Source organism: Cygnus olor, chromosome 3 (genome assembly GCF_009769625.2).
Source record: "Cygnus olor isolate bCygOlo1 chromosome 3, bCygOlo1.pri.v2, whole genome shotgun sequence".
Lineage (NCBI taxonomy): Eukaryota > Metazoa > Chordata > Aves > Anseriformes > Anatidae > Cygnus > Cygnus olor.
Genome location: NC_049171.1, coordinates 731,098 through 871,442, shown reverse-complemented (window position 1 = coordinate 871,442; position 140,345 = coordinate 731,098). Strand labels below are relative to the sequence as shown.

The following is a 140,345-nucleotide window of genomic DNA, read 5'->3' as shown; positions in this document are numbered from 1 at the left end:
TGCAGGCTGAGAACATCATGTTCTTGGAGCTGGACCTCTCCCCTCCGGCCGTGTTTGAGTTTGAGCGGAGCAGGGACCCAGCCGAGCAGGACCCGCGGGCTCTGCACCTGGAGAGGCTGATGCACCTCGACAGCCTCCTGGAGCGGCCGGCGGCCTCCCGGGTGAGGAAGTCCCGCTCCTGGTGAGTGCACGGGCACCGTGGCTGGGATGTGCTGTGTGGGGCTGCACAGGGCCCAAGGGGGAGCTGCAAAGCCGAGGGCACGGAGCAGCCTGGAAATGTTTCCTGCCTCTAGTTGGAGGCAGCTTTGGGGTCCAAGGGGAGCCCAACACCCAATTCACCTTCACCCCGCTGAGCTGCTGCCCCGCAGGGCCTCCTACGCCCCCCGTTGCTTTGGGGTTTAAATCTAGCTGTGAATTGCTAGTGTGCAATAATATTTAAAAACGTGGATGACGTTGCTTTTGTAATGGCTGTTAAATGAGTGTTAAATTGTGAAATGAGAAGGCTCTGGGAGACCTCACAGCAGCCTGCCCGTGCCTGAAGGGGGCTGCAGGAGAGATGGGGAGGGACTCTGTCAGGGCGTGTAGGGGTAGGACAAGGGGTAAGGGCTTTAAACTCAGAAAGGGGAGGTTTAGATCAGACGTTAGGGAGAAATTGTTCAATATGGGGGCGGCGAGGCCCTGGCGCAGGCTGCCCCGAGGAGCTGTGGGTGCCCCGTCCCTGGCAGTGCCCAAGGCCAGGCTGGATGGGGCTGGGGGCAGCCTGGGCTGGGGGCAGGGGTCGTGCCCATGGCAGGGGTGGCACCGGGGGGGCTCTGAGGGCCCTGCCAGCCCAAACCTTTCCAGGATTCTGTGAATCTGTGAAAAATAGGATGATGACAGCAATACATCATCGTATACACACACCCAGGATGACCATGCACAAGGCGCAGCGCTGTCCAGCGCTGGGTGTCCTTGGGCGCTGCCTGCATAGGAAACCACAGAGAAAACAGCAGGATCTGGGGGAGGAGACGGGGGAAGAGGAAGCAGAAGGGAGACAGTTTTCTGCTCGTGCCACCCCCTCCAGGTGCCAGACGCCGCGGTCGCTGCCGTCCTCCACCACGCACGTCGCCCTCGCCGCCGGTTCCCCGCGCGCCTCCACGACGCCGGCGCAGGAGTGACCGCCCCAACCGCCCCCCCCCCCCGCGAGGACTGTGCCCGTCGGCGGCTGCCTCCAGCGCCGGGGCCCAGGAACGGCCCCGCCGGCAGCACCTCCACCGCTCCCAGTTCGTCTTTGTCTTCAGCTACTTTGGTGTGCGCCTGTGTTTGTGTGAGACGCTCGTGAGCAGCCCCCTCCCACCCCGGGGCGATGGGAGCTGCCCCTTTCCTTCCTCCCCCCCACCCCCGGCCCCCCCAGTCTGGATCTGTCACTTTATTTATTTAACGTATTTATTTATGGAGTGGTTGGTGAGCAGAGTCAGGAGGCGCGTTGGCGCTGCGGGACGCCCGAGGCTGGCACCGCGCGGGTCCCTTCGCTGGGACGCGGGGCCCCGAGCCCCCTGAGCCCCCCGCCCCGCGGCCCCCACGGCTTTGGCACGGGGCGAGGCAGCTCCGGACCCTCCCCGCTGCGCTCGCTGGATCCCACGGAGCTTGCCCTACGGTCTGTGCTGCGGGTCGTGGCAACGTCTGCAAGGTTTCGGAGACTTCCCGGTGGCAGACCCTTACGCTGGGCTTTCCGGAGACCACGGGGGACTCTCCAGGCTGCATCGACACCGGTGGCAGCGGCGATGTCTCGCTGACTTCTGCACGTGGCTGTCCCTCCACGATGCCAGCTCCATCCACCACGAAGGCCTACGAGCTGACCAAAGCAAGTCAGTCCCGGCTTTGTCCGCCTGTGCCACCCTCCGGAGCTGGCTGGCCCGGTCCTGCGTGGTTGTCTGACACCCGGCTTGCTCCAGTCCCTGACCCTGTGCTTGAGTAACTCCTCAGAGCAAGGACAGGAGGTGGGAAGCTCCGTCCCCTTCCACCCAGCTCTCCCCAGGAGCCACGTAGTCTGAGGAGCGGTATTGCCTGAGTGAAACCCACGCGACGGTGCCCACTGTCCTGGCAACTAAAGGCAACGCAGCCCAAAATGGTGATGCCTGCAGGAGTGACTTCAGCACAGCTCTCCTCTGGGCTGGAAATGCTGCATGGGCGCCTGGGGAACGCTTCTGGTCGTTCTGTGGGTGGTGGAGGGAGAGCTAATGGATGTGAGACGGGTAATGGATGGGTAAGTGAGCAGCAAGCAGCAGGGCTCCTCCGCCCGGCACAGCAATCTGAAACCCATCCCAGGCAGCAGCACGGAGTTGCCAGGACGTCATTCGGTGTCCCTGAATGGTTCAGCTTTGGGCAGTAGGATTGGAGACGGGTCCGGGACCATTTCTGTGCCAGGGCAGCAGCTCGGGCACAGAAAACCGTGGTTTATCTGGGACGGTTTTCAGATGTGCAGAGGTGGGGGAGGTGGAGCTGAGTTACAGGGTCCCGATGGACGGGGGAGCGACCCCCTGGCGCACCAGGAGGATGTGGGTCGGCTGAAGCCAGTCCTGAAGCCAGAAGGGATGGGGCACTGGCATGGAGGGGAAACCTCAGCTGCAGCTGCTTGGGACCAAGTGCCACCCCTCGGGAGAGGCCCCGCAGCCGCGCGGCCAGGCTGGGGTGCGCGAACCTTCGTGCTCTTCCCCCGACCCGTCCTCTGCTCTGCTGCGGGGCCTTCTCCCGTTGCCCCGTGGCACTGTCCTGCTTTGTGTTAACTGATCCGTGCTTCTGCTGCCGTCATCCCTTCTCTGCCTGTGTCCCATGACGCCCCTAGGGAGTCTTGGCCCCTCTCTGCCAGCCCGCAGGGCAGTCACCGTGCTCTTCGGGGAAGCCGAGAAGGCTGGCGAGTCCTGGCTCCTGCAGACGCCCACGGTATTTAGAAGAACCACACGATGCTGCTTGGGGCAGGATGGTGAAATGCCTTCTTTCAGTTTGAATACAAACTTGCCTTGAAGTCCTGCGTGTGGATGGGAATTGGACAGCGAAGGCTGCACGGTTGGGTAGGGAAAAAAATCCCAGGGAGGGGAGCGAGTGCGCGGAGCTGCTGAGCGCAGGACAGGGCTGCCCCCGTGCCCGGCCCCCTGCCCTCGGGAGCAGGGTGTGCAAGGAAGGATCTTTGGTGGTGGAAGATGGGTCTCTGGGTCTTCCATGGCTGGTGGCGAGTTCTTCAGCCTGCTGCTAGCACCGTGGCAGGGTGGCGTCCCCGGGCCTCACGTGGAGCAAAGTGGAACTGTGGAACCAGTGGGTGGGGGACCCAGCTCCATCCTCCATTTCCAGGGTGGCCTCGGGGAGTAAAGGTCAGAAAGCAGAGACCTAGGAAAGGAAGAAGCTGTCTGCACGGCGTCCTGCGGGAATATTTTCTCTTCCCTTCTTCCTTGCCTTCCAGTTGCCCCAAGTTCATTTTCAGCCAGGTCAGCAGCTCGTTGAGGCCCGAGATGGGGAACCAGGGCACAGGAGGCGAGGCTGGGGGCTGGCAGCTCTCGTTGCTGACCCCAACCGTGGCACACCGTGAGGCTGGTGGGAAGCCTGAGGAGCGTCTTCCCGGGGGGAGGCTGATCTGTGGGCTCACCCTGCACCCCAGGGCCTCCCACGGCACCTGCTGGGCCTCCAGGGGGCCTCTGCTGTGCCACGGCAGCGGACAGGTCCGTCGGGACGGGGCTCACCGTGGGCTCTGCCAGGAGACGCCCAGCACCCCAGCGGACACCACAGCGAGCCGGTGGCAGGGGCCAGCAACGTGCCGCCACCCACGGGCTCCATCACCCGCCCTGCTCCTGGCTTGGCTTTTGGAGCGCGTCTGTCGTGGGACGGCCCCGCAGCGAGGTGTCCCCCCCGCGTGACGAAGCCACCGTCCCTGCGTCCCCATCCAGGGCTGCCGGCCCCGCGGCCTGCTAGCCGAAACGCCGCCAGGCCGTGGGCCGGGGACGCTGCTGCCCCTGCCTTGCAACGCTGGGCTGGGCCGCTCGCAGCCTCCCTGCATTGCTGCAACAACCTCGGATGTATATTTGTAATGTTCTTTGTTCTTCGTATGTTGGTGCGTGTGTATTTACATAGGAATGTGTGTAGGCGTGTGTGGGTGCGCGCGCGCGTGTGTAGCCAAGGGATCTCTTTACCTTCGATGTGAGTGACTGTACAGGGGCAAGTTCCAGAGGGGGTCAGTGGGCTGGGGTGGGGCCCTTTTTTAATTTTAATTGGTTATTTAGTTATTTTTGGTTTCAGGTTCGGATTTTATTTTATTTTATTTTTGCAAGGGGTGGGCTGGGGTCTGTTTCAGATTGATTGACAAGGTGAGGGCCTTGATTAGGACCAAATTTTTGTGCCTGTTGCTATGGTGATCTATTTAGAAATCAAAAGTTTACTGTACGGTCGCCCATCCTTGTCACTCTATACATAATGAATATACAGGACATATTATAAATATATATATATTATACATACTGTATGGAGAGAGGTCACGAATCTCACACCCCCTCTGGCTTTGGATGGACACCTCTTCAATATTCTGTAATGTAGCTTTGACTCAGTGCTGGACGTGCTCAGAAGGCGTCGGCACTCCTCAAAAACTGGCAATGACACCAATAAAGGAATGAGCATCATCGCGCAGAGCGTCCGTCGTCTCCTTCCTCGCGGTGCCGGGGCTCCCCGCAGAGGGTTTGGGATCAGGGCGGCTGCTGCTGCACGAGCCGGGGCAAGGTCACTTGCTGGCCTTCATTTCTCCGCATATTTTTTCCTGTTTCATTTAAGACAGAGCATTTGCACCAAAACAGCTGTCATCTGCAGGAAGCCTCACCAGGACAAGAGCTAGGGTTTTGCTACCTACGAGCACTCTATAAAAAGCTAAGCACAAGCTCTAAGAGTACAGAGAGGCGCATGTAAGTCAGAACCTTGATTTTGAGGGATTGTGTTTTACATGCCCAGTTCCTTCCAGCTCTGTGATGATGACATCGGGAACGGGAACTTGTGCAGGTCTGAGAAATGGCCCTTCCTTACACGCTGCTGCTGGGAGCTGTTCCCAGGGCTGTCCAGGGCAGGGACGGGGCAAAATCAGGGACGAGACACACACTGAGATGGGAAAGAAAGAAAGGGGAGCAAGGAGGCAGTCCGTGGGTGCATGAGCAGTAAGAGAAAGATGGCTCACTGTACACCAGGGAACAAATTATAACATCAGAGGAAAAAAAGCATGTGATGATTTTTATTTATTTATTTATTTATTGCTTCGCTGTTCTTTAAAAGGTCAGCTGCGATCAGATGGCTCAAAATAAATGTCAGTGAAGAAGGGCTGAGGACTCAGGTTAAACCAAGGAAACGGTGGGTTAAAGACTAAGGCTGGGTGCTTCCAAATCAGCTGGGTCTGGTTAAACTCAGGCTGAGGTATGGGGGGAAGCTGGTAAAGCAACCTCTGAGCTGCCAGTGAGGACTTCAGAGACCTCATAAAGACCAGGCAAGGTGTCCAACAGGGGCAGGACAAACATCAAGAACATCTTTTAAATAGGGGATGGGAGGACTCGGGGAGTTACATTCCCAACCAATTTCAACTCCTGAAAAGATACTGAACGGGTGAACAAAATCCACTTGGAGGCATCCACAAGGTGAAAAGCAACAGCCAACATGGTTTGGTGCAAACCACACCAAACCAGCTTAGTTTTATTCTAGTTTTCTTCTAATGAGACTTCAGTAAAACTTCCGAGACTGGCCAGTGTGGCATGTTGAAAAGGGAGAAGAGAAGCACGTCCTCTGCCAGCAGTTGTCAGACGATTGCATTTTCTGCAGATTTGGTACAGCTCCGTGTTTTCACTGGCAATTTGAGTGCGAGAGCAGAAAATCTGCTTACTACGTTTGCAGAAAACACCCCATGAAAAGATCAAAATAAGGTTCAGAAAGGTTGCAGCAAGGTAAGGAACTTGTGGGTGAGCTCCAGTGGTCCCAGAGCACCAGCCCCGGGTGGCACGAAGCACCACGCTGTCGGGAGGTGAGCACGTCTGAGCCCCCGTTCAGGGAGAGCAGGGGCAGGTTTTTCCAAAAGAAAAGGTTTTTCCATCACCGGGACGCAGAGACAGAAACGCGATCTGCAGCCCTCCCTCCCAGCACTCGCAGAGCCTTTGCTTCCTGCGTGGGCGATGCTGGGCATCGCCTTCCAACCAAGAACAGGACTCCTTGGAAAGACTTTGCAGAAAATCAATGGGGATGATGTGAAAACAAGAAAGGTTGAAAGAAAAAGTGTGGGTTCCATCCAGGGCTAGCAGGCTGTGGGGAGAGGTAGTAGTGATCTTCAGATACTGAAAAGGACTGCTGCGAAAGGAGGGGACTGGCCTATTTTATACAGCAAGAGGAGGCAGGACAAGAATTTCTGGTCCTAAAACGGTAAACCATAAAGATTTAGATTTGAACTTAGGAAAGCCATTGTAAGACCTCAAGGACAATAAAGCACTAAAATGATTTATGTGTGTATGATACGGAATTGCTTCCGCTGGAGATTTCTGAGAACAGATGAGAGCAACATCTGCCGAGAGCAGTTTACGAGCGGTTAATCACGCCGCCGCACCGAGGATGCCTGGGTAGCCCCTGACCACCTTTTCCCGAGCTGTTTGCTATGATCCCGTGGTCTGAAATTCCTGCAGGGCTGCAGCCTGAGCCCTGGGAGGGCAGCTGAGCCCCGGGCAGCACTGGAGGAGCTGCAGAAGGGCCGAGATGAGGAAGAGGCAAGGTCCAGGCTCACCGTGCTCCGTTTCTCTCTGCACTGCTGCCCGTGAGCAGACCAGGAGGGCAGAGTGCCTGGAGAAAATACAAGGGGAAAATGATCAACTGTAAGCATTGCCATGCTTCATTTACTCCAAACGGTTTTGGAAATCATGTGTGAAAGGTGCAGACAAGGTCAAAGGAGTTTTCCATACCAAGCATAACTGCCAAAAATATCCTGAAATGTCAGGTTTGGCAATGCACATGATGTATCCCACGGGGCAAAAAAAAACAAATGTGACTTGAGGCAGGAAAAAAGTGCTCCAGTCACCGAGAGTATTCTTCCCTTGCAAATTCCCCATTGCCTGGTTAAAACAAAGTCCCAGGGAAGTTTGATTTTCCCTACAGCAGAGCCCAGGCCAGAGGAGCAGCTGCTGGTTTGGCTTAACGAAGATGAACGTTTCCTCAGCCTTTGTTTCCCTTCCCTGTCCCACCCCTTCCACACACACGCGATGGCAGCGGGACTCGAGCGCCCGGAGAGCCCCGCAAGGTTTTGTACAGCACGGGGATGCCCTCAGCTACTGCGCTTCATGAATATTGATGCTTCGAGTCCGCACCATTTGCAATGCAGAAAACACCCAGGAGTGTCCTCGTTCTCTGGCTTAGCTCGATTCTGTTTGGTGATTTGTTTGCTGGTTGTTTTGGGTTGTTTTGTTTTTTTACAAATGACTACTGCAATTTATTGAACAACAACATGTAATGGATTTAGCAGCAAAGAAAATCTTCTCTCTGATTCAAGGTCTGATTCACTTCCCTGGAACCATCCTTTATAGCCCTATAGGATCACACAGACCCATGCAGCATTTACACGAATATTGACCGGGTTATAGAGACATCGTTTTAAAGAGCTAGATCCCTTCTACTGACAGGTCAAAAGAAAATTTATTTTTTCACTGAAGTCTATACAGTTTAGGGTAAATTCCATATAACAATTTTGGTTTCTTTCTTATTACATTTTGTAGGCCTTTTCCTGTCATAAATCTAAAATTTATTCCTAAGGTTTGCAGGGCTCTATACGCAGGCATTTACATTTCCAATGACAAGTATAATTTCCTATAAATGAAAATTTGGCAAAGGGGCCAAACATCTGCAGCCCACCTGTGAAGACAAACGCCTGCAGGTCTCTGTGACTGTTGTGGCCATACACTGCAGAGAAGTTCAAGTACCACAGAAGTGCAGTGGCTACGTGTAACTCAAAATAAACCCCAGAACCCCAGAATGGTGGAGGTTGGCTGGGGCCTCTGGGGGGCCACCCGGTGCAGCCCCACCAGCACCTCTCTGGGCAGAGTCTCCTCCTTGGAGAGCTCCCCGAGCCCAGGGACGTGGGGCTGGGCACCCTGCTGGGGCAGGGGGGGGACAGGGGCACCCTGGGGTGCCCCCAGCCAGCCGGGGGGGCTGGGATTTCCTGATGTTAGAGGTAATTCTGCGCTGCTGTGGGTCCCTGACCTTCACCACAACAAGCGGCCACCCAAGTGTCTGCCATGTGTGTGCCTCTGCTCAGTCAGCTCTCATTAAATGCTGGCGTAGTGTTCAGAGTCTCTCACGGATGGAAACCCCTCCAAAGGCACGGGCTGAAGCAGCTGCAGGAGAGCCAGCAGGAAGCGCGAGTGCCTCCAGCACAGAGCAGGAGGCGAGCGCGACGCACTGAGGGCAGATGGCTGCGAAGGCCGGGCCTGCGTCCTGCAGCCGCTGCAACAACCGCCTCTCCCTGGGGAGCCTCCGGCGCTGCTATCAGGCTGTTACAAGCTGCTTTTAGTGTCCTGGGCCCAGACCCTTGACCAGGCACAAGAGCATCAGCCCCCCCAGGCAGGGATAATTGCTCACAGAGCCGTAGCTAATGCCTGCGGTGGAGGACGCGGTGTGATGTCTGGGGGTGGCACTGTAAGAAATACACGGGGTCACCCCACGGCTGGCGGCCAGCTGCAGAGCAAGCAGTGCTGGTCCCCGGACCAGAGCCACTCTTGGAGGAGCAACATTCATGTGGCCAGTGGTGGGAAGTGAGACCACTGCGTGTGGGGTAGGACTGGGTGTGAGAACCATGGTCACTGGTGTGACCTCTGTGCTGTGACAGACAGGGCACTGACAGTGACAGGGGGTATTTCAGCCTTGAGAAGAGAAGACTGAGAGGGGATCTTACCAATGTTTACAAATATCTTAAGTGTGGGAGACAAAGGGATTTGGCTGACCTCTTTTCAGTGGTCTGTGGGGACAGGACAAGGGGCAATGGCCACAAAATGGAGCCCAGGCAGTTCCGCACCAACATGCGAAAGAACTTCTTCCCGGTGAGGGTGACGGAGCACTGGGACAGGCTGCCCAGGGAGGTTGTGGGGTCTCCTTCTCCGCAGATATTCAAGGCCCGTCTGGACGCCTGCCTGGGCAGCCTGCTCTAGGGAACTGCTTTGGCAGGGGGGTTGGACCCGATGGTCTCACGAGGTCCCTTCCAACCCCTACAGTGCTGTGATTCTGTGTGATTCTGTGACGTGGACAACCCTTCCGTGTCCCCAAGGGTGGGGCTGAAGCGTGCTGGGGAAGCCCCTACAGCCGCTGGTTCCTCAGCTGCTTGCTCTCTCACATGTGTAAAGAAAAGAGCCCAGATGCACAGACAGGGACTGGTCTCTGGGCCCCAAACCTTTGGAGCTGTGGCAAAGACACACAAGGGCAGCTCAAAGCGAGCCTTACCAAATGTTTCCTATTGCAGCCTCATTGAAGAAAACCAGTAACCTTTGCTGCCCCAGAGCCCTGCTTCTCTTGCAGCCCTCCCCCGAGGTGGTGGAGCTGCTGCTGCTCTCTTGGGGGCTCCAGGAGCACTGAGAGAGCACAGAGGGCACAGAGCTCCCCTGGGCTCCCAGGACAGCGCTCCCCTGGTGCCGTCCCTGAGTCACCATGAGCTGGCTGCTTTGTGTCCTGAGTCACGATGAGCAAGCTACTCTGTCCCAGTTTGCCTGCCGCTAAAATAGCACTGAGGCTTATTATCATCAGTGTAAAGTACCTCGAGATCTACTTTTCATAAGGGATTGCAAGAGCTAGAAGGTTTTTACTGCTTAGTGGACGTTAAAGCATTTCAGCACAAAGGTGGCTGCAGCCGCTGTGACGATGGTGCGTGGCCTTCCCAGGACAAAAGCTGTGCACAAAACCTTGCTATCAGAGAGGTTTGGGATTGTTTGTTTTTGTTTCTTCCTTCCCGTTCCTTGATGCTCTGATGACACCCTGTGGACTGTTCCCTGCACTACGGTAGCTGTGCAAAGACCCCAAAACTTCCTTTTTCTCCCCGATGGCATTTCTAATCTTTCCCTACACCTTTCTCTAGTGACCACTTTTTCTTCAGGCTGTTAACTCACTCGTTAACAGCTTTTAGCAAGGAAGCCACGTCACTAATATTATTTGGCACGTACTGTTTTATGCATCGCTGTCTTGCTGGTATTTGTTGGTTTGGAAATAGATGGAGCAGTGACTTGGACCTCTCTGTGAGCGAGCATGCACATCCTGACACGGAGCTGTGGGCTTCAGATGTCCCACGTGAGCTGGCCACAGGGACCGTGGTTCTTTGTGACCTCCTCCACAATGACATTTCCCCAAATCTATGCTCTGCCTGGCAGAATATGCTTCTCCTTCATCCCTTCAGTCCCAACTTCTATGCCAGCAGAAGGATATATAAATTATTTATGACTGTTCTGCCTCTAAATACGTTGCCTGTTTGCTCATTTGCTTTGTGGGTATATCCGCAACCAAGCGCCGATTCTTGCAGAGCGGCGTAGGCGGGGGCCAGCCCCAGCCACTGGCTTCCTACGCCATTCCACACTCATCTGGAGCTGGGACGTGTTTCCCCTCGTAGCAGTCTCCAAAGAAGTGTTAGGAGCAGGAAGGAAGTAGGAAAAAAAAAATTCTTTTTCCTCTGAGTGCTCTGCGTGCTTTTCTCCATTTGAATTCACACTGTGAATGCAAGCAGAGCCACCCCAAAACCACCAACCAGCTCGGTGAGAGCACTGGAGGTTTCAGTGGCAAAGTATCAGGAGCTTTCTGCCAGCAGCAGCAATATTCCTGGAGACCTCCTGAACGGCATTAGGTTCGGTTAGCATGTGGATGGAGTTTGGGGTGGCCGTGCTACAGAACAGTGACAACACCTGCTAGGCTTATGGGGAAAACGCCAGACCTAGGTGTACTCAGTTTGGGGAAAAAAAAGCACAGTCAGTATTCTGACAAGGTGATATTGAGACAAAACCTTGGTTTAAAACGTAGGCTGAATTTCATTAGTAATAAAGGGTAGTGACAGACAAATAGCTTTGGATCGCCCCCTTCAACTTGTCAGTGGCAAGAGCCACCAAACGGTCTGTCCTTACTGGAAGATGAAGACAGTGGGTGGATAGCTGAAGGTTTGTGTGACAGCTCCACTGAGGTGAGGCTGGACTCAGCCACCACCAAGGAATTTTATGTCTGCAGAGGGGAAACCTTGGAAGGCACGCCGAAGTTGTAGGCACGGAAGAAAGAGCTACGCGTTCCTCCTGGGGGTGGAGGCAGCTACAACCACCAGAAGTACTGCAAGAGGCTAGTGAAGTTCTCAGAGTGCCGCAGCCCCAGCAGTAATATAAAACGTTATGTGGAATACATTGAATGGAGGCCGCTGGGGTGGCTGTTCATTGGCAAATAAATCCAGCCCCCTTGGTTGCATGTCCACCGGAATGTTTTCTGCTCAGAAGAGCACGTGGTCCCCCGCTGCGAGCTGTCGGAAGACATTGCTGAACGCGGCGTGATGAGCTGAGCTGGGCACAGGACTAGAGCTCTGCACAAAAGTCAGCGGCGTGTTGGGTTCAGTGAGGGTTTCAGACCAACAGAGACCAAAGGGATTACTCACGTTGCTCACGGCCTTATCCTTCAGCTAAGTTCGGGACAGAAGAGAAAAGCAGTACAGCGACTTCCCCTACAAAGGGAGAAACAATACCTGGGAGGCCTGGACCTGGCTCTGGGGGCTGCCCTTCCTCTTTCCGTGCACGGCGAAGGCGCGGGAGGAGAACTCCAGCTGCCGAGGAGCGGTCCCGTAGTGCAGCTGCACAGAATGGCCCGTCGCTAACGTGGTCCAGGATCCGGACTGGTCGGCTGCAGAAACTCGCACCTGGTGCTTCGTGCATCACTTCCCAAGGAAAGGGAAATGGAGTTTGCATCCTCTTTATGGAAATAGAACAAAGCGGTCTTATTGTTCGTTGTTATCGTGCACGGCGATCTTGTATGCATGAGTGAAAAGCCAGACCTGCTCTCATCACTCCTTGATTTCTAGGCTGCTGATGCAACTTTATTACAGGTGGGATCACCGCTCTGAGCTTTACGTTGGAAATGAACTCACACCCAAGGCTTACTTCTCTGTCGTTTTGGATAGCAGAAGTACGCTGAAAATTGTTTCAATGCTTATCTTGCTCTGGACTTGTGCTCAGCAAAGACTGCTGTGATTGTTGAGAGGAACATGTCGTTACCAAATGACATTTAGATTATTACACTAAACAGAGAGCAAAGCGGAGATTTCAGGTAAAACCTCTCATGAGGAATCATACGGTTACGGCCAGTTCAATGACTCTGGACTTCCAAGCAGCCTTTGTCACTTAGAGCCTGTCAGAGACCAGCACTCTCTGAACAGGGTCTCACAGATATTCCACACCTGGGGACTTCAATGTTTAATGCCAAATTTACTTATTTGAAGATAATCAATATTGCATGGGATTGAGCAGAGTGACACAGCAATGAACCAAAATCATAGTACACGTGATGGGAGACTACATACAGCAATGGCAACATGCCACTGACGGACAACACAGGCGGGATTCCCATTACCAGTCCCAACAATGTGCCCACCATCACGGCACCGAGCATCCCTCATTCTCGCAGAGGAACACACAGGTTGAAACCAGCTCAGGCCCACTGCTCTCTTCACAGCTCTTGCTGTTTGTTGTCCAGTTTTTATGCTCTCTGTTGGGCTGAGCCATGCACACACTTTTCCCTTGCTGGCCTGGCTAGCTCGGGAAGGCATTCAAACTCTTTTGATTAACTCGGTGGCAAAAATTTAGGCAACCAGCTGATCCACTCAGCTGATAGCGCCAGTTGATCTAAAGCAAAGGCCACGCTCTGAAACAGAGATACCACTTTACAACTTCTTGGGATAAAATGACTTTTGCCTGAAATAGGTGTTGTGGAAACAATCACTGGCAGAGGTCCTTAGGAGCTTCTGGTTCGTGCTGAGAGGCAGTCAGGGGAAGTTATATGGAGGTGTGTGAACAATCAAGATATGGTAAGATATCTTCAAGGTAAAGGAGGATCCCAAGGGATCATAAGACAGCTGGAGAGTTCAAAGCTGAGTTAACAAACTCTCCCTTGTCAGTACTACACATTAAGTCCTTCCTTCAAAGGGAATGTTCTCCTTTTCTCTGTACCTATCTCCAGGAAAACACGAGGACTGAAGCAAAAAAAAGCCACTGACAGCCTCATGAGGCAACGTATGGTGCTAAGATACCTCTGTAGGCACTCCTCAGGGGAGACAGAAAGTAGCTGGCTGAGCAGCTGCTGAGGCAGAAGAACTGGTGGAAAACCATTGCTGGTTTTGTGTGTCTTTGTCCTGAATACTCTGCAGTAGAGCAAGCTTCAGGAGTGCATCATGCACCGAGGACACCGGAGCTTCCGCAGTGTCTCACCCCACAGATAAGGAGGGGTATCTACTAGGAAAAAAATGGCAAAGGAGCCTTAAGGGATACAGGTGACCCACAAAAGTCTTACAGGACTGAGTGTGGGTGCTCACAGGGGTGCTCTGAAGACAGCAGGAGAGCTGGCCATAGATGCCAAGACAACAGGCTGGGATTCGCTGAGCAAAGCAAATGTGGGGTGAAGGTCCAGGCTTCAGGAGCTCGTCTTTTGCTCTACCCTTGCGCAGGTGGCATATGGGCTGTAATATACCCAAAGCATATCTCAGAGCTCTGAGGAGCCTCTCTTGAAGGGGCTTGTGGACATGCCTGGGGCCAGGGCCACTGGAAGGACCCAAGGACTTTGCCTCCCCACCACCTTCAGACTGTGGTTCTTGGTGGTTCAAGACTCCATCCTGCTCAAGCAAGAAGCAGAGTTTGGCTGATATGGTTGTGTCTGTGCTGGGAGCTCTGCAGGCATCCCTTACACCAGTGAGGAGTCACCCCTGGTCTCATCGCTGACCAGGGGAAGGCTGCCAGGAATCTTTGTTTGGGCCTGAGATGGGCAATCAGTTCTCCACTGTCAGGAGTGCTGGGAGGTAAGGGCATGAACTGTGAATGAATCGAACTAGTGCAGCTATTGCTGCTCCTGCAGCTGAACTGGCTCAAAAGTACTGAGCTTGATTGTCACTGTACCACATTCCCCACTGTTTTGTTTTCCAGAAAATCCAAATCACATACCAAGTGTCAACCCAAGTCCAGAAGCAGTACACGGTTTGAAGCAATGTGGTCCACCTAACACCACATCAGGTTTAATAAGCGTTGCTGAAAACTGTTGAGGAGCGTGTGGAGATTTTTGAGCTGATTCTGCAAAAAGCCTGCCTGGATTCCCCTGGGTAATGCTTTGCCTAACCAGGAAAGTCCTACTGGACCTGAGCTGGTTCTGTATCAGGCATTTGCATTCCTGGCAACACAGACATCCTGCCAATGGATAACAAGAGTCAAGAAGACAAAATACCACTCCTGTGAAGTGTCCATCTCATATTTCTCATGTTCATTCAAGGTTGCAGTCACTGCTTTGCACAAAGATTTGGGTTCCTGGTTTTTGTATCACTTTCAGAACTTAAAATAACTATTGCAAAGCCATAGCCACATAACCATCCCCCACGACAAAAAGCCATCTGCTCGGTGTTTTCACTGAGCAGCCTGACATTTGCATGTTCTTTTTCCTGGCTGGAAGTATCTACCTGAAATCAGCTCACTGCCTGCTTTGAATCCGAGTTTAGAAATAGTATTTAAACAGTCTTATCAATTCCACTTTAATATTAATTCCTGTTTAATACATACAAATTATTTAAGCTTAAAGCTAAATGATCATAATAACCTCATTCCTGATTTTTACAAAGTGGGATAGTGCTGGGTTCATCTATGGTAAGGCCAGGCCAGTCTTTCCTGTCACCATCGTCGATGAACCCATGCACTTAAAATGAACTGTGCCTCACTTCCTCATGTACAGCTTCAAGAGATAAAATTAGATCCGAGGAGAATGACCTCTGAGAGCAGCTGGCCAACCAAGCTACTTGCTCGGAAACATCTCTGATAAGCTGTAATTTGTACTTCAGCTGTGATACTTTCTGCCACACGGAGATAAATAATCAATTAAAAGAAGACAGAGGAATATTAAAAAAAAAATAAAATACCAACAGCTCAGTTCTGTGGCTTGTGCAGCTGCTTTTAAAAGACAGACGTGTTGAGAGCACGGGTCCTTGAAGGCGCCAGCAGTGTGTCCTCTCCAGAAAGAGCATTAGTTGAGTGCAGCTCCCGCTTGGCTTCCAGGGCTTTGCTGCTTTTCCTGACACACCAGGACTACAGAAGAGTCCTTGCATTGTCAGACGAGCTTCTTGGGTGGGGGATTCGGCATTCTGCCATGCAGGGACTTCTCTCTGTAGGGCTCTGCCTGTGCGGGAAGGAAAATACAGGCAGTAACATTGGGAACAGCACAAAGAAACCTGCTCGTCCCTGGTAAGGACCTCGGCGGGTCTCCCAGAGGCTCTCAGCTGTTCCTGCCATGTGCAGAGACGTGGTGCGGCGTTCCCTGCGCTCAGTTACTGTGCCCGGTTTGGTACAGGACAGCCGTGCTGACAAAGCGCTGCCCCGAGCTCCCGACACTGCCCATGAGGCTGCCTTGCGCTTGGGTCCAACTCCTGCTGGTCGCAGGGCCCGTTTGGGAAATGCAGAATGGGGCTGTCCTTCGCAGGGCATCTTTATTGCCAAACTGATTTTATTTTTATTTTTTTTTTTGCTGCAGAGGAAAATAAGCAAATATCTTCAAGAACATAATGTCTTCTGAACTTTGAGATCACCACCTTGTTATTGCTTCAGCAGGCATAATCATGGCAGGGAGAGCAGGGGAGTGTATGTGCCAATTGGGGTCTCTACAGGCTCTCTGCTAAGCAGGCTGAAGCAAGGAAAAATGGATTAAAAAAAAAAAAAAAAAAAGATTCTTTATTTCTACTGTCCAGTTTCGTTAACAGCTGAGAAGAAGAGACTTTAGAAAATTAATGTTAACTTGCTAATCTCACAATTTGATTTTGTCTTACAACATTCCGATGTACCTTTAAGGCCCATGATGATGAAGAATATGATTGGATTAGAAATTGAGCTTCAATATTTTAATTTTGTATATGTAAATAAGTTCCATATAAAATAACCCCTGAAATCAAGGTTGAAATATGCCCAAAGCATGTCCTAAAACTTCACAAAGAATAAACTAGCCTTGTTTCATTTTTGCTGATTATTTGGTTGGTTCTTTTTCTGTAGTTTTGTTTGTTTGTTTTTGCAAATAATCCTGCTGGTAAAACGTTTATCTCTAAATAGGCAAACCCCTGTGCTGGCAGCATTTTGCACTTAGCTTGGCAGGACAAGTCAAGCTTTCAGCTGAGAGCATCGTGCGCAAAGTTACTGATGAACGCTGTCAGAGAGGGCTTTTGTAGCAGGTAGAACTGGTCATTAAAGGCAGGGGGAGGCCAAGGGAGACTGAGAGGGAAAGCAAGTGTGAATTGCGTGCATGGTGTGGCTGTTCCTGGAAGAGTCTGTGTGTACAGCACAAGTCATACCTGCAAACTTGTAGGATGCAGATATTCAAGGTAAAAAAGACAGAATAACTTATACTGGTTCTCTGAAATGCAGTATCAGGTGAGGCCTCCTGCCAAGCTATATGTGTGCCTAATGCCATAATGAGCTGTCAGGGAAATGCGATTCTGATCTTTGGGTAAAAACAAAGAGAAAGAGCGTTATTTGGAATATAATTTGTCAGACTGGCAGATCTGGGGTGTCTGAGCATGTTTTGGGTCAGCACAAAGCACAGGCAGCGTTCAGCTGGCTGAGCTGATGCTGTTGCTCCAGACACAGCTGTGGGAGGCAGAGAGGGTTTTCTGGCAAGGGATAAAAGTGGTGGGCTTCACCGCATACTTACACGCACTGGGGTACAAACGAGGCAAGGAATGGCGAATGCTGGCCTGTGGTGTTCTGTCGACTACTCCAGCTGTAAGAAGATGGCAAAGACTGAGCCCCATCCAAGATACCTCGGGGGGACAGAATTTCTCTAATAGGTCCAAAGCTGGATCAATGCATCATTTCTTCTGGCTAGTTTTTTTTTTTTTTTTTCCTATAAATCCTCATCTTAATTTCTCCTGTGTGGAAAAGTGAGAGGGAAATCTTGCCTGTTAACAAAGCCCATGGAGTACATGATTTTCATAGAATCATAGAATTCTGGAATGGTTTGGGTTGGAAAGGACCTCAAAGATCATCTAATTCCAATCCCCCACCATAGGCAGGGACACCTCCCACTAGACCAGGTTGCCCAAAGCCCCATCCAGCCTGACCTTGAATATTTCCAGGGATGGGGCATCCACAGCTTCTCTGGGCAACCTGTTGCAGTGCCTCACCACCTTCTGAGTAAAGAATTTCTTCCTTCTAGCTAAATTAAATCTACACCCTTTTAGTTTAAAGCCATTACTCCTGGTCCTATCACTCGGACAAGGTTTTCCCCAGGTTTCACAGGCAAGGCTCAGGTAGTTTCCTTTGCCCCACAGTGGAAACATTTGCAGAGGGCGGAGATGAGTTTTGCTGCTGTCAGGGCTTGGTGCCAGCCACGAGGCAGGGGTGCATGAGGTCCTGTGTGCGGCACAAGGAGCAGTGGCTCTGCTGCGATGGTGGCACCGCCGCTCCCACTGTGGCTGCTGATGACCAGGAGATTTTTATTTTTATTTTTATTTTTATTTTTATTTTTATTTTTATTTTTATTTTTATTTTTATTTTTTATTTATTTTTATTTCTATTCGTTTATCTACTGGCTGCAGTTCTAAAATTAGCTTTATGCACCTTGGCTTTGTGTGCTTTCCATGGTCATCCGGACGAGGAAACCATGCTACGGTACATGTAGCAGTAATAATAAGAACAAAATACATGCCATGGTGACTCACGCCTGTTTATGTTTGTTTTTCCTCTGGAAGATGAGCTTTCAGGCTCCAGAGTGCAAACCAGACAGTGGCCACTGACTTGTACAGGGGCTTCTCTTCCTGGAGGTGCCAAAACTGAGTTTGCTAAAAGCAAGCCAGATGCAGGCTGAAGAAACACATCCCAGCCTGGCTTTGCTTCATTTCACATGCACCACTGGGTGCCAGTGCAGGGGGGATGGTATGGAGAGCAATACAAAAACTTGTCTTTGATTTCAGACTTAGAATAGGGAATGTGGTAGACAACAGCTGTAGGAATCGTGCTTTGGTGACATGAGCAGAAAGAGTCTTCTGAAGGAATTTTGATGCCTACTCCCATCAGTCCTGGTGTTTGAAAAATGTAGATTTGTTCCATCACAGGAACTGGCTGGGACGAAGGAAGGTCATGAGAACGGCACGGACCTGGGCTGGAGCTGGGAGTGCAGCTGGCTGACCGTGGGGAGATGAATGCCCTGGATATGGCCACTGAGAAACATGAACTAAGGGCTGCCTTCCCAACAGCCAGTCTCAAATACCAAGAACTTGCTACTTGCATGGCAGAGTTCAGACCTCTTAGTCAAAGAGCAAAACTGTCCTGTGACCTCGGAGCTGCAGCACACGTTTGGGAAGCAAAGATTATCTAAGCACAAAAGAAGAGACAACAGATAATTATAGGAGAGAAAGTTAAGATTTTAAGGCATAGAAATAAGTTCATGTGAAAAATCAATCAAATGGACAGTGGAGGCTGATGTTACTGGTTGAGTGGATTTGGGAATATATTTTCATCTCAGATGATAAGTGTGATAGGATGTGAAAGCTGCTGAAAATGAAGATCTCCTTTTAACATGATAAGTGTCTATGAGGAGCTACACGGGGAAGAGCAATTTTGGATTAGAAAGTGATGGAAATAGTACGGATGGATATAATCAGGGCATGACTGCATTGTTTGCGGCTTCAGAGAGAGATTTTGCAGTACCTGAGGTTGGGTATGTGACAGCCTGGGAGAGATTTATGTTCGACTGAGAGGAAAGCTGCTACACTGGATATTTCACACAATCAAAATCTACAGGCTTTAGATGTCGCCTGGCTGTGCAGGCCCAGGTAAATAGCCAGATTGAAGGCTTTCCTGAATTTATGGTCAAGACATTGGTGATATCCACGGTGATCAAAACAGACGGCAGGGCGGAGAGCCTGAGGGTGTGTTTTAGCTGCATTGGGCCTGGTTGTTGACTTCTTACCCATGAGGAGATGCATGACCTGGACCAAGGCCCGAATTATCAGATTTATGGCACAGTCTGCATGTCTGTGATGCCTAAGGAGCTGGATTCAGCAAAAGGCGGTCAGCACAGAAATCTAGCCGTGGAGAACAAACTGCCACTGCCACGCCTGCAGGCAGCACACCCGCACACACCACCAGCCTTCCCGAGGAAGGTGGTAAGTTCTGCGGTGTAATTCTGCTGTGCCTGAAATCTGCTGATGTAAGGTCTCTGCATCAGTGGGTCCTTACACCAAAGGCACAAATTAAACTCTGCACTGCCCTAGCAGAAGCCATTTTTGACCTTCTGCGTGGTCACCTTTATTTTCTTTTCCCTGAGGAAGTTCAAATGAGGAGAGAACTCAGGCCGAGGCTCCATGCTCCGGTGTGCATATAGATTCATCCCGCGCAGAGGCTGGCTGTACTGGCTGATGCACTATATGTGAACAATTCGATAGCGTGGGGAGTCAGCTCCAGGAAATAGGGAATTCAGTGACACAGTAAGTTGCAAAGGACAAATTGTTGCTAGACTTCCCGCCAACCAGCACCCCCAGGCCCTTCTCCTCAGGGCTGGAAGATCTTTATGACAGCAGGCTGACTTGTAGCGGACATTGGACCAGACTGCCCTACACTTAAAGATGTTGTCAAAGATGAGGCAATGTGGCAGTGAGACTGGAGTTAACTTGTTCATTAATCTGTTCATTGAATCTGACCTCTTTGTCAGGGCAGAGAAAGCCCTAAATGGGATTGTGATTTAGCTCTCAGTTTTTGAGAGACATTTGGTACCTGAACCTTGCTCGTATCTTCAATTGCCGGATGCTTTGCAGCTGCTGTGTGCACTGACAAGGGTAACCTCTGCTTCTTGCTGGCAGCTCCCAGCTACTGAACTGTGGAAAGAGTGTAATGGTCATAAGGTAAAATCTCTTAGATAAAGATTTTTAAATTCAGTTTACATATCTGGGGGTAAGTGCTCAACTGTCCTCTTAAAAACTCCAGGCTTTGTGTAAATTTTTGCAGAAAATATTTTTGCTCCTGCTCTGTCCTTTCCTGCACTCAGGTGCTGTTAGGGTTGCTTGCTGCCACTGCTGTCATTTGTCAATCAAAAAGACAGTGATTAATAACTTCCAGGTTGTCTGGCGTCCAGTTTGGAAATGAAAAGTCCTTCATCTGGTAAGTTAAGATTCAGAACTCCAGGCTTTATATAAACACTGAGCGAAATAACATGATGGATCACATCCTAAACTGAAACAATTGATGGATGGTTACGTTACTGCACAAATATATATGTCCTTAGCTCACTGGATGAACGACCTATTTTTATTTTACCCAAAATGTAAGTTTTTCCTTCTTTAAGACCCTGGAAGCTATTATTAAATAAGTGAGAGTGAAGAACAGACAGCAGCATGCAGAAAGGTGCTGCATTAACATGGTCCACCTCGTAACCACCTCCGGGCCATTGCACAGTTACAGATAACACTGAGCCACTAGAGATGACAAAGGCAGCTCACCCGGTTCATGGGGACACGAGGAGCCCAGATAAAAAGGACAGACGGTTGGGTATGAGCCGACAGTGCGATCTCGTCACAGATCAGACAAGTGGCATGCTGCCCATGGTAGGAGGAGGAGCATCAGCAGAGAGAGAAACGACTGATCTCCCTATGTGTGGCACTGTTGGGCCATCATGGGGAATAAAGTTTTAATTTGGTGTCCCCCCAATTAAAGAGGAATGTGGAGAAACTGGAGAGAGCCATCACAGAGCTACAGAGATGTTGCAGGCCCTGGGGCAGATGGCCCACGAGGAGAGGCTGGGGCAGCAGGGCTGGTTTGGCCAGGGAAAGGGGGCATGTGGCAGCAGCCTGAAAATTCACATATTTATAGAATATCCCGAGTTGGAAGGGACCCACAAGGATCATCAAGTCCAAGCCCTGGGTCCCCAGAGGACCACCCAAAAATCAGACCATGTGTCTGAGAGCGTTGTCCAAACGCTTCTTGAGGGGGTGTAAAGGGATGGGGCGAAACTGTTTGTGGTCTTGGGAGGTGTGGAACCGGGGCAGTGGCTGGACTGCAGTTTGGAGGTTCAGGATGGACATCAGGAAAACCTCTTCCAGAAAGTGCAGCTGAGCTGGGAATTTGTAGCTCACTACATAAATCCTGAGGGCCGCTATATCATCCCACGTTGGCACATAAACCATATTGCAATTCAGAAAAATAAGCGAGCTGTAATTCTTGCAGTCAGTTTTAGATTCGCTTAAGAGGTGGAAAGGTCTGGTTTGGCTTGGCCCTCTCACAGCCTCTGTAAGCGATTTTCTTCAAGGAGTTCAAAAGGTAAACTCGCTCATTTCACTCAGTGCTCCTTGTAGGACCACTTGTGCCTTCACATTTGTGCTCACTGCTGTGATTTGGCTTCGTTATACAACTGCTGCATACAAGCCTGTGGCTCACTAAGCGTGAAGGTGTGCAGGCACCGTCAGGGACGCGGGCCTTGACTTTTGTCTCTGGCACAGCGTTCCTCAGCAGTGTCTTTCCCACACACACACACACCGCAGCTTCCCACCTTCCCTTCCCACAGAGACAGGGACACACGATGCTGCACGCTGAGTGAAGCCGCTCGTTTCCCTGTGAAACCACGGGGCTGACAGGGCAGCCATTTTGAGATGCTGCGCAGACGCGTGTCCTTGGCAGGTATGTGACAAGGGCTGGCTTTCAAACAGCGTGATTATATAATTATATAAAGATTTATATAAAGATTTTCTATCCAGTCGCCATTAAGGTGGAAATAAATGTGGAAGACTGCGTGTGTTGGAAATGCCACATGGGGCTTCCAAGGGCAGAAACGCTTCGTGTTGGTTGAGAGAAGATGGTGGCGGGTTGCTGCGCTGGAGGAAGGGATGGGATGGGGGCACTACAAGCACATGGAGCAAGAAGGGAACGGGCAAGGGCCTTGAGAGCCTGCAGAAGGGCATCGGTGATGGCGGCGGTGAGGGCAGGGTGGCCGGGAGGCACCAGCAGAGGTCCGGGGAGCCTGGGATGATGGCGGCCACCGCGGGTGGAGGGAGATGGGCTGCAGACACGGGGGCAGCTCTGAGGACAGCTGTGACTCCTCATGCTGCGGGCCTTGGCCATGGGGACACAGGGCTGTGGTGGCCGCTGGAGGCTGGGAACGGGGAAGGTTGGCGCTCGGTGGGGTTGGGGGGCGGTGGGGGCTGCGTGGGGCAGTTGGCACGGCGAGGGGACGTGAGTGGTGGTGGCTGTGGGGACACGGTGGTGGTGGTGGGGACATGGTGGTGGTTGTGGTGGTGGGGACGTGGTGGTGGTGGTGACTGTGGGGACATGGTGGTGGCTGTGGGGACAAGGTGGCAGTGATGGCAGTGGGGACATGGTGGTGGCTACCAGGAGTGGGGACCTGGTGGCCAAAGGGGGGGGGGCTGATGGTGGTGGTGGGGGAGGGGAGCTGGGGGGTTAATGGTGGTGGGGGAGGGGGGTTGGTGGCACTTGGTGGCAGTGGGGGAGGGGAGCTGGGGGGGTCAATGGCGGCGGTGGGGGAGGGGAGCTGATGACAGTTGGTGGCTGGGGGGGGGGGGGAGGGGAGCCGGAAGCCGTTGGTGGCGGTGGGGGAGGGGACCGTGGGGGGGGGCCGTGGGTGGCAGTGGGTGGCAGTGTGGGGGAGGGGGAACGGTGGCGGTTGGTGGCGGTGGGGGAGGGGCGGCCGGGACGGGCGGGGGGGGGGCGGCTGGGGCCGCGGCCCTTGGCGGGAGGCGGGGCGTGGCGGGGCGGGCAGCGCGCAGGCGCAGGGCGAGGCTCCGCCCCTCCACAAGCCCCACCCCTACCCACAGAAGCCACGCCTGGAGAAAGCCACGCCCCCGAAAAGGCCACGCCCCTGTCATAAAAAAGCTCCGCCCCCTCTTTAAAACCTCTACAGAAGCCCCGCCCCCTCCCCAAGCGTCCCTCAGAAACCCCGCCCCTGCTGAAGCCCCGCCCCCGCTGAAGCCCCGCCCCCACAAGCCCCGCCCCTCACAGCCCCCTCCCTATCGAACCCACCCCTCGACACGCCCCGCCCCTCTACGAGCCCCGCCCCTCCTCTAAGCCCCGCCCCCCCCCGCCGCGCGGCGGCGCAGGAGGAGGCGGAGCCCCGCGGCGGGTCACATGACCGCGGCCCCTCCGAGCCGGGCCCAACATGGCAGCGGCGGCGGGCGCAGGGGCCGGCAGCGCTCAGCCCTAGGGCGGCCGCCGCGCCCCGCCGGGCGGCCCCGGCACCCCCCGCAGGAACCCCCCGCAGCCCGCCCGCAGCCCGCCGCCGCGTCCGACATGAGGGAGAAGGGCCGCCGCAAGAAGGGCAGGACCTGGGCCGAGGCCGCCCGCACGGTACGGGGGGGGCGGCGGGGCCGGGCCGCGGGGCGGGGGCCGGGGGGGGCCGGGGCCTCGCGGAGGGGAGAGGAGGGGTCGCGGTCGGGGTTAAACCGGGCGCGTCCCGGCGGGGGTGGGTGTTAAAACGGGGCCGGAGGAGTCTGGCGGGGAAGTAAATGGGAACGGGCACCTGCGGGTGGGGCCTGCGAGCACGAAATCCGCATAAACGGCGATTTACTGGGGCCTTGCGCGTGCCCTTCGGGGCCCGGTGCGCGCAGCTTGCCAGGCACCGCCGTAGGTGCTCCTCGATCGAGGGGTACGGCGCAGCTAACTACTGGAAGGGCGTGAGGTGTGGCCCACGGGTGGGCACCAGCTTCTCTGCGTGTTTTTGTGCATATCCGCGCGTATGTCTGTTCGTATAGCTTTGACATATCGTAACGCATCTGTTCTTGTTTTTTGCCGAGAAGCATGGCAGAATCTGCGATACGCAGTCCAATGCACAGAGCAAATGCGAGTGTGAAACTTTTTCTTTTCTTTTCTTTTCTTTTCTACAACTTCTTGGTTGTAACCAAATCCTTTTCAGCCTGTGTGTGTTGCTCTTCACGCTCTACCCACTGCTCTGTTCCAAAAGCCACTCAAAGGCTAAAGCACGCGCTTAGAAAATTATCGAACTGGAGGTGATGTGTTACGCTGGGTCATGGGCCTACTTTCATGGCAGAGGGAGCCAAAAGTAGGGAAGGTTGAGCGAATGCTTGCCCAAACCTCCCTTTCGGCAAATATTTCTCTCTGTGTCTTTAGCAGCAACGCTATAATATTCTGGTCAAGCTCCAATTTCAGCCTTTAAAAAAGTTTCCCCGTGTTTTCAGTTTGAAAGAACGTCTTCTGGTTCTTGCCCTGGCCTGTGTAGCCCCGTTGGCTTTTCAGCTGCCAGTGGCTGAAGTCGGCAGGGTGAGATCTGCAGCTTTGTTCAGAAACGCGGCAGCTCTCAGGCGTCCCGTTCCTCCGCTCCTGAAGGGTAGCGCAAGGCTTTCCTCAGACAGGAGGAACTTTCCGCTGTCTTCTCGTAGCGGTTTGCGCCTCTGTGCCTGTGCAAGGAGCGAAGTTCCTTGCAGCTCCAGCTCTCTACTCGTGGTGGGTGGAAGGAGCCCTGACGCTCACGGCATGGCAGCTGCCGGGGGGGGCTCGGGGCCGCGGGTTTTGGTGGCAGCTGTCCTGGCAAGCTGCGCCGCCGCGCTCGCTGGGTTCACTGAGCGCCGATGCTCCTCTGGGGCCGGTCCCTCCTCTCTCTTGCATCACCGCGGGTGCGTGCGTGTAGCTCGGGGAGCTAAACCGGCCGGAAAGCGCCGCTGGTGCGGTGCTGGCGTGGCCTCGTGCCAGCCCGGGCTTCCCGGGAGCTGCCTGCAGTCGGGAGTCTGCCGGTGCAGGGGAGGGGATGGCAGCGTGGCGAGGGGGGTGCCAAACCTCCTAAATCTGTTCCGATATTTCAGGGTTAGCTCGAAATACGGTGGCGGGCGACAAAAGCGTGGCCGTCGTTTGATTGGAAGGCAGAGGGCAGGCAGCAGGTATGCGCGCGGATAGGATTGATTCAGTGGGGCTTAAACCGTGCCCGTTTTTCTGTGTATACATCTCTTGATTGGAGCAGAACTGCAGCGTGAGGTAAGGGAAGCGTGCCCCACGAGGGCAGTGCGCTCAGGGAGGAAGTTACTGTTGATAAACAACCTCTTTCTTATTTCCTGGCTCATTCAGTAAATGTGCAGCTGCAGTTGGCTGTTAGCTTGCGACTTTTCTCGGGACAGTGGCTGCGTGTCCCTGCAGCTAAAACAGAAAGCTTCGTCAAGGTGAGCAGCGGGTGCTGTGCGGTGCCCGAGTTTAAGATAAATGCAGCGCATGTCTCCAACTCCGCAGGGACGGTCCCGTGGCAAAGGGCCCTGCAGGGACACAGCAGTGGGACAGCGTGTCTAGAGCAAAGAGCTGATTTATCAAAAATCAGTTGTTCCCTACAGTCGGCTGCGCGTTGAACCCCACGTCCTGCTGAAGACTGGGGGGTGCGACGTCTGCGTTAGCAAACCAAAGGGTTCTAGGGCTGCTCTTCTGGCCCCGGGGCTGCCCCTCAGAACCTGTGTGTGTCCGTAGGGTTACACCTCGGTCCTTCAGAGCTGGGCGACCATTCGGGAGCGTTCCTGAACTGCGCTGGAGGTCGGCGCCTGGGCTCGGTGTGTAGTCTCGCAGACAGATCTGAGCCGGGAACCCCACTCCTGACCTCGTGGTGCGGGGAGCTGAGGTGGTGCCCGGGTACGGCTGAGCTTAAACAGGCAGCTGCAGCTCTCCTGGGGCTCAAAAAGCTGTAGCTGGGGCTGCTTGAGCGGGTGCAGGCATGAGAGCAAATCTGCAGTAATTCTGCGTTGGTCTCGTTGGATGCGTGTTGTCGTACCGAAGCGATGTTCGCTGTGGCTGAAGGGGCTGACTTCGGGAGCGCAGGCGCGGCGTTACGTGGGCAGCTCAGAGCGCCGCGCTCCTCTGTGCCCCAAGCTGCTGTTCCTCTTGGCTTGGTGTTGCACGGTTCCTGTGCCACGGCTCGCTGGAAGAGCAGAGGACCCGAGAGCAGCGGGGAGCTCCGTGCATCCTCCTCCGTCCGCTGCTGCGGTGGCGTGCCGGGGGCCTGTCCAAACCCAGGCAAGCGATCCTGCCGCTGGCCGGGAGCCACGAGCGGGCCGTCTCCGCGCTTTGTTCGCGCAGAGGAAGGCGTCACGTGCCGAGCGTGAAGAAATTCGGTGTTTGTTTTTCGTGGGAAGTCCCCGTGTGTGACCTGAGAGAACAGCGCTCTGCTGCGCGGTGCGAGGGTGGAAGGAGCGCGGTGCCCGAGGCCGTCTCCTGTAAATGCTCCTACCCTGCTCATCGGCCGGCCATCTAGGCTTGCAAAATGCCCTATTTCATGCTACCTGTTGTGAGCTCGAGCTGCTACAACTGTGTTTTTCCTTCTGTGCTGGCTTCCTGTAGAGTCAAACCGCCTTCTGTTGGCTTTGGAGGGTGAGAATCTGGTGAGAGGGTGCGCTTGGCGAGGCGGGTGAAGCAGAGCCGTGGTGTGCAGGGTGCTTCAGGCGCAGATGTGAGCTCTGTCGTGGTGCTGGCAGTTGTGCTGCTTCTCGCAGCAGCTCCTACAGCAGGACCCCGGCTCCTCTCGCAGTGGGGTCTGCCTGGAGCAGCGCTGCCACGGGACTAACGCCGTGCTGCCCCTGGTAGCGCACAGCACGCGAGCTGCTCTGGCCTTCGCAGGCCCGTCTGCTGCGTCCCACAGGAGATCGGGTCAAAAAAGGTGGCAGGGCAAAGTCCAGCAGGAAGCTGGGGGAACAGAGGGCGTGCCTTCGCAGCGGGCTTCAGGGAGACTGGCCTCGTGAGGGTGCGATGCTCTGGAGAGAGGAATCGGAGGAGGGTCTGAGCGGCAGGAGCTGGGCCCTGGCTGCACGTCCCCTTGCTCACTCGTATGCACAAACTTGAAAATCTACAAAGGTTCAAGGACCGCTGCAGAAATATACAGCAGTTCAGAGGAGTCTAAAACATTAATTGGAGACGGACTGGAGGGAAGCGATGGCCTGGCAGGCAGCACTGATGGTTTCTGCTACGACTCACCTCAAGCGCCTCCCTGCAGCCTTGCCGTGTGTAGGCCAGCAGCGCTGGGCTGTGCTCGCAGCCTGCGCCCGGTTTAACTGGGAACAAAACGCACGTGGCGTCTGAGGCCGAGCGCTCAGGCCTCTGAAGGACTGGTGAAATGAAGAATTAATTAGGGAGGAAAAACGGGGAGGAGGAGGACTGGGAGCCCAGCAGGCCCTTCCCCTGGAATTGCAGAGCCGGCTTTTCACTTCTAGCGAGGTAGTTAAAGAGGTGGCTCTGCAGAAAGTTAAATGATTAATCAAAGCTTGTGAAGTGAGCTGATAGCCACGGCTGGTGAGGTTTGCCTTGTTTATTTTGGGTGGAGCTCCCTGTGGCGTGGCGTGTGGCTTTTTCAGTCCCCCAGGTACTGTCACCGCTTGCCTGCCGGTCCTTGACTGATGTCCAGGTGTGAGTCCTGCCTCACCAGGAATGCGAAGCTGTGGCTTCAGCTGCTCTGTTCCACAAAAACCCTGCCCGGACACCCGTGGGACAGGCACAGTGCGGCTGGTGGCTGCCAGCCCGGTGACGGTGATGTCCCCTGGCCAGGGCAGTGCCTCGGCAGCGCTGCTCTGGGGGCACGCTCCTGGCTGCACGGGACTGAAGCTGTCCCGACTGCCAGGCGTTAGTACAGAGCTGCAGTTTTCTTTGCTGCCTAATGAGATGCCTCTCTTGTGGACCACGGCACTTGGATGTATTCTTCCTTCATTTTGGCAGGTGGCTTTTTCTTTTTTAAGACCTTCCTGCGAAGTCAGCCATTGCTCTGTGAATAAGAGCTCGGTTTTGGTCCAGTTCACGTGTGAAAGAACTTCTTCCCGGTGAGGGTGACGGAGCCCTGGGACAGGCTGCCCAGGGAGGCCGTGGGGTCTCCTTCTCTGCAGATATTCAGGGCCCGTCTGGACGCCCGCCTGGGCAGCCTGCTCTAGGGAACTGCTTCGGCAGGGGGGTTGGACCCGATGGTCTCTCGGGGTCCCTTCCCACCCCTACAGTGCTGTGATTCTGTAGGGCGTCCTTCCACTCTCTGGATGCTGGGACTTGCAGTACACTGAAAGCTGCTCTCAGCTCCTCTTGGGAATCCATGGCAAGACAAGCTTTTGCAAATGGAGCCTTAAAGTTGGATCTGGTACGGCAGTAGTCGGGAAGGGCTGAGGTGGAAGAGGAATCCGCTTCACTGCGCTAGGAAAGCAGGAGGCTACGGACTCGTTCCAATCAGTCATCCAACTAGCTGCCTGCCATTTTAAAGCGAATTCCCCGTGACGGTCCTGCTGGGAGCAGCGACCTCTTTGGGGCTGCACAGTGGCGCTGGGTTACGGGGCTGGGCACGCCTGCTGCCTTGCACGTGCAGCTGGGCTCCGCAAGCTTCCTTGCCGGCTCTGCAGCCGATGGATGGAGGTGACGGCGCAACGCCGGGTGGTTAAACTCTTATTGTTAGCAGTACAGCTCCTCAACGACACCCGGCACGGCCGCCTCTGGCCCTGAGGGCGGTGCAGCCCGTGTTCCCAAAGCACCGTAACACGGTGAGACCCCGGCGTCCCCCCGTGCAGCAGGGTGGCGGTGGGGATGCGGGTGCCCGGCTCGCGGTGCGGGAGGAGGAAGCGGTGCCCGAACCCCGGGGAAATCCCCGCCGGTCGCAGCTGGGGCAGGTGCCTGCCTGCTCCGCCTCCCGGTAGGCAGCTGCAGCTCTGCCTTCTTGTGACTTCTGTACAAAATCAGGTTCAGGTAATGCTGTGGGAGGACCTCAGAGCTTGTCTGGAGACAAACTGACAAGAGAATTGAACCTGGGATGAACTTCTGCAAACTTGCTTTGTGTCGACACAAGTCTTTCGGCTGGCTTCGAGAAGAAAAGTGCTTTCTGAACTCGTTGCTAGCGAGACTTCCTGAGCCTTTTGGAATATAACTGGATCCAGTTAGTTGTCTTTGCTGTACTCAGAGAAAAAGGTCTCTCTTTAATGGTCCTAAGGTAAAGGAACGCAAGGGATGCTTCAGGATCTTGAACACGTTTTCTTTATTTGTGTTCTTACTTAAAGCCGTAAACGCAGTTGAGATACTAATTTTCATGTGGAGCCTGGATATACTTTTGCTTGGTCTCTCCTTTAACTTCATTCTGGCACAGGAGGCTTAAAGATCTGCAGGCTTCCTTCAGTGAGCTCGTGTCTGAAGCCGCGAGAGCACCGGAACGGCCTCTCCGCAACAAGCGGTGGTCTCTGACCAGCTGGGAGTGTAGGTGCGCGAGTCTTGTGCGCCTCGTGTGTGAGGCTCTCCCAAGCGGGGATGCTTGAGAAGAAAAGCCAGCTTTGTTTCCAGATGCCGTCTGCTGCACCTGCGGAAGAAGGACGGGCCTCGCCCTTGGGTAGCACCCAGAGTTTTGGCTGGTGTGCTGACAAAATCTGGGAGTCATCTTTTAGTAAAAGGTAGCTGGGATCTGGGCATCACCAGGATTTTCTACGAAAAGCAGGAAATCCGAGTTCTTTGCGTTTGGACACACTCGGGAGCGAGCGGTGCTCTTCTGGCTTCGCCCCCAGGGAACCTGCCCCCGGGGTGGAGGGAGGCGGGGGCGCGAGCTGTCCTCACCAGCGCCAGCACCGCGGCGTGCCTGCGGTGGGCGGCTGTCCCTGCCCAAACGTGCCAGTGTGGAAGATGGTTTGGGGGCTTTTGGCTTCGATTCGGCACGTGCATCCGTCGCCTGCAATGCGTGTTAAAGCATAACAGGTGCGTACAACGAAGCGGGTGCTTGATCCGTCTGTGTGACGGTCAGGTTCTTCGTGGATGTGCTTAGCTCGGGCTGCTCGGAGGGATAAATACACAGAGCCAGGGCGCGTGGTCTGATTTCCCGTCTCCCTTAAACACCGCTGTTGTGGGATCTTCTCAGAGTCTGATCCGAATTCATCTCCCAAATGAGGCAGCTTCAGTGGGGCGCACTGAGAACGCTGACCTGGTTACTGATAGTCCTTCAAATAAAATGTGAGGACTGAGATAACGAGCTACGCCTGCTGCTGACGTTCTGCTGATCCTCTGAAAGGCGCTGCGCAGTAGTGAAGTGCGACTGCTGCTCTGGGTGGAGCTGAGCGGAGGAGAACATTCGGAGGATAACCCCGTGAGCTTACGGCTCGATAGCTGTGGCAGTAAGTTTACGTGAATTCTTCTAGAGGAGGAGGAAAGGCAGAGGGGAAGCCTCCTGTGCCAGGGCAGAAGTCAAGGGGCGTCAAATGCCACCCACCAGCTCCGCGTTCAGAGCGCGGGAGGAGACGTGGGCTGTGGAACTCGCCTTTGCAGCGTGTTGTGGATGCTACAGGCTTGCACGGGCTTGTGGAAATCGCAGGTTGATAAATAGCTGGAAATTCCCTCCTGCTCTGGAGGTCCCTAGCTGCGTGCAGAGCGGGGCATTTACAGAAGAGGGGTAGGCGTGTAGTTCAACCTCGAGCTGCTAGGACTGCTTCTCGCTCTCCTGGTGCGCTGCAGGAACTAGCCACCACGGCCGCAAGTCGACCCTTTATCACCTTCCCCAGGCTGTGGGGCTGGGGGAAGCTGATGAGCGAAGAGGGCAAATGCCGCGTTCACCTCTAGAAAGCGTGAGGAGGGGGACCTAGGGAAATGGGCCTGGTCAGCTTCATCCCAGAACAAACAGAGCAGTCTCCTCACTGTGGGGCAAACGCTCCTGGAAGCTGTTTTTGTGCATGTGGAGGAGAAGAGGGGCTGGGAACAGCCAGCTCGGACGTACCGAAGGCAGGCTGTTGCTGATGGGATGGCTGTCTCTGGGGAAGGATGGGGCACTGGGTGTTCCTTACCTCGCCTGTAATGAGGATTTTGGTGTCATTTCTCCACGTCCCCCGCCATGGTATGGTTGTAACCAAGCTGGTGAGATGCAGGCAGGTGACAAGGTCGATACAAAACTGACTGGAGAGCCAGGCACAAGGGTCTGGTATGAAATTAGGGGCAGTGATCCTTACAGAGACCAACTGTCTTGTTCTGTGGTGATGCTTGGTGCACCAGAGGTACTGAGGGCTCCCGATTTCCTGGTCAGATCCCTGGTGTATTGATGCTCAGGAGCTGGTGGCTGTAGGCGACGCCGCTGGTGTGTGTCTAAGTTTATTGTCCTCCTGCTTTGAGACCAAACCACGTTTTTGTTTTGCTTTTGCTGGTCTGTGGTTCAGACTGCTGTTCTCGTGCAGAAGTACTCGGGTCCTATGTGGTAGCCGCAGTGCGATGTGTTCAAGTGCCTGTCCTGACCGGGTACTGACAGCCCTCGGGCCAGGTGTTTAGGAGCTCGGTGTTGTGTTGGTACTGAAATGGAATGTTTGGCTCTGCCAGAGGCACGTACGGTGTGATTATAAACGTGCGTGATAAAGCTCCTTATCCTTCTCAGATCAGTGTGAAGTTCTTATTTGCCTGATTAAAACTAGGTGTATAGCTATCAACACTGCAGCCTCAGAAAGCGCGGATGAAGCTATTCAGCCAGCTGGGTTACGTGCTTACCTGGCTTCTGTTGTGTTTAAAACCCAGAGACGTTTTTTTCTATGCTGAAGCGTATCAAAGTTTAGTTGCAAGAAGATTAAGATCTCTCTGCCAGCTCTCAGGTGGGTTCAGTGTGCTTTTATCTTCAGGTAAGCTTAACAGAAAGAGCCTGAGTGTGAGAGCTCCGTCGGACCGGGGGCAGCAGCTGTGCCTGCCTCCTGCTTGTAGTGCTCCGAAGCAAGCCCAAACCCTGCCTTGCACGTGGACAAATTTTGATTGTGCGTAGCTCTGTAGTAGGTCCATGTAAAAACATCCGCAGGAGTCCTTGCTCAATGCCCTCTAGTTTGCTGTAGGAGGAACTGCTGCGAGTACCGGTTGCTTCCAGGCAGGAATTCCTACGGACGTCACCTCACCGATGCAGCTCCTGTGGGGTAGGAGCTGAACTTCCAGATTAAAACTTCGTTGTCGAGAGCACAAAATAATTCTTTGTCATTGCTCCGCTACAGCTCCTTTCAGTGGCTTTGTACACTTTAAGCACTGTCTTCCTTCCACACAACTGTGCTGGCCCTATTAGAGCCTGAGTGCGCCTACTCGTGTTTTGTAGGATTCTGAATAGAAACTTGGTAAGATTCGCTGAATTGTGGGGGTTGGAAGGGACCCCTGGAGATCGAGTCCAACCCCCCTGCTAACAGCAGGCTCCCCACAGCAGGTTGAGCAGTAAAGCATCCCGGCGGGTCTCAACTATCTCCAGAGAAGGAGACTCCCCGACCTTTGGGCAGCGTGTCCCAGCGCTCTGTGACCCTCTCTGTAAAGAAGTTCTTGCCCATGTTTGTGTGGAACTTCCTGTGCTCCAGTTTCTGGCCGTTGCCCCTTGTCCTGTCGCTGCACACCACTGGAAAGAGCCTGACCCTGTCCATTTGCCTCCCGCACTTCAGATATTTACAAACATTTATCAGATCATCTGTCTTCTCTTCCCTGGGCCGAACAGACCCAGGTCTCTCAGCCTTTCCTCGTATGGGAGATGCTCCAGGCCCTTCATCATCTTTGAGGCCCTTCCCTAGACTCGACAAAGCCTTTTTTGACCATCTTTCTTCAACTGGGGAGCCTGGGACAGGACGCAGTGTTCCAGATGTGGCCTGACCAGGGCAGAGCAGCAGGGCAGGGTCACCTCCCTCGACCTGCTGGCCACGCTCCTTTTAATGCACGCCAGGATCCCCTTGGCCTTCTTGGCCACCAGGGCACACTGCTGGCTCATGGCCAGCCTGCTGTCCACAAGGACCCCCAGGTCCCTCTCTGCAGAGCTGCTCTCCGGCAGGTCAGCCCCTAACCTGTGCTGATGTGTGCAGTTATTCCGCCCCGGGTGCAGGACTCTGCACTTGCTCTTGTTGAACCCCGTCGGGTTCCTCTGCCCGCCTCTGCAGCCCGTCCAGGTCTCGCTGAATGGCAGCACGGCCTCCTGGTGTGTCAGCCGCTCCTCCCAGCTTTGTGTCAGCGAATTTGCTGGGGGCGGACACTATCCCTTCGTCCAGGTTGTTAAGTTGACCAAGGTCGGACCCAGTACGGACCCCGGGTGGATACCGCTAGCTCCAGGCCTCCAACTAGACTCGGCGCCGCTGGTCGCGACCCTGTGAGCTCTGCCAGCCAGGCAGTCAGTTCCGAGTCCACCTCGCTGTCCGCTCATCTGTCCCACACATTCTAAGCTCCTTCTCAAGGATGTTGTGGGAGACAGCGCTGAAGCCTTGCTGAAGTCAAGGTACCCAGCACCCGCTGCTCGCCCCTCATCTCCCCGGCCAGCGATGACGACCCGGAAGGCCACCAGGTTGGTCAGGCACGACTTCCCCTTGGTGAATCCATGCTGACTGCTCCTCGTCACCTTCTCCTCTTCCCCTTGCTTGCAGATGGCCTCCAGAACAAGCTGTTCCATCACCTTTGCAGGGACGGAGGTGAGGCTGGCTGGCCTGTGGATTGCCATCTTGCTGCTTAAAAATCGCCCTGCTCTTTTTCAGACGACTCATGCAACCCAAGTTCTGCTCGGACAAATTCTTCTCTCCCTTTCCATGTGGGGAAATAAGAACTGGCTCTTAAACCTCTTAGACGCAACAATAAACATTACCGCTTATGGTTTTGCTGTTCAGAACCTTTTTTTGAGCCCCGTCTATCCTCTGTCCCAATGTGTCATTCCCTGAGATCAACAAAGCCCACTTACTCCTCTTTTCCCCTTTTTCTTTCTGGCTCGTGATTTATAAACTGAGCGTTTTGAGGGATTTGTGGCTGCTGAAAAGCTGCAGCAGGCTAGCGTTCCTGGCAGTTGTGGCTTTTGCAATGTGAAAGGACCTCAGCAAGTAAATGGAAAGTAATGCTCGCATAGCATTGACTGCACTGTTCCTGTCTCCACGTGACGGGTAGTGGGCTCTTCAGCAGCAGCATCCTTCTCTCTTTAAGGCATTTGCAGTACCAAGTGTAGTTGTGCTTGCTCAGTACTGCCTTACTGAATACCCGTGTACTCCCAGAAATACTGAAAATGAAACTTTGTCCTTGTGGGCATAGCCCTCCTGGTGGCAGAGGGTCAGTGATAACGTCTGGTGTGGCTTGTGCCCTTTCAGTCTGTGACACTTCGCCCTCTCCCAGGCGTGCCTTCGGTACCTCAGCCACAACTGGTTCAGTTCTCTCCCGCTGAAGAGTAAATCCTGTTCCTGCTGTCACGAACAAGTCAGCGTTTGTTCCGTGGTGCTGTCAGAACATCACTTAAGCTGTCTTTCTGCAGGTAGTGCGCAGGAAAAGCGCAACTTCTGGTGCAGGTTGCGGCTGGCTGTCACTGAACAGTCAGGTTTATAGGTTTCAGCTGAGATTCGAGTCTCACAAGCTGCTTATCTTGGTTTTGAGGTGTTGGTGTGAAGCATCACTTCAAAAGCCTGTTTCTCTTCCACGTAAGATCTTGAGGATCCTAGAGTGGTTTGTGTTTGAAGGGACCTTAAAGTTGGCCTTGTCTGCAGCCCGCCGAGTCCCCCTGCTCACCTCCCTGCAGCTGTTTCCAGCTCAGCCTGCAAATCTCGGTTCTTCAAGCTGCTCACAGGGCTGCTAACGAAATTCTCATGTCAGAAGTGCAGTTGGAATGGCGATAACGAGTTTATCCTTAATCAGGAAGACTTCGTTCTTGCCTGAACTTGGGTAGGTTTTCTTTCCTAAGACATGTTTGTTTATTTAGTGAAACCTCATGATTAAACACCTGCGTCTCTACATTTGGGCCGTTTGCTTGCTTCAGGACGTGTAGGTAATGAACCTCAAAGCCAGGTGGCAAGGCACCCATGCAACCCCAGCTTATCAGTGTCTTCAGTCTCTGAATGCCCCCTGGAACACGCTCACAAAATGCTTTTTCCGTACTTGTCCTTAGCTGAGCGCCTGCGGGGTGGTACCTGACCGTGCGCCTGCTGGAGGGGGGCTCTTGGTGGAAGTAGGAGCTCTGCAGCAAACTGCTATCTTCCTGACAAAGGTTTGGAGTTGTAGGTGAGCTCTTAACTCCATTAATAAACTGGTTTTATTTACATGGTTCTCTGCAAATGTTACCCGTTCCTTAACCAAGCAGCTCATGTGCTTCAGATGCCTTTCGCTTTGATGTTTCAGGCTGCTGAGGCTTCCTGTCTCTTTGACCTAACGTCTGCTCTTGAGCTGTACGCTGCTAAATGTTTTCCAGTCTTAAAAGGAAAGAATGAGTGCTAAGGTTTCCTCTTTGCTGTAGGGGAAGGAATGTGGAAAAATAATATCCTGCAGGAGAGCTGCCTTGGTTCGAGTCACTTACCTGGATCTTCCGTGGTTACTTGAATGTGGAAATCCGCGTGCTCCGGTTAGCAGGGGCTGTCAGGGTCACGTCTCTGTCCTTGCATCTCGTGGGGATCTCAGCGGCTGCAGAGACCTTGCTGTCCTCTGCTACATCTGTGCAGAGGTGAGAGGAGAGGTGCCCTGTGCACCTTCTGCTTTCTGTCCGCCTGAGGGGTTTCTGTGGTCTTACAGAGAAATCTTGTGAGGTATTGGTGTCTTGCATGAAATCTGGTCATCCCTCTTTCCTTCCCCGGGACACTGCTTGCATACGCTGCCTTGAGCTTTCCCCGCATCTGTCTTTTTGGCCATTTCTTTCCCATGTAGCTGAAGGAGTATCACGGGGCCTTACAGCCCAGGTAATGCCTCTTCGCTCTCTGGTCTTGTGCTGGTGCTGCGCTACGGCAGAAGTAGAAGTGAAGAGGAAACGCGGGGTCCTGGGTGGTCTCCTGGGTCTGCAGCGGCGATGGGGGAAGGTCAAGGCTGGGAGATTTGTCTAGAGCCAGCACACAGCGTAGGGCTTCCCGTGCTACCTGTGGAGGAATGCAGCGGAATGGGAAGGAAGCGGGGAGAGAATTCCTGATGGAACAGCTCGCCTCCTTTAGCCTTGGCCAGGGACTTGCAAAGCCTCGGTCTGTAGCCTGTCGGAACAGGGAAGGAGCCCCCTCCTTGCTGCCAGGCTCCAGCAGTTTGCCGGTACCTGCTGCGCGCCCGCCTGGTCCCTGAGCTGCATTTACACCTCCGGCCTGTTGCAGCGTGTGCTCACCAATTGCCACGTGTAGCGTTTGGTGGAAAGCATTCCTGGTTTTAATACCAGAGGCAAAACGGGTAAAGGGAATTGCGAAGCCTTGGTTGCCGTGTCTAAAACAAAACACACACACACTCCAGCTCAGCAACCTCCGGCTGGAAGGCGCGCGGCCGTGGTTTCGGGGAGGACAGGCGGGCCTGAGCGCTGCGAGCAGCTCGGGGGGTTGCTGGCAGGCAGCGTGAGCATCGTGCCAACACCCAGCAGCGCTCCTACGGCCACAGGAGGCTTTTCCATTTCGAGGTCGGTCCAACTGTGTTTGAATGAGGCTGTGAGGAGCTGTAGGAGTTTGTTCTCAGATGTTTCTGTTCGGAGTAGCCAGGCACATAGCCTCATCGTCAACCCTTCTTGTTCACATGGAGGCTTTTGGTGCTTGTTTGCCTCTCGGGTCAGTGGCACTGAATTTCCCGAGGTTTCTTCTTCAGCTCTCTGACTGGTGTGAAAGCTAAGGTGGGGAAGAGAACACTCTTTTTCCAGCAAGGATAAAAGAGCATAAAGACAGTAAGTTTTACTGTAGGAGAATGGTTGATAACCCTACCATGGTTCTGGTTACTTGAGGACAAATTGTAGAAGTTAAGCAGTATTGAGGCTCTTCTGGTCATTTGATGGTGAACAGTCTTAGCTAGGGCAAGGTGGAGTTCTGAAACGGTGCTTGAAAAGAAGTCCTTTCTCACTGTTGGCAATACTCAGTGTTGCACGTTCTCGTGCCTTCAGGTAAGCTGGTGCGCTCAAACCACCTTAAGCATTGCTTGTGCAACGACCTTGGGGCCTGAAGATGATTTTTCAGCTGAAGGCTCTGCAAGTACCTGCCCAGCAGCAGCAGTCTGTCTCGTGTCAGTGATGTTGCTCAGAGGCTGCTGTCGCCTCTCAGAACAGAGGGTGCCAGCCACGGACACGGTCCCAGGTGATCGGTGAAGGGCCTGCGATGGCTCCGCACGGCACAACCCCCTGGTGCGGGGTGGGAGCGGGTGTGGGAAGGTGGTTGTCTGCTCCCTGCGGGTCCTTGTGGTGAGTTAAGGGCAGGGGCTGCCCAGGGGAGGTGTGGGACCATGTCTGCCTTAGAGGGGCCAGCACCCTGTTCTAGCAGGGCCGCGTGCGTGTTTGCAGCTGCTTGGCAAACCGAATCATAAAACGGATCTGGACCCCTAATAAAAAAAAGAGTATTCTTAGCTTGGATTAGGGCCCCAATCCTGTTTACCACTTTGACAGCGCACGTGTTCGTGCAGCCTGGAGGAAGGGAGACGCGGCCAAGGTGCGGGGCTCCAGCATCAGGACCTTCAGCTCGCAGGAATTTGTGCGAATGGCGCGTTCAGTCGCTTGAGACAAATGCAGTTTTTGGCAGTAAGTTCAGTAAAAGAACTGGTCTGAGTTTAGCAGCAGGTCACGTCGGGTTTAGCGAGCCCGTGCTCTCCTGTGCGTGCCCTGGCCGGCCCGCTGTGCCTCCCGGCTGCAGCAGGAGCTGCCTGCGAGCTGCTCTTTGCCCCCTGCGGGGCGGCCGTCTGAAGGCTGTTTATTTTTGAGACTTCCTCGTTGGGCTGCTATGCGCAGGTTGCCGGGACTCTGACCCGCTTGGTGTTTACTCTCCTGTTGCTTTGTGGTTTGTTTCTTGTTGGGAACCATTGACCTGCACTGGGAGAGCCTTGCTGGCTGCCCCACGCTCTCCTTTCACAGCCCGTAGGTACAGGGCCTAAGCTCGAATACTGTTCACAAATACTTATTGGGAGCGTAAGGCCGCATACATTTGAGGTGTGTATCTGTACAGATACACACAGCTTTGTAGAATTCTGCATCCAACCTTGAATTTTTGTGCTGTGTGGCAGAGCCAGAACACGCAGCCAGGTGCAGGTAGGTCAGCGAGGCTCTTGTTAATGGCTGCGACCTTCTCGTGTCACTGCTGTACAACTCCTCAGCCTTCCCAAGCCTTGAGAGGTAACGCAGGGAACATCTGAAAGCATTCCTCTGTTAGTCCCTGGTAGGCTTCTGTCCCTTCCCCTCCCACACGCACGTTGCTGCTGGAGGCAGGTTGCACTCGAGCCCACACCTCAGAGGTGCTATTTCAGTCCCTTGTTTCTAAATTAAGGCATATAAGTGCTAGGTCCAAACGTCTTAAGGTTTTTTTTGTAGAGAAAGTTGCTTCTGGCTTTGTCTGTCGCAGACTCAGACTTCTCCCAGCGTTTGAGGTCGATACAATCCCGTCGGTGCTCTTTCCTCACGTAGAGCGGAGGTGTGCAGGTCTGGCAGGATCGCACGCTCTGCAGCGCTCACTAGGAGGCTGTAGCCGTCCTGCTGATGGGCATTTGCTTCTGCAAATCCAGAAGTGGTTTACTTGAAGCACTGCTTCAGTGCCTGCTCTGCTGTATCCTTGAACTGCTCACACATGCAGACAACTTTGGAGCCAGGTTCCTGTCTCTGCGGAGCAGCAGCATGCTGTTTCTTGGGCCAGCGCTCACCTTCTGCCTCGCTGCCCCAGTGGCGACTCCGTGGAAGGAGGCCCTGCGCTTCTTGGAGCTGCTCGGCCCCATGTCCTCCAAGCTCAGCGCTCTGCACATGCCTCACCAGGTTCTTTGGGTGAAATGTGATGTGTGAATCTTGTCTCTTCACACTGCTGTTTCCTCAGACGCATTTGAAAGTGGCGTGACGTGCTGTGGTCCTAAATGCTGTGGAAAAGCGGTCACAAGCACTGGCATGTAATGGCGCTAGGTTGCTGATGGCATAGAATCGCCCGTTCCTTCTTGACCTCATTTCTGGTTAAAGCCTTGAACAGCGTTTGGCTAATTGGATGAGTGGCGAAGGCGCTGCAATGTGGGTCAGGCCCTTCGGTCCTTCCCTCCGCTCCCTCGTTGCTGCCGGGAGGGGGCCGCGGCGTGCTCTGGAGCGACCGCGGCACGGGGGCTTCGTGTCATGTGTGCCTGGTTTTCTGTAGCCGACCCATTTCTGTGTGAAATGCTTCGTTGCATGGAGGTCCCTCCTTACTGACGGGCTGTGTAAGGGCATTTGCCACCTACCACCTCTGTGGCGGGGAGGCGAGGGGTCCCGCCTCACCCCGGGCTTAGGCCTAGTCAGCGGGTATCACCGCGGGGCCCTCGGCGTGGGGTGGGACGGCTTCTCAAGTTGCTGTGGTTTCCACAGCTTTCATGAAGTTTAAATTCTTAAATTCTGTTTCCAGGAAGTACCAGAAAGGAGCCCGAGTTTAAGTGGTGATGGCATTTACAGCGTTGGCTGGGGCAATTCTCTTCCTTCTGTGTAGAAGACGATCGATAGCAGGAATTCAAAAGTGCACTTTTATCAAAACTTGCTGAAAACGTTACTGGATTAGGGTGCTTTTTTCACATTCTGAGCTTGGAGAGTGATGTTTAAAAACAAACAAAAATCAAACCTAAGTTGCCGTGAGGCTTGTACCTGAAGTTTGGATGCCGGTGTGCTGTACTCAGTCCCAGAGCCTCCTCTGGTCCCTTAGAGCTCGCTTACACGGAAAGTTACAGCTAAATCTCACTGCTGGCAAAGGGTGAGCTCTAAAAGAAAACTCAACAGCGTGACCCAGTAAGTGGGTTGTGCTGGGCCGGTCTGGGGGAGGGGATGTCTTTTTTTATTCCCTTAATGAGGGTTTTAGCTCCTTTATTCATGAATGATTCATTGCAGCCCTGTAAGGAGGCTGCCTTCCCGTGGTGTAAGCGCATTTCAGTGCGGTGCATGCTAATTTGGTGTGCCGAGGGTACTCGGAGGCCGTTCCTAGCCTGGAACCCTGGTACCTGGGAACGAGTGTGTGGATTCACTTCTTATGGTGAATGGAGTAGTTTCCCTGGACTGATGTTCTTCTTTCCTCATCCTGCAGTCAGCAGTCAATGCTGTTTTTGTTCAACAATTGCTGAATTTCCTGAAGACCTCGAGCTGAAACTAGCTGGAAGGAACTCGTTCCTGATGTAATCTGCTGGAAAAGGCACAGCAGTGGAAGTGTTCAAAAGCTCCTTTCCCGGATTGTAGTTTCTAGCAGTATAGCTTAGCCTGCTGCCCTAGCTTTTCATGTTGATGTTTAGAAATGGAAAGATAGATAGCTTGGTGGCGTGGCACTTCGAGGGGGGAAAAATGGACGCATGCTGTTTCAACAGAGCTCAATATGGATGCTATTAGTGCTTCTGAAACCTAGCGTTTGTTTTGTCAGTAAAATGCCAGACCATAATGAGAACCGAAGAAATTCCTTGTATGCAAGGCTGAAAGCTGAGCCGGATCAAGAACGTCGTATCCTAACTTTCCAGAAGCACAAATAGCTAGGCAAGGCAGTGAGGATATTGAAAGACGAGGGGGAAAATTTGCTGATGGATGAAATTGAAATTGCTTTGCCAGAACTTTTTTCTGCTCTGCTGTCTGTGCCAGCAGATGAGGGTCAGATTCCCAGCTGATGCAGTTTCCCTCTTGTGGAATTCAGGGGGCTGCAGTGTGAAGCAGGTAACAGGTAGGTAGGTAGGAGTCACGGACTGCTGCTTTGGCTTAGCCAAATTGCAATCTGGTGGCTTTAGAGAAGAGTTTGTGGGCATCAGAAAAGCTTAATCTCCGGGGAGTTCCTCGTGCCTTGGCAATGAAGTGGTGGAGCTATGGCACTTTGCTGCAGTGTTGATGATCTATGTGGATCTGAGTGGAAATCTTTAGATAGTTTTACTGTTGGAAATACTACTGAAAGAGTGACGTGGGAGTGCAGCTACCTGATGGAACTTTCTGCAAACAGTACGCCACATCGATATGTCTAAACATTGGCTGCTGTGCTGTAAGGTGCAAGACTTCCCCCGGGGGCATCCCTAAGGTAACCCCTGACTGCAGAGAGTTTTCCCATAAGCAGGTAAGAGGGGACGTGAATGTGGGTGGGGTGCACCTTGAAGCTTTGTTTTCTGCCCCTCAGCCCCCATCAGGCCCCCCAGTGGGATGAAAACCAAACAGTGCTGCGTTGTCTGTGCCTGTGTTCGTGGGTGGCTGACGAGCTGGTCCCATGCAGGCGTGACGCAGCACTACCAGCAGCCTGCTGATCAGCGCCCGAGTGCGTGCCCCAAACCGAAGACCTGCACTTCGGGCACAGGAACAGCGTTGGCCTCTAGTGGGGTTTCACTTGTAAGGCTTCCTATGGCACGTGCGATTTTCCATGAAATTTTGTTCTGTGAGTGTTACTCCCCTAACAGTGCGTGCAAAGGATGCTTGGTTGTTCTTGAAAGCAGGTGCTCAGTTGGTTTGTTTTTGCTGTTTTGACGGTCAGACTGAAGATGAATGTTTGAGAAGCATCCACTAGCAGTTATTGCACTGGGATGTGCGGTCAAGTGCCGTATTCCAGTATTTCGTTGGAAAGAAGTACGCGATTCCCAACAGCCTGGTACTGCTTGGGTTGTAGGGTGGCGTACTGAAGTGTCGGGAGATCAGAGCTGTGGCTGTGTGATGGTCCAGCTTTGATCCAGCTCTCCTGAGTGGAAACCTCCACCAGTGAGAGCTTTGTGCAAGTTGAGCAGTTGGAGCTGGAAGCGGGGGGAGGAGGAAGAGGAGGAGTGGTGTGAGTTAATCCTGAGTTAATCCTGCGTTGTGTCAGTGTCTGGGGGGGTTCACTGCAGCCTCTCCAAGCTCTGGAGGAGAGTAATTTTACTTTGTAGTAAAAAGCTGGAGGAAAATGAACATAAGGAAACTTGACTCTAGACTGCATTTTCCTAGAAAGGAGCTAGGTGAAATTACATCTGTGGAGATCCCTCCAAAGCTAGGAATGGATCTTCAACTTGTAACATCTCCGAGCTGAACACCCTTGCTCTTATTGCTCCTGATAACCTTTGGCTAAACACAGAGCTGTAGCATTGAGGTTCTGGTTGCTTTCCTCCAGAGCTGCTTCCTGTTAACAGTCAGGCAATGTAGTAAAAGCCTCGCCGTGCTCCTGAGCTTTGTTTAAGGATTCTCTTCCTGTGGTTTCCCCTCCTCCTCTTCTGTCAAATAGCTGAAGAAAGGAATAAAATCTAAAACTGGGGGGCTTACCTGGCCTGTCTGGGTATGTATGGGAAGGTAGGGAACTTACCTCTAAGCAAGACTTCTGCTCACTGGGAGACTTGGGAGGCAGCTCAGAGGAGTTAAATGCCCTGCATCCTGCACGCAGTGGCACACTGCGCTTCGATTTGTGTTCCCATTTCACTAGCAATGGTAGTGCTGGTTGGTTTCACAGAATCACAGCACTGTAGGGGTTGGAAGGGATCCCAAGAGACCATCGGGTCCAACCCCCCTGCCGAAGCAGTTCCCTAGAGCAGGCTGCCCAGGCGGGCGTCCAGACGGGCCCTGAATATCTGCAGAGAAGGAGACCCCACGGCCTCCCTGGGCAGCCTGTCCCAGTGCTCCGTCACCCTCACCGGGAAGAAGTTCTTTCACATGTTGGTGCGGAACTGCCTGGGCTCCATTTTGTGGCCATTGCCCCTTGTCCTGTCCCCACAGACCACTGAAAAGAGGCTGGCCGAATCCCTCTGCCTCCCACACCTCAGGTATTTATACACATTGATGAGATCCCCTCTCAGCCTTCTCTTCTCCAGGCTGAACAGCCCCAGGTCTCGCAGCCTTTCCTCATAGGGAAGATGCTCCAGGCCCCGTATCACCTTCGTGGCCCTCCGCTGGACTCTTCCCAGGAGATCCCTGTCTCTTTGTACCGGGGAGCCCAGTTTGCTTCAGTGGTGTGCGGTATTTGGTGTGTCTTTGGAACCAGCACTCGGCCCTACCAGTACCGAAAGGACTCGCTGTGCGTGCAGCCATCTGTGGTGCTCAGCCTCAGCCACCTTCCAGCCGGGCTGGCGCAGTGCACAGGAACGCCGCTTTCGAGGCCCCGTTGAGAACAGGCTGCTTTTGTGCTGGGCTTGGGGCAAGAAGTGTGTTGATCTCATCTGAAGGTGGAAATGAGATGAAAGCTTTGAGGTAAAGGTGATTGTTCTGGTTGTGGGGTGGCAAATGCATGCCGTCCTACTCCCAAAGCAGCAAGCCCTGAATGATCGTGTTTGGAGTTCTGCTTCTTTGCTTTTCAGCTCTTAAATCCCTCCTGCTTGCCCTGCCTGTGATGCATCATCGCCCTGCTGCTTGTCAGCTCCCGCTGTGAGCTCTTCCTGAGGGTGCCCTCCTGAGCCCGGCGCTGCGGTGCCCTTCTGCACGTCCCTGGCGCTTCCAGCCCCGTCCTTCCTGCTGCTCCCTGCCGCTGGGACCCGGTTCTGCCAGCCCCGTGATCCTCGGGACCGACTTCAATGCGGTCAGATTCAGGCTGCAGAAAGCTTCCTGGGAGCTTCAGAGGCTGAGTAATTACGGCGAGCCCTTGTACAGGGCGATGCTGGGAATGCTGCTCTCTGGGTCAGGAACGCCTCGGGCTTCCCAGGTTGCTCTCAGAGCTGGGAACACCCGCGGGCAGCAGGGCTGGTGCAGGAGTAGCGCTCCAGATCGGACAGCAAGAGCTCGACATGGGAGGAGAACGTGGACTTTGAGCCTGAGTTGAGCAGAGCTGCAATAAGAGAAGTGCCGAAGTAATTTACATCGACAAATTTACTTTTCCTTTTATAGCGTCTCTCAGAACATCTTCCGCCGAGGTGCTTCCGTGTTCTTACCATGCTGCCCGCTGCTGCTTTGTTCTGTGAACAGCCTGGGTGAAATGCGTTCTTCTTACTCTGCTGTAGACTTGGGGCGAGATGGAGTTGTCCTGCCAGTGCTTGTAAATCTGGGAGACTTGGAAAAAGTGAACTGCTTTGAAGAGCAGAGACGCTGGGGGTGTTTCTGTGGGAGGTTTTGTGTGGTAGGCTCGTGCTTTAGGGGTGTCTCTCTTTTCCAGGTCTGCCTGGTATAGATGCTTACCCTCTGAAATTTAATCCTTTGAATTTAATTGCAGGTAGGATGAATGCGTTTTTCACACAACTACTCTAAGAGGAAGAAAGTTGCCTTTCTTCCAAGGTGTAAAATTAAGGAATGTCTTTTGATGGTCCCGTTTTCTTTGAAACCCTTGCAGAAACCAGGACGGCTTCGGGGTACAAAGCAGAATATACTGCAATAAAGAACTTTTTTTTAACAGTTTTTGTTAACAATGAGCCAAGTAGAGTGCTTTGGCACCTAAGGCAGCATAATTTGAGCATCGGTGACACTATCTCAAGTGCACAGCTTCACCGATGTTGCACATTGACGCTTTCCAGTGTTAATAGGTAGGTTCACATAATGAGGCGGCTTCTTGGTATCTTGTTGTTGGTGTCTGCTGGTTTGTGCTTTCGATTGTCTAAGCTGATGCTGAGCATAGTAGGCAGGTAGCTTGTAAATCCCGACGCTTAGTTTTAAAATGCCACTGCTTCAGTCCTGTGGCAGATAATAGTGGCTATATTTTTTATTACGCACAGCAATTAAAAAAAGTCCTTGAGTGAAGGATCTAACATGGCATTAAATGGGCAGAAGAGAGGAGAAGCTACTTGAGGTGCATCTGTCTTCTAACGCCTCTTTAATCTCCTTGTACCTGGTTCTTCTGGCTCAGCCTGTAGAGCAGCACGCAGTTACCACTGCCTCTTAAGGTGCCAACTGCTCTGCTTATCTAAGCAGAGACTTAAACACGTTTCTTGAAGAGCACAAGATGATGACCTGTTTGCACTGTCCTGGTAACTACCCCGGTCCTGCGTAGCCGCAGCCGGTTGGGCTGGGTTTGTCTGTGGCACCACCACCTCCACAACCCCGTCCCACCGTGCAGGGCTGGGGCAGCCGTGGAGCAGCACCGCAGGTGGGTGTCCTGGGGCTGCTGCTGGCCTCCATGGGGTGAAGCTGTCCTGCATGGAGCAAACCGTGTGGATTTAAGTGCTCCTTACTCGCCTTTGGGATACCCGTGGAGTTGGGCGTGCCGCTCGAAGCTGTGTGGTGGGGGCTGCGTGCCCTGGGGAGACACCGGGCTGGCAGGCCTGTCTGAGCTGCTCGCTCCGGCTTTGTCCTTGGGCCGGGGCAGAGCTCAGAGCTGTGTGCTTTGAGGCTGCTGGGGAACATCTGACCGCTGTAAACAAGTCTCTGAATTGTCGTGTAAACTCTCTGCTGCTGGAAGGAGCCGGGCTGCTGGGCCAGGGAAGTTGTTTTTCCAGATGAGCTCGTCTAGACCGAGCTTAAGCGTTGGGCGTGTTTCCCAAAGCTGGACCCTTCCTGGGATTTTGTTCTATTTAAACCGTACCTAATTGCGTAGTATTCACGGATAAAGTGTTTTCAGTGATCCAAAAGCCTTTTGACAATTAATTGTTCCTGCTCATGCTTTTCCATTAAGGCAGTGTTTTCTTCCCCTGTTAGATGATGCCTTTGTGAACTTTCAGATGATGAAAGGGCTTTCAGTGCTGGTTCTGTGGCGTAGGAGCAGTGGTTCTGAGGAGTCTCCTCCTGTGTTGTGCCTTAAGTGTCGGTTACAGGTAACCACTGAGAGAGACTAAAATCCCTAAAACTTCCAGTTTGTGCTTTTCTTCTGACTGCAACTTGCTTTATGTTCTCATAGTGAAGGCAACACAAGAATGCGAAGCTTTCTGAATACTTCTCTCCTCTGACTTGCTCTTGCATCCTTGTCTCCATCCCCCCCGTGCTTCCATTTATCTTAAGTGAAACTCTGAGATCTTCTGATTCTTGCCGTGTAGTTGGTTACATGGACCCCAGCTTCTGTAGAAACTGCCCGCAGAAAGTAGTCATTCAAGACTGGCTTAGCATTAAAAAAAAAAGGCCACGTAACATTCTTAAACAACAAAAAGAGGCAATTGTGATTTTTTTTCCCCAAATTTTTTCCCCAAAGTATTCTCTCAGCTGCTTCTGAGTGAAGCTTCTGAAAGCGTTGACTTGGCATTAACATCTGTGTGTTTGCCACTCTTTGGTACGCGTTGGTCAGTGCTTGCGATAGCCTCTGGAGAGCGGTTCTGCAGCTCCTTTCCCTGCACATCCTGCACTGCAGCAGCACCATAATAACTTGTTTGGTGTCTCCTCCTTTCCTAATGCGTTGAAGTCTTCTTTTTCTACTTAGACATGGTTGTCCAAAAACGTTCAGGTTTCTGAAGACTGTCTCGGGAGAGGAGGCCTGGGTTTTGTGACTTTTTTTTTTTAAGCAACTAAAATGGCACCTTGGGACTCGAGCTAGCTTGCTAGTCGCTTTAATTTCATGCGATTTAATGTCTTCACTGGTGTATGTGGGGAGGGGAGAGATACAAAGTAAAGATTCTCATCCTCCTGTTGAGTCGTCATCCTGTGTGGAGTCAGGGAGTGGCCTGACTTTTATGGGCCCTCCTTTTCTACCAGCAGCAGGCACCTTGTGTTGGGAGGCCGGCATTATTTTGAAGTCAACATCAATGGTTAACTGGGACTTAATGCACTCTTCACATGGGTTTGAGCACAGGCCCTACTGATCAGTTTTGCTGTACCCACCCTTGTGGCACCCCACCAGTGGCTCTAGCGAGGTGCCCCGGTTGTGTACTCAGCCACCTGAGGCGTGCCCTCAGATGAAGAATGCTTTTGTGCATCCTCCCAGTGGAAAATAACTTGGAATTTGCACTGTGATCTGGCAGATAAAACTATCTTTCAAGTATAATGACAGATAAGGGTTCTATGGAATCTCTGAGCAGAATCCCAGATGATTTAAGTCAATAAAACCTGTGTTGTGCTGGAATTGTGCAGTTAACCACGCGGAGCTATTGAACTTTGCAAGATCAACGGTGCGTGATCCTCGCTGCCATGTGGCAGTCCTGCTGCTGTGCTCCCTGCTCTTCTGGGCTTTCTGCTCAGAATTAGTATGCGTGAGCTGGGGAGGGGAAGCTGGCAGCTCAAATCCTGCTGCTTGTTCTTGGGGGTGGAGAACTGTGGGCAAGAAGGGAAAAAAAGTGGCCCTCCTTTCCCGCTCAGGCTCTTCTCATTAAAGTTTTATTTCTAATCTGTCTTCCTGAGCTCTCACTGCTGTACTTTGGGTAATACACAAAAAGTTCACCTTGACATCAGGACCTTTTAGCATCACCAAGCCAAAATACCACACGCATCTACTCTCACCTAGCAGCCCCGGCTGAGCCAGCAGCTGGCCCAGCGGGGAGAGCCCAGGCCGGGGCCCCCAGGGTGCTGCCGGGCCCGGAGCCCCCGTGCTGTGAGGAGAGGCTGCGAGAGCTGGGGCTGCTGGGCCTGGAGCAGAGGAGGCTCCGGGGGAGCTCCCCCATGGCCGTCAGTACCCGCAGGGAGGTGCGGAGAGGCCGGAGCCGGGCTCTGCTCAGCGGTGCCCAGGGCCAGGCCCAGAGGCCCCGGGCCCAGCCTGGAGCCCCGGCGGCTCCCCCTGCCCCTCAGGCAGCACTGCTGGGCCGGGCGGGTGCCCGGCGTGCCCCCAGTCATCCCGGGGGGCTGGGAACAGCCCAAGCCCTGTGCTGCTCAGTGAATAAAAAGCTGCCTTCCTTGGGGCAGTGTTGAAGACGAGAAGTTTTTATTCCTTTCAGCAGCAAAAAGGCTTCCTCTGCCTGCAGGTGTCTGGATGGAGAACACGTACAGCGGTCTGGCGGTCTGAGGAGCCGTCAGTGCTAGTAGAGCAGCGCTGAGAGCTGACTGGAAATGTGCAGGTCCATGGCATCTTCCGGTTTTGGTGACAATGAGATGAGGCTTTAAGATCCTATGGGAACTGAAGGAAGTGAGGAGAAGGATAAAAATGCCTGGCCCTGGCTTGTTCAGGGAGCTGGTGTGTGGGATCCTACAGGAATCCTCCTGACATCTGGTTGATCAACAGCAGCTTCTCAAAGCACAGGTGTGCTCCATCGTGGTTTACAGGCAGGCATGGCAGGGTCCAGGCTGATCACCCTGCTGAGCTCAACAACAAAAAGCCCTGTGGAAGGAAGACATGGGGCCAAGCTACCTGGAATAAATATGTAGAGGCACTGAGGTGGTCAGCAGCTGGACTCGATGATCTTTGAAGGTCCCTTCCACCAGAACTGTTGTATTCTAAGTATTCTAAGCTTTCCATGGACATGCAGGGTTAGAATTGGGGAAACTTTTTTCCTTTCTGTTCTTAATATAATAATATAACTTTCTGGTCGAGCATAGCATTAACTTACATTACATTCACTTTTCACTAAGCACAAATATAATGCATCTTCCTTTGGCAGTCTTAAGCATCCATCTGTCCCCTGTTGTGAATTACGCTTTTGCCTCTTGCTCCTCTTGAAAGTTGAGCAAGACACACAGGTGCTAGGCTGTGCTTAATGAGGGCTGGGAAAGGAGAGGATATATTTAACAGTTTTAATGCAGGAGATATTTTCTTAGCCCGTACTTCTGAAATTTAAGTGTGAATTGTCCGTGAACAACCCTAACAGTATTAACAGTATTAGACATCAAATTTCCTTGAACTTCTTAAAATCAAGCCAATCATTAGTATTAAAGTTGTCCCAACTCGATCTGCCTTTTTTGACGTTAACTGATGTAGTGCAGGCTCCTCCTGTCTTACATGGACTTAACTGGTGGAAATTCTGCAGATGCCTCATTTGTACCTCCATTCCGATTAGGATGAGAGAAGTTCAGACCACTGAAAAAAATACCAAAAGTGAAAAAAAATTCATTAAGAATCTGACCCTTGTTAGGGACTTTAATTGCATAATATCAATTGCAGCTTTATTTCAAAGAACAGATTTCCTCCTAGGTGTGTTTGATAAATCTGCATGGCTGTGAGCAGGAGCTGTGCCAGTTCAGAGCATGATTGTTGATTCAAACAGTCTGCTGGGGTGGGTAGCTGTATGCAGTAGCTCTCCACTGCCTCAGTTAGCTGTGTCTGGCTTTATTTTTGTACCTCAGATATCTGCAAGCTTTAAGGATCTGTTTTTTCGCAAGTTCTATATCTGCGGTACTTCAGTGGTTGCTGAAGAACTCCCAAATGAAGGGGATGGTGGAAAAGCTCCTCTGTTACTGTAAAGCATGGCTGTTGTTTTCTTTAGGAAGTGTTATCTAGGGGCAGTGCATTTCAAATAAAACTTAGGAATTGCAGTAACGCAAGCCTTTTAGGCGGCGGCCTTCTAGAGTCTCTTTGCTCTTTGGTTTTCAGATGAGAGGGCTGGTTATCGGCTGTGAGATCCTCAGTAGTTCTTCTTTGGTTGTATCCTAGGAGATGTATAAATCATTAAATGTAGCTTTCTGTGCAGTGGAACATTAACATGAAAATGCAAATGAGTGATGTACTTTCAATTTACTTTGCCAGGTCCTGGAGAAGTATCCTAATACACCTATGAGCCATAAAGAGATTCTTCAAGTTATCCAGAAAGAAGGACTTAAAGAAATCAGGTAAGTTAAGCATCCATAGCAGTAAAACAGGGTAACACTTTTGATTCCAACTTAGTTCACTGTTAACCCCTAACTCATGTGTATCTTTGGGACTAAAATGTTAAATGTCTTTAGAATTGGTGTCCAGATCCCAGTTGTAAAAAAAAAAAAAATAAATAAATAAAAAAAAATCCCCAAAGTCACTGATACTTCTCGCTGAGAAAGCTAGATGAGGGTCATTCATTTCCAAATACGTGCTGCACGCCTCTGGTCTGCAGCTTTTGTATGACATGAACAGGGTCTGATCAGGTTCAAACTCCAGTTATAACTGTATAGGTAACTTTAACTACTTTTTATTTATCTTTAAAAACAAACAAAGGTAAATAGTTTAATGGAAACGACCCAAAACAAAACTGAAAACTATTTAGGTAGTAAAAAAAAAAAAAAAAAGGCAGCTTCAAGGTTCAGTTACAATTTATTTGAAAACTGTCTCATGCTATTTTTAGTATTCGTCTGCAGTATGATGCTTTTCTGTTTTAGAGATCTTCCTGTTCTGCACAAGGAGTGTATTGCTCATTTGAGTGCCCCTTTTTGCCCAGTACACAACTCAGGTGTTACTGATCTGATCTGCTTAAAAGTAGTTCAGATGACAAATGTGGAGCTGCTGTTACCGTAGCTTAACTCGTGAGTCCTTGCTCGTACACATCTCCCTGAGATGGACAGGTTTATTTGCTAATATACAGAGCTCCTATGAAGTAGAAAGTATTTATTTCTTTTCTAACAGCAAAGAGAAAGGAAAGAAAAGAGGATTGGATGCCAGCTCATCTATTTTGGAATGACCTAACCATCCTAAATTTGACTTAATTATCTTCCCCACTCCCCTTGCCAGCTTAAGACAGCAATGCAGATGCTTTTCAGGAAATACAGAAGGGCCCAAGTGTAGATAACAAGATCTTCCGCTCAAGTTGTGGACAACATAATAGTATTTTGCTTTTTGGAAATCTGTCAGCTTATTTTAAAGTAAGGAATCCCAATTATTATTTAGCTCTTAAGGATGTGACAAAAGCAGGATGTAATTCCTGTCCTGACAGTGCACTTCGTTCTGGGCAGTACCACATTTAGTTGTACCAGAGGCTTACCAGCCTTAGGACAGCTTCAATATCGAACAAATCAAATGCTGTTAATCTGTCAAAGGCACCTCCACAAGCAGAAGGATCTGACCAGCATGGTTACCGCCCTGTCAAAGACAGAAACGCAGTGGTCTGTATTGGTGATCACGGAGTCCGGCAAGCAGTAGGCACTTACAAGTCATGAACCCTTGTAGCAATTCAGAACGCTGTTTTCGGGCAGAGCCCTAGCAGGAGCTCTGATGTGGTGCAAAAGATCCAGTCTAGCTCGCAAGACTAGATTTGGGAGTGAAAGGCCCCCCAAAAAAGGAAGGGCAGGAATGCCATGCCATGCAGTGGCAGTTGACTTGGGGGTTTCGCTTGAGCTGATAGTAAGTTCTTTCCCTTTCTAAAAGCTGCTGCTGAGCATCAGGAGACCGCAAACTCCACGGTATCTCAAATACCAAAAGATGCTGGTGGGAGCTGTCAGATGCCAAACTTGACTTCTTCAGTTCAGCTACTCATCTTCTGATTCATCCACGTTTGGATGCCATGCAGTGGTCTTTCCTCTTAAATGTTAGCGACATAGGAAAGCTTCGTTTAGGTTGAGACATAAGTTATCAGTTTTTAAGCAATTCAGCTCCAGTTCATAACAGCAATGTTTGTCCATTAGTGGCTGGATTGAGCTTCTGATAAGTCAAAGCCCGTGACAGACGGACTTAACACAAATCAGCATTTTTTTTAAAGGAAAAAGCATGTTAGATAAGATGTAAAAGTTGTCAGATGAGCATGTGTGGCTCACCAGATCTTGAGTCTTTCATGTGGAAGGTCTGGCAGGAAACCATGGCAAAGCCTTCGAGAGCAGATTACAGCAATTTCCCTGTGCTGTTGTCTTGAGATAGCAAGCAGCTGCGAGACTCCCAGGTTGGTAGAAATGGTGTGCGAGTTTGCAGGCAGGACATAAGCTCTCCTGCTCACGTGTACCCAAGGCATTCAATTTTTAAATTTTCTCAGTGCAATTTGCTTTTAATTTAAAGAAAAACAAATTTTTGGTAGCAAACTATGCAAACCAGAATCTCTTAAACCATGTCAGTATTGACTGCGATGCTTTTTTATTTCAACATCTATTTCTTATATCTGTAGATACATCTGTCTTTTAATCTCAAATTCCAGGTAGGAAATTAGTTTTAGAAGAGACAAGTTACTTTCCTATGGGTTTTCTGAAATGAGGCAGAGAATGGGGAGCCCACTAGTGCCCAGCAGTCATTTGTTTGGCCTCGCAGCCGGTCAGGTCTCTCTTGCTTTGATTCCTGTTGTGCTGCTGCTTGGCAAGAAGCTTGAGGGCCGGTTGGCATAGTTCAGAGGACTTGAAGTGCTGGCCCTATTGTAGGGGATTTGGAATTGCAGGGACAAAGGGTGGCAATTGACCTGAGTGTGGAGGAACTGGGAAGAGTGACTCCTGTTATTGCAGGACAAGGCTGTTTTTTTGGGAAGAGGCTAGATATTTTACAAGATGTTTTTCTGGAAGAACACAGATACCTTGAGTGATACTGGCTGATGATCTTGCCTGTATTTGTAATTTTATCATAGCACTCAAGCAATTTAAATCGTGACTTTAAAGGTCAGCCCAGGGCCAGTACTCGACATGTCTCTTTTGGAGACCTTAGGCATCCTGAAGCCAGACCTATCTTTCTTGCGTGATCTGTCATCCTGATTTTCTTTATTTGCCTATTTTGACAGGCTGTCTTAATCGTTTGAGATCCTTTCCTACAGATCACTGCTTGCAAACTGTAAAAATAGAACTTGTGAAAAAAATACTCGATGAGTTGGCAGTGTAACCACATCTGGCTTTGGTTTCCAGCATCCTATGTTGCCTTTATCGCTGTGCTGGCAACGTAGCTTGGACGAGTCTGAGCTTGCTGTGACATGCTTTCACACAAGGCTTTGAAGATGCACAGGATCATGGTGCTAACCCAGCAACACCAGGTGTAAAAGTTCCCTAGACCTGAACGCGTAGGATAGAAGGGCAGCAAGAGGCAACAACAGAGAATCATGGTTGTTTGAAGATAAGTAGCTGTTGTTTAAAAAATTGTTAGCTTGTCACTGAGTTTCTTTAATCTCCTTGGGTCTGTTAGTGTAAGAGTACCCAAAGAGTTGGCATCTTTGGAGGCTATCTTCCTTAGATGTTTCTCTTAATAGCCATGAATGTTCTGTTTTTTTGGGAGTTTACAGAGGAGGCTGTGTAAAAATACTAGTGTGAACTCCAGTCCACGCTTTTGCCTAAATGCTAATGAGTTAGTCTTCGAACAGGGAAGTGCATCTAATCTCAGTGAAATTAAGAGTGTGGTGCTCTGGCTGCTGCTTTTGGATATTCTTTTGAGTTTCTTATACAAAGAAACCCAAACAAACTCCTGAAACAATTTTGGAAAAAAAGCACAGAAGCCAAATTCCTTTTCACAGGTCCTGTTTGGACTAGAGATAAACGTGTTGTAACTGGCATGGTTTTGAGTTTCACCTGCCCTCCAGGTGGTGCTCGATGCGTGCCTCTTATTGACACATCTCTCCTTCCAAATGCCCTGCAAGATGCTCTGCACATCCAGCTCAGGGCACTCCTGGGGAGGCGACTTCCATCCTGAGGAGGTGGAAGCTCTGTGAGCAGGGCTGGAGCTGCTCGGTCTCTGAGCTGCCAGCTCTGTAACTTCAGACTTCCATAAGGGTTCTTAACTGGCTTCCGTTATTTCTCTCCCATTTTGCTACCTGCAAATCAGAAGCCTGCTGTACTTCTGTGCTTAGTTTGTCCTCTGTGGGCTGGTAGTGTGAGCAGTGTTTCTTCCTAACCAGTGAGGAAGAGAGTATTGATTACCCTCATCTAAAGTAAACACGGGCTTTTAGCTTCTGGGTAGTTCAGAGCGGTGTCAGGCTTGTATTATTTCTGCAGTAGCCTGTGTACTACGAAATGAGCATCCTCCTGACTGGGGGAAGATCCTCTGCTTGGTCACTCCTCAGTTCTCCTCTTGCAAGAGAGGATGAACTTGATGCAAATGACCAGCTCTCTCATTGACCAGTCTCAGAAACGTGCTGGTGGTAGGAGGAGGGAGGCTGCTTACTGCTGTGGAATATTCTTGTCTCAGTCTCATCAGCTGAGGACCAGTGAAGTGACTCTCCTTGTTCTTGGCAGAACGCTTTGCCACTAAAATATTTCACAGCTGTTCTCCAGTGCTTTGTCGATGTCCTTATCTTCTGCTGTGGAGCTAGGAGATAACACAGGGCTGGGGGAGCTAAGCTCTGTGGTTCTCAGGGCTGGCGTTCCTTCGTGGCTTGGTTCTAGTAGAGTCTTCCTCCAGCATAACTCCTCTCCAAGAAGTGAACACGGGTGCATGCACAAATACCCCACAGCACAGTGCAGGGCTGGGAGGGGGCTTCAGAAGGATGCAGGGGTTTTAAAGGTTTTTAAATTTTGGAAAGGGTGAAGTTCCTATTGATCCCACTTAAACTGGGTGTGAGGACAAATTATCTCAACAGGGAAGGGAATCTCTGTAAAAGCTGCTTCTGTCAAAACTGCTGGATTTACCTCTTTGTGAAAGCCGCTCTTTAAAGCGGTTGTGAGCCTACAGTAAAAGTCTAGGGAAAAAGTCTCATATGGAGAAAATCGATTGGGGAAAAAAATTCATTATCTTAAAAAATGGTAAAACTGAAACTGTCCACCGACGGAAGAGACATGCATCCTGTGTCTGGCAGATAGCGTGACAGCCTCTTGCTCTTGCTGCTGGCTGGGGCTGTTGCACGTGGAGCTTGTGCCTGGCCCTTCTGGAGAGGGAGCTTCCCCTGCCTGGGAGGGAACTGCACAAAACTTGGCTGCCCTGCAAGTCCACTATGAGGGTGTAAATCTTGGGTACGAGTACACTGATCATTTTACCTCCCAAAAAGCAGGTCTTGTAACTCATTTCCCCTGTAGGTTCTGAAGTCCTCCAGTGTTTTCACAAGTCCAGAGGATGGTCAGTGTGGTCTTGAATCCTTCAAAACACTCCATAATGGCTTTGGACACTTGCTTTCAAGAAATGAAGTGTTTCCGTCAGCTCAGTCTGGTTCTTGTCATAACTTTAGTTGAGAAACATTTATGTGCAATTGCCCACCTTTTAGACATGCTTGGCTCATGTGCAGAATTATCTTGGTAGAACTTCTGAGATAGTCCATGTGGTGATTTCTTGGAGGAAGCATGCCCAGAGAGAAATTCCAGTTATTTCAAGTTAAGCAGTAAGTTAGATTCACAGTTCTAAGCGCAGAGTGTGGCCTGTATAGTGCATGGTATAACCAACTAAGTTCTCTTGGGAGAACCGAAACCCAGAGCACTTGGATTTGCTTCTGAGCCAGCGCTCCTGCTCTCGGGAGAGGCACCCTTGGGATGCCCGGTTCTGTTCTGTCAGGTCACCTCCGGAGCTCGGGATCACGGAACAGCTGGGGCTGGAAGGGACCTCCAGAGGTCATCTGGTCACAACGAGGGCTGTGCTTTGCATGCGGTAGGTGAAGTCCTCGGTTTTGGTAGCAGGTAATTATTTGGCAGTCCAAATAATCCTAGGCTGGCTGGGGCTGGGGGCACCCCTGGGTGTCCCTGTGTCACCCTCCCTCGCCCCAGCAGGGCCATCGTGAGCAGGGTGCCCAGCCCTCCAAGGAGGAGACTCCAAATAATTGCAAGATCAGAGTTGCATCACCTGGGGAAAATCACTTGAGGTGGGAAGTAGCTTTGGGTTATAGGCATGTGCAAAAGAGATTTTGGGATGAGTGTCTTCATCCTTGATCTCCAGTGCCTCACTGGACATACATGTCCGTAGTCAAAATACTAAGGAAAGAAATTGCTATGCCGTCTGCTTGCTGCCTCTTTTTAATGAAGATCTGCACACTGACAGCTTAAAGTTGTCGGTATTTTGAAGAGCTATTTCTGCTGATGAGCTGTTACGGAGAGCTCAACTTCTGACAAAGGAAACCTGCACAGGTCAGAACAGCCTTTGCTGTATTGCTCTTAAAATGGCTCCAGGCCATTTGATATGTTGGTGAACTCATATCTAGTTTTTTTGTCCTCTGATCTGATCCGAGCGCTGAGAAGTACCTGTGAGGCAGTACCTGAGAGGGGAAGCAAGGACCAGGAGGTTTGTATCTTCTGCTCCTGTTTCCTGCCTTGGTTCCTCATGGCAGCAGGAAGCTGTAAAACTGGAAAGCAGTGTGCTGAAGCTAGAAAGGTTATTTAAAGTGTACTTTCCTGCCTCTGCTCTGTCAGGAGCTTGGCTGGAAAGGGGTGAATGAGGTGGGAACGGCATATGCCTGGGAGGACCTTTCAGGCCTGCTCACAGAGTGACTGTTCCCACTGCTACGTCCTCAGCAGGACACTCGTGCTTCTATGATGTTCTGACACTAGCTAGCCATGCAGCTCCTTAACTGCAAATGGAGCACGCCAGCAAACTGTCCTGGTGGCAGCCGGTTCTGCTGGCATCAGCCCTCACCTGCCCCATGCTGCGGAACCCCCGTGGGGAGGAGGTGCTGGCAGGACTTGGGTTCAGTGGCCCATCGAGGGTGCAGCAGGCAGCAGGTTTGGCACACTTGGTTTGTTTGCTGTATTAATTCATCCAAATAAAGCTTTACACAACTCCATAAAATCAGATTTAGATCTAAATTTGCCTGGTGATTGCTGTGGCGTCTCACAACGTGAGGGTCAGGTGACACAAAGCTTGCAAAAAAAGTCGTCTCTGTAGAGTGGTCTAAAGTATTTGCAACTACTTGCTGTTGGTAACCACACCAGGAAGCTTCTGGAGCTCGCTCTGCTTGTACCGCAGTACATTTCAAAGCTATTTTATCCAAGGCTGCTTTTCAGAATGTGGTGGTTTGGTTTCTGGTGTGTTCATTTCTGCTGATAGCTTACATATGATGGAGCCAGACTTCGTGGAGGAGCCCAGTGCTAGACTGAGAGGCAATGAGCACAGACTGCAGGGTGGGAGATTTGGATTAGATAGGAAAAAATTTTCACTATGGGGTGACAAACCACTAGAGCAGGGCCACGGAAGGTTTTTCCCTGTACAGGAGGTGTTCAGAGCTGGGCTGGACGAAGCCCTGAGGCACTTGGAGTGCTCCTGCTTTGAGCTGGAGGTTGGGCCTGTGACCTCCAGAGGTTCCTCCCAACCTCCAGAGGTTCCTCCCAGCCTGAATTGCTGCAGTTCCTGATTCCCAGCCTCGAGCTCCGGGGGAGAAGCGGCCTTCTGGCCTCAGTGCCTCTTGTAAGACTGAGTCATTGCGATACCTCAAAGCCTTTACAGGCTTCTTTGTGGAAAGAGTGCAGTTAAAAGTGCTGTTTCTCATGGGTGACCGGAGGTATGATACTCCAAATAGATCGTGCTGGGTTAGTACAAAACAGCTTTGCTCTTCCTCCCTTTCAGTGTGCGAAGTTGCAAGTTTTGGGCTGGCGTGGAAGGCCCTGTAGCTAGCTGAAGCCGTCAGCTGACAAACATTTAAATTACTTTACAAAATCTTTAATCCACAGTTTCTTTGAATTTAATCTTCCAATGACCTGGAACATTCGGGGTTCAAGTTGTATAGGTTCAGTAATATTGAGTGTGTGTCGGGGGAAATAAGGCAGGGCCTTTCACACTTCATTCCTGAGAGCCACCAGGGTTGGGTTATCTCCACCTCTCTGCTGTTTCTAGTTAGATTGTTTTCATTCTGCTGGAAGATAGATACTATAAAATGTCCATAAAGGTATTGCTGACCTCTTTACATCTGAAATGTGGGAGTCTTTCCCGATGGGAAATGGGCATTTGTTGGAAGCAGGTGCGTTAGCACCAGCCTTGCAGGCTGGCTTTAATTGCAAGCCTCTTCTTCAGCTTGCTTCTGTTAATTGCTGTAAGTGCTCAAGAGAAGGGCTGGCAGAAGCAGAGGGCAATAACTGCTGGTACAGTAAGGTCTTGCATTTTTTTTTAGTCAGTTACAAAGCTGGATTTGGCTTTTTCTGAAGAAAATAACCAACTATCAGCTTATTTTCAACTGAAGTTCACCAGAACATCACATTGTTTGAGGTACTTGTGACGCCTTTTGTAGCGAAGTGGAATTTCTGTAAAGTACAGGCTAAAGCCATTTTGGGTCAAATGGCTGCCAGCATTCATCGCATCTGAGGGCCTCAGGTGGTGTTTTGTGGAGGGAGGGTGTTCTGGGCTGTGTTTTCGGGTAGCTTTTCACTAGGGCTAGCGGTACGTATGGCGAGGGGCCTTGCGGCCTTCCGTGGCTGCTGTCATTTGGGGTTCTGCTACCGGGGCTCTCCCTGAGGCCCATCTTCTGCCAGCCGAGTGCTCGGCCTCTACCAGCCGCAGGTGACCTCTGGTGCTTATTAAAGGCTTTCTTTGTGCTGGAACCCCCCGTTGGTCATTCCTGTTCATCTGCAGGGCAGTGGGAATGGCAACCTGCAGGCCACCAAGTCTGTCAGGTTTGTTTCATGAATCTTTGCAGGCAGTGCCCGTACTTCACCTCGAGCCTGCCTTGTTGGCTTGTAGGCCACAGAATGAAACGCTGTTGATCCTGAGGGACGCTTTGGATCTGGCAAACCCCACAGGACTCTGCCTCATTAGTGTTTAAAGAAGCATCGAAGTCATCAGCTCCGCACCACACAGTATCTGCAGAAGGATGGAGATGAGTTGGTAGATGATGTAAATAATGCATGTAGGGAAAAATGTTGGTTTGAAAAAAAGTAGTTTGAAGACTTATGGAATCATAGAATGGTTTCGGTTAAATGATCTTTAAGGTCCCTTCTAATTCCAACTGTGAGGTTGGAATTCAAGAGGATGGCTATATAGAAAGAAGTTGAAGAGGATGAAGAAGAGTAGGAAGAGGTGAAGAGGATGGTTATATAGAGAAGAGGTGAAGAGGATGGTTATATAGAAAGATCATGTTGTTACCATTAGCAGGAGATGCGTTCATTATGTTAGGAGAAAGTCCAGCCAGGTGACTTTCCATAGCAGTTACTTACATAAAGGTATCAAATCCCTGACTAACCACATCTTCCACTTCTCTCATCCTGAGACTAGGATAGTAGCAGGTTTTGCTGGCTCCTCAAAATAAAGCTATACATCCATTTCTATCATGTGGAAGTGTAACGGCTATTGCAGGGAGAAACGTGGGGTGTAATACTCCAGCAATGAGCACTACAGGCATCTAAAAAGTTGGCATTCTCTTCTAGAAAACACAGGTCTTCTAGAAAACACAGGAGCTGAGATCTCAGCAAGCAGCTAGATGTAGAATTTACCTTCAGTTTGAACCAGCCCATGGCCCTGTAGCAGAGAGACAGAGTGGGGGGACACCAGAAACTTTGAAGTCTTAATTCTGTGCCCCAGAAGCCTTAGAGGGAGGTTCCTCTATATGAATTTGTCCTTTAAAACCAGAAAGTGCTAATCATTTATCTGTGTGCCCCTTGAGGGCCTATGCAGAAGTACCTTACACATGGACACTGTTAAGGTGAAGCTAATCAAGGACTATAAACCTGAAACTTTTGCTTACACATGTAAACAATATCTAAGGGCTTTTTGATCTCATCCAGGACTCAGTGTATGACGTCAGAATCTAGTAATGTTCCTGTAGGTCAGATCCAGTTGTCATATCAGTCTTAGCAGACCAGTAATTAAAGCTTATAAAGAAAGTTCAACTTGAGCGTGTGCTGAAGAGCACTACAGCATTCTCCAGGCTGGTCCTGATCCAAGGGTCTCCAGTGCCCTCTACTACACCCTGATACAAGTGCAGCTCCATCCCAGCTCACTGTGCTCACTGGCACCACCCAGGTTTTCAGGGCACTGTGTTTTGATCTTGCACAAATTCTCAGGAACTTCAAGTGTTGGTGTTTAATAATTGGCTTTGTCACATGAAAAATCTTGTAGCCAATTCTACCCCCACCAAAAAAAAACCACCACCAAAACCAGCCCCTCCCTTCTTTCCTCCCCTCTCCCCCACCCCCCAACAGTGGCAATACTGAAAATGAGCAAGTAGTGGGTTAGTTTGCATTACTAATGACTTGGCCAGCCCATGGATTTACCCTTGGGAACACAGCTGAGATGATGCTGTACATGTGACACAACCCAACCATTGGCTTCAGTAAATTGCTCACAGACTGTCTTGCTCCTCTGGGTTGTAGGGCTGCTGCTGTACCCACAACTGTGGGCCTAAGTTGTGAAATAAAAGTAAACTTCTGTATGGTGCCTGGCCACATACAGGACCTCTAAAGGGCCCACCTGACTTCTAACAGAAGTTCATTAACTGGGGGGGTTGGAAGTTACCTGGGATCGGTGTATCTATGCCAGCTCCTTGGAAAGTAAGCTGAAAAAAAGCCTGACGGGTGCATGTCTTCTACACCCGCTTATGTGTATGATAGAGCCTAGCTGTAGTATTGCTGCGGATCTGCCCAAAGCTTTCTTAATTTGGTTCTGGTGGATGGGGAGGAGGGTTCGTATTAATGGTTAGACAATTGTTTTGCTAAAGTTTTTAAAGGGGTGTTTCTCTCCTTTTTTTGGGTTGCACTCCAACTCCAGAAGGTAAGAACCACTGCTGATTGTTCTAAAGCTACTGTTCTGTATTAACGCAAGCTGCAAAAGCCTTAATTAAAAGAGCAACTGCTTGTTTCACACAGACTTAGAAACAAAGAAATAGTAGTAAAACTAGTGTTAATGCTTCTCTTACGTTAATCTACCTTTCCTGCATGCAGTTTGCATTAGCCTTTGAGTGTAATGCAAACATGAAATCTTAATCTGCTTGCAAGTCTGTGGAAAATACCAGGCTAATAGCATGTGAGTGCTTAGTGTCTCATAAATTAACGTTGCTGTCTGCAGTCCTGAATTTGTGGGGAGGGGGTGCTTGATTTGCATGATGTTTTTGTGCGTCTTTGTCCCGGGGTCATTTGGCAGTGTATATGGGGTAAAACAATCTAATGCATAGAATAAAACTGCTTTTCTAAATCATAAATTTGTGTTAACAAACTTCAAGTCGGTACTGTGGTATCTGCTTACGATCTCTCTCTCCTCTGACACTTCAGTAGGTCTAAACCTATTGTTTTTAAAAATCGTATTTTAATTTACTAATAAGCCAAAAGCTATTTGTGTGAATGTCTGATTCAAATGGAAAGTGGGGAAGAAGGGATGCTCAAAAGAACAAAACAGGGAAAACCCTCACCCTTAAACACAGCCGAGTCTGGGCCTTTTATCGAGTTCCGTGCACTTGCAGTGACAATGTGAAACGAAGGTGCTCGCTGTCAGATGCACTTTATATTAAGCTTCCATTCAGAGCAGAGGATAATTAACTCTTCCGTGGTGTCCGGGTTGCTGAGTGCTACCACGCTGCCCTGGTGTAACAGAACCGACTCTGTGCGGTGTTCCTGTGCGAGCCGCGGCAGCAGGTGCCGCCTCTGTCTGCAGGCTGCTCTGGAGCCAGAGGTGGTGGTCCTGTGGTGGGAGCTGCTGGGCCTGCACCCAACTGAACGCTGCTGGTGTGCACGGAGGAATAGCGTAAACGACACATGAAAAATGGAGCTTTAATATAAAGTAGCCTTTCGATAGATAAATGCACCTTGCACGATGTTCTGAGTGCAAGTGTGAGTTCAAATACTGCACGGATGAAAATTTTTTAGGGTTTCAATCTAGCATCCCATCCATAGATGACCGAACAGAAATGATTCGGTCACATTTTGTTTTCAAATCAGAACAAATCCCCTTGCTCCCCGAGGTTGCAGGGGTAAGGCTGATTGGAAAGGATTACGTAGTGGAATTGAAAGTGTGGAAAGAAAAATGCTCTCACCTCCTTCTCCCATTGAACAGGCAGCTGCTCGCAATAGAGATGTCTCATCTTAACCTTGTGTGCATTTACCATTTTCAAACCCCTTTTTCCCTGCTCAGTCTGAAGAAGCTTTGAATTTAATGTGGAATGTAAAATGCCATGATATGATGAAGGCTTAAGTTTGGCAATTCTCAGAAGGAGGACTTGGTATGTACGCGGCCACTGGAAAAGCGAAGTAGCTTAGAGAAATGCTCGGAGGGGTGACAGCTCGGAATGTGTATTTCGTATGCCATTGGCCTCATAACTACCTTTTAGCTATGAAGATTGTTATTAACCTGTTTTAGCCCTTTCAGCAATCCAATGAAGTAAGTGGAGTATGTGCCCGCTCTGCAGGCAGAGCACCTGTCACTTCTGCTGGTTGATTAATTTTGAGACGAAATTTTTGATTCATTAATGAGATGAAAGTGCAGCTATGGAAATGTTAATATTCAAAATACAATAAATATTTAGAAGCTACCAGAAACCCTTGTTTGGTCATCAATATACAAACTAGTTCATGTAGCAGCCACAGGTTTATATTTATAAACAGTTTATAAGTATAAATAGACTTGTAAGTTCCAATAAATCTGTTAAATTTGATGTTTCTAACAGGGCAGTTAGTGTTAGACGAGAATAATTCCTAAAATGTGATTTTCAGTGGAAAGCGCTGCTGAGAACAGCAATGGTAGGAGAATGGCTGGGAACAAGGTAACAGAACAGACACTTCACAGGCGCTTAATGTTTGTCCCAACACAGAGTAAGGAAATGGTTCTAGAGAGGCTCATGGAGTACCACTCTTTGGGCTGACCATAAATGTTGTGTATAGCTGTCTAGCCAAAAGATTTGTGCCTGCTCTGATAACAATAAATAATACAGAGTTTAAGAATATGTTTGCTCAGCCTGTTCACTGTGCTGGGTGGTCACCTGGTAAGTATTGGTGAGTACTTGCTTTATTGGACCTCTCAAGCAGCATCTGTAAGTGCAAATTTTCTTGGTGCTGTACTTTAATGCCTACGCGTGCGCTAAAACCGTGTCTCTTGCTGCTCGTGAAGGTAGCTTTGCCTGGGTGGATGTGTTACTCCCAAGTTTTTCCCAAGTTGAAATACACTGCAAGGAAGGGTAATGCATAGGATGTGGAAAAGTACAGTGGTTTAAGGCTTCCAGCAGAGAACAAGTCTGCGTTGCCTGGTTTTATATCAAGCTCCTAGGTGTGAGCATGGTTTACGGTCCCTGCTCTGACACCGTGAGTTTGCTGCCAGTCTTTCTTTGCAGCCGGGTGATCAGAGAGGCAGGGTCTGGTGAACTGAAGCCGTGCTCTTCCCCTCCCTTGAATTAAGAAGTAAAGCAAGAACTGAAGGCAGCCGCTCCAGTTGCTGAGTGACAGGAGCAACAGAGGCATGCACCAGCTCAGGCTGGAGCTGGCTGTAGGCAGAGCCCCAGCCGGGATCCTCTACCTGCTCTCCACAAAACCTGCCAGCTGGATCACTGTTGTGCAGCCTCTCAGCTATGTGGAAGCCTAATGTGAAATGTTACGTTTTTTTCATGCTATTCGAGTAGTACATGTGATGTAAAAATCTTTATGGACTGAAAAACCTGCTGGAATGAATACTGGAACTGCTTATTTAGCCGTAAAAAAAAAAAAAAGTGTATATATATGTAGGCTGCTTAATGTTTTAATAAAAACATCATGTGTAACTTTTCATATAGTAACTACTTTTTGGGGGAAATTCTATTATTTAATTTTACAGTTCAGTAAAATACTAAGTGTGCCCTGTCTACGTGAAGTATCTTAATCCATGTGCGTGGATTTACATTTTAAAAAAAACACCTCATTAAAAAAAAAAAAACACCACCTCTCTTCTAGCTCCATGCCGTAGAAGTGAGTTTGGCATTGTGCCTACTTTGTTGAACAGTACGCATCCCACGCCAGCTAAGGATGCTGCACATGGAACCAAGGAGAATGTCACTTGGGTTCATAAACACTCCCGTGTTTCCAGAAACAAACCAACCCCCAAGAGCCATGCCTTACGCCTTGTAGCAGCGGAGGGGTTACAGGACCTTGTGCTACTTGCATTCACATTCAGCGCTTGTTCTTAAACTGCTAGTGTGCAAAATACCTCATCTGAGAGTGGCTTTGCTGCCCACCAGCTCCTTGGGGTGCAGTCGCTGTTAAGTGTGCGCATGTGAATGCAGAGGGGACTGTGGGGATGGGGGAATACGGGAACTCAACACATGAGAAAAGCGAAAGTTAGTCTTAGCTCATTTTGGAAGATTCTTTGTGTGGAAACTTAAAACAAAAAGCCTGTAAAGAGGGCAGGGAGGAGGGGAGAAGCAAGCCTCTGTGTTTCTTGATCATCAGCTCATCAGAGGGTGGTGGAGAGGAATGCTGTTAGAAGGACAGCGTGTGACTGTTTCCGGGAAACTTTGGTATTCAGTGTGGGTGTACCTTATTTTCTCCTTTCACGGTAACTCTACACGTCCATGAGGCAATATACTGTGTCAAGCCAATTTTCTGTAGATAGAACAAGAGCCTGCAACGAGCCTGTCCTCAAAGCAGTCACGTAATTTCTTTGTGAGCTGGGAACATTTGAGCAACTGCACCTCAAACCCCTGATCTTCAAGCCAAGAACCACAACTTGAGCTTATTTAGAGTCCAAGGTCATCGATGGGAGTGATTGCAAAGCTGGAGACTGCTTCAGTTCAGAAGATCCAGAAATGAGTTAGGGGCTTGCTCTCCAGAAGAGAAGGAGTGTAGCAATAGGGACCTCGTCATGTCATAGAGCTGAGGTCTTCTGAAGGCTGAATCCTGTTCTGAGACCTCTAAAATGCCTTGCGCGTTAACGGCACCACATGGTCAGCAGTACCCAGCTGACTATGGCTCCATACACGCAGCAGTATGGGGGCAATGGAAGGGACTGAAGTGAAATAGCAGATAGTGATGCCTCTGGAGCAGCATCTTCCCATTGAGATGCTTCTCTAACTACCGGTTTTGAGGTCGAGTGATGGGAACCATCAGAAGTGGCTGATGGCCTTTGTTTTTTTTTTTTTTTTTTTTTTTTAAAAAAAAGACAAGCCCCAGAAATAACAGCATAATAGCAGCTGATTCCTAAGGCTATTTTTAGACAGTTACTGCATTTAAAATCATCGCCTGGGTACCAAATGCAGGTATTTGGAAAAAGTAATGAGTGAGTGCTATGGGGTTCTGAGCAAAGGGCAGCAGAGAGCAGATAAGGGGCAAAGTCTTTCCCATCAGAGGGGAAGGCTGCATCTCCAGGAATAAATAACCACCACCCCACTGCACGTTTATTTGTTAGCAAACTGTCAGCTGTGGGTTGAGGGTTGTAATAATGCAATATCTCTTGTCAAAGAAACCTGCCCAGAGCACTTTCCCATGGGATTCAGGCAAGTTCAGCAGAGCCCCGCTGGTTGGGATGTCATCAGAATGCTGCTGCGAGCACCTCGGCTCATTTTCCAGCCTCTTTCTTTCCCTTGGCCTTGTGACCGTGCTGGGTACGTGTTTTCCAGAGCAGAGGCTTGTGTGTCAAATGGAGATCTGGAGCTGTTCAGCTGGGAGCTGCTGTCAGGGCAGCTCAGAAGCTCCATGGTGGTGGCTACTCCTCTGCTCCACGGCCGTGCGCTGGTGTCGGGGCGGCGCGGATGGAGCGACGGTCCTGGAGGAAAGGTGTTCCTATGGGAAGGGCTCGTCCGTGGTCGCTCACAGAGGCAGAGAGGATGCAATATGACACGAGGACCACGTATCTTATACCCAAACAGAACCCAAACTTATGAAAGTTACGTGGGGTTTGTTGACTGACTTTAACTTTTAAAATTTTCCCAATAAGGTGCATGAAAGGCTCGAACAATGTTAGATTTGTGCCAGATCTCTAAAGAGCGTATAGAGGAAGACAAGTACCTGTAGACAGGTGAATGCAAGAAGAAATTAAAGCAAAAGTGATGGATAAGCTGTTAAACAATGGAATCGAGCAGGAATAGTATAGGTGCCAAACAAGTATAGTTTTTGTAAAGATAGGTCCTGCCAAGACTTCATTCCTTGGTGAGCTTCCAGAGCATAGCTTTGCCTAGACTTCTGTAAAATGCTTGACTTAGCGTTGATTTTCTGCCTTGATCCAGTTTTTAAGAAGAACGTACTCAGCGAACGAAAGGTCAGGTACGTGGCAGGCTTCTCGTCACCGTCTGAGACCTTTACTGAGTGCGGGCACGCGTCGGCACGCTCGGTGCTCTTCAGTATGCGCTCAGTGATCCAGAAATACGAAATTCTGATCATTTTCTAGATGCAGCAGCAGGGGGAGAAAGCTGATGAGCAGTGGTGGGAGAAGGACAGGAATAGTGTTTGTACTGCCATGTAGAGCTGGGCCAAGCGTGGCTCGCACACACATTCGCTCAGCTGTGTCATGTCCATGTCGGCATTCACGCGAGAGAACTGCAGGCAGCAGGCGTAGCAGTGTGTGCTGAGGCACTGCTCTGCACCTCTGCCTTAATGCCGTGGGGGCTGTTTCTTGACCTTTTACATGGAATAATTTAGGTTAGGAAGCGGCCATCTGGTCCCATGAACCACCTGATAACGCACGGCTCATGTCCGTGGCTCTGAATCCTCGCCCCTGCCACCGGCACGTGGTGCCCCCTCCCTGAGCATCCCACCGGCCGGCTGGAGCTGTGGTCCCCCGGCAGGGGCTGAATTCTCAGAGCACTGCAGTTAGTACGGATGGGATTGGGTCTAGCAATGTAAATATTAGCTGCCCTCCGGGGACAGTGATTCTCCTGTGGTTTGTGAGCTGCTTTATCTCAGTCCTGGGCCCCCAGCACCGAGAGCTGGGCCCAGCAGGGAGAGCCCAGGCCGGGGCCCCCAGGGTGCTGCCGGGCCCGGAGCCCCCGTGCTGTGAGGAGAGGCTGCGAGAGCTGGGGCTGCTGGGCCTGGAGCAGAGGAGGCTCCGGGGGAGCTCCCCCATGGCCGTCAGTACCCGCAGGGAGGTGCGGAGAGGCCGGAGCCGGGCTCTGCTCAGCGGTGCCCAGGGCCAGGCCCAGAGGCCCCGGGCCCAGCCTGGAGCCCCGGCGGCTCCCCCTGCCCCTCAGGCAGCACTGCTGGGCCGGGCGGGTGCCGGAGCCCTGGCACGGGCTGCCCCGAGAGGGGCCGGGGGCTGCTCCTTGGAGAGCTCCCCGAGCCCAGGGCCGTGGGGCTGGGCACCCTGGGGTTATTGATGCAGCATTCCCTGTGTGCCTCCAACTGCACGTTTGTACCCCACCTGTGCAAAGGAGCCCTGGAATCTATTCCAGGATGTCAGCTTCTGCTCCTGTTAGAATTCAGTAATGGAGCTAAGCTGCTTTGCTGCTGTTTTGTCTAACCTGGAGCAAGCGCGTGCTGCCTGAGCCGTCAGAGGTCTGGGCTCTGCCTCACCTCTATCTCCATTTCCTGCCAGGGCTCATCTCACTGCTCGTGATGCAGATTTGTTTGAATATTTATAGCAAAGCATACTGCAAATGAGTAGCAATCTCGCCGTAGCTTCCACTCAGGAGTTTTGGCCATTCAGTCACAAATTTAGGATTTCAGTCAATCTGATGGTTCCAGTACGAGCCTTTGTGACAAGATATTGGGAGGTGAAAACTTTGCACTGAATCTTGCGTCTCCTGTGCAGGGGTAGTGCAAGATACCAGCAGCGTGCTGTACAAGCAGTGGCAGCTGTTAAATAGCGTGTGTGATCTGCCTGACCCAGCAACGGGAACAAAAGTTACCTGTCTTCTGTGCCCACTGATTCTGCTTCTGTCTGCAGTGGGATAGCTTAAAAAACAAACAAAAAAACCCCCACCAGCACAGGGAAAAGGATGGAGCTCCTGTTTCAGCTCCTGGGGCTGGGATTGAAGATTGCAGCTCTTTTCAGGAAATTGCTAAAATTGCAGAATTGGTTTCCATTCTCTATCCCACAACCCTCGTTTCACCACGCTGCAATTTTTTCCAGAAAACTTTAAATATCTCTGCAATCAGTAATTAGCTTGCAACAGATCTGCTCAGAGTTTCAGCTGAGCAACTTTGAGCATTTAGAGCTTTAAGAATGAACGACCATTTTGATGTTCTGCAAAGAGGTATCGGAGAGCCTGAACTTGGGGGTTTTTTGTTTGTTTGCCTATTTTCTGGAGCTGGAGCGTGGGTTCGTTGGATTGGTTTCACTGTTGCTTGTTGAGGCAGCTTCAACTTGTATTCGTGGGAATACACGTTGGAGCTGGGCTCTTCTGCCGCTGCATGCCTGGTGGTCAGGTGAGGGGCTGTGATCGTCTCCCAGCAGAAGATTAACACTGACCAGAGAAATACAAAAATTAATCCTGTGTTTTTATTTTCAGTGGGACTTCTCCTCTTGCATGCCTGAATGCTATGTTACATACAAACTCCCGAGGGGAAGAGGGCATTTTCTATAAGGTCCCGGGGCGGATGGGAGTGTACACTCTGAAGGTAAGTGTCTCAGCTGGGCAGTTTTGTTTGAATGCTAAGGTGACTTTTATTTGTTTAAAATATGTTGCATTAGGTTAATCCTGAAGAGGGAACTGTTCCTCAGTAGCATGAATTGTAGTGCAAACTATCCCTCCAAATGCAAGCATGGTCTCCTCATGCTTGCCAGCGAGCACCTGTGTGCTGAAAATACAACCAAAGTGCTCGTTTTATTTGCAATACTGTGAATAAAACTATCAGCTACCATTTGCTGATATTATTAACCCAGAAATAAAAGAATAATTAAAATTGTAATACAATTTTAGCCATATAGAGATAACATTACCTTCAGTAATCTCAATTTATATCTAGAAGTTAAAAAGTCCTTTATCCTTATTCAATTAACAGTAGGCAGAAAATACTTCAAGGGAAAAAGTGAGGATTCCTTGATTTAGCTGATTCGGTTTTTAAAGAATAATCTTTATTTGAAACTTTTTTCCCCAATTAAACTACTAGAATGAAGCCTGCTGACACTGTTCTCGATTCTCTATATATTTGAAACTGATGACAGTCAAATAAGTTAGGGTTCCTCTCACTAAACACAGAACCCCTCAGTGTATGTCTCTCTGTTGGAGCTGCTTTCCTCATCTCACCCCATGCTCCTTAGACAGCAACAGTAACTTCTAAGATGAGATTCATCTCCTAAAATATTTAAAATGGAAGAGAAATGCTTTCCTGTTCTCACCGTCTTCTGCCTCCACCCTGTAAACTGGAAAGGCACGATTCCTTGAGTACTTGCACATAAGGTGACACCAAAGGTTGTCACCTGGGAGCTGTGTGCTGGTGCTGACGTGCCATCAGAGTAGAACATCTTCAGAGCTTCCAAAGTTTCCTTTGCAAGACATCCCACAAACTTCTTTCTTTGAACGTTGTTGTGCCAAACAGAGATTGGCCTCATTTCAGTGCATTGAAGTGAAAGTATAAAACATCTTGTTGATAGGAGGATGTACGTTTAAGGTAAGGACTATCAGATACAGCCAACAATGGAGGGAAGGTAGTTGTCTTTTTGGGTCTCATTCTTACACAATTTGTTTCATTATGAAAATGTGTAAAGTTTTCTGGTTTAGGCGTAAGGAATGCAGACCTTAAGTCAAGAGCAGGAAGAAGGTGTTTTGTCAGAACGTTATGACTCAGGAAAAGATTCACATATTGTAGCAGACAAGTGGTTGAGTAATTGTCTGTGAATTCTGTGTCAGGATGTGGCCAAGCCATGCTGAAAAGTTTCAGAGAACAAACAATTCTAGATATGAAAAAAAGATCTCTTTTGAAAGATTGCGAGCGTGTTTTTGATGGGATAAGTCACAGGCAGATCCAACGTCAAGAGCTTAAACCTAAGCAAAGTCAGATTGGAAGTGAGCATGCATTTGAACAACAAAACCCATCAGAGCTGCTGTGGTAGCTCCATTTGTCATCCTCATGAGAACTGTAAGTTAAAACTGGTTATTTTTCTTAATGTTAAGCTTCAGCAAAGCTCCAATGTTATTTAACTCAGCGTAGGAATAAGTTCATTAAATGTAATGATTTGTCTTAGGCAGGAGGCTAGACTAGCAGGTCGAGTTATTCCAAAACCCTGTTGTTTCCTGCATGTCTAAGGACACAGCAGTTTTGTCGTTGTCTTTCCCTCTTTGGGGCTGTGTGATCCGGAGGTGGTAATGTTGGTGGAGTGTCAAGAAAGCCGCTGTGTCAGCCAGCCATGTCACACCATCCTCTGGTCCCCGTTGTCATGTTTGGTCCCAGTGTAATGCCAGGAGGAGAAGTTGTGAAGATGGTGGGTTCAAGGAGAAATCCTTTGGGGGATCCATTATCAATGAAAGGTGCTGGTTTGTCCATTAGAAAGCTTTGAGGAACAGGGATGGCCATTGCAGTAGAGGGAAGAAGAGCCAGGTGTCTGGTAAATCACACTGCTTAAGAGAGAAAGCTTCTGATAAAATCCCTGGCGAGTAAAGCAAAGTTGTACTTGCAGTTTTGCTGGCTCCCTGAACCGGATTATTGTGTCATTGATCCAAGTAGGAAGGAGACTGGTAGGCTGCCAGGATCTCCCTTCAGTTTTTTTTTTTTTAGATTTGATTGTAAAGATATGTAAAACAGATTAGAGAACCATAACAAAGGAGTATGTCAGTTCTGTGAAATCATGTTTAAAGGATCTGGTGTTTCTGGTGGTGGTTGCCAGGAGATGCTTCGAAGGAGAATTCCTAAGGGCAGCAAGAAATCAAACCAAATTTTTCATTAATATTTGTTAATAGGATTTTGTTGTTGCTCTTTTTTGTCCCTTTGCTTCTAGTTCTGTTATCAAGTACCTAATCCTCTACTTTCCCCAAATCTTGCCTAATTCTAGCAGTCAGCTGTGATCCGAAGCGCACCGAGCACTCCGTGCCTCGGAGCGGTGAGTCTGTTCATGGTGGTGAACAGGAACACTTCCAAGACAGAGCCCATAAGACGTGGTTTATAGCTCTCAAAAACGTGGCTACTTTCTCGACTAAGCTGCAGCGGTTTGCTTAAGGCCATGAGGCCAGGTCTTACACACAGCAGTGTGCTTTTGACAGTAATAAGCAGGGTGGATGTGGGGGACGTACAGCTTCAGGCACACCTGTGCTTGACAGGAGAGGGCTGTTTCAGTGTTTTACTGATCCTGCCTTTCAGACACAATAGCCAAGCTTTGCATGGAGAGGTGGAAGCACTGATAATATGTAATCTGATTAAAAATGCTGAGATGCCATGGGTGTGCGCTGTGGCTGAAGTGGCGTGTAACAGCACGGGTCGGCCAGCAGTGCTCCTCTTAAAGCTACAAGATGCACGTGCCCTGGTAAGGACACGTTGGGCACTTCTCCTACAGTCTGAACACTCTGCTTGGTCCCCTGGGGAAAATCAACTCCAAGCACTCTTAAATACTAAAGAATAAACCAAATTACATTATCTTTAAATACTTGTAGCAAAAGTGCTGAATTTCTAGTGACTTCTGGTATTTCAATTTCTTGTAATTTAATATTTTCCAGTGTTTGCAAGGGCTGCGTGTGCAGGATGAGCTTTCAGGGGCTGATTTTGTTTCAGGCTGTAGAGGTGTACACTAAGGTTTAGTCTTGCCTGGAAGGATTCACATTTTAAGTGAACAATTGACATATTGATGTCAATAGACAGAGAAACTGAAGGTCATGTTGTTAATTAAAAGTCAAAGTTCTTGGGAAAAACAGCTGTCATTCTTGGAAATCCAGACCAAGGCAAACAAGCAGAACCCTCATTTTCCTCCATTTCCCCATCTTATTACTTAAAAAGTTCAAGCTGGCCCTCCCCAAGGTTGGAGGGTCTTGATGGTCCATCGGTTAGTGGCTGGAGCCTTTCGGTGGTCGGCATTGTCCCGGGAACCCTCTGTGCATCTGGTTGGTACCCCCGTGCATTTTTATTTATTGCTTCCCCCGTGCTTATTATCCCATTGCATCGGAAAGGCCCGTGACTGGATTTTCTGTTCACCGGTAGCCTGGGAGATTCCAGTCTGCGGGAATATTTCTAACCTGATATTTGGAGAAGTCTGGCCAGTTCAGCTTTTACCACACGTGATAAAGACAGCGCACACCGTCTTAGGAGACACATCTATAGGAGTGGTAGCTAGACGACCAGGTGGAAGACTTTAAAAGAGGCATCTTGAAAAAATCAGAAAAATAGGTAAATGTCCCAGCTTACTAAAATCATCTTTCCAAAAGTTACGACATAAAGAAGGTTCGCTGAAAGGAGCGTGAGCATTAGGAGTAGGCAAGCTTAATTTTTACCAGCTTTGGTGACACTTGGTATAAATAGAAAGGTTCTTCTCTGCTTCTGGTGATGTCCTCTCTAGGATTGTGGTTTATAGGTAATTCTTTCTGTGCCATTAATTCTGTGTCTGCCACTGCCCTGCACTGCGTGCACGGCCCATCGGCAAGGGGCGCACCGAGGGGCTTCGGGCAGTCGGGAAGGGGTGACGGCCACGACTGAGGTCCCTGTCAGCAGATTTCAAGGTGCTGTCACTAATTAGCGCTAAGTAGGTTAAAATCGGAATGGTGCTGATCACTAGAGGGCAGTCTGGGCTTAGGTGTGGACGGGTGAACACAGCTGCTGGTGCTTTCTGCAGCCTCAAATCCTGTGTGTGAACGCACAGCCCCTGCCGGGCCTGCTGTGGCAGGGTCTGTGCCAGCAGGTCTTCCTGCTCGGGAAATTAAAGGTCTCTGGGGCTGTCGGACACCGAACCATCACGTTCTTTTTCCTCTGTCATGAAGTTCCAAAACTGACTGGCTTTCTCATTATGCAGAAGTGTGTTAGAGTTGGTGATTGAGGACAGAGGAGACAACTAAAGGGGTGTGTAAGGAAGGGTGTGCCTGTGAGGTGGTGACGAGGGAAGTGGAGAAGCCACGGCAGCGGGTATGGGCTTTATATGGACTGGCGAAAGGCGGTGTGCTTCAGAGGCTGGAAGCTAAGCAGTTCTGACGTAGCTCTCAAGCATAAAAAATCAACAGCGAGTGCTTGGTAAATAAAGCAAAGTGCTCCTTTTAAGAATGGTGTTAATTGGAGAGTTTGTCGTGGAGTGGGTAACTCGCCTGCTTGCTTCGTTTGCAGAAGGACGTTCCGGACGGGCTGAAGGAGCTCTCTGACGGCTCGGAGGAGAGCAGCGACGCGCAGTCCGACTCGCAGAGCTCCGAGAACAGCAGCAGCAGCACCAGCAGCAGCAGCAATGGGTGCACTAACAAGGACGGGAAGAAAAGCAGATGGAAAAGGAAAGGTAATTTTCCCTTCCAGGAGTGGTGATTTTAACACGGTCTCTGGTGAAGGACTTTGAGGATTTTGCCAGTCAAATCTGTTCCCTTGTACAGCCAGGCCGTTACAGTAGCCTGAGGCCTGTTTTTACTGTTCGTGCTCCTGGAGAGAACTCATGTCACAAGAGCAGCTTCACTGTCGAGGGACCCAAGGGTATCTTTAATTAGGTGTCTGTACTTACAGCTTGATGTGGGTCAGCGACCAGCATACTGTGCTTCAGACCTAGGAACAGCGGAATCGTTTTCTTTCGGGTTTTCTCTGCCATCCCCCTCCTTTCCTGAGATGACCGCACCTTTTGATTCTGGCCTATCTTGGTGATATTTGGATGCAACACTGGCTACGAGTGAGCACAGCGGCTCTGAGGTTACGGCCTGTTGTGGGAACCGAGGGGTCCCATAGGGTCTGGGCTCCAGCCCTCCTGTTCTGTCCTGCTTTGGACTCTCTTCCCTCATAAACCGAACAATGTTTAGGTATTCAAGTCAGTTGAATATTAAATCACTTACGACCTTAAATAATATGGTAAATTTCAGCAATTTTTTGAGGCTGTCTAGATTCTGGATTTTACACGAAATAATATATTTGGTATTGCAGGGGAGTACCAAGTGAAGGTAATGAATGCATTTCACTCTGATGAATACTTCTTCATCCTGATATCTTTGCCACTCCGAGGAGGCAATGTATCTTGTTGGATACTGTCATATCATGCTGTTTTACTCTCTCAGGACCAGAAGAAACGAACACTTCTCAGCCAATGCATTGCAATAGTTACATCATGTATTAGTAATAAACTTGAAGTTCCCCCTTTTACTCCCCTCTATTTCCTATGTCTGTTCATTTGACAAATATTGTCTAAATTTTCATTCTTCCTTCAAAATTCTGCTCATAAATCTGCTCATCTGTTTAGATGTCACATGCTGAATTAATAAAAAAAAATCATAATAAAATGTGAGGGTGCAACATACATTTATCAGAAATTCTTCGTTCGCTCTTTCCCTTAAGTAGAGGTAGCAGGCTGCACCTCTCCCTTCTGGGTGTTCCTGCAGAGCTCTTGGTGCAGCTGCCGATGTTACAGCTTTCCCTTTAATCTGATCCTTTCTTTTTTCCTTTTCTACACAGTCATGCACAGAATTTGCCGGCTGAAATGAAACAAAATCAAAAAAATATTTCCAATACAGTAGCATAGTCTAGTGTAAGTGGTTTTCTAAAGCCACTGAAGCCTTATTATAGAGCAGTGGGGTCCGCCAAACTCTTCTGTCCATGAGACATGTGCAAGGCTTGTGGGGACCAGACCTTGCATGGGGCTTCCCACGTAGTCACAGTGCAAGCAACAAAAAGAAAGAAATTGTTCGATAGGATTTGAGCAGTTAAAACACCAGAAAAGTGCACGTTAAAAATTTAGAAGTAGAACTTGACTACAAATTCATCCTTTTAAAAGGAAAGCTATAGGTAGTCTGGCTAAAATATTTTCATTTCTAACAAAGCCTCTCAAAATATTTGGTCAGTAAGGGGTTTTTTGGGTACATTGTCTACACCTCCAACATTATGATATTATCTAAAAATTTGAAAGGGGAACGTGAACTTGCAAGAGAAAATGTATCTTACAGTGAGATCGCAATGCTTGTGTAGCTATATTTGTATACATCTATATAAAAGTTTCATATACCCCGTTACCGAATGGCTGAACAACCAGGACCCCGTGTGGTTTGGGAACCAGAGGAAGAAGGAAGGGGGTTTGTAGACTGAAATGGGTAGCAAAAGTTACCCACACCTCAAAGCAGAGAATTTGAAAATAACAGTTTCAGGACAAATACGAAAAAGCAATTTTGAACTTCTTTGTTGTCTGATACTGATTGTTTTTAGGAATGGCATTTTGACCTTCAGCATAAAAATCGTATTTTCATGTGCTTCAATGCACTGGAGGTCAAGAACTTCAGTATTAGCAATGTAATTCTGGTCAGCGGTGTTACTGAGTGTTTTCTTTCTGTTCCTCTGAGGATTGCGTTCCTTTGTGTAACTCTTAATTATTAACAAACTTACTGCTTAGTGTCACACAGTGACCAGCTTTTGAGGGGAGATGACTTTATCCTTAAGCTTCCCTTTAAGAGACTTTTGATCAACAAAGTGTGTGTTTGCTGAACCAGGGGTGGCGTTTCTGCGCAGTTAATTAGGGCTGTGGATGTATTGAGCCTCTTCCAGACCCAGGGGAGCTCCGTGGAGCCTGGATTTCACCTGTGCTAACACGGTACTGCAGGAGTGAAAACTGAAGCGCAGTCAACCTGTGTGTACAACCCAGTTTCAATCCCGTAAGCTGGCTGGCAGTATCTATAGACAAACCCTTTCCGAGTCCGTGCATCCCGCCTCCTGCCCACAAGTGCATCCCATATTTCGGCCGTTATGGGTCTGCGATGGATGCAAACGGAGGAGCTCCGCCACGGCTGGCTGCTTCTCTTGCCTCTGGGTTTCATGTCTTACAGTTACACGGGAGCGAGCAGCGGTGGTGGAAGCTGCCCGACCTTTGTGGGACGCACAGATGCCCTACTGGGGGGCGCTTGTTTCACCATCTACGCTCTGCTCTTCTCTGCAGCTCTCACCTAGGCTGCTGCTGGCGGAGATGAGCCTGCAGTGAGCTGTGAGCACAGCTCTGAGCAGCCTGGCTGCTCACAAGCAGAGGAGGGGACTGCTCGCCTCGCTGCCTGCTGAGCACCACATTTTGGCCATCAGGATAAGGCATAAAGAGAAGTTACCCCTAGGACACATGGAACCACTGGCTGTATTCGGTTTGAAATACTGAAATGCTGTGCATGAGTAGGAGTGAGTTCCCTCAAAAGGTGATGCACCTCTGTGCAGGGGAATGGGTTGAAAAGCAGCGACAGGCGGTGTGTCAGAGCACGTTGTCTGGTGGTTTGTGTATCTGGAAGTCAGAATGCACCTCTAACAAATGAACCGAGTGGCTGTGTTGAGACTTGCTATGGCGGTGTTACCGGCGGGCAGACGGACTTGAAGCTGACTTCGTTTGAGGTCTTCCCGTGGACAGAAGCTTGGCCTCCTCCATTGTCTTCTTGGTTCGTAATAGGTTTAAGAAATGGCTACTTATAATTCTGCATGTTGCATTGGGAAAATAAAGCGATGTTTCTGGAAATACTTAGGTCTCAGAGGCCACTTGCCAAAGATAAATTTCATGCTTCAGAATGTAAATCAACCATGAGTCCCTTTGCATCAACAGACTTCCCCAGCAAAATTAAAATTTCTCTTTACATACTGACTTAAAGATTTAGCACATTCCTCAGAAACACCAAGCTGAAACCCCTGGAGGACTGGGTGTGGGGCTGGAGGGATAGCTCTGGAGGATACCTTTCTGCTCTGCTCGAAACGGCTGCAATTGCGCGTTCTGCTGTGCTGCTTTCTTCTCTAGAAAAGACACATCTCTACTGTGTTTTGTGCCATTTGGAAAGCCCGGGTGTACGACAACTTCTTCTCAACTTGAACAACGCACTCTGCATTCCTGCTACTTCTGTTACAAGCAGTAAGTTAAGTTGACTGAGGGGGAAAGAATACTGGATTTCTCTGAATGCTGATGTTAACAAAGCTGACCTGAAACATCTTTTCTTTGCAGTCAGCTTTGCTCACTTGGCCATATTAAAGGAAGTGCATTCTTTCTAATGCTGAGTAGTAGAGGCCACCATGAACATGAAGAACATGATGGACAGCAAGACGTGTTTATTTAGTACCATATACCATGTTAGTTTTCTTCGCAGCATTAAACCGATTTTTTCTTTTTTATTTTTTTGGGAGCCAGCAGAGACTATCCAGAAGCTGACAGAATAAAAAAAGTGTTCTGGTTGGTAGGACTTATGCAGTGCCTCAGAATTTGAGGGCTCTGACAGGTGCTTTCTGTTACATCTCGCTACTGTGATACGAGATGGTACTACTTTCTTCTGTGATTCCGTGATTCTGTGATTTCTACTTCTCTCTGTTTTCAGCAGAGCAGGATGAGCCGCACATCTTAGAGCAAACCCAACGTCCTTACAATCATTTCTCTTACTTAAGCTGCATGAATTGCTTTTAAAAGCTGCAGTAGTGACTGTGCAGAAAACCGGGATAGTTTTCTAAAGGAAACAATGTGCGGAGGCTTATTCCAGGGCAAGACAACCTTGGTGCGTCTGCCAGCAGAGCTCAGCGTGAAGGTGAGGCAGCACCCGCAGCACCTGGAAGGCAGGAGAGTCGGCAGGACGCGAGGGGAGACCTGCCAGAGAATGAATGGAAGGCAGAGCCAGGACGCAGTGGTTGTCTTCACTAAACTGATGAAGTCCAAATTAAGATTACAGCTCACCCAAGTGCATATTCACTACATTTAGGAAGGACAAAATAAAGGCACAAACACAAAACTGGAAGGAGCTGGTTAGGCAGGAGCTCTGGCAAGAATGCTGCAATAGCACAGACCACGAACGAGTCAGTCCGTGGCAGCACTGCGGTAAGGGTAAGGCTCATCTGGGAATACACTGCCAGGAGAACAGCTTGTAAGGTAGGAATTGCTCTGCTGTGCAGCGGGCACCGATGATGCCTTAGCTGAAACGCTGTGTCTGATTTGGGGCATGGTTCTGAAAAAATAAAACACGCAGACAATTAAAGCAGGGTGCAGAGAGCAAGCAAGGAAAAGGACACACGTGGCTTCTCCGGTGTAAGGCTTGGCACCTGTGCTGCCACCCGATGAGCTGAGTCAGAGGTCAGGTCCAACCGAAAACTGCTAATGGAGAAGGAGAAGGAGGTTTGCTTTTGGTGGGATCTGTGAGGAGATCTGACTTGGGCCCACTCGAACAGGAGGGTGAGAGCAGCGTGCAGTGGGGAGGGATTCAAAAATTCCCAGCTGACCAAAGGGAGCAAGAGTTGAGCAGGACTGCTTTTGTGAGCCCTGGACTGGCGAGGTGGTGTCTGGGTTTGGTTTTCTTCTCTGCCTCCACCAGAGGAGCGACAGCAGTGGCGGCACAGGGGTGGATGAGCTGCTGGAGAGCTGGGAGCACAGAGCTGCGGTGCCTGGTGCGAGGCTGTGCTACTGGAGTCGAGCAATACTGGCAAAATTCAGCTATTAGGAAAAAAAAAGGGGGAATGGCCCGTCAAGGAATGGATTTCGTTTCTGAGTTGACCCTGTTGAACCGTCTCTGCTTACTCCTCTGAAGGAATGTCTGTGGAAAATTTGCTTCCTGATTTCAACCTGTGTCTGGCTTGGATGATTTCCGAACGTTAGCCGCAGCCAGGTCTTGGTGTGCCGGACCGCAGGAAGCCGTCCTGCCTGGAGCCTTCGCACCCTTCGGAGAAGCTGCTGGTTGCTGGATGTTCCATCAACCTGCATCTCATTTAAAGGCACGTTGTTTTTCCTGAGCGTATCAGCTTCTTAGGACTATCACAGAGTATTTCTGCATTGAGCAGCACGTCCACAATAACGGCCGCTTGCCAAGGCAGTGCCGGCATGCTGGGGTCTTCCAGCAGGTCCCTGTTCATCCCCGCGGCACTGCCGGCACAGCGCAGTAAGTGTGCCGTGATCCTTTTGGCCTTTGCCATTCTCTTTTTGTTGCTGGTTTTTCACTTGGTCGTTGCGCGACCCCTCTGACCATCCTTCTTTCATTTGCTGAATCTTTCTCAGTTTCACTGTTATCTTTTCTGAGGTCGGTGGGCAGAAACGCACACTCGGTTCAAAACATTCGTGTTCTGTGAATACACAAAATGATGTCTTTTATTTTCTAACAACTCAGTGTTTTATGCTTATTCCTTTCCATCATATTTCGCGACAGTCTTTGCTTTTTTACTTGCTGATGAGCGGAGATGGAGTTACATCTGGTGAGTGGGATCCTTTTCCTGACCACCGGTAGCTGTTTCAGAGTTCATCACGTGGGCTGTACAGCTCTGCTGTTCTTCCCTTTGCTCCTTATGCTGCCCTCTGTCTTCACTGAGTTATCCCGGTAGTTTCAGTGCCCCTTCCCGTGGCACCATGGCAATTCTTTGCAATCACGTTCACCCTTCTGTTCTGCGGAAGAGCTTTCCACGCGAACAAGCCGTGTCTGCCTGCTTGATAGATCGTGTATGATGAATGGCATCGGTGGAGCGTGCTTCCGTGGGCACCCTGCTGGTCATCTCCTTTACCCTGTTGCTAAACCAGGCAAATTTATTTCTAAATCTTGAGTCATATTTGATGTCTGATAAACATTTTCTCTAGAAGGCTACAATGGTTAATTTAAGTGATGTCTTTGCCCCTGGCTTGTGTTTTGCCCTTATAAATGGGCTGTTTAATTTCCTTTTAACCTGTTTCTGTGTTTCGGTGTGGTTCTTCTTTTCATGAAGTGTTTAGTATTACCACGACATGGCATATGAAATATTTTTAGAGATTTCCCTCTAGATGTAAAAGCAAAACCAAAAAACTGTACTGGCCAGGAAGTCAGAAACTTCATGCAAGAATAAGATTTCCTAGCCTGCGTTGCACAAGAGAACGTTCAAAGTCAGAAATAAGTTCTTTACTCCTTAAAAGGCTTTTATAAGGGTTTGGAGTTTTTTTTTAGTCGTTTAGAGTAACGCTGAAGTTGTAAGTACATTTCGCTGTTACATTATGAGAGGGAATGAACGACCTTTTCTTTTCATGGAGCGTTGTAGGAAAATGAAGCTCTAATGTCCTGAAACCCATGCTTGTGGATGCTGGTGTGAATCCCCGTGTGTGACCGCAGAGGTTTTGCTCCGTGGCACCGGGGCTTGTGCAGGGTGGAGGTTGGGCTGGCTCAAGAAACGCATGCGTTGGTGCTGGTGCTCCTGATAAGCTCCCTCTTTTGGCAAAATGTGAAAATGGACGTGTGTTGTACGGCCACGTGTTATCCCTCTCCACAGGCTCAAATTCACCCATACTGACAAATTTTCCGTTTTCGGTGACTTTTCATGCTGCTGTGTCAGTGATAAGCCGTAGGAAGTGAGCAACCACACCAGGGGCTTCCCCTGCGTGCTTTTTGCTTTGCTGGTGATTTCTTTAGTTTTTGTTTTGCAGTGCCTGTTTCCTTTCTCTGTTATTCTCCCTTTCCTCCTCCTCGTCTCGCTGCCATCCACTGCAGCCCCGCGTCGAGGAGCCCCAGGAACCTGCCGGCCCCGCTCGCTCGGAGGCTCTGAGCCCCTGCAGGGTCCCTGGGGACACCGCAGCACTTCTCACCACTGGGCTCATCCTTTTGGTATCCAGGAAAACTTAGGACAGGCAGTAGGAAAGTCTGCTTGCTCGCTCCCGCTTCCTCTTCCCCCCATAACATCGGTTTTCTTTGGAGATATAAAATGAAAGCACTAAAGCTGAAAGAGTTAAGCACGTGTGGTGCATTTGAATAAATCACCGACGTGAAACGTCTGCGTTCACTTTAAAGAAGTTGTATCTGACAACTCAGCCGTGAGACCCCTGGTAGACGTTACAGGTCTGTGTCAGTCTGTGTTTCACGAGGGGGTTTGGAAACACGTCAGGAAGGTCGAAAGCAAAAGATACTTCTTCAAGTAAAATGTCTTTAAAAAAAAACACAAAACCACAAAAGATGCACTAAGCTTCCAAGCCCTGGATTTCTGGTGCTGTTTTCCCTTCCAGGCTGTGACTAGGGAATGGGAGGTAGGGGCAGAATCGCAGCTCCCTTATTTTCTGCAGTGCGTTGAACATCATTCAACTCAGCTGGCGGACCGGGGGGTCCGGGGCTGGGCGCACCTTTGATATTTGTTTTTCGGGGCTTAGAAACAAGGCTTGTGCTCTTGGGGTTGATCTCTTTCTAAGCCCCAGCTGTCAGCTGGTGGGGTTACAAAGATTATCACGTTCCTGCGTTTCCAAACAGTGGCTGGGTGGAGAGAAGAGGCACCGTACCTGCTCCAGGGGTGCAAAAAGCTGTAGCGGGACCGTATGCTCTGTCAGGCACGTGAGAGTGCACAGCAGGGCGATGCGACTGCCCCAGCTGCAGGAGAAACTTGTGAAGCTTGTTTGGTTTCAGACATTCAAATCAATCAGTGCCAGGGCATAAATGTACAGCAAATGGGACTTTGCTAGGTCTGGGTCTTAATACTTAATTTTGGTGTGATGGCTTTCGGTCTTCTGTCCCGATGTAAGACACCTGCTTTATCTTCCCAGGTCCGATTCTTGCCTGTAACATAGCTTTGCACCAAAATGAAATGGTCCAAATCTGCTTAATGAGATAGAATAAGGTACTGCAATGGGAAATGGTCCAAAAAAATCTTTGTACAAAATATTTTTAAATTCTGATACTTGCAAGGCATCTTCCGTCGGTCACACACTGTAACTCCTCCTTGCTGTTACTTCAGAGGCAGTGACTTGCACCGAGTGGAACCCACGCTTGGGTCAGCTGAAGTTTCTCAGGGCGCAGAGCAGCTGTACGCCAGAGAGCTGGCACTCTCAGAGACACACGCAGAAAGGTGTTGTGCCATGAGCTCCACGGGGAAGAACATTTTCTTTAATTTTTACTACTTCTTACTACTTTACTGCATGCCTCTGGAAGGATTCTTTTGGTTTCCTTCAGCAAAACCCACAGTTTCGTTGTATTGTTACCTATAAAAATAGCTTGCATTTAATATCCCAGAAGTTGCTGTGGGAAGTCTAATGAAAGTAGAAAGTGCAAACAGCTTCGGCTCGCTCCCAGCTGCAGTCGTTCGTCTCTGGTGGGTGTTCTGCAGCCAGCACTGTGCGAAAGTGGAAGTGAATGAGTGTGCAAGTGGCAGTACCTCCTGGCAGGGACAGCTCTGACATCGGGGGGTAAGCAGCAGTGGCGCTGGCAGCTGTCCTCGGAGGTGCCTCCATGTGCTTTGCCGCTCTTTTCTTCTACAGGAGTAGAAGGATTTCTGTATGGAACCAAGTTTGCAGTTGCACATTCATTTGCTGTGCCTTAAAATAACCAGAAAGACATTAAATTCCAATTAGAAAGATTCCTTTGGTGTTATGCTCTGCAGCATCAGCTCTGGAACGCAGCACTCCTACACCGCCACTTCCTGGACTGAGCGCTTACATGAAACACTCAGAAGACTCCTTCCTCGTTTAAAAAAAAAAGAGTCACCCTGATTTAAGGATAGCCCAAATTCAGGCAGAGTTTCTCGTGGCGCTGCCCGGGTGCTGGCTGCTTTTTTACCTGTGCAGTGTTTGAGGTACAGATGTCAACTCAGGCGAGCCTTTGTGATTCGAACTCTCCTGAGAACCTCTGGAGGCAGCGATGCTGCGCAGCGTGCAGCTCCGTGCCGGGCTCATGGGGAGAGCTCTCGCTGGGAGAATGCAGATTGCTGATGAGACTCAGCGAAGTGGATGCAAACTGGGGTAGACGGCGAACAGATGAGATGTGCTCACATTATCGTGTTTTGCTTGGAGGCTTTGACTTGAGCTCTCCGAAACTGCAGTTTAGCTTAATGTGACATTATTTTTGCTCATATACATATAAAACAGGAAGCACATTCAGATAACATCAACAGCCACTTCCTTATATGTACAAAAATAAAGTGCTCTGACAGCAGCAAAACTGACACTTTGATTTTAAAAAGGATAGAAACCTTGCATTGTGGACCCACATGGGCATTGCGCTGAGCCAATCAGGAGCACAGAGGAAAAAATTTGAAACAACCCTCGTACATTATTGTCTGTGCATCTGTGCATAAGCGGAAGGCTGGAGGAAGCCAGGAGCATTGATTGCAGATTTCGAGAAGAAGAAATAATGTTCATGGAGCAGCTTTATGCAATTCCACTCGAAGGTAAGATGAAGCTGCTTCAGCAGGCAGCTGCTGCAGATTTGCACTTTAGGGGAAGAAGTGGGTGCTTTTTTGGCTCGGATTCCTCGAGCAGCGGTGAGACAGAGATATCTTTTCTTCGGCCTTGAAGCGAAACAGCTCCTCAGCTGTCGTCTTTTGAGTTTGACAATAAAAGCAAAGCCTTTTTGGATACAGTACAGTACTTGTAAAGGCTACTGCCAAGACTCTTTGGTGTCGTGTTCTTTCAAATCATCTTGAAACTTAAAGTGTAAATGCCTCGATTCCAGATGCTTTTATCACCTTTTCACCAAGGGCAACTTGCAAGTACTTTGTCGTAATGCACGCCGTGAACAAGAAGTACAGGAACGCAGCGTTAGGTCTCTGGGCGCACCTCATTTGTACGTCTGGGGTTGTTAAGCTCAAATTTACTGACATAGTCTGTGCTTACGGTGTCTGGAAATAAATGTGTGTAACATAGTCTTGTTTCTGTGGTCGGCTGCAAAACTTCAGTTGGCTTGAGTGCAACAGGAGCAGTGCGTAAACTTGGCTTCGCAAGCTGGTGCAAATAAATAAAATCAACTTCGTGCCAGTATAGATCTGCCCAGACTTTCGTGGCTTCTAACAATAGAAATAGCTGCCAAAATTGGATTTTCCTGTAATTTCTGACGTGTTGGATGTTCCCGGTGCACGCTTTCTAATCAGAGGCATCCTGAAGGAGAAGGATTTCGTGTGGCTTCTGCCGCTGACACCTTCTGGGGGATCATTGTGATCACAGGTCTCTGCAGCAAATCACAACCTATGTTTGCTGCATTAAAAAGGAAAAAAAAGGGAAAAAAAAAAACAGATGTTGAAATGAATGTTAAGGGAAAAGGAGGGAGCAAACTGGGCACAATTACAGATGGCCCTGCTCCACTAGCCGGTTACCAGCTTGTTGGGTGTTCTTGTACAACAGACACACACTGGTGGAGCCCTCGTGGCTCCTCAGCAGTCAGGTTTTTTTCAACCAGATTACTGTTTAAGGGCAAGAGTTTGTCTAACTTTTATTTGCTGAAACTAGAATATTTTAGTAAGGTTAAAATAGGATTTCGCCATAAACTCCTTAAACAGGACAGTGACCAAGAATACCCGGCGTAGTTAAACACCCACACTTGTTACGTTCACTGCCAATGGCCTGTACTTGGGAAAATAGAAATAAAACTGTGTTCCACACCTGAAATTCAGTGTATTAGCTTTTAGCATAGAGGAAAGTCTCGTGTGTCCTGGACACGCAGAAGGCGATCTCGCAGTTGGAGGGCGTCACCGGCTTTTGCTGTAGAAGCTGTGCCCTGGCGGTGGCCCTCAGCTGCCGTAATTAACACTCGTGGGCTGGTCAGGGTGCTGGCTTCAGAAAGGGCTTCGCTGCCGCAAAGCCTTTAGCACTTGCAAAAAAACTGTAAAAAAGATCTCTGTTTGGGTTATGTCATTTTGTTTCTTCCTGTTAAAGATTCAGTTGAAATAGCAGCTTTTGTGAATTCAGCCAGTTCCTGCTGGTGCTCGTGACTCACGAGGAAGCAGTTCCCGAGTGTCACATTATGCAGTTTATCAAGCAATCTGCAAATGCCAAGTCAAAAATGTTCCTTTTCCTTTATTTGGGTTAGCGTATCCTCCGCTCAGGCTGTCCCACGGTACCAGATTTGGGGTGACCTGTGGATTTTCACAACGGGCTGTCAGCCACCCGAGGCTGATTCTGAGTTGCACCAGACTTGGCCGCAGGCCCCCCGGTTACACGATGTGTGAGCAGCTAGGCGGTGGTCACGGCTCTTACACCTGCCTCCAGGTTCGGGGGGCTTTCAGGTGTGTCGAGGGATGGGTTATGGATGCAGACTGCACACCAGCAGCTTCTGTGCCGGCATTTCCCGGGGCAGGTGCTGCTGCAGGGGCTGCGGGGCAGGCTGCAGGGAGCGGAGGGGTCGGAGGTGGTCACCCCAGCCTGCAGCAGCCTTTCGAACCCGGCCCTGCTTGCTCTTCATCGTAGCCTGTGGGCAGAACGAGCCAGCCCTCGCTGTACGTGCTTTGAGGCCGGCGTGTAGAAACTCGTGTAAAATCGCTGCTCTCAGGGCTAGCGCCTTTTCTTCCCCAACTAAAAGTCCCAAGGCTTACTGAAGAAAACAGAGATGAGTTTTCTGCCGTGCACTTCCCATTGGTGCTTCTACCTGTGGTCGTCTCCCAGCTCTTGAACAAACTCTGGGTCGGTCTGGCTCCGATCTGCGTCCGTAAGGGGCAGAGCAGCCGGGAGCTGCAGCCGCTGCTGCGGGACGCGTTGGCGGTCAGTGGCATCCTGCTGCTGTTCCCTGACTGTCTTCGGTACGTGCAGCGGAGAAGCTTTGGGCATCACTCCTGCCTTGTGTGCCCAGCCAATGTGGAATGGTTGTTTTGGGGTGACCTTAAATATTCCCGTAGGTGTGATATTTGTAAGGTGCTGTATGGCCCCAAGATATTTCCACTGAAATGCCGGAAAATGTGATTTCTAAGTCCCTAATGTGTTCTTCAGAAAACTGAAGAGTGGGCAGCCACTTACTATGGCAAGCACTTTTGAGGAAAAGAGCCTGTTTTTGGCAGGGCGTCCCATCGCTGCAGGGAGGTGAGGTCTGACCCCGAAAGCTGCCGGTTGTGATGAATGGAGGGGTTCAGCCACAGAGCTGCCGGGGGAGAGCGGGGAGGAACCGAAAGCTGCTGCGTGTGGCTGCAGCTGCTCGGGGCGATCAGCGGAGCCCCAAAACCACTTCTGTCTGAGCGCGGGGCGTTGCTGTCCTAACGGGCTCCGACTGCACGCAGCCGGCGTCTCTGGTGCTTCGCTTAGCTGGAGACTAGAGGAAATCTGTTGCATGGGCGTTTGTTGAGAGTCACTGAGTGTCGATGTGCTGTCCCGTCTCATTCGGACCTTCCAGCTGCACCGCATTGCAGGAAGGGGCTGGGCAGGAAGGGGTCAGCGCCTCTTGCTCCGTAGGTCTCCAGCTGATGAGAGATGAATGCGGATTATTCCACGTCGCCGGAGCACACGGAATCTCAGGATTTCAAACAAAATCTCGGTGGCTTTAATGTCAGCTCCGTGTTCTGTGTCACGTTAGGTTTTTACGTGCGGACGGACGTGCCCAGTGCCTTTCCTCCCTGGAGGAGAGGCGTGTTTGAAGGTGCTCTGCGGCCTGCTGTTCCTCCGAGCTCTGCCCTAGGAGAAGGGCAATACAGGCTGGAAAGCAGCCGGGGAGCGAGGCGGCTGCGCACCGGGGGCACCGGCGCTGCCAGGGCTCCCCAGGGGCTCGGGGGCTCCCTGACAAAGGGCGTCAGCGATTCCTGCTCCGAGGCTGGTGGCCGGGGGCTTGTGGCCTCCCAGCAGCTCGGTGCCAGCCCTCTCTGCTCCGCTCCTCGGAACAAAGCACACCCCCAGGAGGTGTCTGAGATCTCCGTATACGAAGCCGTTTCAGAGTAAAGCCTGATTTTCTCCTTCTGTCAGCACGTTGGGATCCTCCTTTAACCTCTCTCCATCCATTTTTTTCCTTGTGCCTTTAAACTGAACTGGCTGTTCCACAGTGAATCAGCACTGGGGTTTTTTTGAACGCCGTGTGCTGCGATACCAAGGGCCTGCGTTTTCCACGTCCGCGTCCCAGTGGAACCTTCCTGGGGTAGGGCTCTGCGGGCAGAAACCCTCAGCAGCGGCTGAGCATCAGTGGTGCTCCTAGACAGGAAAACCCCAGCCCAGGCTCAGACGTGCTCAGGGAAGCCCGGCGTGCTTCAGGGCAGCGGCGGCGCCTCCTGGGCAGGAGCGTGACAGGCGTGGATTTCGCAGCGCCCGGCAGCCTGAGGCTCAGGGACTCGGAGCAAAGCGGCTGTTGTTGTGCTTGATGCCATCCGTGGCCTGGTCCCGTCCCCTGCTGAACCACTGCTCGGTTCTGGCCCTTGCCCTGCCCCACAGTGAGGATTTGCTCAGCTCAGCGTGCCGGTGAAGGAGCATCTCCCTTCGCTTGTTTTGGTTTTAAACCTGGCATCTTCTCCGTTCATTTTGTGCTTTCCTCTCTCGCATTTGAGCCTGAGCTGTCGTTCTGTTGGCTCTGCTGTGCCTCTCAGGATTTTACAGACTGTCGTCCTCCCGCTGCTCAGCTCTCCCAGCCCGCATGACCCTCACTCATTTAAGGGCCGTTCTGTCCTTGCTGTGCTTTTCTGCCTCACCGGGTTGTATCTAGACCTGGGATGGAAACGGCACAGAGTTTTCAAGATCAGGTACATGTTTTCGTTTCCTGTCATTCTCCTTGCTCTGACCCCCGCTGACCAGAGGCTTTCCTAGGAGTGTTTTTCCTGGTACGAAGGCAGCATTGCTCTGACGCCGAGCGCGGTGCGTGTCGGCCCCTGGGCACCAGTCGTTCAGTCGGGTTTGCAGCTGGCACAGCGCCGGCAGCTCCATGCAAATCGTGTCTCTTGTGGGACTTGGCCATATTGTGGTGGTTGTCATAAGCACGCCGAATCTGGTTGAATTTCCTCTCCAGCCATTATTTAAAGTAGGAGAGCTGTGTTTGGGCTATATATGCCTGCACTACTGAACTGTAGGGCTGTGAGGAGTCTTCGTAGTTGGATGCTGTGCAGCATTTGCCCTGAGTGACTTGACAACATCTTGCTTCACCAGCAGAGGGTACAAATGTTTTTAGCCTTACTAAAATTTAGCTTTTAAGAAATGGATGACATGCATTCTGAAAACGCTGGCTGGGAGCGCGGACCTGTGCTCCCCGCAGAGGAACTGACATTTCTCCCACACTCCCCTGATTTTCACTAAGTGTTGGCCACATAACTGCCTCTTCTGTTAGCAGCAAGAGGAGCCAAGTTCCACCTTAACACTGATCACGGCCAGCTTGGTCATCATCTTCAGCTGTGAAGGTGTCATAGCAATATATAGTACATTTTTTATTTTTAACTGTTTCCTTCGCTTCTCCTCCCTATTCTGTTTGTCCCGTGTGCAGTGTGGTTACACGACTTATTGGTGTCTCTGTAACAATCTGCAATTTTCATTCTGGTCAGTGTTCTTCCCAGCCAGATTTGCTAATGTTTTCATCACTTGTGGGAAGTTAAACCTTTTAAAAGTGAAATACACAAACCAGTGTTTCAGACCATCTCTGTTCTTAGTGAGAACTGTGCGATCATGCTCCCTGCTCTTAGCTGTTGCCATCTTCTAGTCCAGGAATTAATTCTTTTCCTCTCAACACACGCCCCACGGTAATTTCGTAATTTTCAGAGCTGTTAAAGCTTTTGCTGGTAGCTACGTAGGGCTGCATGGGCTGATGTCTTCAAGACTTTCCAGTTTCTTTCCGTATCATGTAGACAGACGCGTAAGGGAGATTGACCCTGCTTCTGAAGCAGCTGGTGGCTCAGACCACAAACACCTCAGCAAGTGCGAAGCGAGCGATGGTCCATGTGGATGTGCTGCGGATGCTGTCCCTGCCTCTCGTGTCCATCCTCTCCTCCCCGTGGTTGTCGTACCGGTGCTTGTAGCAGCGGATGGGGCTGGGGACAGTTCCCCGTCTCTGCCGCGTGCCACAGGTGGGCCATGAAGTGGCAGCAGCAGGAGTTCAGTCTGCCCGCCGGTCGTTTCACTTGCCAAACTTCAGTTTGGGGGGGTTGGTTTCTCTATTTTCAGTGTCTGTCTGGAGAAATGGGAATGTCTTTTAATAGCAGCAAAATATCTTCAGCTGCAGCTGAGAATAAAGTGTAGGAAAATTGATTTTCTGTCAATTTAAAAGCCTCTTTTTCCAAGTGTAATGCATTGCCATGGCAGTGCCTCAGCCCAGGACTTGAAATTCGACTGTGCAGTTTCTCGCTGTAGTAAAAGAACAGCTTTTTGTTTCCGTGACGTTATGCCTGCTTTCCTAAGCCTCCGGGACATTCAGCTTAGCTGATCTGCAGAGCTGGGCGAGGGCACGGGTCACAGCAGCAATCTCGGGGCCAGCAGTGAGGCTGGTTCTTCAGTGCTGTTTGCTCTCCACCAGAAATTAGTTTGGGTGTGAGCTGGAACTGATGTTCACAATTCTTTCTACATGTGGGCCTTTCTGTTCCTGAGCGATTGTTCACATCTGGAGTGAATCAGGAAGAGGAGTTAATCATGAACAACTGCATGAGGAAGAGCCATAATAGCTTTATTTGACGTTTTTGACAGTGGTCTGTAGAAAATGGTCCCTAAATAGCAGAGAAGAAACTAAATTTAATCTTAGCTAAGTTTCCTGCTCTCCGGTAGAAAGCCCCAAGCTGGACACGTTGCAAACCCGCTCTAGCACCGGATCAGCGCCGTGCTGGAGGCTGCATGTGGGATTCCTGCCCCTTGGGACCTCACATTCAAGTCACTTAGGACAAGTGACAGTAGGTAAAACCAGATAAGGGAAACAGATTACATTCATCTGTACTGGCTACACTTTGACCCCTTATTTAGGATTCCAAGGCACGGGCCTACCAGCCAGCTGTGCTTACCCCATAGCCTGTGCTGGTGTTGCACAAGGCGATTGCGGGGGTCGTCACCCTTCTCCAGTTTCCCTGCATAAAAGTTACTTGGAGAATTTCTGAATCGCCCAAATCAGCTGTGTGGGGTTTCACCGACCAAGAAAAATGTTGCTTCACACGGTGAAAATCAGGAAGCTTCAGTGTAGTGAGTAATTCATGGTTCTTCAAAGAAATAGATGCTTGTGGTAGTGCCATCTCAGCAGCACCACTGTCACAGCCCAGGCGTAGCTGCTTGTTGCTCTCGTGTGCCCATGAAACACACAGAAATGAAACTATCCCCTCCTGGCCCTTACACCGTCCTTAGAGGCTCGTTCTCAGGCTCGTGTGTCTTGGCAGCTGCCCCTGGTTGAGCGGATCAGGCGGTGAGACACCTCGCAGGTACAGGCAGCGGGGGACCTCTGCGCGACCCAGGTTGTGCAGCTGCCCAGCGGCGTCGGACGTGCTCCCTGAGCAGGGTACAGGATTTTAAAGCTGCGTATTTTCTGCTCTTGGAATGCGTCTTGACAGAGACAGGCTGCAGTAGAAATGATCAAAGAGACCTGAGAGCTAATGAATTAATTGTAATCTGTGTATAATGTTCCTGAGACCTGAGGAAGAGGGTAGCCGTGCTGGCCCCCCTCTGCACTCACACCGTGGTGATATGCAGCGCACGAAGCTGGAGGGGAGTTCAAAGAAACGTGACCACATCTTCCCTTCTTCAAACGCCTACGTCTGCTTCCTACACGGCTCACGTTTGGCCACCTCTGATCAGCTCTGTGTTTGAGTCAGCAACCTAGAAACGTGCTCTGGTGTCCCGTAACAAAGCACCTGAAGCTCACGGTCCCGTTACGTCGGCCTCTAAGCAGCTGCTGCAGAGATGCTCAGGGCCAGCAGAGCCCTCGGAAGACTTCCTCTCCTGCCTCTGGTCCCTGTGCTCTCTTTCCTGACCGTGGGTACGGGTGGGCGGTCGTGGGGACCCTGCTGGGAGCCAGCACGCCTCAGTAGTCCTCCAAAAACAAAGCAGCGACCAGAAGGCTGGAGCCCTGTGCCTGAGCAGCTCACCGAGGGGCCTGGTGGAGGCATCAGACCTTGCGTATGGATGTTGGCTTCTTCAGAGACAGTACTCTCTGACCTATTGAGTTATGTAGCAAGTGGATTCTCTTAAAAATAGACTGTTACTAAAAACACGATGATACCAGTGATGGCAGTTGACAGAATTTCCTTTTTCAACTCCCCCTGGAAGCCATGAGGGAAAGCTCTGGATTCCGGTAAGCTGTTGTGGTACTGCCCCAAACCTGCTTGACAGCGAGTGCCACCAGTGCCCTGTGTGTGCTGCAGTTTCTGCTCTATTTGTTTAAAGCTGTCCGTTCCTGGCAATCTGGTGACTGCCATGCACAGGTACGTGGTTTAATACAAGCAGGTGGGTTTCTCTGTTTTCCCGTGATGTTAGTTGGCTGTCACTGAGCCGAACTGGTGAACTGTGTGGCAAGGTAAATATTTCAGCGCAGGAAGGTGCTGCGTGTGCACACCTTCGTGCTTCTCAGCAGGTCTGCCTCAGTTTCTGCTTCCATATTGCCTTACCAATGCTGTCCTGCTCCTCCGATCCTAAATTCACATCCTGGCTTTTTACACCAGAAGAAGTCCTACAGAAGCCAGCAAATCATGTGAGCAGGGTGCCAGCCTTGTGAACGGCCGCGTCTGCAGAGCAGCCAAGTGTTCGTGCTTCGTGCTCCCTGTGCCGTGCCATGGGGCCATGACGTGCCCCGCTTCCTCCTGCAGGCCCTGACAGCGAGAGCACCCACGGTGAGGTGGCCTGTTGTGCAATTAATCACCGTTCTTGTTCACGTGAGTGATACCAAAATACCTTCCACGCTCCTTTTTTAATTGAATGTCTGAAAAGTGAGAGGGGAGAGATGCCATGCCGCTCCTGCCCTTGCACGTGGCCCTGCCCAGCGGCAGGAGGTGCTGGCATGGCGAGGTCCATGGCCTGCTGGCCTCTGTCGAGATGTTACCCAAGTCGCTGCCTGTTCTGTAAGTTGTAAATTTGCCTCCTAAAGGACTCAGAAGTCGAGGAATAACCTATTCAAATGACACCTCCACTTTGGTTACTGCACTTTGACTAAGATCCAGGGAATGAGAATACCTGCGAAGAACAAAAAGAGCCATTTCAGAGGGTCCTCGGGGCAGGTGCCGTGTTCACACTGAGCAACAGAAGGATACTGGGAAAGAGAACAGTTGTTTGGGATCAGCCACATCACAACTGTCCACTTTAGGAGTTGAATGTTAGTGCTAGAAGCGTTTCTGGTGTGAGAGAGTAACATAATGGCCTTTTTCAAAATAAATCTTCTGCTGACATGCTTAGGTAATTCCTGTCTTCCCTCATTTTATCGTAGACTGCATGAGCCTCGTGTGTTCATGTCTCAATATCCCTACCTGACATTTAGTGAGAACACCAAACCTGCAGGTGAAATTCTCTGCAGGATGGGTTCCAGGCTGACTCCTAACCAGCCAAATAGTTATTGTGCTTACTGAAACCACAGAACCGTATGACACTGAGAAGAAAGCCACTGCGCGCTGCAGGACTGTGCAGACGTTGGTTTGCAAAGCAGCCAGAGCTGTGGTGGGGCTGTCGCTCTGGGGCTGCTGAAGGTGCAGTGCTGACTGCCCCGCTGGGCTGCGTTCGCGGCCAAGTGGCGTGCCCCTGCCAGCCAGAAATGAGGGCTGGCATCACCAAGGCCTGCCTCAGCGGCGTGCTGTTCCCGAGCAGGCTGCCCTGCCTTTCCCCTGTGGTGTCAGAGCGGGAAGGGGCCGGCTGGGTTCTGGCAGCCCCAGGCCAGCCCCAGGCCAGCCCTGGGCCCACTGAGGCCCTGGAACTAGCCTCAGGAAGCGCCAAACCACACTGGGCTTCGTGCTTCCTCCTCACTCTTACGTTATCACACAAAGTGACAGGATTTCTTCCTGCGTGGCGATGTACCCTCCTCGCTCTTCGTTTCAAGGCCATCGGTGGCCACCGGTGTCAGCTGTGTTCACGTGCGGACATCGCCACCGTGCGCCTTCGCCCTGGTCGGGTGGCGGAGTTGGGCGGCGCGGCGCTGTGAAGGCGCCCGCCTGCCTTGTGGAGGTGACTCCTCGTCAGCACTGCTCCTCTTCTCAGGCTCTGCTGGTCTTAACGTGGAGCGTTGCAGGTGTCTTTTACAAATTTAGGATGGCTCTTCTGCACAGCCCCGTTTGCCTTGGGGCGACCTGCAGGTGCTGATCCAAAGTACCTGTGTGCTATCACCAGAAAGTACACAGCAGCAGCACCTGGATTTTCTGTGGCAGGAAGCTTGGGCAGGATGGACTGTTACGCTCAGTTCTTGGTTTTACACATACTGGCCTTGACCTGAATAATTTCATTTCTGCTTTCCAGAGTCCAAAAGGAGAGGAGCTAAGGGGTACTGCTAAGTTCTCTGAGCTCTAGAGGTGTTTTTTAGGAAGCAGGAAGCGTTCGTGGGATGGAAACGAGTAAGAAGCAAATGCTGAAATCTTTCCACTAATGTACCACGTGCTCCTTGAAAGTGTAGCGTGTTCAGACTGCAGGAAAAAGGCAGCTGGACAGAACTGCAGTGTTGGCAAAACACGGCCTTGTCCGCTTGGTGAGATCGGAGAGCAGCAGCAACCCAGATCAGCTGCCAAGTGACTGCCAGTGAGAGCTGGACATTTGTCAGCCATGGCAGTGACAGCTCCTGTCGAATACCTGGGCTGCCAAAGTGAATGACTTCGATTTAGCAGTCACCGTTACAAGTCCTCACTTTTTCCTAAAGGCACACATCTGCTGTAATATTAAAAAAACCCGCTCGGAACAACTCATTGGTGTTGGCTAAACTGGTGTCTGCTGAGGTAACCGGCACTTAGAGCTGTCATTTTCTAACATGTATGTAAAACAACTACCTTACACCCCAACAGATGAAAAAATGCTGCTTAGATCAGTAAAATATCTCTAAATTCAGAGCATTTCGATGATCTTGATTTTACTTTTGCAAACACACAGGGAGACATGACGTTGTCTGCCTCTGTCATCGCTGTGCATCCTCCAGGAAACGTGGTAACGCTTAACTTTCAGAATTGATAGGAATATAGATTGCCTTTTTTTTTTTTTTACTGTTTCTTCTAATTTAATTTGTTTTATACTGGGGTGGGGGCTTCTCATTGCCTTTGTACAAGCCGTCTGCAGCAGGGCCTCCCAGTCTGGGGCTGGTGTTGCTAGATGCGCTGCGTGCTCTGAATAATGAAGGTGGTCCTGTGCCCTCCCTGTGCCCTGAGGCTGAAACCAGAACTACTTCTGTGTCATTTAGGCAGGCCTGGGGTTTGTTTAGCTGGGAGATCTCCACAGTTGATAAGGCTTTATGACAGTGGTGTTGTCTGACACTTCGATAATGCTGATGGGTGATGTTCTGTCCCGGAGAGCACCGCTGCCACCGCAGGGGCTCTGCGCCCCGAAGAGCACCGCAGTGACCTGTCCCTCTGACCACCGGGCATCACGGACACGAGGTCTTGAGTGTTTGGTGTAGGATGTTTGGCTCTTATCGGCACCTCAGCTTGTCAGATCTTTCCCAAAGTGATCCAGTACTTTACTGCTCGTGGTGTTGAGCTGCTTGGAGCCAACGTTAGTTCTTCACTAGGGCAGGGCTGTGGAGCTGTCTCCTTCCTTTTCTCTTATCTCTTAAGGTGGTTTTCAGTATTTAATTGGTGTCCTTTCCTCAAGTAGAGGAATTAACTGTGGAACCAAGAAAGCATATATCAATAAATACGGTCTAAAATTTTGGGTAGACCTCTGTGGTGCCAGGAGTTGGACTCGATGATCCTTATGGGTCCCTTCCAACTTGGGATATTCTATGATTCTATGAGTCTATGAGTCTATGAATAACTGTACTCTAAGAAAGCTTTGAATTGGGAGCAAAAGAGGATAGTGAGCACAGTGGGTAGTGAAGAGGATTGTGAGCCTGTCCGTGGGGCAAGGAGACGCATGGTGCTCAGCCACAGACTTGTTCAGTACTTCAGTTTGTATTCCCAGAGCTGCCAGTGCCAAATGCACTCCGGTCTCTCTATATGAAGCAGACGGTTGATCTTTATTACGTTTTAAGAACGTAACCTGACAGTAGGAATGTGTAATCTGTGTCATAGCACTAAAAGTTCTAACTTCACCCAGTGCAGGAGTGGGAGTTCTGGAAAGTTGCAGTTGGATGATATTTTTGGTCATTTCTCCCTCCTTAATTTTAGCAAGGAGCAGTTGTGTGGTGGAGAATTCTTCTAAAATGTTGTCTCACTTGTATGTTTGATCTTGTTTTGTTATGAATTCAAGCTCGAGTTCCCGTTCTTGCTCTGACAAACTGCATACCTGTAAAACAAAGGTGGCGTTGGGCGAACAGGAGACGTTTCTGTGCTTCTCAAAACGTGTTTCAATGACTTTCACTGGGAGTTTTTCATGTAATACATCTGGATCCCATTAGCTGTTTAAAATTGGGTTATTTTAAGCTTGTGACTGCACATAGTTGAAAGGGGGGGAGTATTGTATTTTTGGTTCAGCTTGACTGTACTTTCTTTCCAAATGAGTACAGTTCAGCCTTTTCTTTCTGAATGTGTAGCTTTCAAGGCAGAAAACCCCATGGAAATGCATGCAACCCCTTGAGCAGGAACTCTGGATCTACTATTTTAATTCGTTTCATGTTACACTCTCCCATGCCCAAACAAAAGCAGAGACAAAGCCCCAGTAGAGTCCCTACGTCCAAGCTGCAGCCGGGAAGCAGAGGTGAGTCCCATGTCTGTGCGCCCACGTGTTGCTCACCGAGTCCTGCAGCAAGGCGAGAGCAGGCGTAGGGCTGGTGCCACCGCCTGGGTAGGGCTGCTTCTCGTACTGCGTCTGGACCACGCTACATTTGGGTCCTGTTAAAGGCAAAGGGTAAGTGTCTCGTGCCTGCAAACCGTCCAGAAGAGTTCTTCTTCCGTGCCAAGCAGTAAACCAAATTTACCCTGGCAGTGGATTACAGATTTCAGATTCCTGGTGGGTGGAACGGGGTTGGAGTTGATGATCTTTAAGGTCCCTGCCAACCCAAGCTATTCTGTGGTGCTCTGAATGGATTACCGGGCTGTGTGACCCGTTCCTAAGGCATTGGTTTCTGTGGTGCAGGTAGCCAGAGCAGTTACCCAGCAGAAGGCTCTCTGTCCCTGGTAGAGCTTTTATCTAATGTTTAGATTTAGCAGAACGGTTTCATTGCTCCGAAATAGTTTGGTTCCATTTACCAAAGGTGAGAGTTTCTTTTATTGCATAGTATATTTGAAACGATAATTAGCTCTGATCTCTAAAAGCTGGTGGATGAGACATCCAGTAAAACCCCGCAGTTCCAGTTACCAGTGATGAGCACGGGTCAGAAGGCTGCACCCCTGCTTTCATCACCGAACCTGTTGCAGTATCAGGATACAGGGTCCTTGTACTCATTTTACAATAGTAATACTTGGGTGGATTTGTTTTGGTTGTCTTCCTAGCTCATGTAAAAGACTCTTGGTCAGGATCAAAGTTTAACAATCTGATATATCTTTTTCTCTTCTGATCTGAGAGTATTTTACCTCACAAACTCTCCCAACAACTGCAGTTTTTCCTTTATTTCTAGTGCATTTTTAGTAGTTTTGCTTCCTTTTGTGCTGTTAAACAGTTTGCACTTAAGGTATCCATGTGCCAATATTTGGTAAAGTGAACACCCGAGGCTGACCTTGAGCTGACTGCTCTAAGAGTAATTTTCTTCTGGAGTCACTGAAATAAAACCGTTGTATAATACAAGGTCGTTCTTTAGGCTTGCTTTCTTCAGCAGTTCCCACTGCTCTCTTCTGAGGCAGGCCTGAGCAAAGCAGCCAGTCATTTCTGCAACATCAATTTAAGAAAATCTTAATCTTGATCCTGATTTTGGAATTACCCGAGTGCCTGCCAAAAAAGTGTGACTTCTGTCATCATCCCCACTGTGACGCTGCAAGCTCTCCCTCTGCTTTTCTGTTCCCTGCTCTCCATCTCAGTGCTCCTCCAGGTGTTTTCCTGCATTGGCTTAAGCCGCTGTGCTCTCAACAGCCCAGTTCTGCAGCCGGCCACACTTTGTGCAGCGACAGGGGAGGGTAAGGCAATCAATCAAAAAGTAAATTACTAAGCTAAGGTCCGTATAGCTCTGTGTACCAGAAATACTGAGCTTAAAGGGACATTACGGTCAGGCAGTTAATCTTGCTCTCACAAAGGGGGATCAGCCACATCCATGTGTTTTCTCATTGCTTACCTGGTGCTGTTTGTGAAAGACAGACATTAGCTGCAATATTATTATTAAGTGTTCCTTTAAGCTAGTGAGCAGATGTATGCTAGGAGCCAGTAGGATTTCCAGCCGAAGCCATTCTGTGGTTCTGTGATCCTGTTATTTCAAACAGGCAAATATCTGTCTAAATTCACACCCTAGAAAGTAAATAACCTGACTAAGACGAGATGTCCAAGAAAAAGGAAAAGAAAAAAAAGGTAAAAATAATTCAAGCATCTCCACCTTTCCATATTTTTCAGTCTTAGGTGGTAATGCCTAGCACCAGATGCGAGTTACGAGTCCTGCTGCTTGGTGTTCGGTATCAGGGTGGCCTGTGGGCAGGTACTGGGCAAAGAGCAGCTTTGGGCAGGGACAGCAGAGCGTGCCCCGGGTGGTCGAAGTCCCGGAGGGTCGGAAGGATCGTGGTGCTCCCCACCATTGCCCTTGTGACCGCTGGAGAAGCAGATGGGGCGGCGCAGCGTCCCGCGGGGGAGCAGTCCGGTTGTCCTCCGGTTGCTTCATCCGAGCCGTGGTGAACCAGTGCCTTCCTTCGGCACGGGGGCTCGAGCAGAGGGCCTTAGCGGTGACTGAACGGGGCTCTGCAGAGCAAAGAGACGAGGCAGCATCTTGATGAAACCGTACCTGTCCTATTTATGTTAGGAGGGAACCGGCCTTCGTTTACATCCTGAAATTTGCAGTATTTTACTGCAGCTTTTCTAAGAGGATTAATCATTCGTTTTCTCCTTCATTAAATTACTGTTAAATAAATCTTACTATATCTCCCCGTTGCTGTTAGCACAGTTTGTTTGTAAGAATACGTAAGAGAATAGACTGACCACTATTTTAGGGTTTGCAAACCTTAAAGGAACCTGATACCTTGTAAAATGTCATCAGATTTTGCCAGAGTGAAAATTCTAAGTTAATTTGACCCTTAACACAATTAAATTTCTATTGTAATTTAGTTTCTCAGAAGAAATGCTTTTGTGTCAACTACATTAAGAAGACTGAAGTGTAAAGGAGCCTCTGTCCCACGTTTTGCAACTGTAATTGACTGCAGATGTACCTTCTGCAGCATTTTTTCTTGCAGCTAGGACGGGGACTATACTGGGTCCATTCTTAGTTTATCTGAAATTGGGTTTCGTGAGCTTTGGCTGACACATGTTCCACTTCGTCTCATCTACTTTAATCTAAGAGAGCTGTTAAAATTTCACCTGGCACACTCCTCTCCCAGCCAAACCAACAGCAGGAAGTCATAAACCCTTGTGAATGAACCAGCTGGCTAAAAACTTGGGGCTGAGCGTGCGGAGTTATTAGTTTTGGAGCTGTCCTGGCTACGCGTGCTTAGGTTTAACTGCTTCTCCAGGCCAGCACTCTCAGATGCTTGAGGGTTTTTTGGCACTGCCCTTCAGCCGTATTTCTGTCCTTGTCTCCTGTTATCCAGGTGACATCTCCATCCCTTCTGTTACGGCTCTTTGGGACAAGAAGATTCTGTTCACTGTTTCTAATGCACAAAATCTACTGAAATCCTTTTCTGCCAGGTACTGTCCCACAGTCTTCTCTAATCTTCAGCTGATGAAGGAAAAGCTGTGCAAAGCAACTCATCCAGTTTTTTAAATGGGTGTCTTGCAAGGTTCATTGCTTTCCCAGGTGCTGCTTTACATTCTGCAATTAGTTCTGCAGCTTCCCCCCAGAAGTGCTCTTAGGATTTAAGGGCATCAAGAGGTGTAATCTCAGCTCCGCATATTTTTCCAATTAAGAAAGCTTGAAGTGAGGAGAGAGCGTACTTTACTTAAGTCCTTTTTAAATCTAAAGGAAACAAGCTCAGCTTGTCAAGCCTTGTCCTTGGGGGAGTCAGAGCATTTCTCTGTACGTGCACGTCCTTGCGTTACACCTCCACTTGGCTGCATGCTCAGTTCTTAAAAGGCTGTAAACTTTCTGAGAGCTTTCGGGCCCGAGGACCCAGGGGTGTATTCTGCCTGGTTTATCCCCTCGTCCACCCCCCTTCGCTTTGGGGCCCGCAGCTGAGCTCAAGCAGCTGTGACTCGCTCGGCTTTGTCGAGTTCTCCTGTTTGTTCTCCAGAATCTGCCGTGGTCGCAGCTGCCGGTCGAAGCTCCGCGCCCGTTGTAGCACCAGGGGCTCGTACGCGTTCAGAGGATGCGCAGAATCTTATGGCGCGGCTTTTTGGGTCAGCTCCAGGGGTGAGTCCTCCTCCCAGGCGGGGATTGTAGCCTGCGCCGCCATTGCTGGCTTCGGAAGGTTGGTTTCATGGTTACAAGGCAGCATGAAAATTAAAACGTGAACAGAACACGAGACTGGAGGAACGTAGCCCGCTTGGCTTAGTGCGTCTGCTCCACGCAGAGCCTCAAGTTTCTGCAGTGATAGGCTTCAAAGAGGATGTGGTTTCTGTTCTGCTATTCAAATGTCTCAGAACCAGCAGCAGCCAGTCTGTTTCTGTGCACGGGGTGCAAATGTTGAGCTGCGCTTGTGTTTTCTTCGTGTGTAACAGCGACAAACTGGGATCCGTGTCAGAGGGACGGGGCACGGCGTTGGTCCGGCTGCGGGGCATTTGCGGCGCTGGTGGGCTGGGAGCTGGGAGCTGGGAACTGGGAGCTGGGAACGGGGAGCTGGGAACTGGGAGCTGGGAACTGGGAGCTGGGAACTGCCCACGGGCGTGAAGCTGCATCACTTGGTTCTGCATGTTCCAGTCCCGGCCCTTCCTGTAGACTAACAGCAAACCTCGCGGTGTCCCTAGGTTTTTTCATGTCCTTAACCTTTTTCTTTACTTTCCTGAATCCTGTCAAACTCTGTAATAGTTTTTTTTTTTTAATGATGTGATCAGCACTACGGCATGCAAGTGAGACAGCCAGCATAAATAGGCTGTAAGAACTGTAGATACTTCATCTCTCCATCCTTACTCATTGCATCATCTTGCTGGCCATTTTCAAGTACCTGTCAGCCATCTCTCCTGAGCTGACGCGGTTAATTTGGATTACTACAGGTTCTACTTGGAGCTTGTTTGTTTTCCTCCCGAAATGTACTTACTTCCAGTCTATCCCTAAGCACTAAAATGCGACCTTGCAGAATATTTGTTAAGTCCTTGCCTGATTAACGTTGGATTCTGTTCTTTCCTTCTATCCAGCATCAGAGTAAGGCCAATTCTGTGTTTTTTAAACAAGTGCCAAATAATTTTTAGAAACCTTTTTCAGGGGGCGTGTTGAACATCTCTGGAAGTCTGAGTGACTCTCGGCAACAAACTTGCTTTTTTTCCCATTACTCTTTATTGATGCATTAAAAGAATTCCTGTGAGTTTATGTTCTCATGAACTCTCTCCAGGTGTTACCAGGCTGCGGTCTTTCCAGCACCTTTTTTTTTCCTTCCCGAACTCTGATTTCAACCAGACTGAGAGACAAATGCGAGTTCGCAAAGGCAGTAGAGGCAGCGCATCTCTGGAACTTTCTTTCTGCTGTTTTAAAGTACAAATACAACCTTTGCTTTGCAGGGCTTGCTACGACAGCTTTTTTTTTTTCTTTTCCCTATTTAAATGGTAATTATGCTTGCCGTACGGCTGTGTCACCTTTATTATATGCACCTATCAACCTGGATATGGGAATCTTACCAGTGACTTAAATTACTGGTTTCTTACTATGCCCAATAGCCTAGGAGTTGTTTTTAATGGCATTTCAGAGTCTGATACAGCCTCATCTCCAGTGTATATGCCTTCTAGGCAACTTGCTGTTTACATTTCATCCCTATGCCACTCATGCGAATTTTACTTTGTATGATTTGCTGTTACTAATTTTGTGCCTTTTGTTGAAATTGCTCTCTGGTGCTTGCCGTCAGTGCACTATTCAGCAGCTTCCCTTTCCTGTGGATGCTGAACAGAACCACAGCGCACCTTTCGTTAATGAAGAGCTGTTGCTATTGTCTCTTACCTCCTTTCTGCTAGGAAAGGATCCTAGTTTAGCCTCGTGCAGGCTGCAACTAATCGCTTCAGGAAGCAGTAGTTCAAACAGTTAACGTGAAGCTATTTTTTATCCTTTGTGATTGGGGTCACACTCGTCTCTGGGATCAGACATTCTTTTGCACTTATTTTTTCTCCTTGATCTTACAGCTGGCATTATTATCTGTACTAATTTATGTGTAGATACATACACAGACCCCAAATTTGCTAACTTATGCTGCTTTTTTAACCTGCTGCTCCCGTACCCCGTCAGTCTCACGGCTTTGGAGTTCATTGCAGGTGCAGCCGTATCTCACTGATATTCTTGCTGACACGTGTGGTGTCTGCTTTGTTATGGCCCTCATGCAATGTGAGGCATTCCAACTCATGTCATTCCGTATTTTTGGTCTTCTTTGTTGCACTCTCTCAGCCTCAGCAGCGAAAGTGTTCACTGGCCCTAGTGCACTGGTTGCCTGCCCTGTTACATATGCACATGTGGGAGGTTAACCTGGCTGCTGGCCACGACAGTACAGGTTTGCCAAGACAATAGATGGGAAACCATGATTCTGAGACTGATCACAGAATCCCAGAGTGGTTTGGGCTGGCAGGGCCCTCAGAGCCCCCCAGTGCCACCCCTGCCATGGGCACGACCCCTGCCCCCAGCCCAGGCTGCCCCCAGCCCCATCCAGCCTGGCCTTGGGCACTGCCAGGGATGGGGCACCCACAGCTCCTCGGGGCAGCCTGCGCCAGGCCCCGCCGCCCGCAGAGGGAAGGATTTCCTCCTGACACCAAATAGCTTCCCTGGCTGGCCACATATCCATCAACACTGCCGTCAGAGCAGAGTATTTTCAGTATTCTGTACCAAAGAGGTATATTCTAGCCACATAACCAGCTGTGATTTGATTCCTATCCCTGGTTTCTTGGTTGTAAGGGGACGATATGAAAGCCCAAATCATGGGAAACTAGCAGCCTTGCTTTAGGATTCCACATGGCTAGGACTAGATTTCTTTACACTCTGTCTAGGCTCATTCAGTGAGCCTATATGTTCATGTACTGGTATAACCAGTATATTCCCGTATTTCTTTCTTAAGAAGGAGTGAGTGATAGTCACGTTCCCCTTTGTTTCCGTGTCATTTATCTTCCCACTCTTACATGGGGTGCAGAGTTAATCTGATCAGAAATGCCACCAGGCAGGCAGGTACCTGACCACGGGTCGTTCCAGATGAAGATAACCATTATCTGTGTCTGTATTTTTATTTAGACTTAAGGTAGCTAAAGCTGTGTGAAGCTGAAACTTTTTCAGGCTGCAGTGTTGTTTGATAGCAGCTATTTGCATGATTAAAATCATGAAAAAGAAATGGACAGGAGATGAAAGATCTGAAGTCAGTCACAGGAATTGCTGTTGGCTTTCCGAGGAAAACAGCTGCCTCGTTGATACAGGACTAGGAAATAGAAATGATTCTTCTGTTACACAAGTAACGCTTGCTGGAGGTGCAATTTTCATGACCCTCATGAGATGATCTGAATTGGTGAGGACTGGCTAATGTGCTGCAGGCAAACGTATAAAGGTTGGCTTGTCCGGTATGCTCATACGTACTTTTTTCTTGCAGTGTCATCTAGACTGTCACAGACGTCCTCCCCCCAGGCTGGCTGCCCGTCACCTTCCATCCAAACAGGCAAAGTCATCTCCTCGTCCCAGAAGCACAGCAAGAAGGCACTCAAACAGGTAAGCAGCACAGTCTGGAACCTAGTCTAGGGATTGTCGCAATCGTTTTATTTCTCTGGTAAATCATCTTTCCAAGTGGAACTGCACTCTGCAAGGAAGTAAGTCAGGATTTCCTGGCTGTCTCATAGTAAACAGGGCTTTGTTAAAACATCCCTCTCTCCTAAAGGAGATTGAAAATACCGTGCTATTTAGTGCTTTGCCTTTTCCCTGAAAAAGCAGCTGGAAATTTTGTCATTGTTATTTTAGAGAATGGATATAAGACATTGTTTATTTTCACCCAACCTTTTGTTGAGTGTCCTTAGCTTTCGACAGTCTGTTTTAGAAAATGGAACGTCTTTTTGAGAAAAGAATTAAGTCCTCTGACTTCATCCCCTAATTAGGGGCGTACTTTCCCTTCCAAGGAATTCTGTGGGCAATGTGTGTATTTATTGAGGGATGAAGGGGAAGGACTGCACACTGACTTCTACTGGGCATTAGGAGAGAAAGAGGAGGACTGGTTATTTTCCATGCTTGGGGAATGACTGTTCTGTAGGTAGTGTTTATTGCAGGCACTCAGGATGGAATGGGTAAGTGTTTGTACCTCAAATGATCTGTTTCTTTTAATGAAAAATGCAAGATGAATTAGTCCCCTGAGTTTCTTATTTGCAGGTGTTTCCCCAGCTGCATTGTTTAGTTTTCCATGATCCTTAGAAAGGAAATGCTTTAACAGGGTTAGATTTACTCCTTAGTCGAGTAAAATCTGTAAGGAGTTATGAATCAAGTTGCAGAGGAGGTGCTAGTCGAGGGATTACGGAAGCTTGTCACAGACTGATGAAATCATGATGTGTTCTGGATAGGATTTACCTTTACCAGCCCAGCCTGCTTTCTTGAATTTGCCAGCTGGGAAACAACACTCAGAGTGGTATTCAGCTATCAGAGATGGCTACAGTGTTTGGAAAAGATTTTGCAGTGAGAGAGAAGGATCTAATTAGGGCATATTGTTGAGGAGAATATTACATGAGAAGATAAGGAAACTGAATAAACTGGAGCTTTGTTTCCAGCAGGAGTTGGATTGATGTCAAAATGAGATGCCTGCTTTAGGGAATCTTCTCTTTCATTTTCCACTTTGCTGTTTCTCAACAGAAGCAGCAATGTTACTATGGCATTGCTTGCTGCTGTTAGGTGAATTAAAGACGTGAGATTGTGTTGTCACTTCAGGCAGATTTTCTTCTGAAGAGTCAGGTTTCCACTTTCATTTGAATCCTCAGAATGTTGCTTCTCACTAATTCAGCTGATATTAACTATACTCTTTGCCATCCCTTCCTCATCCCTCTTTAAGCCTGGCTGGCAATCATTTGTCTCCAACATCCACAGTCTTTTCTCTTTTAAGAGAGTGATCAAACACATTTAGGGTTTGTTAACAGTCCTTTTTCCACTGTTGTGTTCAGCAGTTTCTCTTCATTTTCCCTGTTCTGTGGGTCCCTATTTCCAAACTCCATCTACTTTTCTCCTCTCCTCCCAGCCTGTCATTACATGCCTAATAGTTTTCCACTTTCCGTGTCTGAATTCCTTCTGCCCCTGTTACCACCAGCCTTCCTCACCTTTACATTTGCTCCTCTCTGCCTCTGCTCTCTTTTTCCTCCACTCCCCAGCTTTCATATCCTGAGATGTGTACGTCCTGAACATCCTCATTCCAGCTCTGCCTCTGTATGTAGTAAAATATGTCAGAACCAGTGAGTTCCAAACTTCAGACAGTGTTCTCAGTTTCGCTGGTCAGAATCTCATTGGTTTGGGGAAAAAAGGTCAGAAACCCAGAAAGAGAAATGGGGAAACAAATTGTGGCTGCATAGCATAGCATACCTGATGGTACTTCACAGTTCTGCAGCTGTCGATAGGTCCAAAAGCAGTTTCTGATGGTTATCGTCTACCATCACAGCAGCTCTTCTCCCTGAACTCTTCTGTCCCAGAGTACAGCATCAAGTTGTAGCATCGTGGTAACTTATTTTCTGGGCACACGGGTAACTTATCTTCTGGGCACAGAGGTGTTGCTGAAGAATGCTGAAACCATTCAGACATTCTAACTTACCTGCCTAAAGCTTGCTCTGGCTTTGGGTCAAATGAAGATCATTGCATGCCCGATCCATTGCTTAATTTTGGTTCCAGTGGAATTCTGCCATTTTGACCAAATACCACACCCTCCACCTCTTCCTAAACAGGATTGCTCCCGTGGGCAGGAAAAGTCATAAAAATAGATAGAATGAGCAAATGTTGATAGCAGGAAGGAGACAGAAGTGTTATGAGTAGAGTTGTAGGAAAAACATAATTCTTGTTTCACTCAGTATCTTAAGGAAAGCTTTCGTATTTTTAATTACACCCGGATTATTTGCTAGTGTGCACTGGAGAAGACAGCTGGCTGGATTCAGCGCTCCTGTCTTAAGCACTAAGTCATTATCACTGGAGGGAAGAGAGAGCAGATTTGCAAGTGAGGACGTTTAACCCTTGAGCACCATGCCGCTGCTATACTGACAGTAAGTATCAGGTCCTTTAAGAAAGAAGAAACAGGAATTAGTTCCTAAACGGATCAGGGTTAAAACTGTAAAATACATCCAAATGGTATGGCATACAGTGGTGTGCCAACACCACGCAGTACAGTAAGCAAGCAGATGGTTGTGTTCAGCGCAAGCCACATGTTCCTTCCAGTGTTTTTGAAGAATCCTGAGTTAGAGGTTTGCAAAATCTGAATCTAAAGTGACAGAGGCATGTCAGTGCTCATCCTGCTAAAATGATGAAACAACCATGGGGAGAAGCATCCTTGGTTACAGTGATAGTTTGGTGATACAGAAAAAAAGACACCGAGATTCTGAAATTAGTAATCTGGATCCAGACAGGTGATTTCTCACTCTTTGCTGGAAAATGCAGGAACTACCCTGATTCTTTCCTCTGTTTCTCTCCAATCCACTGACCATCTCCTCTCCTTACCTAGCCTGAGCAGCCATCCCAAAGACATCAGAATTCAGATATCATTGGGGTTTTGGAGACTAGGAGCCATAATCTCTGTTCTGATAAGGTTTATATTGTTGGCCTTTGTCTTTATCCATTTTTTAATCTGTTGTTGCCATGCACACATGGAAGGAGTAAGGTCAGGGACCGGGATCAGCTGTACCCTACAAAAGCTCTTGGGTCGGTGAATAGTCTTTGTTGCCTTTTGTGTGACGAAGGGAGCAGCGCAGCACAGACTCCTCCCCGTTAGGTGTGTCCCCGTACATTTTTACCATTGCTGTCAGAGGGCGTAAGCAGGTCCAGAGCAAGAGATGGGAGCACTGGACCAGCTCCTGGTCCCTGCTGCCATCCTTGCTGGCATCCGTTGTGGAGCTGACAGGGAGGAACGTGCTGGTGCTGTAAGGTCTTCGCTTCAGTGGCAATTAAAGGAGATGCTGCTGATACTGAACAGCACCGTTTTGCGTTTTGCTTTTTCAACCCTGCAGAATAAAGCAGTGGTTTCCACCCTTCACAGCAGGGTTTACCTCAGAGCTGCCCTTCGTGCAGACCCCCCTGTGTGCCCAGAACACCTGCCTCCATTGGGACCACGGCGAAAAGAAAGGGCAACTTAAAGGCAAACAAAACAATAACGAACCCCTGCACATGGGCACAGGGGGAGCATTTGTGTGGTGCGGGTCGGGGCTGGGGAGAGCTGTGGATTTTGCATATCTTGCCTGTATCAAGGCTTCTCTTGGGCTGTCCCACACCATCCATACGTCCAAGCTCAGATGTTACAGCCTAAATGGCAAGACTACTACTTGGTTTAAAAAACACGGGATCTCCAGGCTCAGAGGGTGATGGTGTATGTTTATACTCAGCTTGGAGGCTGGTTACAGGTGAAGCTCATCGTGTTTTTATCCTGGCACCTTTCCTGTTAAATACCTTTTCTCAGTGTCCTGCAGGAGACAGGATGCAGATGACACTGGTGATGCACTCAGGGGCGTTGCTGCTGTTCAGTAGGGCCTGGACAAGCTGGAGGAATGGGCTGGAAGGAACTTCATGAAATTTAGTGAGGACTCAGACTAGTAAGGGGCAGACTAGCTCCCTGCAATGGCACCAAGAGCAGCTCTGCCGAAAAAGAGCTCACGGTCTTGGTAGACACAAGCTGTTAAGGAAGCTTGCAGCATGCCCTGGCAGCTTTTTAGGGTATTACAAACAGGAGGTGGAGGGGGGTGATTATATCTATCTGCTGATTATTATCATTATCATTATTATCACTCATTATTCGACCTCTTCTAAAATACTGCGTCCCGTTTTGGGGCCAACAGAAGCCGACATTGATGAACTGGAGTGAGTTTCGGGGAGGCCATGGGATAGTGCTGGAGCGCTTGCCCTGTGAGGGAGGCTGTGGGAAGGGGGCTCCTTCAGCCTGGAGAAGGGGAGGCTGAGGGGAAAACCAGACAGCAGGGTCCATCTGTCCCCTCCAAGTACTTCTGAGGAGGTTATTGATGGAGCCAGGCTTGTCACAACAAGCCCTGAATTATTCTGTGATTAGGACAGGACTCAATATATAAAGATTTATAAAGAAACGGAGATGATTCTAACAGAACGTAAGTGTGAAGTTGACACGGAATTTAAAAAGAGATGTCTAATGAATAATTGTTTCCTTCTCTTCCCACACATGCCTCAGCCACCACTGGCGTGGGCACCTGAGACACTGCACAAGGGAGAGCTGTGGGGCGACAATGAACAGAAGCAGAATTGTTTTACCTAAGCTAAGAAAAATGCAGCAGTTAAATGGCATACAGAATAGGAGGTGAACTGAACATGTGAAATCTTAAATATTTGAAGTGATTTGTGTAATAGAAGTATGGGATTCACACAAACACCTAAGCATACTAGTGGTCTTCATAGTCTAATATTTTCCTGACAGTCACTGTTGCCTGCAGTTTGTCTTCAAACAAGAAAAGAGTTCATCTTCAAATCAGAAAAGACTTTGTAAAAGCTTTCTTGAACTTGTTTATAGATTTTTGTGTTACTTGTATGAATACCAGGTCTCTCAAATACCGGGTCTCTCTCCCTCTCTTTTTTCTTGTTTTTTTTTTTTTTTAATCTTTTGACCTCAATAAGAGGAGATTAATTGTGATAGCAGAGGATATTTCCTTAGTGATTTTCAATTTTTTTTTTCTTCAGTTTTACTGAATATTTTTTGCCCACAGGACAAGCAGATAAATAGGAACTATTTAATAGATAGGAAAACAGGAATCTAACATGTCACTTCATTAGTTGTATTCTGTTGTTAGTCTTCCTCAAGTTGTGTCTGAAGGTCTGTCTTGTTTTCCTCATACGGCAGGTTCTGCAGACTCCTGCGTATTTTTATTCTGACTCCTAGTTCAAACTGTATTTCACTATTATTATTTGAGATAGTGGATCTCTAGTTAACAGTCCCACTCATTTGTATATATAACAGCATATTACTTTCTGTTACTTCCTATTGTGAAATTCAGGTGTATACTTTATCTGTTGTAATTTATTCTGTCAAATTTATTTGGGTTTTGAGTTCATTTTTGGAAAACAGACAGTTTGGTTTGGGTAAAATCTGCAGTTTAATCAAATTGCCTTCTTACTTCCTTGTCTTAGTCATTTGTGTTTTTTAGGCAGAATTATGGTTGCCTTAACAGTCTTTTCTGAAACAAAGGATTTCAGTGTTCTATTCTTTATTGCTTTCCTAATTAAAAAAGTCTTTCTTATTAGGTATCGTCTCTGCTGAATGTTTTTAGTAAGTTGCTACTTGCTTCTCCAGGAGATGGAAATGAATTACATTGTGGAACTTTTACTTTGAAGTTATTTATATAATTACTTCTTGAACCAACTCCAGATTTGGAATTCTTTCTCTTTGCCTTCTCTAGAGATCATTTTTTCATGAAACACACAACTTAAGAAGTTCTGCAACCATTAGCTTTTTGCTTTAAATGCAAAGGTAGGAAATGTCTCTACTTGTAGAACTGTATTTAAATAGACAGTATCGGTGTCCCATGCAAACAGAACGTATTTCAGAAGCCATTTTAAGCTTTTGATGGACTTACAGTTAGAATCCATCTATTGGTTGCTGTAAGACAAGATGTTTATACTGTGTATTAATAATTTCTAAGAATATTTTTAATATCTCTTTGCTCACGTTCTTCTGTCCTCTTCCCCAGGCCTTGAAACAGCAGCAGCAGAAGCAACAGCAGCAGCAATGCAGAGCAGGCATGCCCGTGTCGTCTAATCAGCATGTCCTTCTGAAGGCTGTCAAGGCAGCCAGTGACTCCACACCTACAAAATCTGGTACGTGGCAGTGACATTCGTGTGTTTTCTTTTACGGTCATTTTCTCTGTAACTTGCTTTTTCTGGTTCTTAGGGGAGGAGAGGAGAAAGTCCCCTTTCCATATGGTATTCTGTTTGTTTCTGAAATATTCCAGCTTCTTGTTTCCTGGCTTTGATTTTATTAGGAATGCATTCTGTTAAGAACAGATCTTGAATAGGTCTGACTGTGCCATTGTCTAGTTAAAAAGCTTCTTTCCGTGACAAATGTCTTCCCTCATAGTTGTCTATACACTGTAGTCAGGTCCTTCTCATGGCTAAGCAAATTAGATGGCATTTCTTTTTGTATTTATTTCTCTTCAAACTGTCTTTTCATTTTGTAGTGTGGCGTTCGTGTCTTGTTCCAAAGATGTACGTTCTTATCTGAAAGATCCTCAAGCGCCTTCCTGCGTTTATGCTACATTAGAAATTAAAGAGATCGCCGCTTTTCTCTTGCTCATTCAACAACTTATTTGCTTCCTTACCAGCAGAAGGTTTTCACTAGTTACCATAAATTCTTTGCAGTTATTTCTAGGCAGTTGCTTCCAAACTCTTCTCAGCGTAACTGCTTTCCAGGATGAGCTCCTGGTTCTGTAAACACGACTTAAGTTGTTTTCTCCTAGATGCAGCAAATGCTTCTGTGTTTGTATTGACTGATTAACACTAAGACCAAAATGCCGAAGGGCCCGGAGCCCCCGTGCTGTGAGGAGAGGCTGCGAGAGCTGGGGCTGCTGGGCCTGGAGCAGAGGAGGCTCCGGGGGAGCTCCCCCATGGCCGTCAGTACCCGCAGGGAGGTGCGGAGAGGCCGGAGCCGGGCTCTGCTCAGCGGTGCCCAGGGCCAGGCCCAGAGGCCCCGGGCCCAGCCTGGAGCCCCGGCGGCTCCCCCTGCCCCTCAGGCAGCACTGCTGGGCCGGGCGGGTGCCGGAGCCCTGGCACGGGCTGCCCCGAGAGGGGCCGGGGGCTGCTCCTTGGAGAGCTCCCCGAGCCCAGGGCCGTGGGGCTGTGCACCCTGCTGGGGCAGGGGGGCACAGGGGCACCCAGGGGTGCTCCCAGCCGTCCTGGGGGGCTGGGATTCTGTGATTTACATATTGTACAGTTAAATTACTTTGTAGACCAAGTCCATAATTATTTTATCAATCCACAGTTTGTTGGGTCTGTAAACATTACCAGTAGTGGCTCTGTACCATCTCCCAGATCACCAATTGCCAATTTGCTTTTGTTCATACTTACGGCAGAAACCAGAATAATGGGCATATCAAGTAAGAGGCATTTGGCTTCTGTTCAGCACTGTGTATGAACAGGGTAGGCATGTGGCAGCGCTCTCGCAGAATCCCATAGGTTGTGCCTCAGGGACCTTCCAAGCAGGAGGAGATGCCTTTGTATTTCATGGACTCAATGGCATTTTCCTCAGTGCATTGCCTAATCTGGAGGATGGGTATGTTGACTTTGTAAATGCCTTGTGGCAAATGTTACGGTGTAAAAAATATTATTATTATTATTAATATTATTAGTGTTATTATTGCTGTTGTTGTTATTATTATTGTTGTTGTTGTTGTTTTTGAGCCAGGCTCCTTATAACTTTGATTCCATCTGATTATCAAAAAGGCAATGAACAACTATTGTTTATTCAACAACTTCTTGCCACTCATGTCTTTAGTAGACATCTCTTTCAATCGGAATAGTCCTACTGATTTTTCTCGTTCCTCATAAGGAAAGCTATATGCCTATGGAGGCAGAGAATGAACACATGGTAATCAGGGTGCAGATGCATTGTGAATTTGTATAGCATTCTGATATTCTAAATTTTGTTCTTTTTCTAATAATTCCTAGCATTCCATTTACTTCTTTAGACTCAGCCAAAAGCAGGCATTTTCCTAGAACTGCTGAAATTCTGAGACTCTTTCCTGAAATGTTATTTTCTATTTTAGGGCCCGACACTGCGTATATATGGTTAGAAGAGTTGTTCTTTTTGTACAACACTTCATGTTTCTGTGCAGTGAATCATGGCTGTTCTATCGCTCGTTTATTCACTGGCATGAAGTATTTCTGCAGCTATAATGGGGAGCGATGTGTGTTGGGACCTAAATCACAAGCGCAGTTTTGGTACACAGGGTTGGTGTATGTCATGTGGAGCAGGGAGAGGCAGGAGCAGGATCAACAGCGTTGTGTACAAGGGGAAAAGAGGGTTCGCTTTTCAAGGCTGGGATCTCTACCAAAAAGCAAGTATCTCCTCCTCTCGTTCCCAGTTCCGCTGATTCTGATCCTACCTCACTGGCCTCTGTGACACATACAGTCCCCGTCTGAAGTCCCTGCACTTTTACACTAATTATCATGGGTAAAATGCTGTGCTGTCTGTCATACTCAGACCCTTCTGTGAGATGGCAGTTCCCTCCCCCTCGATAATTACATCATTTTTTCCATTCTTCACCCTTGATCTTCTTGACTCATCTTGATTCATCTCAGAAAGATGATGACCATAAAAATGTAAGCATTGAGAAAAATGCAGCAAGAGCGCTCACTGTAAAAGGTTTCTGCCAGGTGTCCCTGCACAGATGACGTGGCTGAGCCTGGCAGTCATGAAGCTTACCCAAAAATGGCAGAGAAAATGTTACACAAAAGATCGCAACAAAATTGTATCTCCAATCTCAAATCCTAAGCTATTTTTAGTCTACTTAAAAATGACTTTTTGGCAAAGCCTGATAACCAGGGTAATACCAAACCATTTTCTAAAGAAGGCGGCTGTGGCTTTATTATTATTATAGCATCTGTTATCCTGATTCCAGTTCCAAGCAGTCAGTCCTTCAGCCAACAAGCCTTGCTTAGAACAAGAAGCAACTGCCTGTGGAGAAAGAAACTGCATCTCTGCTACTGTGCTAATCATTGCCAAAGTACTGGGCACAAGAACTGGAACTCAGTCCATCCAGTCTGCTACATCCCCTGCCTGACGCAGCCTTGGCTGGCAGTCAAGACAAGCTAGCAGTCTCTTAGGCAGTCCCTGGCATGGTTTGGTGTTTAGCACAGGCCAAACATCACTCCCAAAAAGCAATCAGTGCAGCCACCCTGCCTGGGGAGACAGAAAGCTTAAAGCTGCGAACACGGCCAGTTTGTGCCAGAACGTGGCCAGTGTGTGCCAGAATATGGCCAGTATGTGCCAGGCGTTCCTAGGGCCGGGGGGATGCCCAGTGACACCATTTAGTTTACTGGCATAGAAGCAGCCAGAGAGGATTACACAGCAATAAAATAATAGCAGCATGAGCAACACTTTGCTGTTGGACCTTCTTGGTGTGATTATATGAATTACACGTTTAGCTGAAATTCACTGGCTACGTTAAAATCTCTGTAGTCGTCGGAAACTAGCCCTAGGACCCTCGAGAGCTCATCTAGTGCACATCCTCTCCTCGGGGCAGGATCTCATGTGCATTCCTGACAGATGTTTTCTTCAGCCTGTTCTCAGAAACCCCAATGATGCAAAGGCCAAAAACTCCCAGCAAGTCTCACCCTTCCTGCTTTGTTAACTTTATCCTTAAATTGTTTTTATCAGCCACCAATCAGAATCTTTTCTTGTTTTGGTTTAAAACCAAGATTTCCTGTCCTATCCACCATGGACATGCACATTATTTGATTTCTTCTCTCTACAGCCTTTTGCATAATTGGAGATGTTTCCTCATCTCTTCCTGATTTTCTTTAGTATAAAATTCTTTCTGTGTTTTAGTGTGTTTGTTTATTCTCCCTTTCCAAATAGCCCCAAACAAATCCAAACCAAAACTAGACCAATCCGTCCTGGCTTGCTGGTTGTATACTGCTGGAATGTTTCTTGTAACATCTGTTCAAACATATGAAGGTTGCAGCTATGCTCCGTATATCCATCTGAAAGAACCAGGCGTGCTTATCGACTGTACTTCATGCATCATTTCATAGCAGAGTAAGGGAGGTGGGTATTGAGCAGCTGATGTTGTTGCCTGTTGTTCCCAGGCAGCTTTCTAGTTCAGATCCTTTCAGAAACGCCCAGGGGAAAACATTTAATCTCACTGTTCTTGTTTGAAGATCAGTCCTGAGCTGTGCTTGTGTCCCTTACACCTCAGCTGGTATGGTGTGAAAGGGAAGCCAAAATCAATCCATTAGAAAATTGCACATTTCCAGTGGCTGTGTGAAGAAAATGTAGTGCCAGGTGCATAAAGTCTTTGGTAGAAAATGGTAGTTTAAAAGCCTTTTGCAGTTTCTCTGCCTATTAGGATGAAACCTGAATGCTTCATTAGCACAACTCTCAATACTGTTCCTGGAGGACCACACCTCCTGAGCTCCCCGCCCCAGGAGGAATTGCATTTTCTCTTAGGGAAGTAGGAACAGGGGAGAAGTAAAAGGGCCCAGAGCAGCTAGGATATTCCCATAACATTGTTAGCTAACATGGAGTAATTATTAAAATAGAATAATAGAGTAAATAATCTAAATTCATATTACATAAAGTGCTTAAAGTGTTTTCTGTCTTAATTCTTTGTGGTCCTGGGAAGGCTTTTGCCATTCCTGCGTGTGGCCAGGAGGTCCTGCTGCCCTGCACAGGCAGAACACCAGGCCTCTGGGACAGGAGGTCACAGCACATCAATTTCTCTCCTTATTTTGGTTTCACACTTCCCACAGTATTGCCACATCCACTTTTATCATGGGTGAACTTAACTATTTTCTTCCAGCATTTCTATTTTTTATTTATTTTCTTTTCCCTTCTCTCTCTGACTTGCCATTTTTTGCTGCTACATTGCAGTTTATAAGGTGTGGTACATTCTGCCTGTTGGTCTATGCAGCCTTTCTGGTACTACTCTGAAAACATGTTAGAATTGTAGAATAGTTCATGTGGGGAGGGACGTCAGGGAGGCCTATAGCCCAACCTCCTGCTCAAAGCAGGGGCAGCTTGGCCTCCACTGGGTTGCTCAGAGCTCTGTCCAGTCAGGTCTTGAAAACCTCCAAGGATGGAGATGGCACAACCTCTCTGGGCCCCCTCTCCCCTGCTGGACTGTCCTCATGGGAAAAAAAATTTTTCCTTATACCCCTCTTTCGCTCAGCCTCCTGCTCTGCACCCCTGTGACAACCCTGGCTCCATCTTCCCGATGGCCCCCTGTAGGAACAAGGTGGCCACCCTCAGCCCTTTCTTCTCTAGCCTGAACAAGCCCTGGTCCCTGTGCCTCACCTCACAGGGCAAGTGCTACATCCCCTGAGCACCTTGGTGGCCCTCAGCAGAGCTCAGCCCTGTTTCTTCGTGTCTTCATTGTACTTGAGAACCTGGGCCAGGACGCAGAATGGAGGTGAGGTGTAACGAGTGCTGACTAGAGGGGGATAACGTCCTCCCTGGATCCTGTGGACCTGCTCATGCGGCCCAGGAGGCCTTTGGTGCCAGGGCACACTGCTGGCTCAAGTTCAGCTGCTGTCCGCCAAGATCCCCCGGTGCCTTGCAGCAAAGCTGCCCCAGCCTGCCCTGTTGGTAGGGGTCCTTCTTCCCTGGGGGCAGGACTTTGTTTGTCCTTGTGAGGCTCCTGCTGTCCCTTGCCTGCAGCCTGGCTTGGCCCCAGCGGGTGGCTGCTCTGTCCTCGGGCACAGGGGGTGCTCCCCGCAGTTTGGTGGCACTTGCAGACTTCAGCAAGTCTTTTGTCCCCTGAATAAAAACGTGGAGCAGGCCAGGTGCCCGGAAGCACTCACTTGTTGCCACCCTCCAGGCAGAGTATGGAGCATTGCTCACCAAGTCCGACCATCCAGCCACTGTCCCATCCTGTTGTCCAACCATCCAGACCCCAATGTCTCAGCGTGTTCGGTATTGCAGGACGCAATGTCACCTCTTGCTAAAGTTGAGGTAATTGGCATCCAGCTGACTTCCCTCATCCACAAATCCAGTCATTTGATCCCAGAAAGTAATCAAGCTACTCAGGCATGATTTACCCTTGGTAAATCCATGCTGACTGCCTCCAGTCACTATCATCTCCTTCGTGCGCACAGAAATGTGCTCCAGGAGGGCTCACTCCGTTCTTTTCCCAGGGATGAATGTGACTATCCTGTATTTTCTCAGATCGTCTTTTTGCCCTTTTGAAGGTGGGTGCAACATTTGCCTTAGTTGTGGGGAATCTGCCCCACTCTCCATTTCTTTTCAAAGATGGTAGAGAGAGGCCTTGTAAGGACACAGGATTCGACGCTGTTCCATGCGTGAGTGGATACCTGCTATTGCATGTACACCTGAAGAGAGCAGAGAAGACCTCCTTGTTTTCTTAACTCATCTCACTTAAAAAGAGGAGAGAAAGGAAGGCAGGGAGAATCTAGGGAAGAAACTCTTCCCACCAGCAGTAAAAAACACTGCTACAGAAAAAAGGATGTGGGTGGCACTGCTTTGTAAGGAAAAACCGTAGTGGTAAAATCACTAGTTCAGCTAAGTGGTGACTTGGGATGAGGACATGAAAATATCTCTGTTCGAAAGAGGAGGAGGAATTACTGAGGTTGGTCTAAAATAATACAATTTAGAAAAATGGGTAAAAATTTAGAAAGTACACATAAGGTACGAATAAGTTTTTTGTGACACCGAAGTCTAGTAGGAACTAAAGCTGCTTCTGAAAGGACATTTTAACAAGATCATCACAGGATTGGATATGGATGGGAAATAAGATGGGACCAAACGGGAAGTAGACTGAAACCATAGCTGAAATGGGTGTCTCTTTATTTTGTGACAGTCTGATAGCTACAAAAGGCTTTTCTGCTTTCAGCCTGTTGGGAAGTAAGTGAGTGCTACAAGAATAAAGGCATGTAAGTATCACAGAAGTGCTTGTCCCAGAGCTGCCGGGATTAGGGTACACATGTTAAAGAATCTTTATTTCAGTCCAAACAGATGTCTCGTAATATTTCTTTGTACATCCCTGTGTTTAAATGTTTCAATTTCCTGTGCAGCTTGGGAAGGAAAGCAGTCAGATGGACAGTCAAGCAGCCCTCAGAACTCCACCTCCAGTTCCTCTCCCTCTGTTAAGCTCGATAACTCCTTGCCAGGGCTGGGGAAGAAGCCATTCCAGAGATCTGACAGGCTCCATGCACGTAAGATATTTATTTTTCTGCTTACAGAGATATAGTTATTCTGATGACAGAACAAAAGCCTAAATAGCAAAACTGACTAAAATGTGCATTTAATTCCATTGCTAAAGTGATTTCTTGACAATCCTGGAAGGTGCTCCTAATACCTTCTGTATGAACTAGGATAAATAATTCAAACTTGCCATATACAAATAAGCCTTTGCTTACTTCTTATCATCAGGGGTTTCTGCCTTTAAATTTGCAGCTTACAGTTTGAGAAGCAAAGAAGGATTTGCATTATTTAGCAGACTTTTTCATGTGCTTAAGATACTTTGGCAACATTAAAAAATAAAAAAAATAATTAAGAAAAAATAAATCCTTCCCAGGTTTTTATACCTCAGACCCCAATGTTATTCGGCTTCCTTTCAGTTCATTTGAGTTAGATCCTTCTCAGCTTTCATGACCTTCTGTGGTTTCTTTTGCATATACCAATGATGAAATTAACCTCAGTGAACATAAGGCCATGCTGAGGTCTCCATCTACGCTAATTTCCTTTATCACTGCTAAAAAAAGCCACTTTGAGGGCATGTTTCATTTGTCCTCCACACAGCTAGCTGATGTGCCAATGCTTGCATTTTAGACACCTATATACATTTGGTGGAATAAAATAGGATACTGTTATTTAAATGGCACCTTGACCTGCCTCTAGAGGTCACAGGAAAAGGAAGACAGTATGTTCTCAGCCCATAACTTCTCATGGCATACCGTCCCCAAATCCCGTCAGTTCAGAAGTTTCACTCACCCATGAGTCCTCTGGAGTTTCTCTAATCCCCCATCCTCTGATTTGCTGTTTTGAGCAACTCATTCTTTGACAACAGATAGCCATAATTTAATGAAGAGCTACTGATCATTTTTTAGTAATTTTATCAATGAGGAGGATGTGGCCTTGCTTCTAGTTCTGTTGTTTCTATTACACTTATTAGTATCACATTTGGCTGATTTGTCAAATTTTTTGTCTCCTCAGTTCTGAATTCCTTCTCTCTCTCCACTGCCTCAAGGCTCAGACACATTTACAGTGCCATGTGAGATAACGTTGCTTTTGCAATTCTTATCTTGGCCATAAAAAATAATAAAAGGATTGTGACTCATTGAGGTAAAACAGTTTCCAGGTTCTAAAATTCATACCAATGAAATATTGGGAGAAAAATGCAAGGCAAAGGAGTTCTCAGGTGCCACTTAGGGCACTTGTATCAGTGAACTCAGTCAGATGGGAACAGTGCAGCTAGCTTGAGATGCATGCTCTACAGTCTAGCTTCAGCTCTCACTGTGAATAGGAAATTCTGCAAGTCTAGATAAGTTACAAACCTGCAGAGCCATTTTCTGAACAACTTCTGAGGGAGCAGTCTTCCCTAAACGGAACAAGTCCTCATGGAATGTATTTTGTTAGGTACCGTTACCTTAAAATAAGTGCTGTGATCCCTGAACTCAGGTGGCACAGGGTCTGTCTTAACATCAGCCATTTTTCTATTACGGCACTTTTAATCTAAGCCTCAAAGCATGTGGTATTTTGCCAGTAATAGACAGTAAATGAATCCAAAGGAAATTGTGTACATGGTACACATGCTTTCTTCAGTGATAGCTTCTGAATTTGCAGTATGTACATGAAGCTGGCAGTAGTGTAAGGGTTAAGGCTGGATTTCCTGGCTTTCAAACACAGAAAAGGAAAGAGGAGAATTATTGCATTTTTACTGCTTTGTCTAGTGTTGTGCTTTCAACACGAGCAGAATGAGCTGATGATTTTTTCTGAAATGCTTTTGCTGAGAATAAGGTAGTAAAGTCCAAGAAGAAATGCAGAAGAACAAACTGACCTCAACTAGAGGCTTAAAATAGAAAATTGATGTGGCTAAAAGCAATTCTAGAACCCCCCCCGAAAAAGAATCCTTGATAGTCTCCAGATAGATACCCAGGATTCCTAGAAAAGCTTGATTAACTGACACAGGGTATGATGTATTAGGTATGGAAATTTTCCGTGCCAGAAAGGACCTCCCACATTTTGTTTTTAGCTATATATATAACCTTTTACAAAGGTAAACCACATATTATTTCAAGTTAAGGTTTGAAATGCCACTTTGGAGTGAACTCTGAAGGAGCATTTAATCCTCACTTAGGTAAGATGTTACTCGTGTCTTTTTCATTCTTTGCAGGGCAGCTGAAGAGAACAAAGTGTGCTGAAATCGATGTGGAAACTCCTGACTCCATCCTCGTGAACACAAACCTGCGGGCACTGATCAACAAGCATACGTTCTCTGTTCTGCCTACGGAATGCCAGCAGCGCCTGCTGCTGCTGCTGCCAGAGGTAGACAGGCAGGTAAGTTATGTTTTCTGGTGTGAAGAGAAGGTAGGCTCTTAGGGGTCAGTTGGGAGCATCTCCAGAAGTAATTCAGACAAGACATCAACATCTATGTCCACATCTATGTCAACATCTAATGGGATAGACTTTCTTTCTCTGTGTACAGTGCAAAATACTGGAAAATTCTTCAGTGATTTGTTTGGGTATTTGTTGCTACCAGATAAAATAATTCAAATTTGATAAACCAGTGGCTTAATTCCATTCAGTCAATTGCATATTCCCAGCTAAAAATGTTTCTGTTACATTGGACTTGATGAGGGCCTGGAGCAATGGTTTCAGCGTCTTCCTCTCCTGTCCTCCCCCGGACTCATCAACACAGGATTAACCCTGCAGCCCTCTGTACAGGTGCCTTCCCACAGGATGCCTAAACGGATGGAGGAATTTAGTTCCGTCCTCTTCTGTTTCCCATTATGTTGTGTTACTGCTGTCAAATTCTGGATTTGGTAGAGTGAAAACTGAGTGAGTTCTCTATTGCATTTTAATATTGTCCAGATTGCAGAGTAGCCTCGAAAGAGCTTGTGTCCTGATCTGAAACACACTAGAGTAAAGGTACCAAGCATGCAAAGTGAGTCAGATTTGGAGGCCCTTTATATTTTGTGGATTGTCTGCTTGAAACCTCTTTGTGCAGGAATAGAGGGATTTGAAAAAGTAGAAAAGTACTCAGTGGGGAGGAATGGGTGAATATTTTCTGGAAGTGGCACAGAAGAAACAATGAAGGTTTTCACTCAACTCTTCTCTAAACAATTTATGTTAACTGGAACAATTACCATTAGTGACAAGGGGGTAAGAACTCATCCTTCAGTATTGAAAGAACCGATGAGAGAACCTACTGAGAAGTTATTTTCATCTCAGATGGATCTGATGAATTTCATCCAAAGGGATAAATAAAATCTGGCTGAACCAGTCTCGACATCACAGCAGTTTTCTTCAGCAGCTTGTGGAAGACAGGGATGACACCAAGAGGGGAGAAAAGAACAAATGTTGCACTTGAATGTAAAAGGAGGAAAAAATAGTGAGTTCAGGAAGTGAAGTTAAATCCGTTCATGTGGAATACCAGAGAAGTTATAGCTAAACCAAAAATACTTCCTTCCTTTTACCTTAATCATATGTTATATTTATCATCATCATTCCTGCCTCAACTGGGATCTTTAGAGCAAAATGGGCTTCTGCACTGTGCTTCCACTGCAATTGTAGGGTTGTTAATTCAGGTGCATTAACATATGTGCCTAGAGCCATTCCAAAGGAATGTCCTTTAGATACCAAGTCTGGCTTCAAGATGCCACTCCAGAGGGATGTCTTCTGTATGTCCCGTATCAGATCTGTGAGTCCCTTGAAGATGTTTTACTGTGCAATGTTCAAACTAGTACCAGCTGCCTGCGTTTACACACCTTAGTCATGCCCCGGGAGTCGACATCTCAGCTCGTTACTCCAGGCTCCTTTTACAGCCAGTGGAGATGCAGTTGGTACAGCCAGCAGCACGTAGCAACATACAGGTGTCTGCTTCGGGGTGAGAGCTCAGTCCTGACCTACATACACAGACGGCATGATCACTATGAACCGTGAAGGGATGCCGACCCAGAAGTAGACACTTAAGAGCACAGACATACGTGTTTAGTGAAGTTATATCCATTGTTGTGGCTGTGCTGCTCTTTGGGGGTTCACAGAGTGTTAATAATGCATCTGGGTCACGCAGCTACCGTGTGATCTGCTTTGCAGAGGATGCTCTCCTGAACAGATACTGTTCAGTTGGAGTTAGGAAGAGTTGTAACATTTTTTGCTGTCTCACAAATACCTATCTTCAATGAGCATTCACCGGGGACTTGTTAGTCCAATAAATACTTGAAGGAATTGTTTTCTAAGTCCCGTTGCCTTTGTGATAATTAGGTATGTGTCAAAATACAATGTGGTGGAGTTTGCAGCTGGAGTTTACTGGCAAGCAGCTCACAGCAGATGGCAAGACATTTCTGTCCTGACTTTTAAGTTTAATTATCCTTAAATTCAATTAGAATTTGACTGAGAACAACTTTTGACTATTTAAATAATATGCTTGGCTCCTGAGAGGACAAATTCTACATTTCACTGTAGTAAATCTCTTAGAGCAGCCCACCACATCAAATCGTGATATGTTCCAAAAAAATGTCAGACTTTGCTGTAGTAAACAGAAGAGGTGAAATGCAAAAGGTCGCATAACTGTTGTGTTCTGCATGGTAGTAACTCCCTCTGAGTTACTCCAGTTGGTGCCTCTGTAAAACAGAAAGGGGGTACTTTCTGAGACGCAACCCAGTCAGCCCTGCAACAGTTGCCTGTGCTCCAAAATACGGTACAGGCAGCACCGTGTCTGCTGTAGAGGATAGTCTGGTGAATTCTGTCCCCTGTAGCTGATCAATGAAGGTTTGGATTAGAAAATAAGCTTTTGTTTTTGTACATCTCGATAGTGGCTGGCTGTGCAGCTGCTCCTAACTTAAGTGTCTAACTCAATCTTAACTATGAAACCTCCTGTTACGTCCTGTCCTGCATTTGAACTATCTGCTCACAAATGAGGCCTCAGTAAAAGCAGTGTTTCTCTTTACCAAATCCTGCACCATTGAAAGTTCTTCCACAGATCTTCCATTGTAATCAGATATATCCCAAATTTGGACAGTAAGATTTTGCTTGTTTGCTCTGATTATTACTTATACAAGAAATGGAATCACATCTGTTTTGCCCACAGCAGGTTTTTGTGACTTCCTGACTGATAAGTATATTTTTGTGTTTCTAACAGAGAAAGTTCCACGTTTATTTGTGTGATGATAATGTCCCACCATGCTATGTTCCAGTCTTAGCCTTATTTCATTTAATATTTATTTATATTCATTTATTATTTATTTCATTCTCATTTATGTCCTACGCTATAGCTTGACTGTCCTATTTGGTTAACCATATTTTGAAGATTGAATTGGTTTTGAGCTTCATCTCTTTTTTTTTTTTTCCTGAAGCATTTAGGGAAATGATTATATACATTTCAGAGTTACTTTAAGATGATACTTTTTATGTCCTTACTTTTCCCAGAAGACAGCAGAGCTGGTGCTCTGGATGGTAGTTCAGGCAATATCCTGCATTGATTTTGCAGGGCAAAGTGGATCTGCAGAAGCTTTTCAGCTTTTCATGCCGTTCTGTTTCCTTGCAATTCTCCTTGCCACCTGTATCATGTGCTGCTCATGTATGTTTGTGCAGCAGCCAGGTTGGAGACAACTGGGCTGAAGCAAGGAAGAGGAAAATTTATCAGAATCTCCTGCATCCCAAACTTGGCACAGCCTTAAAAAGCCTGCTTATTTTCTTCCAAATGAGTTGAAGACCAATTTTAGCAAGATTTGTGGCAGTGTTGCAACTCTTGCTCTGTTTTCAGACAACATAACATGACATTTGCCTTTTCAGTTAATTAATGCTATTTGCTTTGTTATGTATTACAGGTTGGGGCAGATGGTTTGATGAAACTGAGCGGCTCTGCATTGAACAACGAGTTCTTCACGTCAGCTGCCCAAGGCTGGAAGGAGAGGTTGTCAGAAGGTAAAACTTCTGACAAAAAAGTGAAATGCTAGAAGGCTTTCGGCTAACAAATATTTGGGGGAATGTATGGAAGATATTTGATGGTGAAATTGAAGCACTGGAGTAACTTACAAAGGCAAAAGACTGTAGTCAGTATAGCTCATGCGAGCAAATGCAAGCCTACGTCTTTGTAAACTACAACTCATAGGAGGGGCTGCAGGAGGGAATTATCTTTTGAACTTATGTGGAAAAATGGGCAAGTCTTTGGAAGAAATGACAAAAGAAGGAAAAATGCTTTTAAAATGTTGGTGAAATGATAGCAAAGATGTGTTATTCTTAAGTTTAGTAGCTAAACATAGCCCACTGCTAAGCTCAGTAGGGAAGGTAAATTACATTCCTGGAGTAATGCACTTCATCATCAGTGAAGTCATCTAGCTGGTACAGCCAATCCTTTGAGCCATAAATTTTATATACCGTAAAGACAGCCCTTTACTAATATGTAGGACACCTGCACCTTCAGCGATCATTTGCATCTTGAACTTAGAGGTTCTTAATTCCATGATTTGATCAGATCAGATCATCAGAAGTGTGCTCATTCATTGGCGGGGACCATTTCCTCTACAGAATTCAGCCATGAAGCTGAGTTTTTATAAAGACGGTAGCATCAATCAGTACTCACTTCAAGAAGGGAATACCATTTACTCATCACAGACAATTGATTTTTAAGAGGCTTTTCCATAAAAAATGTATCCTCTTCAGGATACATTCACCCTTTATGTTTTGTGGATTCTGGATGTATCTGTGCCAGTAAACAGACAAGGCGTAGACCTCAGCTGTCTGTACTGCATAATTGTTGAAACTCCCCCCTGGTTTGGCTCTCATCATTTAGTGGTTTTCCTTTAATGTCTTCTATAAAGAAGACCTTTTGTCCATTCATGAGTACACATCCAGAGGGTACAACAATGTTTACACAAAGATCTTCTCACCAGATTAAAAACAAATCTGCTGTAGAACCTGCTGTGGTGATGAAGCTCGCAGCGATCAGGGCGAAGACTGGAGATCTCCACTGACATTCTCACTGAGCAGCACGTCACTGCCCAAGCATCAAAGCATGGTGGCACTGTGGGCAGAGCAGTCCTGTAGGCTTTCTTCAGCTACTCTTCAAGTTACTGATGATTCATAAGAAGGCTGTTTGGAGTCACCCACAGTTTAATATAACATATGCACGTGTCCTGGATGACAAACGGGGGTTACTTGCCATGTTTATGTTTGGCACCCACGCTGACACGTCTTCTTTTAGAATTCCTCCTTTTTTTTCCAGAGATTGAGGAGACTTAAGTGCTGTGCACCACAGACTGCCCATTTTCAGTTGCATGCTGAGCAAGAAGCTTTTGATGTTCTCACATGCACACTTAACCACAGCCACCCATGGCTGTCATTTCAAAGTGCCATATTGCTTTGCTGTCTGCCTGGCAATCTCTTCTGAGCCTTCAGAAAGTGGCAGTTATGTAGTGCACGCAAACATTCAACATATTTTTGTATATATATTCATATTTATTTAATAAGCACCGTTTCACACAAAGCATCTATTGGCAGCCAGAGCTGACACTGACAGTGAAAGCAGTTGGGACTGTCTGGCAGAAAGCTGTTGCCCACCCACTGCAAGGAGGAGGCAGCAAAGAAACACCTTGCAGCTCCGGAGAAATGCTGAGGTGTCACAGGCAGGGCTAGTGTCACAAGCTGTGGAGGGGACTTCTGTGAGATATCACTCTCATCTGGAAGTGTGAAGGCTTCTGTGGTTATCCTAGTTCATTTTATGCAGATATTCCTTATTGCATTTTGCAGGTGAGTTTACACCAGAAATGCAGCTAAGAATACGTCAAGAGATAGAGAAAGAAAAGAAGGTTGAGCTGTGGAAGGAACATTTTTTTGAGAGCTACTATGGTCAGAGGTAAGACCTTCAACTGTCTTTTTTATCCCCTTCATTGTCTGCCCAGACACACATGTTCCTGTGCTGTTAGTGTGCTGCCCACCAATACACATTGCTCTTCATCAGTCCTGAAACCTGAACAAGGTCTAGCTTCATCCTTCTGTCACAGAACTGAGAAAATATCTTGAGGTATGTAGGTCAGAACTGATGTGTTCGCTATCATAAGATTTCTAATTCTTTAACTAGTGTAGCATTGTTTTCTTTATGTGAGGTTGTCCTTTAGATCTTTACATATTAACCTTTCCCCCTCCTTACTGTGATACTTTGAGACACTTCCTTCCTGTGGTTCTTCTAGTGTCAGTATTCTGGAGGATCCACAGGTGTGTGGTGTTTGAGTGTACCGTGAGTCACCTGCTATGTAGAATCTTGTGTTTTTCCCCACATCTTCAATCAGACATACATTCGATTAAACTCCCAGGTCTGTAAATATTTCATTCTGTTTCTTTTTGCTTCAAGATTTTCCCTTTTTTGAGGCTTTGGAAAGGATTTCAGGTTTCTGTGTGAATAACTGTGCTAAGAAACTTGGAAATTACAAGATGCACATAAATATCTGATGCTGAATTTCTCATCCTGCATCTTTACAGTCAGCTTTTATGCTTCTCCTTGGACTGTCAGCTAGTTTCTCTTCCATTTGTCTATGGCGTTTTAACCCTCTAGAGCATTCAGATTATTGTAAGCCCTATTCTTACCATTCCATGTGTTGATAGTTTGGGGGTTCCATGAGTGAGTAGGAGCCTGGTGTGTATGCGTGTACATATGGAGTACTGAGTAAAGGAATACGTATTTTTAAAATAACCAAGTTGAGAATGCAAGTGATCTGGTGGCATTTCACAAATAAAGATGGATGAGCAGTACAGGGAAATACTCCCAGATTTTTGATGATGGGGAAAGGCAGCAATATTGGTTCTAAGCTAAAGGTACTTCAGCAGTTCTGGCACTAGCCACGTTCTTCTGGAAGAAATGGTGGGACACTTTTCAGGAGCTCCTTTCCAGCAAATGTCACTATATGAGCTTAAGTCAGATGCAAACTGTGCAGGGTTTGCATGTGGTAGAGAAATGGCTGTGGTGGCTAGTAAAGGAAATGTTTACTGTTGGGCAAATCCTTTTGGTTTGCAGCTTGGAAAATTAGTATCTGGTTAGCGGACTAGATCTAATGTATGTTCCATATATCTCATTTAATTGGTTTTAAACATTGCTATTAAATTCTGTTTCACTTGGAAGTACTAACAGTAGCGAAGGATTTCAAAGATCATGGCATAAACTTAGGTGTTAAATGTATTCAGGGTATCATACTTAGAGAGTCCTCTCTGTTCTCATAAGGGTAGTATACTTTTTGCAAAAACATTTCACAAAACAAAAATTCTGTTTTTATTGTTAGTTCTGGACTAAGTCCTGAAGAGTCCAAGAGACTGACAGCAAACACCAGCCCTGCCGAGACAGAGGTTGAAAATCCAGCAGCTGAACAGCCAAAATGCATGCCAGCCTCTCTGGCACCAGTCAAAGAGGAGATTACTCCTCCATTAGAGTCTAAAGCACAAGCAGTCCAGGCAGCACCCACGATGAAAAAAGGAGGAGAGGAAAGAAGAGAGGACACGCAGCCAAAACCGGCCAAACCTGCAGAGGCCTCAGTTTCCCCAGATGGCTGTGCAGCGAAGCCTAGCGACCGCCCTCTCTCTTTAAAAGAGAAAGTACAAGGAGAATCCACTCAAGAGAAACCACAATCTGCTGTCAGTCAAAAGCCAGAAGAGGAGAGGAAGCATGCTGTATCAAAGGAAGCGCTAGTAAAAGAGACTGTGAGTACCTCAGTTTTGGCCCTGAGCAAACCAAAGAGCCCTGAAGCAGGTGAAGTAGTAGCAAGTGCAGCAAGTCCAGTGATTACTCCACAAACACCAGAAAAGAAGTCCCCTGCAAATGAAGAAATGGAGGTCAGTGTTGAAGGCCATAAGAGGAAGTCGGAGAGCCGTGAAGAAGGTCTAACCACTCCTGAGAAGAAGCCCCGCATCATGGAGAACTGCCAGCACCACCAGTCGTTTCGGACCCAGCCACAGTCCTTTCCTGCAGCTGGGACCCAGGTGCCACGGGTACCCCCACTCAAGGTAAGGAGAAACCAAGACAGATCCACAGAGTGGCTTTGTATCAATCAGCTCCGGTGGGAGCTTCACTTCTGGTTATGTATGTGAATTATGTTACCTGCTTATTACAGTGATAGAAATAGTTGGTCCAAAACCACAAAAGCTTGGCTGTTTGCTAAAGGGAATCAGCTGGCTGGCTAATCAAGTTCAGTTAAGCCTCTTGTACACATGCATCTGTTAAAGGGTCTGCTGGACCAGAAGCTCTAGGATGCAAGCCCAAGACTGAAAATAATAAGGAGCACTGCAGGTCACGGTGGGAGCTGGGGAGAGCTGCAGAGGAATTACAGGACTATACTAACAAAGGGACTTGTAGCCCAAGAGTGCACAGAACTTTGTAGACGTGTGAGTACCCCTTGGTACAATAATAGGTCTAGAAAGAATGCTATTAGCAGCTCGATAGATTTTATCAAGTCCGAAAAGTAAATTATTTGCCTGTGCTTAAAAAGACCATCTAGAAATGATACGGTTATCATTTATACCATCTGAATGCAGTGGAGTGTCAGAGTAGGTAGCAGGGAAAGGCTATTTTAGGGAACATCTCAATTCCAAAAGTCCTTTAGTGCCGAGTCTTAGCGAGAATGAAAGGAAATTGGCAATAAATCACTGAAAAGACACAGAAAACAGAAAGGAAGCTTGAAAGGTCCACACTTTGGCCTGGACAATGCAGTTCTCTTGCACTTGAGATCTAGGTCATAGGATGACACACCTGCTACTAAACTTCCAGGAAATTTAGGGATGTGATTGTCCCCCTCTACTCTGCCCTTGCGAGGCCCCACTTGCAGTACTGCGTCCAGGTCTCGAGCCCCCAGCACAAGAAGGATGTGGGGCTGTTAGAGGGGGTCCAGAGGAGGGCCACGAAGATGATCAAGGGGCTGTAGCACCTCTCCTAGGAAGAAAGGCTGAGAGAGCTGGGGATGTTCAGCCTGGAGAAGAGAAGGCTCCGGGGGGACCTCATCACGGCCTTTCAGTACTTAAAGGGGTCTTATAAAAAGGATGGAGAGGGACTCTTTACTTGGGTAGATAATGATAGGACAAGGGGGAATGGTTTTAAACTAAAAGAGGGGAGATTTAGATTGGATGTTAGGAAGAAATTCTTCCCTCAGAGGGTGGTGAGGCACTGGCACAGGTTGCCCAGAGAGGCTGTGGATGCCCCATCCCTGGAGGTGTTCAAGGCCAGGCTGGACGAGGCCCTGAGCAACCTGATCTGGGGGGTGGCATCCCTGCCTATGGCAGGGGGTTGGAACTGGGTGGTCTTTAAGCTCCCTTCCATCCCAAGCTATTCTATGATTCTATGAAATTCCCATTGGTAAGTAACAAACACTCCCATTTCACACATTTGATACTCTTTCAGTAAATGCATACAAGATTGCACACGTACAGATAACACTAACACTTCTTCAGTGATGTCATGCTCAATAGTAGACAGTAAACAGATGAGCCAGTGCAGAATTTTTTTTTATAGTTATATATGCGGGAATACGAGTTTGTTCTTTATAGGACAGGGCCTCATTTGGGGCCTTAGGCAGAAGCTGTAAGTGGAAATCTGCAGAACTGCTGTGTTTCTGCATGTTCTAAGAATTCTGATCTCCTATTAAGATTGTTCTTACTAAGAAATACACAAACACAAAAACAAAATTTTAAAAGTGGTTCGTTGTTCAAACTAAGTTCATTAATAAGTATGGCGCAAAGGTAGGCGAGTATTAATAAAATCTGTTAATAACACAAAATTGGGGAAAAACAAATATCATGCAGGGTGAGCGATTGACCTTCCAGTGCAATGTAATAAACATGGCATTTAATTTAATAATACAGAATGAATTTATGGGTGATTGAAAATAGTTTCCTCTGTAAGGCAAAGACATGTCAGTCTTCAGAAAAGAAGAAAGTAGTGAACTGGTTAATTAGAAGATGGCTGGGAGTCAACAAGGTGTTGCAGATCTGTGAAGATAAATGTTAACCTTGTAAGAGATTAGTTTAAGTCTCTACAATGGAGACAGAAAAGCACCAACATTAGTGCCCTGCTCTCATCCTTTGCATTCTAGAAAGAAAGAACTTACACAAATAAACGGTAATGATATGGGGAGTGGAGAACATGTTTAGAAGAAAGGACTAAAATTTGGCATTTTATTTGAAGACACAGTAAGTAGAGAATATGACTAGCTTACAGAAAGACACAGACAGGGGTAGAAGTATAATTCAGAATAAAGCAGAACATTGACACAGACATTTGAATGGATATAAACTGTGTACACATAGAGGGTGAAATTTAGAATAAGGCACGATAGGTGTGAATTCTGGAACAACCTTACAGCATGTAGTCATTTGCTGAGGGATCTTGATAGGCCTATGAATAATGCAGTACGATGCACTAGCCTGTAGCTGCAAGGGAGGAGCTTCCAGTCTGAGTTACTAAGATTGTAATAGACTCAAAATAAGTGTGCCAGGCATCAAAACATCATCCATGTCCTTCTATGTGTATATCTCAAGTGAGAACTCCGAAGGGATTTATCTAGGACTACACATGTAAACGCTTCTGTTCTTAAATATGCGGGTCAAACATTCCCTGTATCTCAATTCTACTTTTCTCCTCCTCTCTTTCAGATTCCTGTTTCCAGAATCTCCCCAATGCCATTTCCTGCGGGCCAGGTCTCTCCCGGGGCACGTTTCCCAACCTCAGTTACCAGTCCGGGAAGAACAGGGGCCAGAACTTTGGCAGACATCAAGGCAAAAGCCCAGCAAGTCAGGGCCCAGAGGGCAGCGGCCGCCGCTGCAGCCGCCGCCGCCGCCGCCGCCGCCTCTTCGGGGGGAGCAGTGCCAGGGCCCGGACCCGGTGGTGGCGGGGGCCCTCCAGGTGGTGGAGGAGAGAGGAGTAACGCAGCACCAAGCGGAACCAACGAAACTGGAACTGGAGGAAATGCACTGGAACTGGCAGGAACTGGAAGCGGGGGAAGTTCGAGAAGGTTTCTTCCCCATTGTCCAGGGCCCCATTCCCAAATGGAGACCCAGGCCACGGACCAGCCACCAGCTCACAATCTCTCTAGAGCACAACTACAGCAAACTTCCACATTGCAATCCAGAACTCCAGGCAGCAATACGGGCACCAACTGCTCCTCATCAGCGGCATCAGCATTAGAGAAAAGCGACAGAATAAAACAGAGCCCCCCAAACATGACTGTAAACCAGGTTCCAGGCTCCCCATATGCCGGTAGCAGGGGCAAACAAGAGAAAGCACCTTCTGCTCCAGCAGGTCCGAGCCAGGCCAGTGGGGCGTCAGCTGTCAGGGACGGAACAGTCTGTGTCACTGCATCCACAGCGGGTACCAACACAAATGTAACTAAGGTGGCGCCTGCGGCCTTAGGAGGGACCAGCTTAGATGCCTCTAAAGGCACATCTCCTTCCCCTCTGATGTCTTCATCTTCACTGACACCCACAGGCTCAGAAGCCCAGGCTGGAGGTGCGGTAACATCTGCTCCATCTGCCCCATCCTCTAACACTTTGTCAGCAGTACCTAGCCTTAAAACTCACCTAAGTTCAAGTGGGGCCCTCCCCAAAACAAGCTCCAATATTCCTGCTAACAACCCTTTAGTCACCCAACTTCTCCAGGGCAAGAATGTCCCTCTGGAACAAATCCTGCCGAAGCCCCTCACCAAAGCAGAAATGAAAACTGTCCCACTAGCTTCTAACGAAGAAAAAGGGGCAGCAGCACCCAGTGCTACAAGTGTAGCAGGGAATGGCACTGGAGCCGAGGGCGGTGAAAGACAACCGGGTTTACCCGCACAGCAGCTTGGGAAGATCTTTTGCCAGAACAGGCCTCTGCCTCACATTCCAAGGACCTTTTCAGTCCCCTCGGGAAAGGACCCCAGTGTTGACCAGCACCAGTGCCCAGAGGCGCTCAGTAAAACAACCCAAGAGCAGATCCTTCAGACTCTCATCAAGAGGGTCCAGAGGCAGAATTTGTTTCCAGTCCTTCAGCCTTCACAACTGAACCTCACTCACTCAGGTTTCCAGTTAGAAAACAGCTCCACCAGCCAGAGATTTGTGCTGGGTTTCATGGGCAGAAGGACCTCCAAGCCTGCTATGTCTGGTCATTATCTGCTCAACATTTCCACCTATGGCCGTGGCTCAGAGAGTTTGAGGAGAGGCTTCTCCCTGAACCCAGAAAACCGCTTGTGTCTGAACAGTCCTGCTGATGCTCCGAAAACAGAATTTGGGGAATGTGAGGAGATGGCTGGCCACGGCAGCAGCAGCAGCGAGGAAGGAGATGCAGATGATGAGAGTACTGGTGATGAACGTGAACGTGTCAGTGTAAAAGAGGAGCCCCAGGCTTCGCAGGTGTCTGGCCAGTGTGAAAAAGAACAGGCGTCACATAACATAAACCCTTCAGATTACAGCATCCTTGCTAAGAAGGGTGTAAAGACGGAAGCAGCCGCGTCTCAGCAAGCAGCAGTCAGCAGGGAGAACGTTCAGGGGTTTGACGGAACTATGTTAGCGCGAGATTTTATTCAAGCCGCTCAAGAGCAAATGGCACATGCAATGAGGGGAAAAATGCACAGCAGCCCTGAGCTTTTCAGTCCTTCTGTACCGTCCACGGACTCTGCGCAGCAGCAGCCTCCCCAGCTTCCTCATCCACACCCTCCAAAGCTGGGTGGAGATGCTGCAGCACAGCTCATTGGGCCCAGTTACAGCGGCACAATAAACGTCTCCACCTCCCCGGACGTGAACCAAGGGTCTCTTATGACTGGGCTGTCGGAATGCAATCAGTTGTCTAGTAGCATGGGGAACGTCATGTCCTTTTCGGTGACTGTAACCACCATTCCCACCAGCCAAGCTATGAACTCTGGCAACCACAGTCAGACCATCCCAGTTCAAGCCTTCGCTGAAGACCACAGCATGGAGGACTCCCCTTCCAAATGTTACTGCAGGTTGAAAGCCATGATCATGTGCAAGGGCTGCGGCGCCTTCTGCCATGACGATTGCATTGGCCCCTCTAAGCTCTGTGTCTCCTGCCTTGTCGTGCGGTAACCGGGACGTGAAGTGGGGAAGAGGATGGCTGGATGTTGTGTTTGCTTTTGGAAGTACATTGGGAAGAAACAGGAAATTTACTGCCTTGCACAAGAGACACGTTACTGAATCAGGAATACAGAGTAGAGTTCTTCTTTCATTAAAGAAAGAGCACCTTCTTGTACAGTGAGTCTAAATTGAGCTCAACTACGTGAATTGTGACAAGAGTTTGCACTTAAGGAATTATGTAAATATGTCACATTATTTTGTTTAAAAATATTTTTTCAATCTTTTAGGAGATAGTGTTTGACTTGTACTGCAGTTTCATTAACCCCAGCCTGCTATCCAGCATGTTTGCTGAGCTCTGCTCTAGATGGGGGAATGAACCCCCGGCGAAACATCAGCCTGTTGGGCTTCTCTTGGCAAAGAGAAGAGCCGGATTTAAGAAACTAAACGTTTGTTCTGACTGATGACAGAGCACCGAAGCAGGAAACCCTGAACGGGCTTACTGTGTTGCTCTAAATTTTAGTTCAATTTTTCAGAATTGGAAGGCGTTAACATTGCACAGGCCTTTCAAGTCATTGCCTCTCACTTGTGACACGGCTGTCTCCGGAAGGCATACTGGGTTGTGCAATATTGGCTGGTGTTTTTGATTCGCATATCCTCTCCTCTTCAAGGAGGCAGTTGCAGTAACCTTCTTTTAGGGACGGAGGTATCTTGATTTGCTACTGGCAAATACTGAAAAAGGCAACTGTACTAACCATAGGATTCAAGGATTTAAATCACTAAAACAACTCAGTAACTGTGATTATTGGTAATTCCAGGAACCATTTAAAGCAGAGATCGCAAATATGTGCTGAACTGCATTTCATTTCTGGACTGTCAGGACCCGGCAGAAACCTGCTTTATTAGGCATTATTTCAAGGGAGCTGGAGAGTGCCACCCCCAGAGCTGAGCAGCGCCAGTTGTTGCAGCACATTATGCAAGTGAAGTGCACTAAATGTCACCCTCTGTCCTACTGTTTTCTAGGAAGCTTTTTGTGGCTCATTAAAAACTCCAGATAGTCAGACTTCTCGAATCTCTATAGAAGATTTTCTATTTAGCTGAGCGTAGGGAAAGAAAGCAAGGATCCCGCTGGGCCTCGCCGGTGTCCGCCAGCGGGTGTCCGTCGGAGGACGCCGAGCCAGGCCTGGCTCCGCGCGTGGTGCGTCGGGGCGAGCTCGGGAGGGGCGCAGCTGGTGGGACGCGTTCCTCGCCGCCAGGAGTCGGTGCTCACGCCTCCGTTCGCTCCAGGTGGTCGGAATTAACCGATACAGAATGGTACTTTGTGCTCGACAACAAGGATTGACGACAGGCTGGCTAATAAAGCATTCGCCGATCTGCATGTTGACGTATCGCCGCGTGTCCGCATCACACGGAGGATGTGTGTGTGTCACTTCTCTTCCAGAACAGCGTCAGGTTCAATAGTCACGTCCAGTCCCATGTTGTCACTGTGCGGGGTGGGAGGGGGGCCATCCTGGAGCTTGGTCAGGTAACAGATCTATGTATCTTTTTGATGGAAAAGCACTGAATTCACTTTGAATCCAAAGGCCTTTTTAAGATGAAGCAATATTAACAAAATAGGTGACAGCTGTTTTATGAGCTGGGGTCCTAAAGCCTTTTTTCCTTCTTCCCATTTGACTATACTACTGCTTTCCCCGCTTCCCTCTCCCTGACGTGGGAACCTGGCGTGCTGGCGGTAAGGTCAGGAGCACTGCCCGGGAAGCGCCGTGTGGTTTTCCAAGGAGCGGGTGTTGATTTGTTTGTTAATGGTAAAGAGAGTTGCAGACTTAATCGCTTCATAATAAAAACGTTTCCTTCCCTATCCAGCAGAGCGTGGTGTCCTCCAAAGCAGGGTTAGTGTGCGTGAGTTAACGAGAGCTGCCGTGTGTGTATCTTGGTCTTAGTTTTGCCCGTAATAAATTTACCGGGGAGCAGCGACTCCTGCTATCTAATTATGCATCGCTCCTTGTAGACATCCAGTGGTGGACGGGATTTAAGTATTAGAAATACAGACTATTTTTTTTTAACCACTTACATCTCAAAAAAGAATGCAAGACATACTCCCAGTTCTGTCGTGCTGCCCGGTGGCTGCAGCCCAGCAGCCCCGTGCCAGTCTGCACCGTCCCACGGCTGGCTCCGTGCGTGCCCGGCGAGCCCAGCAGAGGCGGGTTAGCTTCTCCTGCTGCAACCCCAAATGCTGTAGCAGGGATGATTTGTTCCCTGGGTCAGCTTGTACGTAAGTGCTCATTTGGACAGCGACCCATCACTGCCTGCTTCCCTACTTGCTGCTGCAACAGGAATTTCTGCCATTCTTTTAAATCGTCGGATGCGGCGTGAAATGGTTTCACGTGGTGTACCCCGGGGACAGCAGGATCTTCCCTTCCCTTATTAACTCGAGCCTTGTCTAGACATGAAAGCAAAGTTATGGCAACATAATCCTCAGTGAGACACATTCGTTCCCTCAGTATAATCCAATTTAAAGGTTGTTTTGGGTTACAAACTAAGCTGAAAAAGTCATTTTTGCCTCAAATAAAAGCAAAGAGGCTTTGCTGGTGTAATTGGATCAATTCTGTTCACACCTTGGCTTCCATCAGTGTGAATTCTGTGGGCTGACAAGGCTGCTTCAGAGGGGGAAGGAGGGGATGCTGAGGGAGCAGCACACACCTGCTGCCTTGCTGTTAGCGTTCACAGGCTTTTGAATCTGTTGCCGCTGTCACGTTGAAAGGCTGCTTCGGTACTCTCAGCATTTTCTAAAACAGTCAACAGCCCTAGCTGTGGTTCCGACGTGTTACTGCCTTTAAATTGCACAAGCTCCCCTGCAGCGTGTGGATTCGGTTGTCTCTGCCAGGTCCATTTCTGTGAGCCAGAAGCTGCTGTTCACGAGCAGCACCGCAGGAACCGAGCTGAGGTCGCCCAGGTGTGGGTCGAGGGTGACCCCCAAGTGTCAGTGGCTGCCAGGCTTTATTGGGCAGTGTGGGCATCTTACGTGATGACTTGGAAGTTTACAACTCTGTTCAGTGCCTTAGTTATACTTTAACAGCTGAGCACTTTTATTGGGCTACTTTTATTCTGTTCCTTTTTCAGATAATAAATTCTTTTAACTGCATGTCTTTGATTTTACCAGATGCTATGAGCTACTAGGTGGAACTTGAGGAACAATAGCCACGGGTTTGCAAGAGGGCATTAAGCGGTTAGGAAATCGTTAGAAATAATGGGGCTCAGTGTAATGATCAGTACAAGTACAGGTCTACATAAAACCTTGAGAGCTTTGCATGTTTTACAGTGCTGGTTATTGAATAATGTATTTTAGAAAGGGAAAATCCTGCAGCCCATTTAGGAGCGCTCCCTGCGTGGCGTTGGCCTGCTGCCTTCCTGCTGAGGCTCCTCCCGTTCATCCCCACTCTTCCATCGTCTGCCCTTCCCACTGGTCCTCCTTCCAGCCAGCAACGAGCCTGCTTCGCTCTGGGTCTGTAATTGATCGTGACATAACTTAAAGCGTTAGGCTTTGGTGGGCAGGTATTAAAGTAACAGCATTCTCCAGTAAATGCTGTCATAACAAACAAAATCTGAGATGAAATATTTGCAAAGCCCGATGTCAAACCATGTTTGTGGCAGTAAAAGCAACTTGGGCGAGAAAAGATACTCAGGTGTGTGTGTTCCCTTTTGGGCCTCAGTCCAAGCCCTGCAGCTTGAGAACGAGAAATGCAAAGTGACCCGTGGCATTTAACTTCCCAGTGCGGAAAAAACCACCTTGTACAAGTTATTTCAATGGAGGAGTGAATGCGACTCTAGAGATGAGCTGAGGTTTTGAGATGCAGATGGGCAGCACGGGGAAGGAAATTTATTTGAGATGTTAATGTCTCAAATCAAACAGAAAGGCGGCATGCTGGGCACAGCGGCGTTGTGCTTCGTAGGGCAGTCACGGAGCTGATGGGGAAGGCAGTTCTGGCCAGGGCCATGATGGCCGGGAGGTCACCACACCGGCCGTGCCGTCTGACGGCGGCAGTCGCGCTGCCCAGGCCGCGCGGAGCATCGCCGGCCGGTTCCTGCCCCATGAGCAGCCGCCGGTGCCGTGGTTGGAAGGGGCTCTGGCTTCTCTGCACGGGGAGGCTCAGCCTGGCTGGGTTTGAACCTCCTGGCCTGGGGGCTGCCAGCCCCGGCAGGAGCCCTGGGGCAGGAGCAGTTGCCTGGGCTGGGCTGGGGCAGGAGCTTCCACCTCAGCTGGGGCGGACGGCGCTCGGGTCGCTGAAAGCAGCTTGGAAAAAAACTTTGGTTTTGCGGGGGGAAGTGCCTGAAAGACCAGCGTGCGTTCTGTGCTGGAAGAGCCTCACCAGGGACGCGTGGAGCCCTGGGGAAGCTGCTTTGTTTCCCTTGGGAGCGTTGTCCCAAAGCCACCGCTGGCCGCTAGCAAACGGCCACGGGGGCTCTGCTCACCCCGGGCCAGCCCAGCAGCGCTGTGCTCAGCTCCAGTGGCCAGGCGCTGCCTCGAGCCTCCTAGCACGGCCGGTGGTGGGGAGCAGGGCCGGTGGCGAGAGCACACTGAGGTCCCTGGGGCACCTGTGCTAGAACGGGGATGCTGCAGGGACGGGAGGGAGGGAGGGGGCAGACGGGGATGGGGCTGCAATGGGGGAGGTCCCGGGGGCGTCGGGTCTGTTTGCCACCGGTGCCCTGCAGGGAGAACAGCTCACGCACGTGCTGCGATCATGATAGCCAGAATTTTCTTGATTAACTAAGGTTTTTTTTTTTTTTTAATGCTATACATTTGATATAACTGAAGATCAACTTTAAGAGCTTACAGTAATATATTTTAAGTAATATATATTTTAGTATCTAAAACAAATTGACAAAGGATGATTTATGAACTAGATAAACAGGGTATTGGGAGTATGCAGTTTCTCGGCAAGGCCAGGAATAGTTTTACTAGCAGGAGAACTGAAAAGATTCAGTTTTTTCCACTAATGCAATAAAAATGGGAGTTCTTAAAAAGAAGAAATCCAATACTGTTTACCACATGCTTTTCTTGTTTTGACAACAGGCCTGTAAACACAGTTTAGAAGATACTAAACCTTTGTCTTTCGCCTTTTTAAAAGGGACTTAAATTGGAATAGAGGGTATGTACAGAAAAATCAAGTTGACACCATTTTAAAATGTATTTTTACACAAATAATATAGAAAAATCATATTTTACATAAGAATTTTAAGTATTTGAAATATGTATATATATACTGTATGTACTTCATATATTCTTTATTTTACATTTTCAATGTATTAAAAAGTATTTGAGCTGTTTGGATTTGAGCATGTAATAATGATAAAAAAAAAAAAAGAGGAAAAGAAGAAAAGAGGGCGAGAGGAGATGAGTCCTGCACGCTGCAGTTGCTGCTGTTAGCAGCCTGCAGGGAGTAGAGAAACCAGAAGTGCAGCAGCGAAGGGATTTTGGAAGTTTAGCAGTTTCAGGTAGAGCATACAGAACATTTGTCAGTCCTGTGTCTTGTCTGTGTCTCCATTTGTATTCGTTCATTTTGCCTCGTAACCACCCAGAATCATCCATGGTGAGAAGACAAAGAGGTGGATCTTTTATACAAGCAACTCTACCTTTATAGCCAAAGAGACGTACTGGTACAGAAGCTACTCAACCAAAACAGAATCAGAAGCTACCCAGTTGTGCTGTGCCACTGGAATTTCCATAAATAGTTTGATTTCTTGGGCGAGCATTTTATGGTGCTTATGGGGAACTTAAACAACGTACCAAAAGTCCAATGATTTCAAGGAAGCACTATCAAAGTGGATTTGTTTTGGTTTTTGTGGGAATTAGGTGAAACTCTCCCTGCAGAGATGGTCCGTCTTTGCAGCTCTTGGGGACTGAGTGAATTCCATTCACCTGCACTTGCCTGGGCTCCTCTAGACACTCCCCGCCAGACTGAGATCTGCAGCCCCTGTAATTGCTGGTTCTGCACAGAGAGAGAACACAAATCTCCCACGGAGAGGAGGGTGGAAATGGCTCCACAGCGTGCAAAGCACAGCATACCTGCCTCATCCCCTTTTCCATGACGCCCATTTTGGCTTAGGTGAATCTCAAATCACACTTATATTCCCCTTATTCCTGCAAGCAATTGCAGGACTCGTATAAATTGGAGGTGTTCAAAGCAACTCTCTGTTGCTGGGACTTAGGGGGAAGGAAACTGGGGGAAAAGAAGAAGCATTAACAAGTCAGGTTTTAAAAGTACAAATTTAAAAACTGAAAAGGCAGGCAACTGGTATTTGTATATACTGCTTCGATTATTATTGGAATCCCTTGGGGGAAAAAATAAACGAGGCACCCAATGACTGTCAAAAGTTGCTACCTACACACCGGGTAGGGCTGTCGCTCCCCAGAGTTGCACTGTAAGGAAGCCCCGTGGGTGGGGGGCGTGTACAGGTCGGGTCTGGATGCGGGGGGCTGCACAGGGGTGCAGCTGAGTGTACACAGCGAGACCAGCTTCATCTCAGTCTTCTGGTGACATTACACCTTGGAAAGTTACCGCAGGCCTGAGATGGGATTACAGCTTTTGTATTCGTTTTCCTATTTAAGATATATGGGTTAGATGAAATACATAATAGTGACGTGTTTTGATCTGCTGCACTTTTTAATAAACATTCCTTATTCCCCTGGTACTGCTGCATCTCCCACCCCTTCCTACCCCCCTTAGAACTTAAGCCCAGTTGGTCTCCTGTCCCTTTCAGTAAGACCTCGCAGGCGCTGCACCACGGGTTTCTTATCAGAAGGGCTGGGCCAGGAGCTCAGCGCTTGAGGCCGGGGCTCCGGCGTCCTCGCGGCAGAGTCCCAGGGCCAGCACCGCCGCGGCGGGGCAGCGCGGGCACCGAAAGGCTGCGGTGCGGGGGCCGTGGGTGCCTCCTGGCCTCCTGTTGGTGGCCGTCTGAGTGCATGCTCTGCGCCCACCTCGAGCAGAGGCACCATAGGCATCGTCTTCGACCTCAGGGACAGAGGCTCCGGTTAAAATTTCACCTCGTGTCCAGAGGCGTGCCCAGGACATGCCCACGAGCAGTCGACTTCGCTGCCACGCGGTAGCTCCTTCCCTTCCCGTCCATCTTCGGTGCCCTCGTGAGCCCGTGCCCTGTCACGGCCTGTTTGCAAAGTCAAATTCAGGCAAGAAATCTGGCAGTTTGCATGGGAAAAAAGCGATTGTGGTTCAGTAAGGTAACGTCTGGGCGTGTAAGAGCTACGTGGGCCAGTTCTAGCAGGAGCAATACATCAGGGACAAAGTGGTCCGTCATGCTGCAGCTATGCATTTTGGCAAAGGTTGTTTTGTCACCAAGTCTTCACCCATTTTGCTGTATAAGATTCCACCTTAGCTTCTCACCAGCATTAAGAGGAATCTGAGGAGTGCTAAAAGCGGCCTATTTCTAACCTGTCACTTGAGGATCTGTGTGCCCATAGGAGGTAGCACTTTGACAAGCAAAGCCTGCCCTGTGGCTTCTGTCTTATTGCAGATTCTGTTCCTCTTCCTCTCACTTATTTTTGTCATGTAAAACTACCTGCTTTATAAATGAATGTAAAATACCGTAGTTCTTCAGCACATGGACAAATGTGTATTTTATCTTAATGTTTCATTTTATGTTAAATAAAAAGCATATGATTTTATGGTTGTTAGTGCTGCTAATGTTGATTTTTCAGTGATTACCTTCTGTCTTTTTAATGGACCCTGATAAACAATACTGCACTACATTTTTCTGGCTTCGTAAGCTGTGGATATCTGTAAAGTCTTTTCCATAAATTTCATGGGGAAAACTCTGGTTTAATAAACACTTTGCAGTTCCCTCAAGCCTCACTTCTTGGGGTGCTGAAACACTTTAAGGGCTTTGAACTGTAAATTTGGGGAAAGGAGGGAACAGGGAAAAACCTGTATCACGTGATTGCAAATTCATTTATTATAAAGGGAAGAGTTCAGAGAAGTAAATCTGAAACCAACTTTCCTGATTTGTCAGGTAAACTTTGGATAAAATTAACAACTTAATAAAATCAGCAGGACTGAGGTGCCTGGGATTTCTTTTCACTGAATCTATTGTAAGCATCAACAATCTATATTTCAAGTATAGAAATATAATGCGAAGGGGCTGTGAACCTACCGAATGAATAATTGCAACAAGAGCGTTAAGACTTAACATAAAATGGAGAAGGAAGGCTCAGTAAAGAAATGTGTGTCTTGCAGTACAAAGTGAGAATACAACAAGGCCAGATGAGTTGGAGTTTGCAACCAGTAGCAAAAAAATAAATAAAAAATCTATCACCTCATGCAGAGAAAAAAAAACAAAAGGCAAAAAGTAGAAAAGGTAGTGATTAAAGATAGTCTGCAGGCATGACCCAAACGGAAAGTAATGCTATTCCCCTATTTTCACTGAGGACATTGTTACACATACCGCTTCAGCTGGATGACAAGGGTTTCCTGAAAGAGCTGACACAACGCTGCAGCTCAGGCAAAGCACGGTTTTGTTTATCAAGTGAACCTGTGGAGCACAGAAGTGACAGAAATTATTCCATAGTATAGGATTATATACTATAAAATATAGAAATTATTCTATATTTAAAATAAGAGAAAATTACATCTTTCATATGCAAGGCTCTGGAAGTTTTGAAGTAAAAACTACTTGAAGCCATGCTGAAAAATGGGATAGAAAGCAACACAATCTCACCAAAGATATGTGCAGACTAATTCAGTGTAAATTGTTTTCTGGTCACATAAGGAATATCTTCAGTTATACAAATGATACAGGAAACTGATATGTGGGAAATTAGTAATAAAACTTGAGAAGATGAAGTAAATGTAAAGAACTGGCTTAAGGGGTCTTAATACCGATAGACCCAGAAGTGGGAAATTGGTTTGAATGGGGGACCCTACTGAAACTACTCAGATTTTCATCTGTGACATTAGCACCAGAAGTCAGGAGTATCCCAAGAAAATTAACTGATGATACAAACTTGGGAAGTATCGGCAACTCACACCCAGACCAAACCGGTAATCCACAGCCCAAGTGATGTGAAAACCAATTGTACATGCTGGTGTCACAAGGCATTTGGGAACAAATAACAAGCTTCTGCTTCAGGAGTGGGTGTACAGTAACTGGAAGTAACAGGGATGAGAAGGACCTTGATATACTCATTAATCATACCCTGTAATTATAAGCTTTCAGTGTGATACAGCCATGGGAAAGGAAAAACAATTCTGAAAGTCCAGCCTGTGTATTGCCAGTAGAGATAAAATCAGTGAATTGTACAAGGTAATGAGATATCTTGTGTGGTTCCACTCACTTGCATTCAGGAAAGACAACTTAAAACTGGAACAAATGTACTGAAAAACTTCCAAATAATCAGGAAAGGAAAAGGCTCTGACAGGTAAGAAGGAAATCAAGAAGTTCAAGTTAAAACAAAAGCTGAAAGGTTTGGCATGGCGAGCTAGCAGCAGGCTAAACATTAAGGGGCAAAACCAGCTGTTCAGCACTGGTACAAGAACAAATGGATATAAATTCACTGTGGATAAACTTAGTTTAGAAGAAAGTTGCTACTCAGTTGGCAAAATGTAAAACACAAGAGAGTACATGAAGCGAGTTACGGGGATGGTATGTCTCCACTGAAGTATCGGGCTTAGTGCTCTAGGAAGGCTTTAATAGGCTTGTTTTCCTGAATAAGACAATTTTAGAGCCCAGTAATTTTTTATGAGCAATTTAAATTATTCCTTTCATTGTCGTGTCTGTGTTAACAGTGATGCCATGTCCTTGGCACTGCTTCGGCTATTTTGTTCTACTCTTTAAAGGTTATTATATCAGATTATTACTGTACCATCTCAGTCCCACAGTAATGTGTCATAAATGTGAATAATTTCTCATGCACTCATGCTCTATTTCTCATCTTAAGGGCTCCTAAACACCTCGCAGTGCATGGCTGAAACAACACAAAGTCTCTGAAACCCTGCAGTCACAAGCTCCTGCTGTATTACCCATGGCTGTGCAACCTGCTA

General features: G+C 48.7%; 2 protein-coding genes and 3 long non-coding RNA genes across 13 annotated transcripts in view; 3 read left to right on the top strand and 2 right to left on the bottom strand.

Moving 5' to 3' along the window:
- Positions 1-3,004, top strand: part of KIF3C (kinesin family member 3C) — a 12,698-nt gene extending 9,694 nt beyond the window's left edge. For all 3 annotated transcript variants that reach the window (XM_040552209.1, XM_040552207.1, XM_040552208.1), the window contains exons 7-8: positions 6-181; positions 1,064-3,004. In XM_040552209.1, coding sequence (XP_040408143.1) covers positions 6-181; positions 1,064-1,157 — 270 coding nt within the window. In that variant the 3' untranslated portion in view covers positions 1,158-3,004. The remainder of the gene's footprint in view (positions 1-5; positions 182-1,063) is intronic.
- Positions 3,005-3,421: 417 nt separating this feature from the next.
- LOC121067549 lies at positions 3,422-4,847 on the bottom strand. Its single transcript, XR_005818333.1, has 2 exons — positions 3,691-4,847; positions 3,422-3,469 (listed from the first exon to the last, which is right to left on the bottom strand). It is a non-coding gene; the product is annotated as an uncharacterized LOC121067549 (long non-coding RNA).
- Positions 4,848-23,333: 18,486 nt separating this feature from the next.
- Positions 23,334-137,974, top strand: ASXL2 (ASXL transcriptional regulator 2). Of its 7 annotated transcripts, XM_040552199.1 has the most exons (13): positions 23,334-23,552; positions 49,427-49,509; positions 60,146-60,148; positions 67,773-67,881; positions 72,499-72,661; positions 101,785-101,900; positions 108,059-108,185; positions 115,116-115,256; positions 117,437-117,600; positions 121,092-121,188; positions 123,013-123,118; positions 124,536-125,253; positions 127,891-137,974. In XM_040552199.1, exons 1-13 carry the CDS (start codon positions 23,334-23,336, stop codon positions 130,309-130,311), a joined length of 4,467 nt encoding a protein of 1,488 aa, XP_040408133.1. In that variant the 3' UTR covers positions 130,312-137,974. The 7 variants fall into 7 exon arrangements, with proteins under 7 accessions (XP_040408133.1, XP_040408134.1, XP_040408135.1 ...); XM_040552200.1 differs by lacking the exon at positions 60,146-60,148; XM_040552201.1 differs by lacking the exons at positions 23,334-23,552; positions 49,427-49,509; positions 60,146-60,148 and adding an exon at positions 66,706-67,517.
- On the bottom strand, positions 28,275-42,723 carry LOC121067545. The gene is made up of 3 exons (XR_005818332.1): positions 42,439-42,723; positions 30,312-30,318; positions 28,275-28,286 (listed from the first exon to the last, which is right to left on the bottom strand). It is a non-coding gene; the product is annotated as an uncharacterized LOC121067545 (long non-coding RNA).
- LOC121067544 lies at positions 34,954-42,558 on the top strand. The gene is made up of 3 exons (XR_005818331.1): positions 34,954-34,964; positions 38,085-38,088; positions 42,428-42,558. It is a non-coding gene; the product is annotated as an uncharacterized LOC121067544 (long non-coding RNA).
- Positions 137,975-140,345: the final 2,371 nt, after the last annotated feature.

Excerpts from the sequence above, each read along its gene's own strand:
- ASXL2 (XM_040552199.1), top strand. The coding sequence starts at position 23,334 with ATGACCGCGGCCCCTCCGAGCCGGGCCCAACATGGCAGCGGCGGCGGG. Across the intron at positions 117,601-121,091 it reads TGCCAGAGGTAGACAGGCAG|GTTGGGGCAGATGGTTTGAT; the intron begins GTAAGTTATGTT and ends TATGTATTACAG. Across the intron at positions 125,254-127,890 it reads CACGGGTACCCCCACTCAAG|ATTCCTGTTTCCAGAATCTC; the intron begins GTAAGGAGAAAC and ends CCTCTCTTTCAG.